The sequence below is a fragment of the Ochlerotatus camptorhynchus genome, unplaced genomic scaffold (genome assembly GCF_037179485.1).
Source record: "Ochlerotatus camptorhynchus isolate MF236.1 unplaced genomic scaffold, CSIRO-AGI_Acam_v1.1 ptg000639l, whole genome shotgun sequence".
In the NCBI taxonomy this organism is placed as follows: domain Eukaryota; kingdom Metazoa; phylum Arthropoda; class Insecta; order Diptera; family Culicidae; genus Ochlerotatus; species Ochlerotatus camptorhynchus.
Genome location: NW_027041118.1, coordinates 2550359 through 2694537, shown reverse-complemented (window position 1 = coordinate 2694537; position 144179 = coordinate 2550359). Strand labels below are relative to the sequence as shown.

Sequence of the window (144179 nt, the reverse complement as noted above, 5' to 3'; positions counted from 1 at the left end):
TTAAATCGTATTGAATACAAATGAATTTTGAACGAACTTAGCCCCCGGGGGAAGCTTTTTTTTTTTTTGTTTATACATTTATTTGATAAGGCTCAACCGAATTAACTTTACAGAGCCGAGGTTTCTTGGTCACTATACAATACATCTTAAAACTATAGTCAAAAGGTACAACACAATAAACACTTTATCTTCCGCTATCCAAAAAGCCTCCTCCATCAGAACTGGAGCCGCTTCCACTGGTTTCATTGTATGGCAAATTGTTGTACGCCAACGAGGGTCAGAGCACCTCCATTGCAACAATAGACGCAAAACGTGGTCAGCACTCACACACTCATCACGAAACGGTTGCTTTCCAAAGTCGACGACGCATCGACCGAAAGAACTGCTGATGAAGAACAATGAGGAGAACCACACAATGGTTGCTGCCGAGAAAACAGACGATCGCGTAGCGCACATCGAGAGTGGCCTGCTTTTGTCGACAGCCGAGTGAACACTGACCCGGGGGAAGCTCTTGATATTGGTGATGTTATCTGATTGTAGCTTGAGCTCAACCACTTTGTTTTTAACTAGTTCCTTTATTTACCAGGCTCAGTCGTGTGTGACACTTTGTAGAACCAAAAATGTAATAATTTAGTAATGTCAGTAATGTTTGAATATACATTTTAAACAGCAGTAGTTCTAGGTTTATACTCGTAGCGGACTCGAGGTTAATGGGTAACAATTTAGATTGGAAGGATCTAGGTAGGAAACTGGTTTCTGAAGCCTCCTTCAGATACTACTCTTGAACGGTTGATCAAATCCTGGCTGGGCAGGGGCAAGTAGCACAGAAACAAGAGGATAACAAGACTGGGACACAATGCAATGGCTGGAAATTGTTTGGAAAGGAGGAGATGGTCACATCCAACTCTAACATCAGACAAACAAAGGAATTCGTAGATCGCCTGCATGTAGGGAAGATCACGGGTTTCCAAAACATCTCTTACTTAACGAGCTCAACCATTTATATCCAAGCGGTTTCCTTCTTTTTGTGATTACCATAAAGTCGACGTATCTACCAGCATCGTTAAGTAGACAGACCAATCCAAGCATCTGATAATCACAGCTCATTCAACGTCCGATTGGCATCTGCACAAGAAATCCGGCTGTTCCTCGGAAGCTAGACCTTAGATGGCTGTCCCATCACGGCGAATAGAATTCTTTAGGCTAACCACCTACTGTTTAGAAGAAACAACAGATAATGACAACGAGCTCTAAAGTAGACGGGGCAGTTGAAATAAAGTGCAGAAGGGTATTGCGTCTTGTAGCAGTATCAACTACGATCAAAAATTCTACCCAACAATATTGCAAGTTTTATCGAGGTTTGAAAGCATTCAACGTGTCTAACTCATGGTCTACAGAACTATCATAAAACCAGACATGTTACTTGGGTATTCTGATACTGCGAGAGTGTAGTTTGGTAGACATTTCTCCGCTTCATCCGCACGTCGTCGTAACATATTGTTCAGACATAATTACCAAAGTGTAAACCTATACTGGGCTAACCATTTCATGAATGAACCAAATGGCGCGTTTACGATCGATGGTACCATGTCTCGCTAAGTAACTTAGCACATCATTTATCATTTATCACTCCACCTCTCATCGCTCCTCTTACGAGTCAGACGTACAACATATGACTGTTTCATTCATTTGGCTGTACTTGTGATGTTCGAGCAGCACGTACCGAATAAATCCCTCAGTACCGTGCGAACACAAGTTGTTGGCACGCGATCTCCTATCAAATAAATCTTCCCCTTGTCTTGGCACAAGGAACCGTAGCAACAAATCAGCAAATGATCATCACAACCTGCACTACGTCGCATCGTGTTCTTCTGGTAGAAGGTTTACGATAAAGACGAAAGTGTCACCAATAAGAACACGAGAATAAAAATCAAATTAAAATTACTCGCCTCTTTTCTGCTTTCTATTTGTTGGTTCACAAATTCCCCGAGTCTGTCATTCGAAATCTGAGATCCTGATCTAGGCTGACATTTGGTATGGGCGCTTGGCTCCCGAAAAAGCGTTCGTAATATGTTAATTGGCGCGCACTTATCGCGTGCGGCTCAAGTCAAGTGATTTTTTGTTGTTAATCTTCTTCTGTATGGTTGAAGCATAGCTAGAAGCTTGAGGAATGAAGGGAAGAGTTACAGGGATAGCCATAATAAGCTGCTATTTTGCGTTTGTAGCAGAATAGAAGACGGTTGATAGTAACGGATGGTGACGGGTGTGTAAAATGGACAGAAGACAATAGCTCAAAGCCGGCAGACGACGAACGACGTGACAGAGTCGGTTAGGTTTTAGATCATTAAATCGTAATTAAAATCGCTCGCTTCAACATAAATTCGGGTGGTTTTGGTTGTGACAAGCTCGAGTTGATTGAGTTTGTTTTGAGTCATTTGGGGGAAGTCAAAGAGGATGGTTCGAATACCTATCTATATCTCGATTGACGTATATGGATGTTTGATACTGTTTATGGGAATGATCGGCAAGATTTTTAGTATCAAAACGAATTGAATAGACATGAAGAGTTTTAGAAGTTATTGAAACAAATAAAAAAAAAAATAAATTATCGTTATATTTTTTCGTTTATTTGACTCAAAGTCAGATATTTAATGAGACATCCAAATAAACTCGTTTGCATAACCGTCTCAATTGAGTCCTCATGGAACTCGTACAACACATGCCACTCCAAAAAACTCATCTTCTCACTTCCCCCAGTTGATTTGGGTTCAATCTTAGCCGAGGTCAAAAAACTATCAGGTCACATCATTTTTTTTTAAGCCGGCGTCGGTGGTGTAGTGGTAAGCGTGACTACTTTCTCACCCCAATGGGTCTGGGTTCAATCCCAGCCGAGGTCGGTGGGATTTTTCTGAAGGCATAAAAAGCCGTTGGTCACGGCCCATGGGATCTAAAGAATCACCCTGCAATATTTTTTTTTTAGAAAATTTACTAATTTCTACTCCTACTCACCAGTACATTGTTTCAACCGAACGAGTTTTACTTCATTAGCCAGAACAGGCCACTGGGACCTTCGTTAGTAACAGTCCTTCCCCATACGGAAATAAGCATCTCGGTATCATCCAGTAGCAGAGTCCATCTCAGAGCAATCGGTTTCACATTGCCTCCGAAAGCAAATTGTCCATCCGTTTTGATTAGTCCGATATGCTTCTAGAAGTTTCCGGGCCCTTCCTTAGCTCAGTCGGAAAAAGCGCAACTACAAAGCAAGCACCACCAGCTATATTCCAATAAGCTTGATGACTTACACGAACACTCTTATAGGTAGCATCAAGAAGCGTCAGCAAGTGGACTCCGTTTACATCGACTTCTCTAAGGCTTTTGACAAAGTCCCTCACGACCTAGCCATTATGAAGCTAAACCACCTTGGTCTTCCACCGTGGATCGTTTGTTGGTTGAAATCATACTTACTATCCAGGAAGGTTTTCGTTAAGGTACGTGATTCCAGATCCGAGGTAGTCCATATACCATCGGGGGTTCCACAAGGGAGTCACCTAGGACCTCTCATTTTCGTTCTGTTTATTAACGACGTATGTGATATGCTAAGTTCCTGTAAGTTACTATATGCGGATGATCTCAAGCTGATATAGAGCGATTGTCATCCTGGTGTCAGATGAATGGAATGCAAGCCAATAATGCTGCCAAATGCAAAGTGATTACCCTTACCCGCTATCACTCTCCGATCATTTTTGATTACTCTATGAATCAATCGCCGCTGGAAAGGGTTAATGCCATTAAGGATCTTGGGCTCATCTTGGACAGCAAACTACGGTTTAACGAGCACATATCCATGACAGCTGCAAAGGCCAACTCCATGCTAGGATTTTTGCGCCGCAATACTGCGCAATTCCACGACGTGTACGCCCTGAAAGCGCTGTACTGCTCTATGGTCCGCAGTGTTCTTGAATATGGAGTACAAATTTGGGCTCCATGTCATGCTGAGCAGCATAGATGGGCGCTTATTGGACTGCAAACACTAACAAATCGCCGAGTCTTTCTCCAGAGGATGTTCATATTTGACATGATTAGTAATCATATTGACTGCAGTTGATTGCTCGGGAACATCAATTTCCACACTCCAGCTCGCCGTCTCCGCAACTATTACTTTCTGTGGACTCCCGAACATCGTACTGCTTACGGTTATAACAATCCTCTCGATAGATGTTGCAGACTGTTTAATGATGTGTGTGATGTTTTTGATTTTAATATAAGTAGACCAGTTTTTAAGAATAGGATTAAGTCACTTTAAACAGTCTGTATGGCTAAAATGTCAAAGATGGTGGTGATGATAAAATATATTCCAATAAACTGGCGTCAAGTTAAGGTTATATTTATTCCGAAGGCTAGCAAAAAGGATAAAACGTCTCCTAAATCCTTCAGGCCGATGCTGAAGATAATGGAGAAAAAAATAAATGTGTATTTAAAGTCAAAGTATTTGGTTACAATTCCTTTTAATAAATATCAGTTTGCATATCAAACTGGTTAATCAACCGTAACAGCTCTTCATCCGCTGGTTACAAAACTAGAAAAATCTTTTGAATCAAAAGAAATTTCCCTAGCAGCGTTCATTGATATTGAAGGAGCATTTGATAATGCATCTTATCACTCAATGAAAAACGCTATGATAAAACATGAGTTCGATAAAAGCATAGTTAATTGGATTAACGAAATGCTTAGCAAAAGAGAAATCTCAGCAAACCTTGGAAGCTCATCCATAACAGTAAGAGCTGTAAAAGGGTGCCCTCAAGGAGGTGTTCTTTCACCTCTACTGTGGCCTTTAATAGTTGATGACCTTCTCAAAAACTTAGAAGCACAGGGCTTCGAGATAAGGGATGGTCCATTAATTATGTCACGCAAATGTGGCACATGTTCAACCCCCCCCCCCCTACACCCTTTGTCACATTTTTTGTATGAACCTTATTTTTTTGTATGGCTCGTCACAGTTTTCAAAAAAACCCCTCCCCCTTAATGTGTGACATAATTTATGGTCGACCCCTTATTGGCTTCGCATATGATATAGTCATATTAGTGCGTGGAAAATATGACTATGTCATTTCAAGTAGAATGCAAATTGCTTTAAATTATGGTTCATCGTGGTGCACTAGCGAAGGATTGAATATTAAGGCTGTGTTCCATTTGGCGAATTTTCACTTAAATTTGACACTTCGAAACTAAATTATAATGTTCGAAAATCCCTCTGTTGTTGATCGGCCAATTTTCGAGAAGGTGTGTGTCAAAATTGATTCCTTGTCTGTCAGATATAAGTCTGCTGGAATAGCAGGTTAATTTGGAAATTTTCCATCTGTCAAGTTTAAGTGAAAATTCGCCAAATGGAACACAGCCTAATCCATCTAAAACATCTATTGTACCATTCACACGAAGAAAAAAAATGTTAATTAATAGTATTAATCTGAAAGGAATAATTTTAGAACTTTCAAACTAAATTGAAATTCGCATCTAGAGCAAGTCATTAGTAAGGCAACAAATTCTCTTTGAATAGGTAAACAATTTTGGTATTAAATGGGGACTGAATCCTAAAATGATCCACTGGATTTATTTGGCGATTGTAAGACCCAGAATAACGTATGCATCATTGGTTTGGTGGCCTAAAACTAATGAAAAATCAGCTCAGAAGAAGCTAGGGAGGCTGCAAAGGCTCACTACTGTCTCGACGCAGTGGAGAACCAGTAGCGGCAAAGACTCGACTCGGATGGACCATTTTCGGTGGAGGACAAAAGCGAACGCAAGTAACACAGCGGGTCATTGTTCATGCGTGTGTCTTTTATACAGACGGCTCTAGATTGGATAATCGTGTAGGAGCAGGGGTTACAGGTCCAGGTATAAATATCTCAATATCTATGGGCTACTGGGCTGCTTGCGTAGAAATTATAGACATTCGAATATCTGCATTATGGCTAATAGCCAAGCAGCACTAAATGCTTTGAAATTAGCAACATGTAATTCTAAACTTGTATGGGAATGTGGAATGCAACTCGAAAAATGCAACTTGCCAAAACCAAGTGAACCTATTTTGGGTTCCTGGTCACTGTGGAATTCAAGGGAATGAGAAAGCCGACACACTAGCTAGACTTGAATCATCTCAACAATTTATAGGACCAGAACCATTCTGTGGAGTTTCTGCTTGCTCTCTTAGAATGGAGTTCAAGAAATGGGAAAAAATGAAAGTGGAGACCAATTCGAACAACACTCTCATTGCTAGGCAGTCGAAACGGTTTATTAATCCGAGCATTTCAATGACTAGTAAAATTCTTGAACTATCAAAGAAAGATCTCAGGGCACTGTCCATTACTATCACTTGAAGCTAATAGGAAAACTTCACACTAGCTAGACTTGAATCATCTCAACAATTTATAGGACCAGAACCATTCTGTGGAGTTTCTGCTTGCTCTCTTAGAATGGAGTTCAAGAAATGGGAAAAAATGAAAGTGGAGACCAATTCGAACAACACTCTCATTGCTAGGCAGTCGAAACGGTTTATTAATCCGAGCATTTCAATGACTAGTAAAATTCTTGAACTATCAAAGAAAGATCTCAGGGCACTGTCCATTACTATCACTTGAAGCTAATAGGAAAACTTCAAGATGACATTTGTTGATTATGTGGCATAGAAAAGGAAGACTCTGAACACCTGCTATGCTCTTGTACAGCAATCTTCAATAAGAGGCGTATTTTTCTGGATAAGGGGCTGACAGAACCCTTTGATATTTGGAACTCAGTTCCCAGCCGAGTAGTGTAATTCATTCGAAATGTAATACCTGACTGGGAAAATGCTTTTGGTCAGTCTGTGTCGGTCGCTTCATAAAATGGTGATACGTGCTGATAAAGCAATATTAAAAAGGGGAATATATCAAAATAGATCTAAGTGCTGGTCGCAGTGATCAAAATACCCATCACGGAAAAAAGCAAGACTATGCTGGAGGCAACTGGGTTCGATTCTCGGTCCGGTTTACGAATTTTTCGGGTTGGAAAAATTCTCGACTTCCCCGGGCATATAGTATGATTGTACTTGCAACACAATTATACTAATGCAAAAATGGTGCAGGCTTCGAAAGTGCATCTGTTTGGAACACTAAGTTGAGAGCAAGCAATAAGCTAATATGTGATATGCAATAGGCTTGCAATGCGAAGAAGAAGAAGTTTCCGAGTCCCAATGGCCATTTGCAATGCTGAGTTTCAAAATTATTTCAAACTACTCGACAGTTCTAAAATTTGGAACTGTCAAAAATGAAACTGCAAACCGATCACCGCCACGCACAGTTTTAAAAGGTGTTTGGCATTCATCCATCAAATGTGTGCGTGTGGCAATTTTGCTTGCTGCGGTGATTTTAGCACGAACGGAAAAGGTGATTCTGATTCAAGAATGTTTCCTGGAACAAGATGATTACAACAACGTAATCCAGTGTTAGGTAACGAGTAACCACGAGAACAGGTTTCGGACGATTCTACTGTCGAAACATGCAGGGTGGTCACTGATCCGCGAAGTTTTGAAAAAAATATACATCCAGAGATGTGTTTGGAGACCTCTGAGCATCTGAAGGTCTTTGCAATAATTACTGAGACATCTGGTATCATGAGCGAATCTCTGAGAGATGTTATATTAATGTTGGGCGGTTGAAGATCATCAGAATGATAGTTGATCAAACCTGAATTATTAAAAAAAATACCCAAAGAATTGTATGGAGATCTGATCTGATCACCTGAAGATCTTTGAAATAATTTCTGTGCCACGTGGTATCATAAGAGAATATCTGAGAGACGCAATTTGATTGGTTGGATACCTTCAGAATAGTACCCATTTATCCTGAAGGCATGAAAAAACATCCTGAAGATTTAATGACGATCTCTGATCACCTGATGGCCTTTGGAATAATTTCTGAGCAACCTGGTATCATAACAGAATATGTGAGAGACGGCATTTGAATTATTGGACAGTAGAGGATCTTCAGAATAATTGATGAACCAGAAGTATTGAAAAATATCCAGAAAATATGTTGTAGACCTCTAATCACCTGAAGATCTTTGGAAAAATTAGGAGTCATCTGGATTCTTGAGAGATGTCTATGATGTAAAGCAAATGTATTTGCTCGATAAATTTGCCGACCCCGAACAATAACAGAATGAGATTTCGTTTCTTCTCCTCGTTTTACCTATAGTCGCTATATTTATAGTCTGGCGGATAGAATTTCGATCTATCATAAAGCGGAACCAATTCAATATATTGTAGACCAACAATTAAAAAGGTACTATCAACTTAAATAAACAAAACGTTGATTATTCTTCCCTCACCAATCGAACGCAAATTACCAGCATTATCGGATAGGGAAAACTTTCCCGAACCCAAAGATAATGTTAGTTTCCGTAGGCGAGCCTTGAGTCACGTGAAAACGGTTTCCGAAGTTTTGTTCGCAATAGCTAATGTGATCTTTGCTGTTGTTGGTCGTGATTTGCTCGATTGGTTCCGCTATTTGACAGCTCAATTGGTTCCCGAGATTATATCTGCCAGACTATGAATATAGCGACTATAGGTTTCCCTTGTGCGTATGCCTTCTGTCAGAATAGAAGCTCCACAAATACATCCATAGAAATTTGAAACAGAGTTCCATTCGTGTTTTAAACACGAGGCCGTTCGCAATGCTGTTGTATTTTATAAGGACTGTTTCAATTTGAAACTAGAACAGAAACGCACCTCTCGCAATGCTGAGTTGCAGTTTCATTATTCGAGCACTATTTTGCACCAGATTTGCAACTGCTCGACTATTCTGTTTTATTTCTGAGCGAGTTTGAAACACGAATGGAACTCTGTTTCAAATTTCTTTGGATGTGTTGAAGATGTTTCGAAGAGCTCCACAAAAAAAAACGGAGGACTTCATAGAGAACAGTAAAGTTTATGGAACTTGATGATTACAAACATGTTTTAAAACTGTGCGTTGCGCTGATCGTGTTGCAGTTTTATTTTTGACAGTTTCAAATTATAGAATTGACGAGTAGTTTGAAACAATTTTGAAACTCAGCATTGCGAACGGCCTAAATAAATCGTGTTTCAAATCCGCTCAGAATAGTCGAGCAGTTGCCAACACGGCGAATGAGAACGACTCAAATTTGAGTTTAGTTCACTCATAATCGCCAAAAGTGCAGGAACTCAGCGATGAGTTAATTTGCCTCATATTTTCCCAGGTTTTTCCAGGATTTTCCAGGGAAAAATTCCCGAATTTGAGAAAGGTAAAGATTGGATTCACTCAGTCTATTGGTACTACTCCGAGACTGAATAAAATTTTCGTCAATTTCCTCATTTTCCGGCAGATTTTTTAGGTTTTCTACAGGAAACCATGAGACAAATTTTACTCATCGCTGAGCTCCTGCACTTTTGGCGATTATGAGTGAACTAAACTCAAATTTGAGTCGTTCTCATTCGCCGTGAATATATTCGAGTACTAGAATAATGAAACTGCCACTCAGCATTGCAAGGGGTGTGTTTGTGTTCTAATTTCAAATTGAAACAGTCCATATAAAATACAACAGCATTGCGAACGTCCTAATGATCATTGTGTTCCGAAAACCAGAATCTTTCCATAGATTGCAGATGTTTTCCTTCCATCGGACAATGCACTGCCATTACGGCCCATGTTTTGGTTAGCACTAATCCACCGCAGTGCAGTCGTTCATCTTTGAGTAGTGCCACCTGATATGGGAACTGTTTCTTTTCGGCAAAATGGCCATCTACGTGATCCATACGCGGTAGATAGCTGCTGTTGACATAGAAATAGTATCGCAAAAACCACTGACCACATCGTGGGGGGTATGCACTCGAACGGTTGGAAACAGTTTATGTAACCTGAGTCAAAATTGGTACTTGAAAACTGTTGATATTTATCTAAGAACTCACGCAATTTGTTGTCCGAGACACTTAAAGCGCTTGGTTTCATTACGTAATACTTGTCATGAAATGAAGAGGCAAACAATGCTGAAGCAGATCGTAAACATAGACTTAATTCACTTTGACTGTAAACATTCTACTTGCAACTTGACTTAAGTCTTACGAGACATCGTCGTAACAGGTAGCGTTGACAAAAAAAAAAGGAATACAGTTTTATCAGTACATCGAGTTGTCAAAAGGGTAAGGAATTAGTTTTTCAAGTGCCCCTAGAGATATCTCAGATTTACTGAATCGATTGAAGAATTGAGTATAAATACAAGGTCCTGAGTGGAGTAAAGTCATCAGTCGATGCAGTAGCAGTAGTGAACAAACTACACAGTTTTACAAATATCAAGTGATCAATAGTCAAAACTAAAGAACAATGAAGGTGTTCGTCTTGTTGGTAGCCGCTTTCGTTGGCTGTGCTCAGGCCGTCGTTGATGGAGAGTTCGCCGAGAAGGGCCAGTTCCCGTATCAGGTGGCGCTGACCCACAAGGGAAAGCTGCACTGCGGAGGCGTGCTGGTCCATGAGCGATTCGTGCTGACTGCTGCGCACTGCTTCTTCGATGGAGAGACGCAGTGAGTTTTTGCTATGATTGGGTTTGGTAGGGATTTGTAGCTAAAAGATTTGTTTGAATCTGCAGGTATCCAGAAAAAGCTTTCCGTGTCTTCTTCGGTAGCGAACGGTTGATGATGGGTGGACAGTTCCGTAATGTCAAGACCTTCTACGTCCATGAAGAGTTTGACCATCAAACCTTCAAGTACGATCTGGCTCTGATTGAACTGAGCAAACCAGCTCAATTCAGTGATTATGTTGAGTTCGTGACTGTCAATGGAACGCCATTCGCTTTCGATGATTCGGTCACCTTCACTGGTTTTGGACGTACGTCGGAAGAGGGGAACACCAGCTACAAACTCAAGTACAACACGTTTACCGCTTTCACTACCGAAGAGTGCAAGAACTACCTGGGAGATGCCTTCTACGAGGGAGCCCTGTGCTTCCACAACCAGGAAGGTCACAGCGGTGCCTGTTTCGGCGATTACGGAGGTCCAGCTGTGTTCGAAAACTCTGTGGTCGGTGTTGCCAGCTATACCTTCGGTGGAGCTTGCGGAGGAGAACAACCTGACGTGTTCGTCGATGTTGGTTTCTTCCACGATTGGGTCGAGGAAAAACTCAGTGCTTAGATATTTTCCAAAGTTCTACTGTTTACTAATCGAATTTTAGACATAAATCTGTACTCAATCGGTTGAACAAATAAAATACGAATAAGGTTATTGTAGAATTGTAATACTTCTTGCATTCTTACTCGAATTACTAATTCATATGATGACAATCGTTTTACTTTTACTAGGTTGAAATTTCAAGGAGCTATCTATATACATACCGGTATGAACCGAATACCAGGCAGAAATTAAGTTGGATATTTAACTAATTGTTAAATATTACGACTACTTTGTAACATAACTAACAATGTCATGTGTGATGATTCAAAACGATACAAAAAAATATTCTTGCAATTTTGAGCTTGGTAGGCAGTGATAAGCCATTTTTAAAAGCGACCGGATTTATGGACTAAGTGTTCGAATTCCGAGTCAGTACGATATTTTGTCTTCATAATGTTATCTATATTTTATGATCTGCAAATAATAAACAACTGTGCCTATTCACTGGTTGAAGAAAATTTTGTGTCAGATCGCTAGATGATCGAGTTAACAAATACAAATTCTTTAGAAGTCTGTACAAACGCCATTTGCTGAGAAAATTTAGATCTTTTAAATGGAACATAAAAAGTTCCTACTCATGGATTAACAACTGAAAATCCCTTCTTAGCATCAGTGAAACTCTTGCGTTTTGACACAAGCCGTCAATTTTGCTGACTAGCTCTGGGAAAATCATGGTCATCCTATTCCTATTCCATTATTGGATGTGTTCAAATAACCGGATTCACTGCGTCCTAGCAAGAAGTACGGTCGACTTGTTTCGCGCTCCGTTGTTTTGGAAGTTTTCTCGGTATTCGCTTGATATAAATTATCAGTTTTTTTCTCACTAAGTGACTCCTGGCATAGTTCCCGGTAAATTGATCGAAAAGTGAGTTTTTTTTTTAGTACAAAGTGCCATTTTCGGAACGATTAATCCGTGCTATTGGTATTTCGCAAACCAATTTGGGCATCATCGTTGCGTGGTCACGCATACGCGCTCGCGCATACCCGCTCACGTATCATCATCATCGAGTGTGAGCACCCGTTTCTACATCTACATCGTTCATCAATCATCGTGCGCCTGTGTGCGCTGAGTACCGAGCCTCGATCAAGTGCACCACAACGAAGGTCATCCACGCAGCGCGTCTCTTCCAGCCATCTGTGTAAACGCCTACACATATAACGCTCGGTGGTAGTAGTATAGGATTATCAGATAAGTTTTTGTTTTTTCCTTGTTTCTTTTCCTCCCCCATTAGTTAAATTTTCATTTTGTATTTCTGTGTTTGTAGTGTTTTCTGTGTATTGTGTCTTTGCGTTCAGTGGGAGAGCGTTTTGCGCTCCCACTAGTTGAACAAAATGGATGTTTTGTCAGAAGACGACATGGATGACCATTCATCTCAGAATAATGATGATGTCATCCCTGGTTCGTCGTCTCAGTCTGTCAATGGGCAGGATGAGAAAAGCACCAGATTGCGGGCCTACCCGAATGACTCGACTGGCCCATGGGTTGTCTATTTTCAGCCCAAAAACAAACCCTTGAATGTTGTTCAGATATCTGATGATCTGACAAAGCGATTCTCTGCCGTGACCGAAATAACGAAGGTTAGGCACAACAAACTTCGTGTGACCGTCGCTAACCTGAAACAGGCCAATGAAATTGCTGTTTCCCAGTTTTTCACACTGGAATATAGGGTGTACATTCCAGCTTCTGATGTGGAGATCCAAGGCGTGGTCACTGAGGCGAGCCTGAACCCCGAGATACTGGAGAAGCAAGCGGTTGGCCGATTCAAGAACCCCTTGCTTCCTCCGGTAAAGATACTGGCCGTTCATAGAATGAAGTCAGTATCGCTCAGCGAGGGTAAAAAGAGTTTTACCCCCACAGACTCGTTTCGGGTGACCTTTTCTGGATCTGCCCTTCCTCAATACATCGAGCTGGGAAAACTTCGTCTTCCTGTGCGGTTGTTTGTACCTCGGGTCATGAACTGCCAGAATTGTAAGCGGTTGGGACATACGGCCTCCCACTGCGGCAACAAGGCACGCTGCTCCACATGCGGGGAGAAGCATGAGGATGGCGCCTGCGCAGCTACTGCACCAAAATGCGTGTACTGCAACGGAACTCCTCCTCATGCTCTCTCGTCGTGCCCGGCGTACAAACAGCTCGGGGACAAAATGCAACGCTCCCTTAAGGAACGTTCCAGGCGGTCTTTTGCAGAAATGCTTAAGACAGCCAAGCCATCGACCAACGAAACAAATCCCTTCGCTCTTTTGTCAGATGACGAGTCTGGCTCTGACTTGGCTGAGGAGGGAGTTTCTTTCAGTTTTCCGGAAGGTTCTGCCCGGAAACGAAAACGCATCCGTTCGCGGAAAGTTGCAGATCAAGAACCCCAAATCAGCTTGCCCAAATCAAGGAGTGGTGGAAAAAAGGAGACTTCTACTCCTCCTGGATTCCGCAGAACTGATTATACCCAGGATTTTCCACCTCTTCCGGCGACATCCAAAACCCCTGATGCCCCAATTTTAAGAACAGAAACCCCTTCTTCATCTGGGCTGTTCTCATTTGATGACATTGTGGACGGTATTCTCAAATACCTCAACATTTCTGATCCTCTGAAAAGCATTGTCCTCACATTGCTTCCCACTGTGAAATCCTTCTTGAAGCAATTGACTTCAAAATGGCCCCTTCTTGCAGCTATCATCTCCTTCGATGGATAATTTTCCAAACGAGGTCGGGGATTTGATCACTGTTCTACAGTGGAATTGTCGAAGTCTTATTCCGAAATTAGATTCGTTCAAGTATTTAGTCCATAACAATAATTGCGATGCATTTGCCCTCTGTGAAACATGGCTCTCTTCAGAAATTGATCTCCCTTTTTACGATTTTAACATTATTCGATTGGATCGTGAGGATTCACGTGGAGGAGGGGTACTTTTGGGGATCAAAAAGTGCCATTCCTTCTATAGAGTGAATCTTCCCGAATTCCCCGGTATTGAAGTTGTCGCATGTCAGGCTACCATTAAAGGTAAGAGCCTTTGTATTGCTTCTGTATATATTGCTCCTAGAGTCTCTGTTAATCGCAAACAACTTTTCGACATATGTGCGGTACTTCCCGCTCCATGGTTGATCATGGGAGATTTTAACTCCCACGGTACAGGCTGGGGGGAACTGTACGATGATAACCGTTCTACTTTGATTTATGATCTCTGCGACAACTTCAACATGACAATACTTAACAATGGAGAAGTAACACGTTTGGCTGGTCCATCCTCGAATGGTAGCAGATTAGACCTCACCTTTTGCTCCAATTCACTATCGTTGGATTGCACTTGGCATGTAATCCAGGATCCGCACGGTAGTGATCATCTGCCGATCAAAATTTCGATTGCCAGTGGGTTCAACTCGTCAGAATCCGTTAACGTCGCGTATGATCTAACCCGTAACATCGATTGGACTAAGTTCCAATCCGCGATAGACGATACAGTATCGTCAGTGGAAGAGCTTCCGCCGTTGGAGGAATATAATTTCCTCTCTAATCTCATCGTCGACAGCGCACTTCAAGCTCAAACACGACCGGTGCCGCGATCGTCTATTCGTAAGAAAACACCATCGCTCTGGTGGGATCAACAATGCACGGAGGTTTACCGTAAAAAGTCCGACGCGTTTAAACTTTTTCGGAAACGCGGAACACGCGAGCATTTCGACGCATACACATCTCTTGAACGCGAACTCAAGAGCCTCATCAAGGCCAAAAAACGGGGTTACTGGCGGCAGTTTGTAGACGGATTGTCGCGCGAAACGTCTATGAATACGCTTTGGAGTACGGCGCGAAGAATGCGTAACCGGTCTACTAACAACGAAAGCGAGGAATGTTCGGATCAATGGATTCTTAAATTTGCGCGAAAAGTGTGTCCGGATTCCGTGCCGTCGCAGTTGATTCCTCGCGAAACCGCGAATTCGGTAGACGACATCAGTCAGCCTTTTTCAATGGTGGAACTTTCACTCGCTCTCCTTTCGTGTGGCAATTCTGCCCCGGGATCTGATAGAATCAAGTTCAACTTGCTGAAAAACCTCCCAGACGTCGCTAAGAGGCGCATGTTGAACTTGTACAATCAGTTCTTGGAGCTCAATATTGTTCCCGACGATTGGAGACGAGTGAGGGTGATAGCCATTAAAAAGCCTGATAAACCCGCGTCGGATCACAATTCGTATCGGCCCATCGCGATGCTGTCATGTATTCGGAAATTGATGGAGAAAATGATCCTTTTTCGTCTCGACAAATGGGTTGAGACGAACCACCTTCTTTCAGATACTCAATTTGGTTTCCGTAGGGGTAAGGGAACGAACGACTGTCTCGCGTTGCTTTCCTCGGAAATTCAGTTGGCTTTTGCTAAGAAAGAGCAAATGGCTTCTGTGTTCTTGGATATCAAGGGGGCTTTTGATTCAGTATCCGTTGAAGTTCTTTCAGAGAAACTCCACGCTTGTGGATTGTCTCCATTAATGAATAATTTTTTGTACAATTTGCTGTCAGAAAAACATATGAGCTTTTCTCATGGAAACTCTACAGCTTTTCGATTTAGCTACATGGGTCTCCCCCAAGGCTCATGTTTAAGCCCCCTTTTGTACAATTTCTACGTTAGAGAAATTGACAATTGTCTTAGTGACAATTGCACGTTGAGACAACTTGCAGATGATGGCGTAGTGTCTATCACAGGGCCAAAAGAGGTTGACCTGCAAGGACCCTTACAGGATACCTTGGACAATTTGTCTACTTGGGCTATTCAGCTAGGTATCGAATTCTCCACGGAGAAAACTGAGTTGGTCGTTTTTTCTAGGAAGCATAGCCCAGCACAACCGAAGCTTCAACTTTTGGGTAAACCGATCACTCATTCCATGTCTTTTAAATATCTCGGGGTCTGGTTCGATTCCAAATGCACCTGGAGATCCCACATTGAGTATCTGAGACGAAAATGCCAACTAAGGATCAATTTCCTTCGATCAATTACCGGAACGTGGTGGGGAGCCCATCCACAAGATCTTCTGACGTTGTACCGGACAACGATTTTATCGGTTTTAGAGTACGGTAGTTTTTGCTTCCAGTCGGCAGCTAAAACGCACATCATCAAGCTGGAACGGATCCAGTATCGTTGTCTTCGTATCGCGTTAGGATGCATGCACTCGACTCATACTATGAGTCTCGAAGTGCTGGCGGGCATGTTGCCACTATCCGTCCGTTTTTCAGAGTTATCTCTGAGGCTCCTCACCCGTTGCGAAGTAATGAACCCACTGGTGATCGAAAATTTTGAGAAGCTTCTGGAGCTAAATCCTCAAACATGTTTTATGACTTTGTACTACCTATATTTAACACAGGATGTCAGCCCTTCAAGAAATATTCCCAATCGTGTAATATTCTCCGATTTCGGCAATTCAGTGAATTTTGATTTATCTATGACGCAGGAAATCCGCGGAATTCCAGAGCATCATCGTTCTATGATTGCTCCGTCATTATACGCTGCAAAGTTTGGCCATGTTGATTCTGCAAGAACGTTTTTCACAGATGGATCTCTAATAGAGGAGTCCGCTGGTTTTGGTGTATTTAATGAATTTCATAGCGCCTCTCGAAAACTTGAAGCTCCTTGTTCTGTGTATGTGGCTGAACTGGCAGCAATTCACTACACTTTGGAAACTATTGCTTCACTTCTTCCAGACCACTACTTTATTTTTACGGATAGTCTCAGTTCTGTCGAGGCTATCCGTTCCATTAGGCCGGTAAAGCACTTCTCGTATTTTCTCTTGAAAATACGAGAACTGCTTAGTACTTTATCCGTGCGCTCTTTCATCATCACCTTCGCGTGGGTCCCTTCGCATTGCTCAATTTTGGGCAATGAGAAGGCGGATTCACTTGCGAAGGTGGGCGCTATGGAAGGCGACATTTATGATCGACAGATCGCCTATAGTGAATTTTTCTCTATTTATCGTCAGCAGTCGCTCGTTAGCTGGCAACATCAATGGAGTGAAGGGAGCTTGGGACGATGGCTACATTCAATTATCCCTAAGGTGTCGAAGTTTGCATGGTTCAAAGGGTTGGACTTGAGTCGAGACTTCATACGCGTGATGTCTCGTCTCATGTCCAATCACTATTGTCTAAACGCTCACTTGTTCCGTGTGGGGTTGGGAGACAGCAATCTCTGTGAATGTGGACAAGGTTACCAGGACGCTGATCACATCCTTTGGTCTTGTGCGGAGTATCGTGGAGTCAGATCACATTTTTATGATTCCCTTCGGGCTCGAGGTAGACAACCTAATGTTCCAGTTCGGGATATTTTGGCTAGACGCGATCTGGAGTTTATGAAACTCATATATGTTTACTTTAAGGATATTAACCTTAGATTGTAAGTTTGATTAACCTTGTGTTTAGTTTGTATTTTGTACGTGTGGGTTTTTTTTTCAATGTTTGTTTTCAAGATGAATAGAAATAATTTCATGCTTTAGGATTAATTAAATAGTTGTATCGTAAACCACATTTCAAACCTCCTTCTTCCCTTTTCCCATCCAAAAAATTGTAAATCTCCACTAACCTCGAGACAACCGCGAGTACTCGGTCCAGTTCCTTTAACTTTAAATTTAAGACAGTAATAATGTATAACGCAAAGAATAACTCGGCTCTGTAAAGTTTATTCGATTGAGCCTGTACAAATAAAGTAATTATATAAAAAAAAAATAACCGGATTAGCTACTTGCAATGTTACAGATCTCAACCTACCTATCAACCACGAATTCAAACTTATCTTTCTCTTATATTGGGGCATCCGCCTTTACCATCTATTTGCATCGCCACTCTAGCGGTGAATAGCTGCAGTAATTTTCACCCCTCATTCAAAATATTGATTCTGCTTTTTCCCGCAGTGATGTCTAAAGGCGTTGTCGAAAACAAACGGCCGTTGAAGCCAACGCAAATTTGAGATCCGTTTACTCAACTTCGCAAATGTGCACACTGAAAACCAAACTAGTGAGTGAGTCACTTTTACTCATTCGTATGCAGATGTTTCTAAAAGTGTAGACTACTTATGCGCTGAGTGACCATACGACTCCATACGAATGAGTCAAAGTGACTCACTCTCTGAGCTGGTTTCGTTCTCAGTGCACTAAAGTCATTTATAGACTGAATAATTTGTCCTCGATTTTCCGCAAAATATGAAGAACATTGAAGTCTAATCAGTCGATGAATATACCTACGCTGAGTAAAATTTTCTCGATTATTTTCCTAAGTGAAGATGCACTTTAAATGTTTGTTTACGTTTCATAAGGCACCAGCTTTGGTCCTCCTCCCCCTTGCAGCATATTTTCTACATTGCTGATCACCCTAAAATGCTACGTCATTTATGTATCTTCCCTAATCACTCAAATAATTGAGGAAAAACGAATTCAATTTCGCTCGGTCTACGAGCGGCCTATGTTTTTGCGAATATAAGTTGGATTCAACGGCCGTGTGTAAAAGCAACAAGCAGTGGCGCAATACGCACATGTATGCCTGTAAGATAGAAACGGTTGCCCTCGGTTCTATCGTTAAGTGGTTCCATTTCAAATGACGATTTTTTGTTTTTAAATTTTTGCAAAGCAAGCTATTTCGAATCTTGTTTAGAGAAGCGTGGATTTTCCATTCGCGGCCGGTAACTTAGATGAATCTACAGCTGTTCTTAATAACGCTTTAAAAACGTGTACCAATGAAATAGTTGAGCAAAAGTTTGTTTCATTGAAAAACTCGAACAGCTGGTACAATTTGGATTTTTTGCGTCTTAAACGGAAAACGGACAAATGGTTCAAAAAGTTTTGTAGATCAAATAATGAAAATCATTAGAGTAGGTACTCATTCGCGCGTAATAAGTATTCACAACCGATAAAGAAAACTCGTTGTGAATATGTTCAAAGGAAGATTGATCAGTAGCAAAACAACAGCAAAGAGTTATGGAAAATTTTGTAATCTTTATTAAAACCTAGTAATTGCAATCCGCGGTCCATAACGGTTAGAACAGTCAGAACAAGTAATTGCATCTAAATTTAATGATTATTTTGTCAACAGTGTTTCATTGATTAATCAATCCATTTAATTGGTCGATGAACCCGACGAAATAAAACAGCCAGTTAATAGTTGATGTTTCACGACGCCTGAGCGGGGCAAGGATGAACCCAAGGATGCCTGTGAAAGACGCGACTGGACAGTTGCTCACCAACCCCACTGACCAGTTGAAACGTTGGTTTGAGCACTTTGAACAACTTCTCGAAGTTTTAACGGTCAACCAACCATCTCGATCCACCAAGGGTGAGGCGCGTTACACGCGTCAACACTAAAGCTCCATTATTGCAGGAGATAGAAGCAGCCATCCGAAGTATGAAGTCCAACAAAGCCCCGGGGGTCGATCGCATATCAGCAGAGATTTTCAAAGCTGACCCCATGCTATCCTCACAAATGTTGCATCAACTATTCGTCAATATCTGGGACACCGCGACTTTCCCGGCCGACTGGATGCAGGGCGTTTTGGTTAAAGTCCCCAAGAAGGGGGATCCAACTGTATGCAACAACTGGCGAGGCATCATGTTACTGTGTAAAGTTATCCTCATTCAGATACAGGAGAAGATCGACGCGACTCTCCGACGACAGCAGGCAGGATTCCGTGCTGGAAGATCCTGTGTGGACCATATTTTCACGCTCCGCATCATCTTGGAGCAGGTCAATAAGTTCCAAGAGTCCCTGTTCTTGGTATTCATTGACTACGAAAAAGCTTTCGACCGACTAAACCACGGGGCGCTCTGAGACGCAAGGGAGTCCCTGATAAGATCGTCAACCTCATCGAAGCGCAGTACGAGGCATTCTCATCCAGAGTGTAGCACAACGGAGCTTTGTCTGACCCGATTCGGATAATCGCGGGTGTGAGCCAAGGATGTATATTATCACTGCTACTGTTCCTCATCGTAATCGACGAGATCATGGTTGGAGCTGTTGACCGTGTACCGAACCGTGGATTGCTGTGGCAGCCTATTACCATGGATGATCTCAACGACTTCGATTTGGCTGATGATGTTGCGTTATTAGCACAACGGCACTCTGACATGCAGAGTAAGCTCAACGACCTTGTGGAACGCACAGGTCAAGGCCAAAGCTAGTAATCGCCCAGGATGGAAATCTTTCACAAAAGCCCTTTGCACCCCTGGAGGTGCGTAGGATCGTTAAGTAAGTTAATAGTAGTTGTAGATTTAAAGGTTTTCACCCAATTACATTAGATGAACTTAGAGTTATTTGTTTTTCATTACGAAAATCGGCTGGAGTTGATAATTTTAATGCTAGAGTTATTCAAAATTGCTTTCATGTCATTGGCCACATCTTGCTGGACCTTATTAATGAATCATTGCAAACTGGATATGTGCCACAAATATGCAAGGGGGGCGACCCCGGCGTAGTTGTTAGCATCCATACCTCTCACGCCAAAGTCACGAGTTCAAATCTCACCCCCGGACAAGTCACGAATGACCCAAGAGCGTTAAAGTGACTATAATAAATAAAAAAAAAAAAAAAAAACAAAAACAAATATGGAAGGAATCCTTAGTGGTTCCTATTCAAAAAGTTGCAGGAACGATTAAAGCCGAAGAGTTTCATTTCATCACCATGTTGCACACAACTGCAACAAAATGCAATTTTAGAACTTTTTGTTAAAGGCCAGCTGTTGGAGTATTTAAATAGTAATAGTTTGTTGATATCAGAACAATCGGGATATCGGGAAGGTCATTCTTGTGAAACCGCGTTGAATTTGGTATTAGCGAAGTGGAAAAATAACTTGGAGTGTAAAGATACGATTGTTGCTGTTTTTTTTTTTGGATCTAAAACGCGCTTTTTAAACAATTTCTAGGCCCTTATTGTTAAGATCAATCAAGCGCTTTGGAATAACGAGTGCTGCATATAAATGTTTTAAAAGCTATTTGTCTGACAGAACTCAACGGACTGTTTTAATGATTCTGTTTCCAGCCCCGTGGAGAATAACCTTGGAGTGCCCCAGGGAAGTGTATTAGGGCCCCTGTTATTTATTATGTATATTAATGCCATGAGACGTGTTTTACGATTTTGCGACATTAATCTTTTTGCAGATGATACTGTGTTATTTGTTGCAGCTAAGGATTTAGATGATGCCGTTTTACACTTGAATGAAGATTTGCGTTCTCTAAGTAGATGGTTGAAGGATAAGCAGTTGAAATTGAATACAAGTAAAACTAAATGTATGGTAATTACGCGGAATCGAGAAAATGAGAACGTCTCTGTTGTAATTCATGATGAGACTATTGATCGCGTTCGGGAGATTAAATATCTTGGCGTAATTATTGATGACAAACTTAAGTACAACTCTCACATTGACAATGTCATCAAAAAAATTACCAAGAAGTATGGAATTCTGAGTCGACTGAAAAAGGATTTAACTATTGCTAGTAAAATACAGCTATAAAAATCAATCATCTCTCCTCATCTAGACTTTTGCCATTCCATTATATGTTTGGCCAATGCAACACAAATCCAGTATTTTAAGAGCGTGAATGGCGGCTGACGGGTGGCACCCAATGGTGGGTAGCTTTTGAGTTTGACGTTTGGCTTGTGCCGTTTGACAGATGCCCTTCTATCACTATGTTTGTTGACAAACATTACTTAAAATAAACAAACACCATGTTATCTTTAAAAACAAGCACATTATCGAGTGAAGGTCTAGAACGGTATAAAGAAAAGATTGCAGTTGTTGGTGGGAAAGATCCATACACTTTCACATACGACGCTAAGGTGCTGCCTTTATCCGTGGATTATGATATGGTTTTGGTCTATCTGCTAAATACGTTATCATTTCGTACCGGAGAACCAGTAAGCAACCATAAATCACTAGAAGCTGCCAAAAGTTTTGAGAGAGGATTCGTGAAAGAAGTGCAAGTGGAAATATTTTCTCGATGTTTGGAAAGGTAACAAGGCATTTAAAGGCGTTAATTCTATTGGACTAATATTTACTATGTTTTGCAGGTTATACATAGCATGAGACTTAATGATCCACCAGCCGAATGTTGGATATTAATACAAGCTGTTAAGTCAGCCGACAAAGAGCCTGGAGAGATTCACTCAGCTAATTGTGATTGTACTGCAGGTGCTGGAGAAACATGCTCACATGTTGCAGCAGTACTGTACGCTTTGTTTTACGCAAGAGAAACTTGTTTAGATAAAAGGTAAAAAAAAACTACAAGATGGTCCTCTAATTAAAGTTCTCCGGTAACAATAATTATATTAACAGATTTCTGTAACTGAACTCCCCGCCTATTGGAGTCAGCCAGCCAGCGCAGTAGAAAATTTGTATAAACCTGTTTAAGAAATTAACTTCGGACGAAATTTACTCTCTTCATTAAGGTAAGGAAAAATTAAATTTTCTGGAAAATCAATTCAGAAAAAGCATCTAAGTTTTTGAAGCAGTGCTAGTTCCAAAAATACTCACTAATTATATTACGTTACCGAAAGCAGATGAATTAAATGAAACTAATTAGCTGAGTACTGCGAACTAACTCAAAATGCTTGTCATCTGGGAGCCGAGTCAAACTGTCAAACGGGAGCCAAACATTCAAAAGAGCTCAGAAGTCACGTTGGTAGTTACTGTTTGAACCACAAGTAAAGGTGTTGCCTCCTACTGAAAACAAATTAAGAATTATAATTATGAAACTGTCGAAAAATCAACCTTAGTAGGCGCATAATGTAAATCATCGAGATACTCGAAAAAGTGTTTTTATTTGATACTAATAATGTAAAAACTAGGTTGCTGCAACAAGAATGTAATCAAACTTTATAAAAGTCATGTGAGCTTTGTGGGCAGGTGCACTCCCATCACCATGTATAAGTTATTTCTGGAGCAGAGGAGGAGGAGCAAAGAGTTCATTTGACAGCATGTATATACAATTTCGTGAGCTGTTTCAGCAAAACAATTTGAAACTTCGGAAGATTTTCAAGGTGTTTTCTAGCTCACTTGAAAAATAGAATCGGCTGAGTTCGCAGTTCTCAGCTAATTAGTGCACTATGTCCTATTACCTTGTCATATTAAAATTGTAACTCAAAAATAAATAAAATGTCTACGATGTGTCAGCGACCATATATTTATTAAACAAACTTTATAGTTTGCATTCACTTAATGATAGATGGGCAAAGGTTAACCAAAGCACAGCATACTGTTACAGCCATATCCAAAACGTTGATACCGTTATGTTTGTGATTCATCATGGTAATTATAACAGGGCCTTTGAGTATAGTGTATTTTCCCCGTAGTGCTCCTATGGAACGCTCAACTTCATTTCTCACTGAGGCCAAAGCTCTTGTTCGCTCAACAGCAGCTGAGCTAAGCTGTCGCTTTCTAGTGGAAGAATCTGGTACCCTCAGAGCAGCACTTTTATCGTGCACCCATTTTTGTTTTGAAAAACTCCGATCTGCGAGAATCAAATCATCCGGTTGAAATAGTTATGAAATAGTGCCAAATGGTGTAATCAAAATTTTCGTTTTGTAGTGATTTTTGTAATTTGAATACATTTTCAGCATGGCATCTTTAGTGCTAGACTTTTCTGAGAAAATCTCAAAGCAATTAATAACTGAAGTTATGCTCCTTGAAAACACATTTATAAACATTAGAGTAGTATAATAATCCAACAGCTCTCTATCAAGCCACTTTACAAGCCCTTGTAGCTGCTTGTACAATGAGTACAATCCTGAATAAAAATATTTACTTGCTGTAGCTGTTGAAACATTAAAGAGATAACCTATCGTCATAAAACACAAATTCAATCTTAGGCGGATAAGAACCATAATAAAAACTTGTTCTTTGCTTAGGACCTGTGATGAAACCAAAATTCCTGCATGGACAAAGTCGTATAAAATCTTGAGTGTAGTGAAATTTGGAAGACCAGTAAAGTAGCGAGCTTTTGCATCGTTTCCATCAAAAGTACTTAAATCAAAGCACACAGTTTGCTGCCGCTTCTTCTTTCCCAATGCAAGTTCAGTCGCTCTATCTCGGCATCTCTGTTTGCTATCTGCTGTTCTAATGTCTCGTTGCTATCTGCTGAATCCATGTCCTTGACATCATACTGTGTATGTATATTCATGTTTCCCTCGTTGATGTATTGAGCAGCGTACATTTGACATATTTCCAGGTGTTCCAGGTTTGCAGTATCTTGCGTGCTAACTTCCATATCATCATCCAACCATTCCTCAGTCGTATAATCAAAATCCGCATCATCCTCCAACCACGCTTCCAACATTGTATCCAACACTTCTTCTTTTTTCTTCTTCTTCATAAACTGCATCTTTTTGTGTATCGTCGTTGTTTTCATTACCGCTCACGTTCCATTCTAGAAGCACCGAGTTGCTCAGGACTGTACATTGAAGGTCAAATCATCTTCTTTGCAACGAACTTTGCAACGTTCAGCAACACTTACAGAATTCAAAAGACACACACGTTAAAACTGTCTTTTGAACAGTTATCCAGTTTTTTTTTATGAATTGACTAATTGTGTATCTTGACAACATTATCTCTAACGGATTATTTATATGGATAGCTGTCATAACGACCTTTTAAAAATTATTGTAGCACAGCAAAAACTATTTCTGTTCACCACGATGGTGATGATGGATTTTTAATATTTGATTTAATAGTAGATTAATTAAAACGAAGTAGTCTACAAAGGTTTGAGCCTCGCGCACGTATTACGTATATAGAGGACTGAATTTAACATTTGATAAAAAAAATGCAATTTTGAAGCTTATTTGGAAGATACCTTGAGTTAGTAGTAAGTTTTCTGAGCATGTTTCTTTGTGAGCATTCCTGACATTGCTGAAAATTATGCATCAGATTGCGGGGTTGCTAGTGTATATGATACTTTGTTGATTGTTCATTAACTCTTGATTGCTTGTAATACTTATGAATATTTTAGGTGGACAAAAAGGTGAACTAAGAGGTGGACGCCTGAGCTTTTCCACATTTATATCGCTGTGAAGCAACTGTAAACTCTACAGGGAATTTATATCTGTAGCTGTAAAAAGTTCGATTTTGTTTGCAAACCTGGTTAAATAGTCATATTTAATTATCTTACAGATAAATAGTCCAGCTCAAAGCTGTGTAGGGGTAAGAGGTGGGGCAATCATCATCATCATCATCCACCTTTAACGTTCAAGTCGAATCATAAAATCAGTAATTTCTCAAAATTACTGAACAAAAATTACCGTCTATATTTTTTCCCTGCAACAACTTTGTCTAAGACGCCATTTTGATAAGAAGTGACATTTTCGTGCTACAATTTATTGAAAAATTACAGAGACGCTTTAAAAAAAAAAAAAAAACATCCGTAATGGCCGATTTTTTGTAAAAATGTGAATGGTTGCCCATAACACACATAACATGAGGATAGAGTTTCTTCACCTTTAAGCGTTGACCCCCGTCATGGTCTTGGTATGCCAGAACTTCTGTCAGAATCTCGAATCTCTCCGCTGGGTAAGGATTTTTTTTTTTTGTAGCACTGATCTACCACAGTGCAGTGCCACTTGATGGTGAACTGCTTCTATTCAGCAAAATGGCACTACCGTATGCGTGATAATGTTTGCACCATCGTACAAATAATGTTCCCGTTTCACCTGTGCATACAATGCCTTGGTTTTCTTTGCATGCACATAACCTATAGCTCATACCGTAGTAGGCTGTGTATAAAAGAAAATGATTTACTTAGTTTGACAGTTGCACCATGACGAAGTGGCAGCGTATTCGTGATTTGTCCCACGCGCAAATGTCGCAAAAAGACATTTAAATCGCCGTGGGAGTGTCCCGGTGAACCGTCAAAAGGGTTTTAGAGCGAGAAAAGAAACGACAACTATCCGCGAAGGTGGCCACAGGTCATCCGAGGTCAGCTCGAGTTCCGAGGGTTATCGCTGCTATCAAAAGGAAGATTCGGGTGAATCCAGTGCGTTCAATAAGGAAAATGGCAAAGGAACACGGGATCAGTGACTTTACGGCACGGAATCTTGAACGTGAAAATCCGGTAATCCTGTTCACCGACGAGAGCATGTTTACCGTCGATCCCGTATCAAATTCCAGAACCGACCGGTATATTAGTTCTCTTCCGGTAAAAGACGTGGCCGACGAGCACAAGAACGTGTATCTGACCAAGCATCCTGCTAGCGTTATGGTGTTTGGATTGGTGGCTTCCGATGGCAAAAAAATGGACCCGGTGTTCATTCCAGAAGGCGACAAGGTCAACACGAAGGTCTACATCGGGATTTTAAGTAAGTATGTTTTTTCCGTGGATCAAAAAACAGTACGGTCCGAAGCCAAATGTTGTATTTCAACAAAATGGGGCTCCGTGCCACACCTCGAACCGTACTCAGAAGTGGTTGCAGGAACATCTTCCGTTCTGGGCGAAGGATATGTGACCGCTATCCAGCTTAATCCGCTGGATTACTCAATATGGCGTGTCATGAAGGCCAAGGCCTGTTCTAAACGCCACCCGAGTACAGCAAGCCTCAGACAAACATAGACCCGTACCTGGAGAGAAATGGATCCAGACTACATTATTAGAACCTGCCGTGCATTCCGGAAGCATGTGGAGGCCGTTATTGCAGCAAGTGGGAACACATAGTTTAATACTCTGAGAAACATCCCCCCTTTGAATAAATAAAAAAAAAACTCGAAAACGAAATTTTCGAGCATTTTTTTAATTTTGACGTTGCTCAATGGTGCAAACATTATCACACATACGGTACACGTGATCCATATGCAGTGAAAATCTGCTGTTGGTATAGAAGTAGCACCGCTATCACTGACCACATCATGGGGCACATGCACGATTGGAGACTGAGTAAAAATTGGCTCCATCGAGTGTTTTTAAAACTGATTTGAAATCGTTTCCACTTGATTGTGGACACTAGAAACTGGTGTTGTTAATCAATTTGCCATTTAAAACACTTAAGACTTTTCGAGACGACTGGCAGTCTAGGCGCTTTATGTTATTATCTAATCCAAGTTGGAGATAGCAGCTACTTACTAATGTGTGCTTAAGTAACGGAAAATGGCAACGCATTTGGCCAATTTCATTAAATCCTAAGCCGATCGAAATCTATCATCTGCTCACTTTCAACCTTGGTACCGTCATTGGCACCACACTGTGCCTCAAGAACCTTTTCAGTGCCCATTGTTAGTTATAAAATTACAATGTTTTCTCTCCAGCACAATGAGCGCAAATAATGGGTTAGCGGATCAGCGCTACCCACCAAGTCCCGTATGTTTGATCCTTCATAATTACTATTTAAAACTCAATATATCCTTCAAGTGCCTACCTCTCTCGCTCACTCAAGTACATACGCAGTTCCGAACCGGTAAAAAGATAATTACATTTTTCTCAATACACATCCCAAATAAACGAACCGTCGCTTCGCCGGAGGCTAGACTAAATTCTATCAAATTTAGCAGAATGTTAAAAACGAGCACACGGACACAATATCAAGTTCGGGCTGCTTGTTTGCTGACATATCGGTAAGAGGTGTTCTTATGCATTCTCCATGCGTGATCTCAAGTTCGGGGCCCACCCGCTGAGACATTGAGAAGCAAGCGGCAGCCCCAGTCTGTCTTGGCATATAGTTTGCAAAACCGAAATCTTGTGCCGTGGTGTAAACAAGCACCGCTCGTACAAAAGCTAAACCGAATTTAATTGTGAAAACAGAAATACATAGGTAGGCATTCTCGAGTGTTTATGATCGGATCAGCCGGTGGAAATTTGTCGCAAGGGATCAACGGCACGAAGTGTATGAATGAACCGATTGGTGGTGGTAATAAACTGTTTCTCTTTTCCAAGGTTAGGACGGGAGAATTGGGGAGAGTTACAGGGCTAGACGAAGTAGAAACCAACTGAAAAACGCATTTGTGAATCGATGTGGATGCGAAGCAGCCTAAAAGTGTGTTAGATAAAACATGTTGTGTTTGGATCAAATTTAATCTTAACAATTTTGCAAGGGTTGCATGGCAATAACTAAGAACATTTGTCATTCTTAAACTGAAATTGTTTCATGGATTTTATACATTCAATTAAATGAAAGCACCGTAAACCGGATAACCGGGGTCACGAATTTCAGAAATATTTTAAACCAGTACCGGTGCACAGGCAACTAAACGTAGTAGATTTGAATAATTTTTGTTCGGAAATTTGAAAATATTGCTTTGGGGGGAAGTTGATCAAAAGTTTGATTTTTATGACTTGTTGCAATAGTGTTTCCACTTATTTTATTATCACTTTGACTTACTGAATGTCTGCAAAATGTGAGTTGGTGTGATTACAGCTAAGAAATATCATTCTTATGTTTGAAAAATATGTTTATTATGAACTATAAGTGTGGGAATAAAAAGTAAGTCCAAATTGATGTAAAATTACCTTTCCATAGTAAAACTTCAAAAAAAAAACGAGCACGATTGCACATAGGGACTTTTTTTTAAAGACATTTAATTCAATATCTCAAAATGCCGCTGAGGTTACTGATACTCGCATCGTATGACTCAAAAGCGCATACCGTCTCCGAACGCGTTTGGAATAACGAAAGCAAAGCATACATTCCTGAACGAACCGAACGATGCCATTAACGCGAGTCATTGTTAGTGACCTGTGTGCAGCGTTGCCAGGTCATTTTTAGAAAAATCTGGAACGGGTAAAATATAAAATCTGGAAACAATCTCCAAAAATACCTCTTTTTAACATAATGCTATTGAAATCAAAGTGATGTTCCAATCTCCCTTAAAAATAGGTCAGTATGATCACCTGGAATTTTTTTTAAGTACTAGAATGGTAAAATAAAATAAATAAAGCAAATAACTTGTAAGCATTGTTAAAATCATCCAAAAGTTGAAAAGTATTGACACGGTGTGCCCAAAAAGTTCAAATATCCATTTCGCAGCATTTCAAAAATTGAGTTAAATGTGGGTAACAAACAGCAGAAAATATGGTTAGAATTGTTTTTTAAACTGTAACTTTTTTTAAAAAAGAATGAGAAGCAAAGAATCAAGGAAATTTGATGGGATTGATTTTTTGAACTAATAGTCGATTTAGTCCTTACTATTTCATGCAGTACTAGAGGTGGGCAAAATAGCTCATCTGGCTGAGCGGATCAGACCCGTCCAGCTGATTCAAGGGAGTCAATTCTTTTGAACTCTTTAGCTCACCTTTAAATTATAGAAATTTTTACACAAATTTCACACGCGATGATATGATCGACATCGTGTTACACGATGTTACGCCTTTTTTTCTAGCTATCTAATCCAGTCTACATACAGATTTTATTTCTGATGTTAATTCTTCAGCAGATTTGCTCTCACTATTCTCGGCTTCAGCTACAGATCATCACCTCAGATCTGGAGATGGGCTCCCAAGCTGTTCTTTAGACCCGATTCATTCAAGTCAGCTGATGACCCGTGGTTCGTTTTTTGGAACCGCAGCTCATCAACTCACTGATATCATAAGTCTAATGGTGTATTCAGATCAGAGCGTGCATTAGCGAAGTGGAGCTCTCTCTATTCTCGGCTTCAGCTCTAGATCATCAGCTCAGATCCGGATCCGGAGCAGAATCGTGAAGAATCAAGAGAGAAAAAGATCCGAAGAGCTGGACTGGTCCCACAGCTGTCATCTCACTGAATCATTCGAGCCGATGATTCGGATCCGGAGATAAGCTGCTGAGCTGGAGAGCTGCATTTAGCTTTTCGGTTATTAGCTTTTGTGTGGATCTTCCGCTCCCCCAGATAATGATGGGAGGAGAGGTGAGTGCACATATGCTGGACGAATAACATCAGCAATAAGAGTTGGGTACGTAAATACATTGGATAATACCAGTAAAAATTTAACATCGTGTAACACATGTACATATCAAGCGAACATTGCATTAGGTCCTAAGTAACATTGACAGATTCTCTTCGTCGACTTTCTCTTTGTATCCCCATGGCCATGTTAAGACATTTCCATGTATTTTCAGCACACAGATCGACAGTCCTTTGGATTCTCTTCGTCAATTTTCTCTTTGAAATAAATACTACAAATTTGATACGCTTACAAATAAAAAACGGAAAGAGTTAAGATAATTGATGATTGATCAATTAAAAGAACTAAATGTTCACATTCGTTCCGGCCGCTAGCGGTCCTACATCCAGCTTCCGTTCATGCCCCTAGGCACAGACCCTTCTACTTTTTTTTTTATTTTAAACTAACCGAAAGGGTCCAGGTGTGGGAGCTGCCTCCCTGGCGTCGGTAGAATTGGTGCTCAGCACGGAAAACAAGATCGACGAAAAACAAATCAAGGAAAAAAAAACAAGAAAAATCTTCCTTTTTTCTATAGTATTTTTTTTCAAAAATTAAAATAGGGGAAGTGTACCAGTATTGGCCATTGGTTCCTATTTTAGACACACCTCAGAAAACGGATTAAATTACAATATTCGTGCATTTTATGGTTGAAATGTTTATGTACACCGATGAATATTTTTTTTTTCTTTGGTTTGTTTTTTTTTCCGTCGATCTTGTTTTCCGTGCTGAGCACCAATGCTACCGACGTGCCAGGAAGGCAGCTCTTACACCTGGACCCTACCTATCGACCCATCAACTCATGTACCGGGGACCAACGGCTTTACTTCCTATCCGAAGATGGTGTGATCAGAGATGTTATGCCTCAGAACATCCCGGCAGCGCCGACTGGGATTGAAGCCAGGCCTGCTGGGGTGAGAGGTAATCACGCTTACCACTACACCATCGGCGCCGTTTCACCGATGAATATGATTTGTATTATCTGCTATAAGCCTCGCCGCAGTCTTAGTGAGTGCCGCACAAGCGAAATGGAACGTTCCATTGCACGGTCCTACACATGTAACTGGGAGTTCACTCATAGCAATAGACTGCTCGCATACATTACACACATCCATTTTACCAAAATAAACGCTATCACTGTTAGCAGCAGACATATACAGGGGAGGAGAACACAAAATAAAATTTTACCGCCACAGCTCACTATACAGAAGCAATAGCGCGCCGGGGGAAAAATACAAAATTAAACAAAAACAAGTTGCTAGGCAACCTTTCGTCTACTTATCCTGTTGAAAAAACACAACGGGCACGAAGAAAATGCGATCTTTATCAAATCTAAATCGGAAGCAAGTATGCATTATGGCTCTCCTTTATGCTAATGGAAAGCCATGATATGATTTACCACCAGAAGTGCCAGATGAGGATCCAACGTTGGTACTATGAAAATACGGAAAAGTGAAGCTAGTCAACCGAGCAAAAATTTCCTGTTGCATTGGGCCTCGATATGTTCACAAGAGTGCGAGGTGTTTACATGGACGTGGAAAAGGAGATTCCCTCCTCACTTAATTTCCTCAATCGGAAGGGGAACATATTCTATTCGGGAAACAAGGACAGACGCTTTCTATGTAAGGTGGAGCGACACTGGATGAATTCCTGTCCCAAGCCGAAGGCTGGGAAACAGCAGCTGCAGCTTGGTAAAACAACTGGATTTGATCAAGAATTAGGACGAAGAAAAACGTGACGAAAGAGGCAGCAGTACGTACGTATGCATCGTTGGATAGCAGGAGCCAGGAAACAGAGGCAGTAAAAATGGACGTGGTGACCCCGGAGACTACAGTCCAACAGCCCAACAGTCTGAACACGACCTGACGAAAGAACATTGGGCGGATCTGGCAGCATATCAAGTGATGGAGAAGAAAATGAGACTGGAAAAAATAGATTGGATAAGAAAAATTTAAGATCTCAACAACTGTCTTGAAAAAAATAGTCCATCGGCTCCGTTCAGTTCCAAGATATAATGAGCCTACTTAATAAATACAATGAAAAAAGAAATACAAAATTGAAACAATATATAATATTACAGTTAATCTATATTAACTAATTCAGTTAGGCAAAGCTTAGATCCGGATTTATTTGCACGGAGCACGGCACAAACATAATTAGTGGCATATAAGTCAGTAATCTGAATCCTTTGAGATTTAACTCAAACTAATGTGTGCATTGTTTTACGACTTCTGGTTGTTTGGGTATTATTTTCAATCGCAATATATGTTTAAAAAGAAAATCACGTGCAAATCTCATGTCAGAATATTCCAAATTGCATTTTATTGCAATTTAGATTTTCGAAAAATTTCTTCCCCTAATTGTCGAAGAGAAATTTTAAGAAAATTCATTCAATCCAGCTACTTTTCTATTTGCACCGAAGATATTCCCATCCTCTTCATCCCTCTGCCAGCTACCTTGCAGATCATTCAAGAAAACCGAAACGGAATAGGAAATTTGTCACCACCCAGCGGGGAACCTATTGGTAGGCTGCGGATTTAGTGCCCCGGATTTACGGTGCTTATATTGCGATAATTACGGTTGATTAATTTCAATCGAAAACACTCCTCAGTGGCGAAGACTGCGACTGGAAGCAGGAATTAAAATCCGACCTTAATTGGAAATTGCCAATCCTCCCCGATGCGATGCGGTAGAGGAAGTCGGCATTACGAAGAATGTAATAATTTTACGGTCGATGAACGGGATTTGTGGGATCCCGACTGGCGGAAGTCTTTCCATTTGGGGTGAATTGATTATTTTTTGCAACAATTTCAATTCATTTTCGTTTTTAAAACTGTCCCGCCTGCAAAAATAAGTAAGGTTTTTTCGGCTGTATCAGTTTCCCACAGGCAATTGAGTTGATAACGATCACACCGCTTGAGCGGCGACGACGTATTCCAGATTTGTGCCTTATTGTCGTCGTGGAAGAATACGGCAAACAACCGTATCGAATTTCATGTGTAGTTACAATTAGTCCAAAGCATCAAGGTGTGTAATGTGATCGATTTCCGAGGGCTTGTATCATCATAAGTAGTATAGTTATTCTCACCGCAAGGCAGATAATTGAATTGATGGTTGCGAGTGGGACTATATTGGACCAGTTGTTGCTACCGGGCTTGTTTGACCATTTGTTTGTTGAGACGTTAGGCGCGGGAAATGAATCTGAGACGAAGAAGGAACAAGGCACAGCCGGTTGTCGGCCGGTGGGCGGCGAACTTCAATCAAATGACCAACCGGTGATCGAATCCCATAGATAACCAGGGATCTGGCTGTCAAGATGTGGCTTCTAATGCAATCCGGTAATGGAATATGGCTCCTTTTCGGATCGAATCATGCACCTTTAGAATTATGCGACAATTCTGTTGCAAGTCGGAAGAAAGGTTCAAACAGTCGTTTCCGTTGATAAAGTCGAGCACCAATAAATCAAATTAATAATAAAACACCGCCTGAAATCGGATAATCCACAGGTACGAATCGCGGCCCGCGTGTATGTGATGATTTACTCCCGGCTGAATGGTAAATAATGAAATTAATTTCCATAATCGTTCGATAGGCGGAAGGGGTGAAATTGATAACACAGTTCGATACCTTGCCAACGATCGGAACCAGGGCCTCCAATAAAACCGATGTGGGAGCAGGTGAGTCAATTCTCAGCAATTGTTTGCAACCCTTCCCCCTCGCACCGAATCCTTCGCAGGTGTTATTCGAAAAGGCTTTGTTTGAGAAACTCATCTGATATGCAATGTTCTATGTCAAAATCATGACGCATCCTTTTTTGCAACACACTCTATTTTCACGCCAGAACGCCCTCGTTGGGTGTGAACGACCGACCAAACTCATTAGCATCGCACAAAAATACACACAATCCACCCATTACCGGCTAATTATGGTCGCAGAAAGGCGGCAAAAATTACCTTTCATCCGTGCGATGCACCGGCAAAAGCCTCTTAAGCATCCCTTTGAAGTGCTTTGAGGACAATAGTGGAATTAACCATTTTGGTTTGTAAAAAAGCAAAATCTGCGTTTCCAAACCCAAAAAAAAACAACAATGTCAGTGATTCTAAGGAGGGGAGCGAGAGAGGTAGAAGTGTTTTGTCACCACATTCTCTCAAGCACCTTTCATAACACCTTTCGGCAAGTGTCTACACCGTCTACATACATTGTGTGAAAGAAAACCTATTTAAGGAGATGAAAGCAACACACGTACCTACATTTCGCCAGATACTTGAGTTGAAGTTGTTTGTTCTGTTAGTTTCGTTGTGTAAATTGTAGATTTATTATTCTAAGGCTTGATTTCAAATTGAGTCATCCTCAAATATACACCTGAGGGTTCATTTTCAATTAATCGATACCACTATGAGCATTTATAGAATTCTTCACTAAAAATCATTAAACCACTAAAGTATCCCATGGATAAAGTAAGTCATTTGGTAGAGGACAGGTAGAGCAAATGCTTTTCCATAGGGACAGAATGCACAGAAAACAGCAAAACGTGTGCGGCATTAGCAATTCACACTTTTCGATGTTAAGTCCCTCAGGGGATTAGGAACATTTTGGTGAGACTTTGTCTGTTGATTTTGGTGGGAAATTCGAGTTTTTTTTTATTATTTTTATTTTGCGGGATCAAATCAAGTGGAAACTGATTAGGACTGGTGAAGCGTAGCAATTTGATGGATGAAAGTTTTCCGGGTGTGTTGTACGGGAAGGTAAGACGGTGTGAGTAGGGTGGACAATTTGGTTTCGTGGGTAGATGATTGTAATTGTAATTGTAGAAAATTGTAATTTAAATTGTAATTATAATTTTAATTGTATTTGTCATTGTTGTGCATATCCCGAACCTTCTGCTAAGTTGGCATATCTAGGGACCAACCCCCAGGTATATGCACTAGACTGATGCAAAATTTGAAATTTTCGCTCCACAGTGCACAAACGGTTTCAAATCAGGTCCTTATTAGCTTCCCAAAATTTAAACTCATTTGGTAAGAAACTGACTTGCCACAAACTATTCGAAGTTTATATGGAAATTACTATGGAAAAACCAAAATTTTTATTCACTGTCTTTTACCCATTTTCCATATTGCTTTTTCGAAAATTTCTATAACTATTCTTACAGGAAATTTTCTAAGCTACGACTTTGTCGTTTTTCAGCCAAATGTCAAATTAAATTGTTATTATTTGTTTAAAAGATTGATAATCTTATGGCATGATCAAGCAGCAGTTCTGTGGGCAACACTGTATTCTTTTTTTTTTTCCTTTGTTTTTTTTTCCGTCGATCTTGTTTTCCGTGCTGAGCACCAATGCTACCGACGTGCCAGGAATGCAGCTCCCACACCTGCACCATACCTTTCGACCCATCAACTCATGAACCGGGGACCAACGGCTTTACTTCCCATCCGAAGGAAGGCGTGATCAGAGATGTTATGCCTCAAGAACATCCCGGCGGCGGCGACTGGGATTGAACCCAGGCCTGCTGGGGTGAGAGGTAATCACGCTTACCACTACACCACCGGCGCCGTTAACACTGTATTCTGTAGTGTGATATATAGTAGCCATGATATTTGTGCTATATTCTTCGCACCAGAAACACCAATGTTGCTTGCTGAACAGTTGAATGAGCATAATCATAAGACATTAGTAATGATAACTTTTGTTCCTTAAATTTGATTGAAAAGTAGTTAGGTGTTATATTAAATTTTCGGCATTTCTTAAGAAACGGTATGTCTTTCCTTAAACCTGTACTTATTAGGTTCTGAAAGCTCGGAAGTCATGATCAATCTTAAAAATTTGTCGAACCTCTTAACGGAATCCCTTTAAGCGGAATGGCCACAAAAATAAACAAATTCAATAAAAGCAGCGTAATGTCAGTTCATGTACTGTAAAAATGATAATTTTGTCCTTTTTGGCAAGTAATGTTACACCATATTTTCGACTCGAGTTCCAATAGGTAGTATGCTCGAATTCGGTCCCGATCACGGCTGCTTTGACAACGATGTCAGTGTTCATCAATACGATCATGCACCAAAATTTGGCAGATCCTGCAGTACAATAAGTTAACTCAAGACGGAGTTTATCGCTACAAATCACACATGATAACACTGTACGACAAACAGGATTTTTTTCCATGGACTAAAAAATCTTACCATATTTGACTATACACTGATGAAAATTAATATAAGGACACTTTATAAGTATGGCTCCTCCCAATTTTAAGAATCAGAGGAATTCTAAATGCTGTGCGTTTAGGCGCCACATTTTCATGCTACAATATGAGCCTAAGAAAGAACAAATGACATCATGTTCTCCTTCCATGTGTAGACCATTTGAAAACGTTATCTCGATGTTTCATCTCTCATTCCGGTGATATTTCTAATGCTTAGGCGGTGCCTTTCAGAATGCGCAGTACCTCAGTGTTGCAAGCTCGCTGAGCCCATACACGGTTCTAGGGCAGTGCAGTATAATAAAGAGTGTGGTACCTGGAAAAATACGTCTTAGGTCCCAAGAACGTTTTAGACTATAGTCACATAAAATATGTGGAACTCGGTCATAAAAAATCAACCCCATTTCAGTGATTTCAAGTGGTATAGTAGCAATGAAGTTCAGAGAGAGGTGAAGCAGATCGTGAAATATGGTTGTATTAGTAATCCAAAAAATCAACGTAAGCGCAATTAGTGACGTAACTAATTGCATGTATCGTACAGGGGTTTTACTCACACAACTTAACCGACTGCTTCACCTTGGTAATCCAGCTAATTGGTAAAGCAGGACATCGATCTGTCAAACTGATTATACCAGCTTTAAAATGAGAAAGGAGATCAAGGGGGTAGTCAATTATATTAAAATATTTCTAATGTGATTTATAGTTCTATGTCTTCTTAGCGGTCTTAAACTAATGGCTTTGTATTTCCATAATAATTTACGTTCATTATTTTAATGATATAGCTATCGCTCTTTATTTTTAATTATATTGCTTAATTTATAATAATAAATTATCGTATGAATAAAAAAAAAACATTTTTGAAGATGATTTAAGCGTTGATCTGCCGCATAAAAAACATAATTTTAAGCTGCCATGGGTTAACTGTTTACAATTCAATTATGAAAGCGATGCGTATTGCTTTTCTGTAATTATTACTAAAAAATGGTGAAACTCCAAGCGAATACTTATTTATTACTTATTTGCGTGGGTACTTTTTAAATTTTCTTTTCCTATGATAAACTTAGATAATAAATGTATGCACCATTTTTTTTCCATTAATTTTATTTGTTGGAACCAATTGCACCAAACTTTGATTTCATTTCATAACGTATGAGGAAAAAACGACCGCACAAATTTGGAGTTTGATGCAAACAGTTTAAAGCAGCATTATTTTTCAACAAGTGTCCTGGTTAAGGTATATAAGTATTGCAAATCTTAAGAAGCTGTCAAAGTTCTACCACCAGTATAAAAAAGTGCTGAATATTGAAAAAAAAACCTAGTGTGCGTTGATAAATTGAAGTACATTTGCTTGCGATTCGTTGAAGCCTTGTTCATTTGATAGCTGTAGTGGAACTTCTTCTTCTTGGAATTAATACGTAAAACAAGCATACATCTCTTGATATTGTGAAAAATATGCAGTATTTTGAGCTAATCTTGCATCTTTCCATCGTCAACGTCAATACTTACACGTTATTTCGAAACTACTCTAATTTGAGTAGAATCCTCCCAAATCGGTCACAACAGAACCTACTCAAAAATGGGTAAACTATGTTGGGAGTGACCAGCTGACACATGAGCAACATTGGCATGGATCCGGCCGACGTTGTGCAATTGTTAAACTGTCACTCTCAACATAGTTCACCCATTTTTTGATAGATTCAGTTTTAACCGATAAGGGTGAATTTTACTCAAATTTGGATAGTTTCCAAATAGCGTGTACTGAGCATGCAACCGTAAGAGCCAATGTCACAAACGTAAACACTGACTTTTTTACGAATTTCTTGAGAATGAAAACTCGCTCAAGTAAGCCCCACGATGCTTGTGTATAGAGAAAGTCCCCATAGCTGATAGAACTTCTTGGTTACATGGATTGACTTTGAATTACAAGATATTTACGAAAGAAGCCATTGCTTACGTTTCCGACATTGGCCCATATGAAGACTCAGTGGCGAATCACGAAAATTTAATTTTGACAGATCGATGTCCAACTATACCAGTTATACCACTGAGGAAACACAAAAAAAGGGGTCAACTTTTAGTCAGTAGTTTTGCATGAAGTTCCACATATGTTATGTGCTATAGCTCAGGAGACCATAAAAAAGTAAAATATGGTGAAATTGATCTGTTATAGACAGTCGTGATGATCAGTGTAATATAACTGTTTGCAGCAGCGTTTCTGAATATATTTGGAAAACATTGTTCTGAATTTTGCTGATGGTTTAATATTTGTCTGTAATCCCCTTGAACAGCCACTGTTTTAATTAATGAAGGAATTTAAATGACCTCTGTTTGTGATTTATATGCCGTTTTTCTTTTACTTAACTATTTGGCTGCCGTTTAAAGTTTTTTTTTTGTTTAATTTAATAACACTCAATGCAGGTGTTTCGTGATAGTACAGACATTGCAATACAATACACATTTTTTAATATATTTCCTTCATAATTTTAAAATAAGTTACACTTTTTGTTTTGTTATTTTAAGGGTTACGCCACCCTAGAAATTTTAAATATTCGATTTTTTTTTTCATAAAATTGTACTTTGAAGTTTTAAGAATAATATTTTTTTAATAAATAAATTTATATTCATACATGTACTTATTTTTACAAATAATCGGTACCTCGATGTTTAACCACGGAAATTGCTTAAAAACTCCTTATTTATCCGTGGTTTACCGGTGAGCAACGAACGACTCCCTTAGCTCAGTTGGTAAAGGCGTAGTTACAAAGTAAGACCATGCTGGAGGTGGCTGGTTTCGATTCCCGGTAGTTTTGGAGGCGAACCAGCCTCAGGCTGAAAGCCTCCTTAATAAAGATAAATCAATCAATCAATCGATCCCCGGTAAGCTCAAAGAATATTTCGGGTTGGAAAATGTATCGACTTCCCTGGGCATAGAGTATGGTTGTACTTGCCACATAATTATACTAATGTAAAAATGGTACCGACATCGAAAGCTCTCAATTAATAACTGTGGAAGTGCATCTAGAAGACTAAGTTGAGAGCACGCAATAATCTACTATGCGATAAGCAATAAGATAGAAATAAGAAGGGAAAAAAGAAGACTAAGAAACGACTACAACAAGACTGACACAGGCGCACAGTATGGAAGTATGTCTTAAGCTATGCATCCCATTTTGTATGCAAGAATTATTGGCCAATGATGCCAACCAGTTTCAAGAAAATATGAAATAAACGAACAATATCCATCTAGCTTCCCTAGCAGCACACTTGTCATTTAACAGTTGTGTTTACTTGTATGCACCTTATTTCAGTCACAATCAAGTTGCAGCAACCTATTTTGATAGATCTGTGTTGCTTGGGTTAGTTCTTAATTGATTCGCTAGGTGGTGGCAGTGAACAAATAAAGTTTTTTTTATTGATAACTCAGAATCAAGACCAGATAGAAGTTTCCTATCTTCGAGAAAGTTGATAAAATTGACGACACCTGTTCAGTAGTGAACATTTTAGGTGGAAATTGACGCACTAGATGGCGGTAGAGTACAAATAAAATGCTTCTAGTGATAATACAGGATCGAGATCAGATAGAAGTTTAAAATTTAGCGGCTATGATTTTTTTATTTTGCAGCCAATAGTTTCAACATGGTACAGTAAGAATAACCACATTGGAATATGGATCATTCCAGCTCAAGAGGCTACACCACCTGGTGACTCAACAAGGCTTGCCTACGCAAACTAACACCATCTTTGAGTTGGGTAAAGTTTCCTCTATCCGATGATACTGGTAATTTGTGGTCGATTGGCGAGGAAAGAATATTTAACGTTTTATTAATAAAAATTGATAGTACCTTTTTAATTGTTGGTCTACAGTATATTAATATGGTTCCGCTTTTTGATAAATCGAAATTCTATCCACCAGACTATTAATATAGCGACTATAGTTAAATCATGGTATACATAACAATCAAGGCAAACACTTGCTTGTGTAGGTGAAAAAAAAATTAGAAATCATTGTGATCAAATGATAGGAAAGGGAACTAACATTTATTTGTAATAAATTTTTGGTTTGCGTGTGGTGATAATCAATGCAATTTAAAATATTTTTATTTTTTCTTGAATTCCTTATTTTAATAAGGAAATAATATATTAAGAAAAATTATATTAAGAAATTATTAAATATTAAGAAATAAAAAATCCAGCCCATTTTTGGACCATTTGGATACCTGCCGGTAATCAGCCTGTTTACTGTAGTTACTATGACAAAATGAAAATGTTTGTATATTTATATGAATTAACATTAAAAAATCTTCAAATTGACGGTCTAATGTCACGAATAGCTTATTTGGTTGTGGAGTAATCTCTTCCGAAAGTTTAAATTTTTAAAAATCACGAAAATCCAGGGTTGTAGCCCAGAAGGATTTAGGCACTTTAGAGCAAAATCAAAAAAGGCGTTTGTTCATAATGCCATAATACGCGTTTTGGCCAAGTTTGGCTCAAATCGGTGACATCGACCACAGCTTTTTTAAATTCTGTACTCACTTGAGTTGGAATGACCCAGATATATTAAGTCTATTTTAAAAACAGAATTAATTAGCATAGAATACATAAAAATGTAATCTTAAAGCTACATATTGTTTTAAGGAAAACGACTAATGTAAAATTATTTTCTACTTTCTTGAAAACGATACCAGAAGGCAAGACTATGTGTTTGGGTGGAGAGTGGCAATGGGGACAAAAATCCACTTCCTACAGGTGGGAATCGAACCCATACCTCGCTAGATGGGTAAACAAGACTAAGTCGCCACTGTTCTCAGGCCAACCAGCTAACTCCGCTGTTAACATAAGAATGTAGTGGTAAAACAACTGTCATTGAAACATTGCCCGAAATATTATTTTTTCCGCTGTTGGCAGCCCTGCAACCAAACAGATGTAGGCGATGCTTGCGGGACAGCGCTGTCAGCACTGGAACACCGAAGGAAAGAAATGATTAGTAGGGTGGGACAAAATTCAAATTCCTGTTCCAGTATGATTTTCGGGCGCCTTCTGGGTCCTAGAATAGCTGTGTAAAATTTCAGGTCGGTCGGTGGATCTATATTTTAGCGCCAGCGGTTTTAATTTTACATAGGATTTTCTATGGGAAAACTTACTTTTTCAAATAAAAATCTGGTTAGGTCACCCATTATCCTTTAAAAATAAATTACCTGAACATTTACCTAGGACATTTTACAAGAAAACTTTTCTTCGAAGACCGCAAAACAATCCGACGCTTGTGGGAAAAGTTATTTAGCCATTACGGATTGCTAATCAAACGAACTGCTCATTATTCTTTTTTTCTAGCAGCACTGCCAACTGCCGCCTGCTGCTGTCTACGCGAGGCAGTCACGTTGTGTGGGGGTTCACTCAGCATGGAGGAAAGCCGATATCATGTGCAAAGAATCTTCGATTTTGATGAAACTTTACACAGGTTTCCGGTATAGTACAACAACTATGTTTCACGGGGGTCATTTGGAAACAAGCGTGATTTTTCACAAGGGTGTATTTGCTTTGGCGCACAATTTATTCAAACCTTATCAGTCGATGTGCTGCTGCTCTGACTTCAATATTTCATCGGCTTCATTTTTCGGTGGTACTCCACTTGCAGTAGGTATTCATGTTGTTCGGGATTCTTGGTTACCGAGTTGTTGAGGTCGGAAACAAGCTCTACGGCTCTTTCCGCGACATCATTCACAACCCCAAGAGCTTGAACTCGCTGCTGCGCTGTTAAGTAGAAAATAACCGCCGTCACTTTCAATAATTTTAAAGCACTTTTTTTGTTCAAAATCGAAACAATTTTTATGACAATATAGTGTTTTGAGTTATTCATTAAAATATCTAAAATCTAGCGTAAGCTTTTTTTAAATTGGCGAAATCATCAAATACCTATCTGAGTTCAAAAATAAAAGTTTGATTTTTCACTACTCAAATACGCGTAAAAAATCGGAGAGTGGAAATATCCGAAAAATTCAATGTTAGATTTAAAATAATTCATTTTTACATTGCGAGCAGAAGAATCTGCAAAATTGATATAATAGTCTCCGAGATCCCTGGAAAAAAACATGTAGTTTTGTGAAAACGCGTTTTAAGATTGGAGTTATATTTAACCCGTAAAAGCCCGGGACAATTTTTTATTTAAAAAAAATTGTATCCCAAAAATGCCAAGGTCGAAAAAAATTAAATTTTTTAAAACATCATTCCGGTGAGTGGTTCGTTGGGTGGTACTTCCCCCATGCCCCTCCCTCTTTGTTGTACATTCAAGAATGTGTTGGTACAGGGGTGGTTTTTTTTTAATCTATCTTCTATCTATATATATAAAAATGATTTACATAGTTGAAGATGCTAATTTCAAATAACAGACTGTAGTGGTAATTTTTATACGATAGATGGAGTAGATGAAAGCATAGAGTTGATAGTTCCGTTAGAGTACGGCAGTGTGAAGATTGTATATAGATATTAGACAAGCGAGCTAGGACAACTTTTATGGAAGGTACAAATCGGTTTTTATCTCTCTTTACCAAACTCCCCCTTTGGAGAGAGATGGTGAGGGGTGTCCCCCCCCCGCCACCACTGGCAAAAAGAGATGAAAACCGACCCGTTCAAGTACCAACTGTGTGTTTGAAACAGTTCTACCGATGTTTACCGCACTTCAATTGTTATTTGAAGGAAGGCATCCAGTCGTAGGTTTGGAAATTGCAACTATTGCAACGGTTTTCATCTCTTTTTGCCAGTGGTGGCGGGGGGACACCCCTCACCATCCCTCTCCAAAGGGGGAGTTTGGTAAAGAGAGATGAAAAAACCGATTTTTACCTTCCTTAAAAGTTGTCCTAACTCGCTTGTCTAATATCTATATACAATCTTCACACTGCCGTACTCTAACGGAACTATCAACTCTATGCTTTCATCTACTCCATCTATCGTATAAAAATTACCACTACAGTCTGTTATTTGAAATTAGCATCTTCAACTATGTAAATCGTTGACTTCACGTAGAAGTAATACTAAAAACATATAGTCAAAGTATAAAAATGAATTTCTGTCTGTCTGTCTGTCTGTCTGTCTGACCCTTATAGGCTCGGAAACTACTGAACCGATTGGCGTGAAAATTTGTATACAGGGGTTTTTGGGGCCGTGGAAGGTTCTTATGATGGTTCGAGACCTCTCCCCCTTCTGTAAGGGGGGGGGCTCCCATACAAATGAAACAGAAATTTCTGCATAACTCGAGAACTAATCAAGCAAATGGAACCAAATTAGGCATGTGGGGGCGAGTGTGGGGGTATAAGGAGATAATCATAGGGGGTAGCCCCTTAGATAATAGGAGGGGGGGCTACGTACAATATAGCATGCTTTTTTTAAAATCGGCGCATAAACTCAAGCTAATATTGAATCCCGAGCAAGACCGGGCACACTCAGCTAGTATTTAATAAAAGTAAGATACTTATCATTGCCAGAACATTTTTTTCGTGGAACTTCCGGTAATGATAGAGAACAATCATAAGACCTACGATAGAATCGGATGTTTCGGATTATGATTCCATATAGTCAAATTTTAATATCTCTCATAGCCATATCAAGTTACATTTCAATTCACATCTACTCGACGAAATATGACCAATGATACTCAAAACAACAACCACAGAGGCATATGGTCACCGTAGAACCAGTTCCAGATATTCCACATCATGGTTCCAGATGGTCAAATTTGATATCTCTCATAACCATATCAAGCAACACACAGTGTTTAACACAGGACTAACCCAATCATAACTACTTTGTGTATCGAATAGGCACTTTGACTAAATATTCTAGAAGGTATAAAGATATTTATACTAATTATTTCTAAAATGCAAAGAACCCAGGTAACAATTTGATGCTGAATAAGTGTTCTTGTATATATTTTAATTCAGCCTTAGTTTGAATTATTGTTGTACAAAGAACACGAGCCAGTGAAGGCACACGCTACCACTCAGGACGTGGCAGAATCAATTCCCAGTCCAGTCTAGGATTTTTCGAGTTTGAAAAATCCTCGACTTCCTTGGATGTAGTGTAACATTGTACTAATACCATAGAGCTAACTCTAAGACCACAAGGTCCCAAAGAAATGTGCTCAACTTTTTGGCTCAGCTCTGGTACTATCTTCGATGTACCCCTCGATGCACCCCTCGAAACATAGGAAAATCCACGAACCCCTCATTTTATCTGTCAAACTTTCATAGCGAATCAAAACAAACATTGTGTACTACTAGAATTTTGACTAGAATGGGGTACGTTAATCGATTTGCTTGGGACCAATAGGCTAGTCAAGTAGTGAGCCAATCTAAAATCATTAGTTTACACCGGTTGCTAATACGGTTGCAAAAATGCTACCAGCTTTAGAAAGCTGTTTCAAATAACAACTGCGGAAGTGCTCAATGGACAGGCGCATAGTTCCAATCGGAAAGTAATGAGCATGAAGGAGAAGATTTAAATACACCAAACCTTCCAATCGCCAGAAAATAAATCACAACCACGCCACCGTATGTCACAATTGCATAACCACCAGAGCCACCAGAAATGAGCAAAATTTCATAACTAATAGAAAATTCTACCAAAGTGACCTCGCATTCCATATTTCAAGCACCCATTAAAAGCAATTATTCCTTCACTTTGTCATCTGTTCCACTTTGAACCAGTTCCGCAACTCCACGGACCGGCACACAGCTTAGGCACAAAACGCACGAATGGAAAATTAATTTACTATACTACCTTCACTTGAACAGCGTTGAGGTTGACCCTTTTCGAGCATATCGGAAACGAGTTTCCCTTACTTTATTTTTTATTACGAAATAGGTGCCAATGCATTTTCGAGAACTTCTCTTTCGCGATTAATGGAAATCCATTGAAAGACTCGTAACAATGCCCGTCCCGTCAAGAAGTTTTCAGTCGTTAATTGAGTCGATATGATCTGACGACTTTTTGTCTTCTTCTTTTTCTTGTTCAATACACATGCATTGTGCAAATTGAATCAATTCCCGTTTATTGGTGTGGTGTATACAAAGTGAGGGAGAACACCCCTTTTTTCGGAAGACATTTTCGCAACATCAAACATCGCAGTCGACGACGACAACGATGTGACGGCGACGGTGAACAAATGCGAGTAATACACTCTAATCACCGACTCGAAACTTGTGAAGAGGGTAAGGGATTAATTTTTCAAGTGATCCTTGAGAAAGCAGTTTTATCAGCAGATTTGACGAATCGGTTGAAGAATTGAGTATAAATACGGAGCCATGAATGGAGAAAAGCCACCAGTAGTAGCAGTAGCAGTTGCGAACAATAGAGGCTGTTTTACAAGTATCAAGTGATCAGAAGTCGAAAAAGAGGAATGATGAAGGTGTTCGTCTTGTTGGTAGCCGCTTTGGTTGGATGCGCTCAGGCCGTCGTTGATGGAGAGTTCGCTGAGAAGGGACAGTTCCCGTATCAGGTGGTGCTGACCCACAAGGTAAAACTGCACTGTGGAGGCGTGCTGGTCCATGAGCGCTTCGTACTGACTGCTGCGCACTGCTTCTTCGATGGAGAGACGCAGTGAGTGTTTACTGACATTGGGTAAGGTAGGGATTTGCAATTAAAAGATTTGTTTGGATTTGCAGGTTTCCGGAGAAAGCTTTCCGTGTCTTCTTCGGTAGCGAACGGTTGATGATGGGTGGACAGTTCCGTAATGTCAAGACCTTCTACGTCCATGAAGAGTTTGACCATCAAACCTTCAAGTACGATCTGGCCCTGATTGAACTGAGCAAGCCAGCTCAATTCAGCGATTATGTTGAGTTCGTGACTGTCAATGGAACGCCATTCGCTTTCGATGATTCGGTCACCTTCACTGGTTTTGGACGTACGTCGGAAGAGGAGAACACCAGCTACAAACTCAAGTACAACACGTTGACGGCTTTCACTACCGAAGAGTGCAAGAACTACCTGGGAGATGCCTTCTACGAGGGAGCCCTATGCTTCCACAACCAGGAAGGTCACAGTGGTGCCTGTTTTGGCGATTACGGAGGTCCAGCTGTGTTCGAAAACTCTGTCGTCGGTGTTGCCAGCTATACCTTCGGTGGAGCTTGCGGAGGAGAACAACCTGACGTGTTCGTCGACGCAGGATTCTTCCATGATTGGGTCGAGGAAAAACTCAATGCCTAAATATTTTCAAATATTTTATTTTCTGCTAATTTACTTTAAGCTTCGGGTTCTATTTACATAAGCCTTGTTGTACTCAATCATTTGAACAAATAAAAACACGACTACAGTCATTGTAATACTGCTTGCATTCTTACTCTAATCGCTAACGGGTTAGCACTCGTACTACTCTAGGCCTGCGGTGCAAGCTGGGATGCACAAATCTCACAAAGTCTGGCAGCACTGGTTCTTTGGCAAGCAATGCAGACTAGATCGGTTCACTATCGGGACACTGCTGTGTCCGACCCGATTTCCCCCAGCGTAGACCTGCTGCTTCTATTTACAGTTTTCGTTCCAATAAGTTAACAATAAATATTGCATCTCGAAAAAAGGTTAATTCACTACCTATAACCACCGGCGCAATTATTTCTCCGCTACACTTTCTTTGCTTGTATTGACGCTATTGCTGCCAACACTGAGATTGCTGCTAGCACTGCTGGAACTGCTACTACTGCTGCTACTGCTGCTGGTATTGCTGACTCCCACGGCGGCACCAGTCCCATTCGCTCCATTGGGACTTTCCTTCGGGCTGGCCGGTGGACTCAAACGGGTGTTGATGCTGAGATTTTGCGGGTAAGCTGCTGCCCCGAACAACGAGTTTAGACCCATGTACTGCGACAATAGCGAATGAAAGTGCGGAATCTTATAGTTGGGAACCATATTTGGATGAAGCAATGGATGACTGGAGCTCGGAATCAGCGTTGGATGCAGGCCGAAATTTGCCGACCAGAATTCCGCTGGCGCCAGACTCGGATGGGTCAACTGGTGTGGCAGTGGCAGACCCAGCGGGAATTCAGGCATTCCTATAGATGAAGAAAAATACAAACTGATTAGCTGCCAGGAAGTTGTACACGTGAAAAGATAAGATCTAACCGAGCAAAGCATCAGGAGGGCTGATCGCGTTTTAATTGTAGGTTTGCAAGTGGGAACAAGCAACACCTTTTGGACAGTTGGTCAAACAACAATGACGATGCGATAATTACCTTGGTCGTGGTGTAGAAAAGCAGATGTGTCTCTACCCATGGCTTTTTCTCGTTTGCGCCACTTCGCACGGCGGTTTTGGAACCATACCTGCAATTTAAAAAAAAAAAACAGAAGAATCTTGTTAGAAAATCTAATCATAGGGCGATTGTTTTGATTGCTGTCAAAAGACTCGTAATGGCATTATTTCATTACTCCGATAAGTGTCTATAATTTGATCCAATTTTCCCCAGCCATTCCGGACCGTTCAAGCGGAACGGGTGGCAAAACGACGGCGACGTTGTCTTTCCCATTCATCCGGTATGGAAGGATTCAGCCCTAATTGACAGCCGGAGAGTCTAACCAATTATTTGCGCCAATTATCTCGCAGAGAGTTTTTCCCAGCGATTTTCTTCACCGGAGCGGATGAATTCGCTACCTTCGTACTGCTCGATGGGGAGGGGATGTATTGCTCTTGGATGTTGGCTTTCCGACTGACTTAGGAGGGGCGAGGGATTTTTTTTTTCCTGTCGAATAATGGAATTTGGTCCGGAAACCGGATATGGATCGACGATGGTGATGCGATTTTGCCTTTCAATGGTGATGGGAAATTTGAAAGATTGTGTGAAAGTAAGATTTTGAGTGGTTCGATATGGTTCGACGCGGTACCATTTGAAATCGAAATTTTACTTGATAATTCTTAAATGAAAATCGCTTTGAAAGAAGCTCCATTGATTGGCGTAAGCTTAATCGATTAAGCTTGTCCGGTTCACATTTGCTGCTATATTACGTTTATTAATTGATAATGCCTTGCAGGCACTAAAATAATTCGATTGTAGTTTGTTTTGAATTCTTATGCAGAATCTCCATAAACTACTGCTACAAAGTTCAAGATGCTAATTTCAAATAACAGACTCAAGTGGTAATTTTTATACGATAGATGAGGAGATGAAAGTATAGAATTGATAGTTTCGTTAGAGTACGGCAGTGTGAAAATAGCATATAGAGAGTAGAAAGCGAGCAAGGACAACTTTTTAGGAAGGTACAAATGGATTGATCATCTCTCTTTACCAAACTCCCCCGTTGAAGAGGGATGGTGAGGGGTATTCCCTCCATCACTACTGGCAAAAAAAGATGATCGCCGACTCACTCATGTAGCGACGATCTGTTTGAAACAGTTCTATTGATTTTACCGCACTCAAGTTGTTATCTGAAGAAAGGCATCCAGTCGTAGGTTTGGAAATTGCTGCTAGATCTTCCTGCTGTTCAGTAGTAGAATTTAATTTTATTGTGATGGTTCCTGCAGCCACATGAGACACGAACCCAGTACTTAATGTTGATATGCTCAATCCGCATTGATTCAGAATCATTGGCTAGTCCCATGTAACTTCGGTTATTTTTGAGAATTGGGTTCTTTAAGGGTACTGAGCTAAATACATATTCGTAATCTACATTAGAAATGGATCGGAAATTGTCATCGATTTTTTTTTTTGCACTGGAACTATTTCAAATAAGTTCGATTACATCAGAAAAAATCACCATCTTAGCGCCCGTTGGTTGGACATTGTATGGGATTGGATTGTCAATTTGTCAAATTAGTGTCAAAAATGCGTAGTTATTATTTTGCTTGAAATCTTGCTTTAGCAATGAAAGTTTATGGGATTGAAAAAATACGCTGTGCCCAGAAAACGAAGCTCCAATTGTGTCAGGATCTGCAGTTGAGGTTTTGCGACTCACTCAAGGCACCGGTAAGCCGTGGACCTTGACAAGCAACTCGTTATTATTTATTTGCGGTCTTCTATATCAGTTACCTAGTACACGTCTACGAATCCAACAAGTGACCTCCAGTTTGATTCATAGCCGGAGAAAATGTGAGTCTGTGCAAAAAATGGTAAATATTTATGAAGGTTTAGAAGTCGGGCAAATATCTTATCTTGATCTTAAGATGTTGAAAATTAATTTAGAAAAGTATGCACGCTTGTGATCTTAAAATCAGGACTTAGTTTTTGGGTCCTAATTAATATTTTTAGAATGAAATCTTAAAAAAGGCAGAATGTCTTAATATTTCCAATATTACTATGAATTTTACGATTTTGATATTTTTGAATAATCTGCAAAATCTTCACGAAATGAAATTTTAAGATTATTTTAGGTTTTCAAATATCCCTTTTCGGACAGAGGCCTTAAATTACAAGAACAACTAAGTTCAATCTTTCACTTTCCAAAATTCAGCCAATTGATTAAGCTTTTGCTGATTCCAGAATACATTTTTTTTTTATTTAAAAGGTCTTCTCATACCAATTCAATCACTCTTTTAGGTGTTATTGTCTAAAAACTGAAAGAACATTTTACGTTACATTGTTATTTATTTGATATTTTAGCAAGTATTTCGATAGCCGAATAACATCAAAAACAATGTTTTATACCTCAAGCAAACCAATATATCATAACACATTAAGATATTCATATGTCATCGGCATGGCTGTCATCTGATTACTCAATGTGCGCAATGTACTGATTTTCTGAAATATACAAAGTGAGAATCAAGCAAACACAAAGTTTGCTTGTCTTTCACCCTGCGCAAGTGTAAAACAGCGGAGAAGAGAAGACAGGCACACACACCCAGAAATAACGAAAGCTCAATGTGTAGCCATAGCTCCGACGGCTCCGCCGCAAAGAGTGCCACTCAGAGTAGGGTTTCAAATGGGAAACACAGCAAACAGACAAAACTATTCTTTGTTATGTCCTTCTTCATCTCCTTTTGCATGCAGTCGTGGTGAGCAAAGTCTGCAACGAATTCAAAGAAGACATTATCGCTTGTTGTGTGTACCGCTCATTCTGTGGATTGCTTTCTCACAGATTAGTTGGAAAAGAGTGTGTGAATTAAATGGGAGAACCACACACTCTTTAGTGGACCCCACACGATTACTTTTATTGACAATAATCGTATTGTCAATACATTCTATATTGACGTCAATACATCGAGATTGACAATATTTCTGAATTCACATCATCAATATTATTGTCAATAGTTCCCCTTCGCGTCAATATATTGATACGTGTGGGGTTCGCTTTTGTCGAGTGTTGTGAGATGCATGCACAAAGTTGCTTTTTTAACGCTCTGAGGTGCTTTCCAGCCCTGGTCATCGGTTAGCTATCGGTTCCTGCTCGGGTACATACAAGCAGAAAGCTGCATATTCTACTGTTGTGCTTAATAATTTGTATTAGTTTGTGCCAAAATAAATCATTAAACATTTTTTAAAGATGATGAAAATTTCTAGGTTCTCCAAATTGCCCTGGAGTTATGATCTTACAGTTCAATAGACTTAATGTGGTTTGATCTTTTTGACCTGCATTCGGACGCGGTTGGCGCTGGTATTGCCTAATTTAAGATCACCAGTTTTTACATATTGAGGATGATTGCTAGTCCCAAGCATCATGGAATGGTATCGATAAAATATTGTCTGATATTCAAACTAATGTGGAGATCTTGAAGATTTTTGCAAGCTCAAAACGTACGTATAAGTACGGGAAGCTCTGGAGAGCCTCATGATAACATGCACATCATGGAATTGCCTCAACGAAATATTTAAGGCTCTCCAAACTATTCTGGAGATAAGATCTTAAAGTTCTACAGGCTCAGTGAAGTCATGGACAATGTCTTGGAAGAGGCTCGAGAAAGCCTCTTGACAACATGCGCATCATGGAATACGCCTTTATCATGGAATACGCCTTTTTATTAGAAACTAAGTGATCGATTCAACCTCTGGTGGTGAATAGGAGAACGTCAAAAAGAATGTTGTGGGCAGACATTTTTGCCGTGAGACATATGAAGCGGAACATTTTTCAACTTTTGCTGATAAATTGATTCATCTGAGATGCTCCAAAACTTGATCTACAGTTGAAAAATTTAATTCTGTATCATTTTTGCACGGATCCTGCTAGTGTTCAGGAATATTTTTAATGAAAAAAATTTGGAAATTTTAATAGTGCCTTTGGTTAGGGATGATGCACAATAATGTCACGCTCCAAGCGGGAGGGGCTTATGATGTTGTGACAACTGACAAGCCATGCATTAGGTATAGGAAAAACGCCAAGAAAGGGGAGGGGGGGTATGTTTCCCTCAATTTAGCGTGATCTCAAGTGTGACATCGTTAATTTAAAGCCTTTGAAGACGCAATTGTTGCCGTACAGAACTTGTTGATACATTTTGCCAATCAAGAGTTATTACCGTTTTTCTTAGAAAAATATGCCATTTGTATATGTTGATATATCAGGTTGAAGCAAATATAAAACATATATTTTGACAGCAGCAGTGCTGGAAAAATATCAAAAAAATCAAATCTCAACAAAGAACAAGATCTCGCTTGATTTTCGTAGACAAAAATCAACATGCAAACAACTGCGGTTGATATTGCAAGTTTTGATATCGCAGCTCGAAATGTCAACCTAACAAATCTCCCCACATGCAAATATCACCAAACTGTGGTGAGATTGAGTTTCAAGATATTTGCTATACACCCGAGCACAACCGAAACATCCATAACGACTTGCCGCAGTCACTTCGTGTCTGCCATCGGTGAAGAGATAAACGAGGTAGCATCTTTCTAAGAAAACGAGATGCGACGGAATCAACTTTACACGTTGTGAATAGTCTCGCAATATCAAAGGAGCTTGTAAAATCTATATAAAGCTTGATATTTTGCTCCAATTTGCGTGATATTGAGAGCGTATGAGAGCGGAAATATATCAATTTGCTAATGATCATGCCATCACATAGCAGCAGTATGTATGGGCGTATACTATTATATATAATATGAAAGTGGACATTGCTATTTTTTAAATATAATTGTCTATAACTTCATAATGGCAATGTTTTTTTTTATTGCGTCTCATATTGCTTCAAAAATATGTCGAAGATGACTTTCATGATAAATTTGAATAATAAAAGATACACACAAAAGATGGCTTTCAGACAGCCACGCTACCCAAGTAACAATTTTGGTTTTATGAGGATTCTGTACACAATTATTTAGACTTGTAGAATGCAATAAAACCTCGATAAAACCTGCTATGTTACTTGGGTAGATAAAAAAATTCTAATAAATATTAGGCTTTAATATTAAGACATTTGGTGTCGTTGGTGAAGATTTTGAGCATGAGCATGAGTATGATTGAGCAGCCACGGTTTGCTAAACCGTTATTACCAGACAAACTGTAATAACACAAAGAACAAAAACTAGAGGTGTCTTCGGTTATGATGTTGTGCTTTAAAAGTCCCTTCTTTAATAGGGATTATTGAATATTTTGCGATTATCGTATTGGGATTTCTTCGTTGAAAAGTCTACAGCCGACTGATGAACACCAAAACCGAATCGAAGGATATCAATTTTCGATTAACTCCCATAGTGCGGAGAGACAAGACAACAAGAACATCCCCAGCAAACAAATTTCCGCATTCAACGATAAAACCCACTATCAAGTTCCATAATGTGCATATAAAGTTCCAATACAACTTTCTGGCTACTTCAGAAGCTATAAAAAGTACACGAGGAAGTTCAGGATTCAAAAAGTTCCAATACGTACTCCTAGCAACTTGAAGTTCAAACAAAGTTCCAAAAAGCACCCCTAAGCACTTCTTAGAAACTTCAGGCAAGGCTGAAAACATGGCCACAACAAAGTTCCGAACAAGTTCCCAGCGGTACATCTTAGCAACTTTAAAGTATCTTAAAAGTTCCCTGCGGAACTTCTTCGCAATTTGAAAGTTTTTAAAATGGTCCGTCATATCCCACATGAAGCAATCCGCACAAGTCTTTATTAGTAACAAAATTTAATGTGAAATGATCAGTGGCTCAAACAAGGCATAATTCATATATTTAAGCAGTGCATCAATATTCTATCCAAACATAAAAAATACGGTACTATCAACGAACGCTAACCACTGCGTCACAAGTGGGATGGAATACCATGCGGGCAAACACCAATTTAAAATTCAACAAGGTGTTGTGTTTCGTATTCAAGTCAGTCAGCGGGCACTAAGAACTCAACAGTAGGCAGGACAACAGCTTACTTTAATATATCTCAGATGATATAGCGGTTTGTGCTGGGGCTCTCACGCAGAATGACTGAGTTTAGTTTTTCAAACAGCTCCAATACTACTACTAATTTTGATAAATCAATACACGTACATACGTGCCTTTAAGCTGAGTTTAGACAGGGCAAGACAGTTGAATTCAAGTGGCTTGAACGCGAATTGAACGTGTAAACCATGCCATTCAACTGACTTGATCAACTCTCTTGAATTGAAAAAAGTTGAACCAGGCTCAACTTTTCAAGCCAATTGAATTCAATTGAGTTGATCATTTGACTTGCCTAGTCCAAACCCACCTTTAGAAATAACTTTCATAAGACCTGACTTTAGAATTAACTTTCATAAAAGTGTGAACTAAATATAAAATTGGTGTAGAGGACAAAAACTTTTTTTTTTTACTTATTTTCAAAAAGTTCCGTTCAAGTTCCGCCAGAAGCTACTAAGAATGCTCTTCAATTACGGTACCGGAACTTGCAAGTTCTTATAACGACTTAAAAATGAGGCTGCTTAGAATTATGTTGACCACCTTCAACAAAGCTGCTTAAGCTACAAATAGCCTTTTATCAGAACTTTTGGTTACTTGGGATGTACCTCACCTTCAGTCGATCGCCAAAAGACTTCCTCAACTTTGTTGGCATCAACCAAAACTCAGTTCCATGACAAGGTTAGGTTAGGTTTTCTTTATTAGGGAGGCAGAGCACTTCCGAACGCAGCCCAGCGGTTCAGATACCACGTCGCGCTTCGAGAGTTCGATGGCAGCCTCTCTGGTTTTGACAAACTATTTTCAACAACAACAAAAGCTGCAATTTCCAAACCTACGACTGGATGCCTTCCTTCGAATAACAACTGGAGTGCGGTAAAAATCGGTAGAACTGTTTCAAACACATCGTTGGTACTTGAGCGGTCGGCGATCATCTCTTTTTGCCAGTGGTGGCGGGGGACACACCCCTCACCATCCCTCTCCAAAGGGGGAGTTTGGTAAAGAGAATTGTCTTAGCTCGCTATCCTACTCTCTATATGCAATTTTCACACTGCCGTAATCTAAACGGAACTATAAATTCTATACTTTCATCTCCTCCTCATCTATCGTATAAAAATTGCCACTTGAGTCTGTTATTCGAAATTAGCATCTTTAACTATACTTTCAATATTATGGGAGACTTTGAGGCCCATGAATATCGTTTGGGATTGCAGCAGAGTCTAAACTGGCACACTTCCCCTATTTGAATTAAAAAATAACCTAAAACTACTACCAAATCATGATCTCAATTAAGAGTTAGTTGATTGAACACATCCAAAACTTCATTTATGAAAAGTTCAAAAGACGCTTGTATGTATATGAAAAGGAAAATCAAAAAAATCCATCCTCTACTGCGACCATCATAAGCCACAAATGGCACATTCCCGATTGACAACTCAATCCGCCGCAACATCATCTCCTCTCACATTCCCGAAATGCTCACTTTGCAACAGCCGACGTTTTTACGCACGCACACATACACACACACTGCTTCTCTGGACCATAACGGATGTACCGGGCGAAATCCGCCGTGCAAATCCCGGTAGACTTGGCAACAGAAACCAAATTCAGTCATTCGTTTGATCGCTGAGAACCAAGACCCAAGTGGTCTTAAAAGTTTTCGGTGCATGCAATAAACATCGGCTAATCTCCGATCCGTTCACTGCCACACCACCTTTTCCGCTGATCCAGAAATGGAAAAATTTCAAATTCAAATATTGTCAGTGAGGGGTTGACATTCCCTTGATGAGCGTTGGGTTGCAATGACAAACGACCAGAACGGCCTCGCCGTGAATTGCGTGTCGTTGGTACTCGTACCTCACATATTTACGTACATGCATGCAGCAGGATAAATTTGCTAGCAAACAGGAGGGGAACGCGGAGAATAATAGGGCGAAAGCGATAATAGGCCTCGAACGCATGTACATTGTATTAATTTTAATTGTAATATGAAATTAATCGCCTTTAATATACTTATAATAAACATTTTTCACAAGCTTGCTGTCCTCTTTACGCGCACTGAATGGTGTGAGCGAAAATCGGCCCTGAAGGATTTTGTAATGTGAGAACACGATTTATGAAGGGACACCTTTAGGGAACTCTGCACGGTGGCTGCAGTCGAATTTGAATTTCAATGCCCGTACACGCCGCACTATTTTCATTTTTGGTTAGGCAACGATTTGCATAAATTTCCTTCGTTAATTAGCACGCGGGAAAAGATTAATTGGATGGGATTCTCCGCAGCAGCAGCAGCAGTGTGTTTTGGTGTTTGATTGCCGATTATGCACGCTTCTTGATCGGGAGACAGCCGCCGCATGCGTGCGGATTGCGGGAAAGTGTCTCGACGTGATTCGGTTTTAATCGAATCAAAACGCGCCCCAATAGGCGCCTGCAACGTGTAATTTTCCAATCTCGCACCCAATTGCGACGGATTACATTCATTAGGTGTCGATTGTGTCGCACAGCTCCCCGCGTCCCAATTATGCAATTAAATGGCGATTATTTCGAGCACCAGAGCCTCAATCGAACGAATGGACGTCCCCCATTTTACACTTGAATCGTCCCGAAGGAGGAACTGCCAGCAAATTCAAATTTACACTCAATTGTGGCAGACATATGCGTGTGAACGTACCTACATTCGTCAATCGGAACGCTCGAGCTCTACTTTCCCATTAGGCCTACATTGCTGAACGACCTACGCACGCAGGAACGATGACGACTGCGATAACAATGTAAACAACATCCCACCGAAGTTAGCCCTTTCCCATCGAATCCTTGCCGCCTCCCTCCCGCCTAAATTGATTCAATTGTCCTCGGTAACAATGAGAACCAATCGGAAATTCGAAAATCGGTCTCTATCTCTCCCTAATAATATCTGTTTCTGTTTCATTTCATTACGGTGCGCACTTATTGGGACTCTTGTCCGAGAAAATGGTCCTCATCTTCGTCTGTCGCCGACGACGACGACAGTGATGACTACAACGGAGCTGAACCATAACGAAGAAGCACTTGGCCGGTACGGAGATGTAAATTTGCTCCTTCGAGACAGGAAATCAATTTAGGTTGCGCCGGCAGAGGAGCTTCGGTAGTTCGGAAGAATTTGATTGATTTTGGATTCCGATGTGAATGGGACAGGTTCGTTAAGGTTGAACTTCCTGAGCATGCCCGAGGGCTACTATGCTGCGAATGGGAGCGGAAGATTCCGGAATTCAAATCGAATCAAATGATTGTATCCGGAGATGGGAAGAAATTGTGGAGAAAATAGAGAGTACGATGTGGATTACTGGAAGATCCATGGGATGTTAAGCTGATGAAACTTAAGCATGATAGTGCATTGGCAGTTCATGTTGGATCCTAACAATGAAAGGTGACAGAGATTTCTAAAGAAGCAACGTGTCTAAAATTTTAATTATGTTTCCTAGGTTCAGAATCTAAAAAGTACTCAGTAAAAAAAATCCATTATTCTTATGAAACATTTACAAATAAGGGTCAACTATCCACAACTCAATATTTTATCACTTGGTTAGTATGTAACGTAACTATGCATGGACAATCATTTACATTCATTTCGAGCATTAATTTACATTCATTCACGCAAACTCAAAATGTATGACATTGAATGTAAGTTGCATTTCCCATCATCCTCCGCAGCGAATATCACAGTAAATGATACAACTCCACCATGCAGATGAAGTTATGATTTGTTATCCTTTTCATTTCGTGTTCTGTCTAGGAGAATTGCTTTAAACATATATGTCTCGATTTCTTTTTCGAAAGGACGTATCAGCTTTTGCAAACAATGCATTTGATGGTCGATTTGGCGTAACTGGTAGCTCGCCCACGCATGCTAACACTACCATCAGATAGGCGAAATTTCCCCCTACCTGCTAGTGATGTTAGTAAGCATGTGCGAGCTACCAGTTACGCCAAATCTACGATCAAATGCATTGTTTACAAAAACTGATACGTCCCTTCGAAAAAGTAATCAAGATTTTCATTTTCCGTCATATATAGGTACGTCATGAAACCTTGATGTGTTTCATGAAAGACAAAACCATCACAGCCGAGCACTTTTTCGCTCGTCCACTTCACCGAAGCTTGAAAGAAAGATCAATGAAGCGACGGGAGAAAGAGAGACAAGCGATTGAAACTTGTTTGTACTGAGGTTCTCGAACTTCGTCGCATCGATTGTGTCGATTGAAGCTGATATTGTCATGCCCTGATTGAAAAATTCTTAATCCTAATCGACGCAAAAATTACATAAAAAGCTAGTTAATAAGAATTTAAAAAATATGACCAAAAGTTGATGTTCTGCTATTTCTGTAAATTTTCAAGTCTCCATGATTTCAAATAGGGTACATGTTCCAGTAATAGTGGTGTACCTATAGTAGGTTGTGCCGGAATAGTAAGGAGGATCCGGATAAGATTAGTTTTCATCGGTAGCTCTCCTAAAATAAAGCATATTTGCATATTTCAAACTTAAAATATGCCCAAAAGTGACGGAAAATAATTAATTTTCCTTAAGATTTTCACTCCTTTGCACCTATAGTTGCGGTAGTGTTCCTATAATAGTGGAACTCATAAGAAACCAACGCATTCCACTATTATAGGAACCAAAGCTAGCAACTACCACAACTACTGGAACAGTGTTCCTATTTATGGAGGACGATCTTTCTAAAATATTATGCAATTTTATTACAATGTAATATTTTGCTATCAAAAAAGAGGTCGAAAGCTATAGATTGACGTATAACAATTGTGAGTACATCGTGTATTTATTTTTTAATTGATAAATTGGCTTAGTATTACCACTACTGGTCACCCACCCTACTTCTAAAGCCTATTGCCCATTGTTCTTTGTACAGCAGTGTGAGTTTTCCATTGCCATCTTTCTGCCGAGCTACTAATCGATCCGAAACCAATGGGTATTCCTCAAAAAACTTGTTTTGAACTAAACAAGCTTAGCTAGGGGGCGACCCCGAAGTAGTGGTTAACATCCATACCTCACACGCCAAAGTCACGAGTTCGAATATCAGCCCCGGACAAGTCACGAATGACCCAAGAGTGTTAAAGTGACTAAAACACAAAAAAAAAACTAATCAAGCTAAACTTTGATTACAGTAAACACCCAAAAATTAAAGTAAACGGTGTCCACACCACGTTGGATTTGATTTAATTGGTAACCACAATGAATATCTCGAGATCCTGACCAAACATAAAGTAAAGGACTGGTGGACAGTAGTTCAGAATTGAAATGTGAAATTCTCGCATGTGAGATATCTCGAGATCCTCGGGACAGTTACTGTCTTCGACAAAGGGCATTATTTGTTGCATAATATTTCAGAATTTTCTCACTACGCGGCGCTAGTATACACGTGAAACTCTCGCATATAAAATATCTCTAGATCCTGACCAGATAGAAAGTTACTTTCTTGGCCAAAGTTGATCAGGAGGTCAAGACCTTCATGCTGGGGGACTGTAGTTCAGAGTTTTCTCACTACATGGGGCTAGTATACACGTGCGGTTCACGAATATACTCAAGATCATGACCAGCTGAAAAGCTACTATCTTCGGCAAACTAGTTCAAGGGGACAAGACTTTTTGGCTTGTGGACTTAGTTCAAAATTTTCTCTCCACGCGATGCTAGCCAGTGCGCAAAACAGTCAGGTTCAATGACTCATTTATTTTCATATGAATATGAACTGCCATCTGCTTCATCATTCACTGCCTCGTGAGAGTCTGAATGATTGAGAGGTAAACAGTCACTGACAGCCGAGCACTCAGTCAGTAGCTCAGTCAACAGCTTTATTCTTCCGTGATGGAACCCAATCCTTGTTTTGAATGACTGAGCGTACATTTTGTATGGAAAAGTGCCTCCATTACATGCTGTGTGAGAGAAGGCAAGCGGTGTGAGTCGCCTATTCGTGAGTGACTGATTATACTTGTTGGCTCTTTTATTACCTCGTTCTTTACCGTTAGGTACAAACGGTCTGGATAGAGCAATGAATTGAACAGTGCAGTGCTTTCACACTCATCCTAAGCAGTCAATAATTTTACGTTCTGGATGCTACTATACATGAACAATTCTCGCATATGCTATAGCTTGAGATGCTGAACATATAGAAATTTACTCTCTTGGGCAAAGTTGTTGAGGAGGTAAAAGCCTGTTTCTTGGTCACAATAGTTCGCAATTTCCTTACTATATGGCGTTAGTATACACGAAAAATTCTCGCATATAAAATATATCTAGATCCTGACCAAATAGAAAGCTACATTGCTGGGCAAAGTTGATCAGGAGGTCAAGATCTTTATGCTGATGGACTGTAGTTCAGAGTTTTTTCATCTCTAGACTAGACATCTCTAGACCCTGACCAGATAGCAAGTAAATGTTATCGGCTAAATTGTTCAGGATGTCAAGATCTTTTCGTTGGTGGACAGTAGTACAGAATTTCCTCACTACGCGGCGCTAGTATACACATGCGAATCTCGCATATACTCAAGATCTTGACCAGCTAAAAAGTTACTATTTTCGGCAAACTAGTTAAGGGGGTCACGACTTTTTAGCTAGTGGACAGTAGTTCAGAATTTTCTCTCCACGCGATGCTACTATACATGTACAATTCTCGTAACGGGTGGCAACTAAAATTTTGGAATTTTTTCGAGGCCTCTATGCTCAACAACAAACGAGCTCAGAGAAAAATAAGAGTGTGTATGTGTTAGCTCTCTCTCTCTCTCCTCTTTCTGCTAGTATTTTCTGTTTTGTTTATGCTTGCTCAGTTTTGCTCAAAATGCCGTCGAAACTAGAAGTATTTCGCGAGCGCGTTGTACAGTTTTACGAACTGCACAGAAATCTTGGCAAAAAGTATACGGTACAACATTTTAAAAGCGAAAATGTTGCGGCTTCGACTGTTTACCATATCCTAAGATCCCCAACAACTGCTCGCAAGCAAGGTAGTGGAAGACCAGCCAAAATTATGGACGCAAAAGGACTTCGTTCTCTTTCGCGTGCCATGGTTCAAGCCCTCTGGTTTGGCAATCAATCAATATGTGTACCAGAACGAATGTTTGAAGAAAATTTTGATCCCGTTTCTACAAAAACATCATGCTGATGGACAATACGTGTTTTGGCCGGATAAAGCGTCATCACATTACGCCAAAAAAACACAATCGTTCCTGAATACCCATTCGATTCCATTTGTACCCAAAAACCACAACCCGACAAATCTGCCTCAGTGTCGCCCAATCGAAGATTTCTTCGGGGTTTTGAGCTCCTTGGTGTACAAAAACAACTGGAGAGCCACGAATTGCAAACAGTTGATTGGTAGAATCAAGAGATGCATTCGCAAAGTTGACATGAAGGCCGTACAACGCTCCTGTTCTGACATCAAACGGAAGCTTCGCCGAACATCCGATTACGGACCGTTTTCAAATGTTCACTAATTTTTTTTCATCAATGGACAATGTATCTTTAATTTCAATAAATCAGATCTTCTTCAAGTATGTTTGTCTTTTTTCGACAGCTTGAGAAAGAAATTCCAAAATTTTAGTTGCCACCCGTTATATACTATAGCTCGAGATGCTGAACATATAGAAATTTACTGTCTTCGTCAAAGTTTTTGATGAGGTCAAATCCTATTATATGGTGCAAAATGGCTCAGAATTTTTTCACTACGTGGCGCTAGTATACATTTGGAATTCTCGCTTATAAAATATCTCGAGATACAAAATAGATAAAAAGTTACTGTCTTAGCCAAAGTTTTTCAAATGATCATAACCTTTTCGCTAGTACACAGTAGTTCAGAATTTTCTCACTACGTAGCGCTAGTATACATGTGAAATTCTCACATGTGATATATCTCGAGATTCTGACTAAATAGAAAGTTACTGAAGTAATGAAATTGGGTTGTTAGCGGAATGCTAAATAAAAAAGCAAAAAAGGTTATCTTCCATTTAATTCCACTTAATTAATGTTGGCATCCATGACAGATACGTATTTCGACTACAATGTGCAGTCTTCATCAGTAACATTCCCACTCCCAGAAAGTTACTGTTTTTTTTTAACTAGGCTCAGTCGTGTGTAACACTTTTCGGAGCCAAAAAGCAGTAATGTTTGAATTTACATTTTAAACAGCAGTAGTTCTAGATTAGTATTGGGTACCAATTACTCGTGGCGGGATCGAGGTTAATGGGTAACAATATCGATTGGAAGAAGTTAGGTTGGAAACTGGTTTCTGAAGCCTCCTTCAGATAATAATTGAACCACGCTCTCGAAGAGACATTTGGAATAATGGAATGCAACCACCGCCTAAGAGAATTACTTGTCCAATTGGTTTGCCAACTTAAAAGAGAACTCTGGCGTACTAAGGGGGCCTCCCTGAGCTCAGTCGGTAAAGGCGTAGCTACAAAGCAAGACCATGCTGGAGGTGGCTAGGTTCGATTCCCGGTCCGGTCTAGGAATTTTTCGGATTGGAAAATATCTCGACTTCCCTGGGCATAGAAGTATGATTGGACTTGCCACACAATTATACTAATGCAAAAATGGTACAGGCATCGAAAGTTCTCAATTAATAACTGTGGAAGTGCATCTAGAACACTAAGTTGAGAGCACGCAATAAACTGAAATGCGAAGAAGAAGAAGAAGAAAAAGAAGACGTACTAATGGAAAAAAATTCATCATGTGAAATTCTTCTATTATCATTCTTCAGCAATGTGAAGGGACCCATACAAAGCTAATGGTATATGATCTTTCGACAAGCAAACTCATCTGCTCCCTTACCTTTGAAAGGAAATAAGATGAGTGTCTACCTTGTTTCATCGACCGAATAGCCTCAGTTGAACTGAGACTATCCGAGAAGATGAAGTAATGGTCTATGGGCATGTCGTAAATCATCCCCAATGCGAAGTTGATTTCTGCTATTTCAGGAACATAAGCGGAACAAGGTTCCTTAAGTTTCCGAAAGGCGGTTGAGCATTCATTGAAGACGCCGAAGCCAGTGGATCCATCAATGCGTGATCCGTCAGTGAAAAATCTTCTATTGCAATTGACTTGTTGGTACTTTTCAGGAAAAATACGGGGAATTGAGATATTGAATAACCTGTTTCATGGAGAGATCATAGTCAATGGGAGAACTGTAGCTAGTAAAGCATACCCGAGGGGGGTTATAGCATGGACGCGAAGACTACAAATCAAGAAAACTGGCAACTGTTTCCTTCTTCCATACAAATGTCAAACGTCACTGACAACAGCTCCTCTGTCAATCAAAGGTGGAACTTTTAAGCACAAGTGTTAGTGAGACTGCTCATAAACAGTGACTGTGTGTGTGACCTAATATCACCGAAACGAATAATCATAATCACGGCAATTTGAATCCTAATCCCAGCAAGCCGGTAATTTTCCAACTCCAAACCGAAACTTGTCATGGTGGATCAAGTATGATTGGAGTTGGATTGGATACTTGTGAACGAGGACCCGAAATATTGTTTATTTTACCTGTTGGAAGCAATCAATTATAAGGAATTGGCAGCTTCCACCACCATTGAGTGAACTACCGTCATTCGGGAGCTGCTGAAAATTCAAGGATTCAAAAGAAGAAAAATCCGGTTCCTACATCACGATCCAACGGAAGGCGTAGCAGGATCTAATGTTGGAGAAAATGAAAATGAAAGGTTGAAGGACCGTATTGATAAAGAATATAATTCCATTTTAGATGTTTCCAGAACAAGAGACCACCGGATAGTGATCCTCTGTATGCTTTAATAATTCTTTGAGTCGACAGACCCCTTCCAGAGAATGACAACAACAGTGTCGTATTGGCCAGTGACATTCAAATGGTCAGCGAGTACTGTGCCAAGTTGCCGAATGTCACAACTTAACTCCTCCCGCTGTGGTCAGGTGCCAAGCCGTGTGGAACGGGCATGCATTTAACTAATGCACCATACGAATGCCCATAAATGCATCACTAAATGGCTTAGGAAATGTGAAAGATAATTCTGAGATAGCAATTTAATGATCCAGGAAGGTCCCATCATTATTGTGAATGGCATCATTGCCACATTTTCAACACAAATTTACCAACGCATCTGTTCAATTTCATCAGGAATTTTACTCGTTGTCAGCATAAAGCGAAGAAAGAAACGTTTCACTTTTTACGACAATCATAACAAAACCAATAATTCAGTGCCAACATTTCAAAGGGGCGTAATTGCATTTGTAAACAATGGCTTTAGCCGTCGATTTCTCTTGAATAAAAGCTCACTCATGAAAAATAATGACACCAGCAGGTAGATAAATGTTTCCTCTACCAGTTAGCATTGTCATTTTGGAGAGGTAAGATTTCATTCGCGAGAAATTGACGGCTAAAGTCATTGTTTACAAAAGCAATTACGCCCCTTTGAAATGTTGGCACTGAATTGACGACTATTTATGTCTACCTATGTGTGTGAATGCACTCGTGAATTAACACATACTATCATACACAGGTTTCACTTTTGGTCAGAAAAGGCGTTGCCGTTACTGTCTCCTGATTTTTGGCAGAGTTGCCAGGCTTCTTGATTTGTAGTCTTCGATGGAAGGCTAATATCCGATGACATATAATTAAGATAGATTCGCACGAATCTTGACTGGATGCTGAATTCGAGCATTTCTTCGAAGTTTTCAATCACAAGGTTGCTACTGACACTACATTTAAGCAATATGCTTAATGAGTGCTCCCAGAATCGGTTCTGCAGGGGTTTTTCTTCCACTAGAACCTCTAGGCTCATATTGTGTGTTGAATGCATACAGCCGAGGGCAATACGTAAACAACGATATTGAATGCGTTCCAATTTAATTAGGTGGCAAAGTTAATTTCTTCGACAAGGTTGTTCAGCAGGTCAAAACCTATTTCTTGGTCACAAAAGTTCACAATTTTCTCGCTACATGGCACTAGTATAGACGTGAAATTCTCACATATAAATTATCTCGAGATCCTCACCAGGTAGAATGTTACTGTCTTCAGCAAAGTTGTTCAGGAGATCATAACCTTCTCGCCAGTGGACAGTACTTCAGACTTTTCTTCACTACGTAGCTGGTGGACAGTAATTCAATTCTTTTTCTCTTAAAGGCGCTAGTATACAGCTGCAATTCTCGCATATGATATATTTCGAGACCTGCTAAAAAGTTACTGTCATCGGTAAAGTTGTCTAGGAGATTAAAGCCTTTTTGTTAGTGGACAGTACCACATTTGCTCACTACGTGGCGGTAGGATACACGTGAAATTCTCGCATATATAATATCTCATGATCCTGACCAGCTAGAAAGTTACTATATTTGGCAAATTTGTTAAGGAGATTATTACCTTTTGGCTGGTGAACAGTAGTTCAGAGATCTCTCATTACGAGGCGTGCAATTAGAATCTCAAATTTAATTTTTTTTTTTTATCCTATTTGGCCTGGAACTGGTCAAGTTTAAAAGTACGACCAAGCATGGGAAAATTCGTTCACTTGATCGAGCACTACAGCAAAAAAATAGTGATCCTCACCTACAAACAGATTGCCGAACGAGTGTAAAATCTTCCCACTAAGAGCACCCGCACCAATGCGTTGCTAAAGCTATTTTTGCAATCTCCACCATAACACAGTAACCGCACTGGGGGTTGCTATTCAAGTGCGGGAAATAACAATCTGCCTCTCGATGACCAGCGGGTTGACAAATATAGCAGCGCGATAGCAACCGGCCCAAGCGTTGCTATCTATGAAATGTTTGTTTTGTTTTTCATCTGAACATTGTGATATATGTGCAATAGTTCAATTATTTGGGTTATCGTTCATGTATAGTATTTTATTAGGGTTAGAAAACATGGTGATGTTCCTGGAATTGTTCAGAAATTAATGGAACTGCGCTGAATCTCCTTGATCTTCACTGAAGTAAATTTTCCTGAAATCTATTAGATTCCCCTGGAGCTGTCGAAACTTACTCTTGAAGATCTTTTAACTTCCCCACATTTCTATCAATCAGAACTGCTTAAAGGTTTCAACATTTTTGATATATTCAGTAACTAAAATATGTAATCTAGTAATCCAGATGGGCATTCGAAAATGCCTTTATGCATTTTGGTGCGCAACTTTTATAAGAGGAGCATACGAAGATCGATATTTCGATCATTTGTACGAATTGACCACTTTTATGGATGTTCCGGAACGCCCTGAGGAGAGTTACGGGACCACCAGTGTGCGCATGCTAGCGCCAGATTCAAATTCATTCATGTAACAAAAATCGCTGGCCCATTAGGATCTTTTGGAGGACCGTTTCTTGAGTACCTGGGTACTCAACATTGTCAACAAAAAAACAATCACGAAACTTTTCAGTTCTAAGTTCGACCATAAGTTTAGCAGCTATTGGTGCGAAAGCCGAAAACATAAATTCAGAATCCTGATAGCAACGACCGGTGCGTAAACAAGTTGCTAACTAAAATAGCAATGGCTAAAGTGGTCAAACTAGTAGCCCGAATAGCAACGCATTGGTGCGGTTGCTCTAAGAGATTCAACAGGTAGATTTGGAACTGAAAGCAGTAGAAGAGATGAAGGATAAACTGAAAGGTAGCTGAACAATGTTCAATACCGAACGCTAACGATTTCAATAGCCGAGTGAGATATTTTTTGGCTCAGTGATTTAATTCAGTTGAATTTGCCAAAGCCATTTTACAGTATTTGCGTGACGTTTACGTTTATGTGTTACAGTAAAATACTCTCCTCAATGTTAAAACTAATTTCAATGTGTCAATTTATATTTAAAGCTATAAGATAAAAAGCGATTCTTACTGCAAAGTTCTCACTCAGCTCACTCAGCAGAATGAAATCGTAAAAGGCTCAGCATGCAAAAAATGATATGTGAGGAATCATCCAACCAATTCTAGATAGAGCTGGAATAAGGGCCTAACAGCTTTTGTAAACAATGACTTCTCTTGATGATTTCTAGAAATTCAAGGCTCGCCCACGCAAACCAACATCCTCATCGGGTAGAGAAAGACTTCCCCTATCCCATGGTGAGGTTGGTCTGCATGGACGTGCCTTGAATTCCTAGAAATCATCGATAGAAGTCATTGTTTACAAAAGCTGTTACGACCTAATTCCAGCTCTATCTAGAATTAAACTCAAAATTATTCAGCTGTCTGTTTTTCTCAATTCTGCATTCAGCCAAGAAAATAGAAACAATGAGAATACAAACAAAATCAGTGCAATTCACACAAGCTACTGCTCGTTTTTGATGTTGTATGCGTATGAGTGAGGAGTAAATGCAAAATTAAACGATTTTTTCCATGCTTGAGTACAACCAGTAAAAGTTTGCTCGATTGTTTTCAAAATCGCTCAAATATCATGAAAATCAATACATATCTTACAGTCTATGAATATACTCGTAAATTGTAACTATAATGTCCAGAAATTTTTTTGATTTTTGAGGAACTTAGCTGTAATCAAATAGATTTTTTTTAAATAAAGCAAAAAAAACAACAAACTATTATTTAACAACAATACTACTTATCTTATTGATAAATAATTTATAATCGATCTCAAGTTAATTTTTTCACCTTTAATTTGGCGTTAAAATAATTGCAATAGCTCAATTACAGCCGGAAAAATATGTTTTTGGGGGAAAAAATTATTAAAGTGCAATTTTATTTGTAAGATGTTATTTGTAAACAATCCAACTGAGATTGACTACATTTTTGGAATGAGCGCATGATTTTGCATAATAATCATAGGTCAAACATTCAAGTTCATGTTTTTACTTTGATTTGTAAACTAGTGTTATTAGCAATGCTACAATTTCTTAGATCAGTATTGATTTAAAGATTTTCGTCTCCGTAAAGTTGTTTTTTTTTCAACAGCGGAGTGTTAGTTAAATAAAAACTAAATGAAATAAAACTTTAGTACACTGTGTTGGAAAATTGCAGGGATTTCAGATAGTCAATTTTGTATGAAGATCCAATTTTCCTTCAATTTTTTTGGGTGCCAGTTGTTTTTGAAAAAACTGTTGGCAATCCTGACTTCGTCAAACAATTTTTTGTTTTGCACCCCAGTATATTCTACGAAGACGAAGTCCTACGTCAAAAATTTAGAGGCAACATAATGTAGAATGCACAAAATGAATGTAAATGATTATCCATGCCTAAACCCAACTAACACACAAGATTAATTTGAATGAGAACCCAACAAACATTGGATGTAGCATAACAACCTATTCAGGCAAAAATATGTTTCTTATGTTATGTTACATTGCTTTTGCTGGTCCAAACACTCCCAACTGTAGCTTAACTTTCAATCAACTAGTTTTTATCAGATTTAAATGTAACATTAAGCTAGCATAAGCTAATACATTAGACTGGCCCACGTTGATATCGAAGAAAGCCCCAGCTCATCTTACAACCAAATGAGCTAAAACTTTCAGAGAATGGTTTTCTCACCTAAAGGTACAAATCTACTTTTATTTTTTTGTGGGCCAGTCTACCAATACATATGCTTGAATAGTTCATTTGGATCCCATCCGACGATTCCAATGCTTTCCCACTGTGCTAGCAACTTCACGGGTAATTCAATTCAGCTCACTTGTCTCCATTCTTTCTCTCGCTCTCGGCTGGAGAATGATAAAAATAAAAATAAAACTTTCTGACCGTAAAAAGGGGACGGCCTCAATTGACTATTATACTGGTTATCTTTTCTTTCACCTCCACACAGAACATCATCCCAGTCGCCGGCACCGTCATCTTCCTGATGGGGAGGAGCCTCATCCACAAGCCCCATCAGACAATGAACTTCATCGTCCACCCAACGACCGTGCTCTAACCTAATTCACCTTTAAATGGGATTGAGGATTAAATTAATTTTCGTAATTGAAATTTCATACCCCGAACACACACACACACCTGAGTGCAGGCGAACCACTTCAAACAACTTTTTCTCGATGAACACACTTATCTTGATCGTTGATTGGAATCGAGATGATGAGGATATTAAAAAAGGATTACAATTTTTTTCCGGCTCGCCCCGTAGTAAAGGTCGAGCTCGAAGCGCTGCTGATGGTCATGTTTGAGTTTCACACTTAAGGACAGCATCCTCTCTGCTGTTTGTCCCACTTGCTCTTGTTGTTGAACGACAGATACAAATAAAGAAGAAGGGCAAAACATTTTAAGCTCATTAAATCCGATATAATTGACATCGTTTGATTTTTGAATCGCTTCCCCCTCCGACTACAAATGGCTGCAAGCGTGTGTGGGATTGTATTTTTATAGATCGCTGTTTGGTACGATTACAAAAGCGATATTTTGTTACTTTCAATTACGTGGAAAGTGGGGTGAGAGAGATCCGTTCCAACCTTTTTTTTCCATCGTTCCAACAAAAACAGGCGATTATCTATTGTTCGCCGCCGAGTGCCTGAAGAGGACTAATGGAGGCAGTTAGAGAGGCAAGCAGCTGACGTCGGGATCGTGTCCCGCAAAACATTTGTGTGCCGGCACATGTCGCGATGATGATGATGTATCAATCTGATGCGGAACAAGTAGGTACAGGACGAGAAATACACGCGCGCTCGCTCGTGCGGCGGCATCGCTAGTCCTGGTAATGCATTTCGTAATTTCCCTTCCGAGAGAGCGAAAGCAGGAAATCCGAAATGAGAAAATTAGCCAAGTAAATTTGCGTCATTTTCTACCCCCCACCCATGCCAACCGTGTCGTCCTTGGTGCTGTAAGCCGTCAGGACACTCGTTGATTGTATTGTCACTTCCGTTTCTTCCACCATCGAGCAACCGAGTCGGTATGGGACCAGAGAAGGACATTCAGCCGTCCGTCGACGCTTGTCTCGTTCGCTAATGGCTCTGTGCCTGGCTGGTTGGAAAATCTAAATTTAATTGCCCATAATTGCAATTAATGCTTGCTTGGTTCTGCTGCTGGTGTTCTGCCCGGGATGGCTCTGGGATTGGAAAAAAAGGAAGAAAAAGCTGCCTCTTTCTTGGACAGATCGGGTAGGTACGGCCTAGCTCGCAAGCATGATTTAATTAGCACGCTAATTGTTGCACTCTCGGAAACACTCACGTGAGTCTGCGCAAGAAGCCCGAACCGAATGGTGTTGGGTGGCATAATTGAGCGCAATTTGGGTATTGGCGGCAATTACGAGATTTATACGGATTCATTGAGGTGTTTGTCATATTTGGTAAATCGATAAAATTAGTATAGTCGTTTCAGGAGCCTATTGAGTATTGAAAACAGTGTTGGGAATCTATCAAAAAATCAAATCTCACCAACGCCCAAGATCACGCTTGATTTTCGTAGACAAAAATCAACAAGCAAACAACTGCGGTTGATTTTGCAAGCTGTGATATCGCAGCTCAGAATATCAATCTAACAAAACTCACCAACTACAGATCTCACCAAACTGTGGTGAGATTGAGTTTAATGATTTTTCCTTTACACGCGAATGCAACCGAAACTTCCGTAACGGCTTTCAGCAGTCCCTTCACGTCTGCCATCGGTGAAGATTAGAAGAGATAGCAAACTATGCTTTCTCTTTCTAAGAAAACGTTGTGCAATGGAATCATTTTTGTGTCGAGTCAACTCTCAGCTTGATTGTTGCACGTTGTGAATAGTCTCGCAATATCAAAGGAGCTTGTAAAATCAATATCAAGCATGATATTTTGTTCCAATAACACGCGTGATGTTGTGAACGCATGAGAGCGGAAAATATTAATTGATTTCTGGTTTTGCCAACACTGATTGAAAATTAATGGAATAATTATGATTACATGGTAACTTCATAAGTAACCACCTCCGAATACCAATTTGATATATTTTTATCAAAACTTACTGAGGGCAGGAGCATAGATCTACATGCCCTTTCGTTGTAAAGCTGTGCTTCAAAATGCATTAGAGAATCTTTGGACGACTATCATATAAGAAAAATTGCGCTACATACATAAAACATGAGATACATGCTGTCTTCTTCAAGATTCAATCAGCACCCTTAAATTACGGACTTACTACTGAAACAAAATTGTAGGAAAATATAATTGCTTTTCAGAAAAAAATATACAAGGTAAAAAATGTCAAGTAATTTTGGGAACATATTTAAAAAAAGTGTATAACTTAAATATAAAAAATTACCCCCTTAAATCTTGTTTGAATATTTTCCATCAAAAATCTTATAAAAATGCCATCTTCTGTGAAATTTAACGTAAAGTGGATCGATTCAGAATGATTCACTTCATCTTTTTTTTTTTACAAAATAACACAACGCTCTTCCTTGAAAAAATAAAGAACTAAAATTGCTATTCTGTGAAAATTTCAGCCTACTTGATGGAGATATTTTTGAACTTCGGCAGGAGTTCCCTGAACTTCATCAGGACTTTCCTGCTTTTCAAGAATTGAAATGGCCGGAATTCCCTGAACTTCGACACTCTTTCCATGAACTACGGCAGGACTTTCCTGAACTTCGGCAGGACTCCTTTGAGCTTCGACAGGACTTCCCTTAGTTACGGAAGGACTTCCCTGAACTTTGGCAGAACTTTCCCGATGTTCAGCAGGCCTACCCTGTACTTCGGCAATACTTCCCTAAGCTTTTGCAACACTTGAACTTCGGCAGGCCTTCCCTGAACTTCGGAAGGACTTTCCTGAAGTTCGGCAGGACTTCCCTGAACTTCGTCAGGCTTTCCCTGAAGTTTGGCAGGTCTTCACTGAACTACGGCAAGACATCCCTGAGCTTCAGTAGGACTTCCCTGTCCTTCGACAGACCTTCCCTGAACTTAGAATCTTGGAATTAAAGTTGTCATCTCAGTAGAAGAATTATTATAATTATACCCTAATGTGAATACTTGGAAAAATTGTCAAGAAAACAGCAAAACGTACCAAAGCATTGAAGTACTTTATTAGAAAATTCATTAGGCATCCCTTTGGACCCCCTTATGAATTGTATATGTAAGAGGATATAAGATGCTGAACAAAATAACGTTTAGATTAACTGATAATATCTGCTAACCTGTAAGATACACCCCCTTAAGGATAGCGTTTAAAAATTATAAAGGCGATGTAAATCCTTAAAACGAAGAGGTAACGATTTGTTTTCCTCAGAAAAATGTGCATTTTTAGAGCATTTATAACTTTGCAAATAATTGAAAAAAAATGGAAAATTCAAACAAAAAAGCTATGGTAATAAAACGGTTTTTAAGAAGGTACTACCGTTTGGACTCCATTTTCACCCTATAATTTCTTCCAGTTGAGAGGTATATAAATGTCGGCTTGAACAAAGTTTCTTAAAAAAATGTCATCTAAAATGTTTCCATAGATGTTCATCGATTTGAACGAGACATACATTTTTTCTATCTTAGTGTATACCCCTCTTAAGCAAAAATGTTTACCACTCAAATAAAGTACTCACAAATTGAAGAAACATTCTAGAAGACATCAAAATGCAACACATAATAGTTTCATCGCAGATGGCCATGCCCTACTTTATTTTATTTCGTCCCACTGTGCAGCGCCGACTGGGATTCAACCCAGGCCATGTGGAGTGAGAGGTAGTCTCCCTTACCACTACACCACCGGTGCCACTGAGTTGGGGTTTGTTGAAAAATATCGAATGCACCATTTTGAGTTTTTTTTTGCGAGGTTCAAAATGACCGAAGTTTAGCTCATATGTAAATGACAAACAATTATGCAAAGTTTCAAGCAAGATCGCGTCAGATTAATTCGTCATTTGGCAAGGAACTGCCCCTCTGTAAAATTGCAGGAACTTTATAGAAGTTCTGAGAAATGCATGGAAGGTCAGAAAAAATCAGAGATCGCCAGAGGAATTTAGAAATCATCAGGGATGTTCCATAAACTTCCGAGAAGTTGATACAAATTAGGGAAAGTTCCGAGCACTACACTGCCGTTTGAAAGCAAAGTGACGTATACGCCACTATGACTAATTTTCACTTTTTTAAGTTTTCATATTCAGTACATCAAAAAGCACCTATTTAGAGCAGTTCCATTAAATTCAGAAATATATGGAGAAGATGTTTCAAAGATTAGAGATAGTTCAGAGAACATTTGTGAAGCTACGAGATTTTAAAAGACAATTTGGAAATACTACAGTTTAGAGATATTCAGAATTTGTTTTTCTGTGTACATTGGGCGGAAATCAGTTCAAATTAAACATTATATTCAATTTCGGTCATATGAGTCATTTTAGTTTGGTACTGTATTTTGATAGTTTGTGTTGCGAAAATCGGAAGGAAAGGCAACGGATTATCAGAGAAAACACGTCGGCTACTTGATCGCTTACACTGCTCGTTCAAACTATCTCAGTCATATTCAGATGAAACGTATACATATTTTTCCCTTAGGGAACATGCATAAATGACGTAGCATTTGAGGGGGGAGGTGGGGGTTTCAGAATTTATGACCGGCCATGTATTGGATATAGCCAAATACGCTACGAACGGGGGAGGAGGGGTCTAAAATTGATCAAAAATATGCTACGTCATTTATGGATGCTCCCTTATTTGTTTTCCGTACTGAGTAGCAATGCTACCAACGCCAGGGAGGTAGCTCTCACATCGCACTCTACCCGTTGAACCATCAACTCATGGACCGGGGACCAACGGCTTTACGGCTTCTGAAGGAAAAAGTGATCAGAGATTGTATGCCTCAGAAAATCCTGGCGGCACCGACTGGGATTGAACCCAGACCTTTTGTATAATCACGATTACAATCACGATTACCACTACATCACCGGCGCCGCTAGGTATACATTTTATTCCATTATTTTCAAGGTGGTCACTGAAAAAAAGGAATTCTCGGTTGTCTAACATAGTTTTCCCGCTTTAATAGAAACAGCTAAATTTAGTCAAATATGCTAAGCAACATCACTTGTTTCATATATCTAGGTTTAAAGCATTATTCAAGCCTAAATCATGGTCTACAAGATCATAATGAAACATAAATTGTTGCTTGGGGCATAGGTTATTTTTTCGGATAACTTTTGACCTGTTGGAATGCAGCCTCTACATAGCAAAAAATAAATTTTAATATTACATCCAAGAGAATGCAGTTCAATCATGTCGAACATCTCATGTAATTTTTATACTCACAAAAATAAACAAATGCAGTAAGAGCAGCTTAATTTCAGTTCATGCACTGTATTAATGATAATTTTGTCCTTTTTGGCAAGTAATATTACACCATATTTTTGACAGGAGTGAAGTGCATCCACTTTGATGTGATATCAAAATTAATTTTCTGCTGTGTAGTTGTGAAATAAAAATACGTTGTTTTCAAAGTAATTCAAAAGCGAAATGGAAGGAAATTGCAAGCAAAATAATTGATAAATTTAAAACAAAACCTTAACATAATTCAAACGGATTTCTGGGAGGATGGTGTGAGAATGTAGAGCCAGGAAATTTACTGAAAAAATCCAGAAAATTCCTAAATAGTTGTGCTTAGATTTCCAACACAATTCTGAAATAAACCCCAAGGTAATTCTTAGGAACTAGAAAAATTATATATTTATTTAAATTATATAACGAGAACTGTGGAAAATATCGAAATTGTTTTGAATGTGTGTGAATTCTAAAAGTTTCATAGGGGGGATTCCTAAAGTGGTATGTAGAGAATTGTTAAAGCTGTTATAGGAAATTCAAATTGTCAAAATGCCAGAGAGAATCTTAGAATTATTTTGGAGGATTCTGAAAGCAACTCTGAAGTAATCTTGGTACGGTTAGAAGGAAATATTTGATAAACTCTCATATGAAGAGTAATATTGTGGAACTTTAGAAATGAACTACCTAGATAATTTCGAAATGGATAATTCAAGATTCAAAATTTGGTAAATAGCATTTCAAATTCTAAAACTTTGAACAGTTGCTAAGATTTCAAGCTTTCAAAATAATTATGATCCCGGTCTAAGAAAACACTCGAAAAGGGAAAATCTAACTCGAATGCAACGAGTCGAACCCGATTATAAGTCTGATATATAAAAAAAAAACACCGCAGAAGTCCAGATCAATTTCGGAGTATTCATTCGGCTGTCGACAGAAGCAGGCCACTCTCTATGTGCGTCAAGCGATCGTCTGTTTACTAGGCAGCAACCATTGTGTGGCCTTTCTCACTGTTCTTCATGAGCAGTTCTTTTGGTCGATGCATCGTCAATTTTGGAAAGCAACCGTTTAGTGATGTGTGTGCAAATTCTGACCACGTTTTGCATCAATTGCTGCCATGGAAGCGCTCTGCCCCCCGTTGGCGATACTGCCATACAATGAAACAAATGTTCTCTGTCTGTTCTCTGAGAAGCTTTGTCATCACGTCAAATCAGGTGGACTCCGCAATAAACAAATTGAAATACTCTGTGTCCAGTCCAGATGGCATACCGTCATGCATCCTGAAAAAATGCGGCGAAGAGTTGATTTTCCCTCTTACGACACTTTTCAACATATCATTACGGAAGCGTAGTTTTTCCACAAGCTGGAAAAGATTGGTCATGTTCCCCGTGTTTAAAAAGGGGGATCGACAGAACATCGAGAATTACAGAGGAATAACTTCGTTGTGTGCTTGTTCGAAGGTTTTCGAAATCATAATAAATGATGTACTTTTCGACTCCTGCAAGAATTATATTTCTACTGATCAGCACGGTTTCTACCCCAAAAGATCAATATCTACCAATCTCGTCCAGTTTACTTCGTTTTGCATACGCAACATTGATGCCGGTGCTCAGATCGACACCGCATACACTGATTTGAAATCAGCTTTCGATAGAGTTGACCACGGAATATTACTGAAACGTCTAGGAAGAATTGGTGTCTCTGCGGATCTTGTTAGCTGGTTTGGATCATACCTTACGGATCGTAGCCTCACCGTTAATATCGGATTTGAATCTTCGGGACAATTTGCAAACTTATCTGGCGTAGCAATCTGGGTCCTTTGTTATTCTCACTCTTAATCAACGAGCTTTCTCTCGTACTACCTTCTGGCTGCCGTGTGTTTTATGCTGATGACGTCAAAATATACATGATCATTAAAGGTATCGAAGACTGCTATGCTCTACAATTGCTGCTGAATAGTTTTGCTGATTGGTGCACCCGGAACATGCTGACGTTGAGCATCCACAAATGTTACGTTATATCGTTTCATCGCAAGCTCAGCCCGATTACGTATGATTATTCAATTAATGGTCAGTCCCTTGAGCGTTGTCTTCAAGTTCGTGATCTTGGTGTCATCCTGGATTCAGCGCTGACCTTCCGATCGCACTACAACGATTTTATCTGTAGAGCCAAACGACAGCTGGGATTTATGTTCACAATATCCTGCGAATTTACCGATCCTCTCTGCCTCCGGTCTCTGTACTGCGCACTGATGCAATCTATTCTGAAAATTTGTGAGATATACCCTACGACGCCTTCCATGGCGAGATCCGTTAAACCTACCACAATATGGAGATCGATGCAGATTATTGGGACTGCAGACGCTTGAGCAGAGACTGAATGATGCCCAAGCGGTGTTTGTAGCTAAACTTCTCACAGGAGAAACTGACGCACCGGAGTTACTAGGTCAACTTAACCTTTACGTTCCTGAACGATTACTTCGCCAACGGAACTTTTTGCTGCTTGAGTCCCGCAACTCCTTGTACGGCCTTCATGATCCTGTCCGCTTTATGTCGACTAGGTTCAACGAAGTCTACATCCTCTTCGACTTCAACTCTACTGTGGCAACATTTAAGCGTAGACTGACTGAATTGCATTAATGGATCGAGTGAGATTCGTTATTGTGAAAGGTGAGTAATATTCCATTGCTTGCTTGATTTGTAATGTTTGTACTGTACTGTGAAAAGATAAGGGGTTTTTACGCCATTTCAATTGGCTTTTCCCGATCAAATACATTAAGACAACAAAAAGTCAGATGAATAAATAAATAAATAAATTAATAAATAAATAAATAAAAAAAAAAAAAATTAAAGCGGATCCCGTTCTGATTGAGATGCTTATTGGATAGCGGAAGATAAACTGTTTGGTGTGTTGTACCTATTGACTATAGTTTTAAGATGTTTTTTTTTATAGTGATCAAGGATCCTCGGCTCTGTAAAGTCAATTCGTTTGAGCCTTATCAAATAAATTAATATTAAAGAAAGGGTAGTTCAATTAACTTAAAGGAAATTACGGAGACAGAGGACGTTTCATTACTTTCAGTGATATTCCTAGTACTTAGAGGAATTTCAGAGAACTTAAGAGCGGCTTGCATTAATAAATTGCACGAACTTTCAAGAAGTTCTTAGGAATTATGTAACATTCCGAGAATTTGAAGAATAATTCATAAACTCCAAGAACATTGCAAGGTCAGTTGCATAAATATCAGAAAAATTAATGGCACGATAGAGAAGTTCCGAGAACATTATGAAAAATTAGGGAACTTCAAGAAGGAACGAAAACGCCAGACCAGTCCTTAGAAGTTCCGGGAAGTTTTAAGATGCTGATTATAGTCATACCATCACCAACGTTCCGATCCAGATGTTGGAATCTTCATTAGGGCCAGTTGCTGTAAACAAAGCCTCAATCATTGTCAGTCACGTAACATAACACGATACGTTACCGAATGCATTCACCATATTGCAAGTTACCACATCATGCGAGGCGAATGGGCTATTATCAAATCATGCCAATGTATAGCGATCGGTTGAAATTGCAAACACCAGTTTACATCAACCAGTTTTCCAAACAACTGCAAATTGACAAATATATTCAATTAACGACCACGCACGTCAACCTGTTTAGCCGAAAGCCTCCGGCATCGCCAAATTTTGCATCGTCTCCCCGTGGTATTCCAGCTAACCAATCGATTATCATCCAAGAACCCGGCCCTCCATCGAAAAGGGCAAAACTCACCCGACTGGAAGCAATAATAGAAAGTTGCCCCCCCTTAACGACCCTCCACCCTCACGTCACAAGCAGAAACCTTTCCGACTCGGGTTGAGGGCCACCCAGTGAAAGAGGAAAAATCAAGATACACAAACAAAACTAGCCATAATCTGCTTTTAATATAATAATATCGTATTAGGTACACACATCACGGAAGGCAGAACACAGTAGAGATTGGTTCCGTCCGTCCATATTATCGACTGCTCTGTTTGATTTCCCATCATCCCTAAGCAAACACATCCCCTAATCGATCCTATCAAGTCACCGTCCATTCCGAGCGAAAGGGGCCACACAATTACGCAACGATTAACTGGTCCGTTCAAGCTCCGGAGGGAAAATCGTAGAAAAGTTAATTAGCTTTCGGACTTGTTATATCGAGGGTGGGCTCCCCGGCGGTTGTCTCGTTCAACTCACCCACTGAGGAAGTCTCCAGAGCGGTCTTGTTCAGGGGATACTAGACTGACAGCGATACCCACCATACCGAGCGTGAAAAGTGGATAATTATGTCAGACCGGGTCAAGTTATTTGAATAATTTTTAATTTTGAATACGCTCTCGGAATATGTCAATAAGTGCATATTTGGCCGGCAGGCACCAATCGGGTGGTGACCGGTCCGATAATTTAAGCGCCGTCCAACATGGTGGCAAATTGCGCTCACCACCGACGACGACGGTGACAGCTTTAATCGTATTATGAATGTGATTTTATTTGATGTCGCCTATCTGATAATCATGATACGACATCTGACCTCCCTCCCTCCCCGTGAGTATGTGCATTCACAACGCAGGTGGTCCGTTTCTTCAGCAATTATGTAAATATATTGAAGATTGATATCGCGAAGTCAGACGTAAATTTCCATCATTATTGTTTTTTCGGTGATAGCGTGACAGAAAACCAACCTGTACTCTCGCTTCGCTCAGATCCAGTCGCATGGCGAGTTCCTCCCGAGTGAACACATCCGGATATTGCGTCTTTTCGAAGGCCCGTTCCAGTTGATGAAGTTGAAAGGTAGTGAACGTTGTCCGGGATCTGTTTTTGGGAAGAGGGTAAAATCGAATTAGTTTTCATCTATCGCTCTGTGAAGAAAAGATGGAGGCACGGAAACTTTGCTATAGACATCTTGAAAAAATGACGGATCATTTACAACCCACCTCCGGATTTTTCTCGGACGGTTCATGTCGTTCAGATCGCCATCCATTCCGTCCAGGTCACCCATCCCGGGCAATTCGTCATCGTTGTCTACGTCGACGCCATTTTCATGTGGCTCCACTGGTGAGTCCTCCCGCTTCAAAGAGCCGTCCTGATCTGTAAAAAATAACAACGAAAGAACAAAACGCAAAAATCAAATAAAATGAATCCACTATAAGCCCCTGTCGTCGTCAGGACAAGCAAAAAATACACACAAGCCGGAAAACATGCCCGCAACGATGAAAAACCGTTTCCTGTTGCCAATTTCGATCGCCAGCGAACAGCGAACTCGTTCTTGCAAAATTGAAGTGGAACAGAATCCGTTTCCCATCGCATCGTGAATCGAAATAAAACAAATAGTCGTCGAACGAATTTGCGAAAATCCTTTTCATCGAGGGTATAAAAGAGCCAGAGATCAAAATATAATTCCGAAAATCTATAAAAATTCTATCGTTATCCTCTTTTCCCGGAATCGGTTTGAAGCGCACGACGATGCGGAGGATGGCTGCATGCAAAGCACACATTCTGAATACGCCAATTAAATAATCATCATCCTCGGAATGTCCACGGGACCGACCGGAGCGAACATACGTGCTCGTTCTCCTCAGAAGGATCGCATCCAGCGTGTTTCCAAGCACCGTCGAGTGGGAAAGGAAAAATCCCTCCATCATCGTCATCATCGAAAAGGTGGATCGAATCGATGATGCGTTTTTTTTTTTTTTTTTTTTTTTTGTTGGAAATTGGAAAATAAAACGCACTGCCAAAGTTTAGCGTTTCTGATATTTTTTCGCCCCGCATCGACCGAAGTAGTTTTGGTTATGAAGGTTTTTTTCGTGCAATCAAAGTTTGAGTAATTCGTTTGAATTCATGCCATGTAGACTTGCGTATGCGGAGGACGTATAAATTGATCAATTTGGAAAGAGCAAATTGATTGATTTGATGAAAGGATGGCGATTAGTTTAACAATATCGGATCGTTTTTGTAATATGCTCATCTAATTTGAGATACAACATGCCATTGGTTTAAAAAGGATTTAAAAATTATTTCTGTGAATAAAATCGTCAATCATTTATGATTTACTAACATCCTCATTTGTGAAGGGTCATGTATAAGCAATCCAAAAAGCTGGATCCAGGCAACGATTTGCAGATCAGAATAGAATATAATAGAGGACATCGACCAACTTTCTGGACGTTGAAATCGTAGTCCAAGTGAGTAAGAGTGATCAATTCGGCGTTCAAATCATTTGGACTGAGGAATAAAGCTGGACTGAGACAAGGCAAGTTGGTTGGTCAACTCAGTTGGATTTACTTAGCTTGAAAAGTTGAGCCTGGTTCAACTTTTTTCAATTCAAGTGAGTTGATCAAGTCAGTTAAATGGAACGAACGCCAGTTGAATCCTGCCTTGTCTAAACCCAGCGTAAAGATCGAAATGCACGGTTCAAGTGAGAACATTCAATGCACCCTTGTTCTGATAATCGGCGTTCAATTGACTTCAGTGCTGTCATGGTAAACTTAGAGCAAGTTACTCACTGATTTTTAAGATGTGCACGCCTTCCCACCTCAAATCCATGCTAGAGCTGGCGCCTTAAGGGACACGTCTGCTGGGGCCTTAAGGGACACATCATCCACTTTGTCCGAAACATCCTCACCGGCCGTACCTTTCGAGTTGCAATCGGTAACAACCAATCCAGTCGCTTTCAGGAAGAAACAGGGGCCCCCTGATTGCCATGAACGGCGTCTTCAGCCAGCTGTCCAAGAACATCCACATCTTCGTGCATGCAGACGATGTCCTCATCGTGGTAACGGGGCCCACCACAGTTCGGACCAAGAAGCTAGCGCAAGCCACGGTTACAGCTGTCGCAAAATGGGCCGAAACAGCAGGGTTGCAGCTTTCGGCGAAGAAGAGCGTGATGCCATGTTTGTCCATCGTGGCACAGAGTCAGCGGAATTGCAATCAAGATCTCCGATCAAGCCATCCCCGTCAAAAATTCCGACCGCACGCTACACTGATAAATTAAACTATTCCCATTTTGCTTGAAATTTAATCAATTTGACATTAAACTCAGTTTAATCATATCGAATAATTAACAATTAATACTCTCTTTCTAAAAAATAATCATCTGATATTTAACCTAGTTTAATCATGGTTGATTAGATGTAACATTATCTTTTTTGAATAAATTCTAATCATTTTTGAGTCTATTTAAGAACTTTTTGATAGAATTTAAATATTTTTTGATTACAATATTCAAAAAATTAATATTCAAAAAGAATAAAATTTAAAACTGGAGAGATTATTTCGAATTTAATCATGCATGACTACTGCCGAAGTAATCATGGCTCGGACTCAATAAGGTGAAGCGGGAATCTGCATACTTTTTAAACTTTTTTGATTTAATTTATCTTTGAGTGTATCGTTTGTTCCTCACTTCCATGAGGTCAAGAAGAACTGCAAAAGCCGGATCAACTTGATTAAAGCAATCTCGAAGCCCCACCGATCCAAAAATCGGGCAGTCCTCTTCCATGTCGCGCAAGCCATCATTGCTAGCCGGCTGCTGTATGGGACCGAGCTAACGTGCCTCGCATCGGGAAAACAAGAGGAAATTCTCGGCCCAACCTTCAACAGCAGCATTCAGATCATCTCTGGCCTCCTGCCTTCCACCCCCGCCGATTCAGCCTGTGTGGAAGCAAAGATCCTTCCGTTCAAGTACCGCATCATGAATGTCACCATCATCAAAGCCGCATCATTCGTCGCCAAGACAACAGGCAACGGCAGGATCTTCCTCCTCGACCTCCCCCCGGTGGCTAGCATCCACTGGCACGGAGAGAAGAGTTGGCTCTCTTCCAGCATCAACATTGATTGCCAAAATAAGAACCGATTCAAGGTAGGAAATAATTCCGTGGCCCCGCGTCGGTCAGTAGCAGAACTAATTGATTCTCCCTAAGCCGAACATACACCGGTACACAGATGGTTCCCGATCCAGATCGGGCGTTGGCATCGGAGTATCCAGAAGTGGTATACTAGCAACAGCCTACCGCCGCAATGTTCCGTTTTTTCTGCAGAAGCTGCCGCTATTTTTCATGCGCCCACATCACCAGCGAACTAACCAATTCTCATCCTGACTGACTCTCACAGCGCCATCCAAGAACTCTGCTCCGCAGTTCCATTACACCCGTGGATTCAGGCTACCGTAAAGTATGCCCCGAGTAGCACCGTCTACACATGGATACCTGGCCACTGTGGAATACCTGGCAACAAGACAGCGGATCACCTCGCTGGATCTGAACCATCCGGCCCCAGGTTCACGGACAAAGTACCGCTGCAAGACATCAACCGATGGGTCAAATCAACCATACGGAAAGCTTGGAACGACCAGTGGTTTAGCACCAGGGGACCTTTTATCCGGAAGATTAAAGGAAGCACAGAGGCGTGGACTGAGTTCCGGAATCAGCCGGATCAAAGAGTCCTATCAAGGCTCAGAACTGGACACTGCCAACTGTATTCGACTGTTCCGGCGACCGTCGAGCACGTCCTCTGCGTCTGCCTCGAGTTCGAAAATCTCAGGGATCACTTCGAGCATCCAGTGTTCCGTCGGCTGTCGACAGAAGCAGGCCACTCTCGATGTGTGCCACGCGATCGTCTGTTTACTCGGCAGCAACCATTGTGAGGTCCTCCTCATTGTTCTTCATCAGCAGTTCTTTCGCTCGATGCGTCATCGACTTTGGAAAGCAACCGTTTAGTGATGAGTGTGTGAGTGCTGACCACGTTTTGCGTCCATTGCTGCAATGAAAGCGCTCTGACCCTCGTTGGCGTAACTGCCATACAATGAAACCACTGGAAGCGGCTCCAGTTCTGATGGAGGAGGAGGCTTTTTGGATAGCGGAAGATAAAGTGTTTATTGTGTTGTACCTTTTGACTATAGTTTTAAGATGTATTGTATAGTGACCAAGAATCCTCGGCTCTGTAAAGTTAATTCGTTTGAGCCTTATCAAATAAATTAATAAACAACAACTTCGAGCATCCGGAACCTTCTCGGAGACAACTCGCCCGCTGCTGACGTACCTTACAGCTTTAGTAGCCGGTGGGGCGCCACATGGGATGAGTCGTTCGGCCCTCATGAGGGTGTCCATCCGTAGTAACCAACCAACTAGGAATTAATTTACTGTAAACGTTTAAAAGTAAGAAAGCAACTCTGTTCAACAACTCCGTAGGAGGGTCTTTTCTGAGACCTTACACTCTTCACAAAGAGATGAACTAGCCTTTGGCTAAAAATTTCTAAAATAAAGATTTTAAAAAACTTGCTAGGTACCATTTATTCTAATATAGCGTAATAATTCCCTGTACGTGACACTGCACAAAGGTAAAGATTATCTGCAATCAGATCGCAATTTAAAAATACTAACAGGAAAGTGTACCATTCATAAAAAGCAATCAATTCGTGTTGTTAGCTATCGATATTTCAGACCCAAAAAAAAACTTTCCTAAGGAGCCCAGGCCTCCGCCTTGATAAGCAAAACTGCTAATCACTGTTCTATGACGCTACGATTGTTTCGTTGTCTCCGTTCAAAAATGAGAATCTGAAAGCGATAATAACGAAACTCTTCGCTACACTATAAAACACAAAGGAAATAGAAACCACTAATTTAAGTGAGAATATTAATCTAAAACCGATATCTGTAGATAACAATTTTGGTTTTATGAGGGTTCTGTAGACCATGATTTAGAGTTGTAGAATGCTATAAAACCGCGATAAAACCTGCGATGTTACTTGTGAGGGTACCTTGAAACGTGACTGTTATTTGATGCAGTCAAGTATTAGAATACCTGGAATTTTCCAAATGTTCCTTGAACAGTCCTAAAGATCCCGGAACTTTTTTGAAGATTTTTGAACTGCTCTGAAGTTCACGGAACTTCCTTAAAAATCTCTGAACTTTCATGAATTTTTCTGGACTTCCCTCGAAGTTATCTGGACTTCCATAAACTTTTCTTGACTTCCATGAAGCTCACTGTACCTTTCTAAAGCCCTCAGAAGATTTAAAACTTCTTTACAGTTCTGTCAAAATTTTCGAAACTACCTCGATGCTCACGGAGTTTCGTTACAATTTTTAATTTTTTTCTGAACATCTCTGGACATTCTCAAAGTAGCCAGTTTTTCCTGTAATTCTGGAAAGTTGCTGTAGTGGTAAAAATTTCCCATTAGTGTTGAAAATTTCAATAATTTCCATGAAGTTCTTTGGTCTTCTCTAAAGTTCGAGGAACTTCTATATTGATCTTGAAACTTCCCTAAAGTTCTTTTGATTTTCCTGAAGCTTTTGATACTACCGTGAACTAAATAGAACTTTCCTAAGAATTTCTAAGCTTCATTAAAAATCCTAAACTAGTGAAGTTCTCAAAAAAATTATGAAGTTTTCTAAACTATTTGGAAATTTGGGAACTTCTCAAAATGTTCCACTGTTTTTCTAAATTAGTGGATCTGCTTAGATCTTCTCTGCAGCTTAAGGAACTTTATATTTAAATGTAAACGTTCATAAACAAAGTTTTCAACATCTGAATTTCACATGCTGATGATGCATATACTTTGATGTACTGTTAAATTTTTGTTCAAAACACAATTTTTATATAAAGAAGTCATGGAACTTTTCCGTCGATTTTGTTTGCCATACTTCCATACCTGGAACCTGTCTATCGACCAATCAACTGGACCGGGGACCAATGGTATTACTTCCCTCCCCGAAGGAAGGCGTGATCAGAGATTTGTATGCCTCAGATAATCCCGATACCGCCGACTGGTATTGAGCCCAGACCCTTAGGAGTAAGGGGTAATCATGCTTACCACTACATCCAGTTTAAAACAATGCTGTAAAAATTAGTCCTCGATGTTCTTGGAGACGATAGCGGTGCGGAAATGAAATATGTATTAAGGAAAACACATCAATCACATAATCTAAGCCTACCGTACGGTACCTACGTTTATGCTTTTTGATGCAAATTTCAAGCCCCTTCTATTAAGAGAATCCGGCAAGATTTTTTTTTTTTTGGCATAATTCTCTTAATAGGAGGGGCTTAACATTTGCATCAAAAGGGATAAATATAGGTACGGTCTGGCATGATCAGTGCTTGGTATCAATATTCGGCAACAGTGTTAGGGAAACCGCCAAAATTACGCATTTTCGTGCACAAAACGCACAGAAGTTTTGGTTTATTCAATTGATAATAATAAAAAAAAAAAAAAACAAAATTGATTAAAGAATTTCTTGCTAAATCTTTTCCAATCGCGAGACGTTTGGTTGCTGCGTTCATTATCAAAGAGCTTTGGGGGTGATGTGGTTGGCAGCAAGGCGAGCGAACCTTCAATGAACATTTACTCTTAAACAACTCATGATGGTTGAATAATGCTGAGCTATTAGGGTGTTCAACACGGATGAGGATGACGATCTGTATGTTGTTTGGAACGAGGGTGACGCGCTTGGTATAGATGGCCCACAGCGGCTCACGACGATCAACTGAATCCGATCAGCGGTTGAGGGCAGCCTTGATAGCTAGCTGCTTGCGGGGATCCTTTCGTTGTGTACTGGAGAACACCACCACTTACCACACGCGGTGGTTGTATGAACAGCGTTCGGTGAGACCGGTTGAAATTCAATTTTGAAATCTGTGTTAGGGAAAGCGTTTTTAGCAGGTGACCATTTTATTATCATAGCAACACTTGCACATTTGTGCAAATTTCAATTCTGACATTTCAAAAAATGATAAATGATCCTTAATTTTAACAGATTTGTAGAATTTGCTATAGATTTGCGTATTCAGAATTAAACCGCCAATGTTGCCTTAAAAATATATGGTATGTTAGATTTAAACATATGGGAACTGACACCCAATTGATGACCTTGACAAATGCCCAAATCTCTTAATAAAATTTATGGTGGTCCTGAAAGGGACCGTTTTGTCGTGCTGGTTGAGTAATGCTGAGCTATTAGGGTGTTCCACACGTATGAGGCTGGCGAGCTGTGTGTTGTTTGAAACGAGGGTGACGCGCTTGGCATAGATGGCCCACAGCGACTCACGAAGATGGATCCCGATCAGTAGTGTTGAGGCTTCCTCCTCCTTCTTCGGTGAATGGACGCTCATGGGGGCTGCAGCTCGCTGCTTACGGGCAGGCTTTCGTTGTGTACAATGTTCAACGCTACGTACATAAAGCACTACTACTGCTGCTACTGACGACCGACCGGACACCACCACACACGTTGATAGAAAAATCACTGTTCATGGAGACAGGATCGAATTCGATTTTGAAATCTGTTTTGGGGAATGCGCTGTTTGCAGGCAATCGGTGATAATTTTGATCACTATTGCAACAGTTGGACATTTGTGTAATTTTCAGTTGTGAGTTATTAAAAATTAATAAAGTGTTCAATTAAGCAGATTCGTAGCAAAATACCTAATAGATTGGCTTGTTTAGAATTAAAATCCATCCGCTATTGACAGAGTTATACGTGGTCAAAACCTGACCATTTTTCGTAATGCGGTCAATTTTGGTTTTTTGAAATTGCACCCTCAATATGTTGCCGAAAGACGTAATCCTACTTCAAAAAGCGGGAATCACAATTCTGCGCAAAAAAATTTCTAATTCCGCGCACTTTTTAAATCGCTATAATTGTTACACATTGTGTTAACTGCAATTGAAGCTGAGAGGAATGCTTTAATCATTCACTATTCACTATTATTCAACTTAAATTTGACGTGCTTCAAGTTAATGATCATACCTTTTGCCAAACATATGCTGAGTGGTCCAGTAGTTATGGTTGGCGCCAGCGACTGCCGGTTCGAATCCCGAAATGCAAAAGCAATTTTTGACTTATAATAATCAATATAATTATGAAAATCCATTTAGTCAGTAAATAAGTTAAAGCAGTCCTATAAAACATATAATATATGAAGCGGTAATCCCATTTTTTTCTAAAACAAGTGTTGGAAAAGACTATTTATTTAATGCCTTAAAAAGCTTATAATTTTTATGACTGTTAAGCTTTCGGCTGATAAAACTCACCGGATTTAGATAGTTAATAGCTGAACAAAGGTTAACGTAGTCTATTTACAACAATTATCTAAACTAAGCGCCGCCTAGCGGAAGAATTCCGAATTGTTCTGTCCATCATCCAACAGTCCATGACCTTCTGATCAACATTGCCGAAGAAATCATCCGTCTAAATAGTCAGGATCTTGAGATACAGCAGCGCAAACATATTCACTTCGAATGCTCACTAGCGTCACCTAGCGCAAGAATTCTGAATTGTTCTGTCTATCATCCAACAGTCCTTGACCCCCTGATCAACTTTGCCGAAGAAATCATCCGTCTAAATAGTCAGGATCTTGAGATACAGCAGTGCAAACATATTCACTTCGAATGCTCACTAGCGTCACCTAGCGGAGGAATTCCGAATTTTTCTGTCCATCATCCAACAGTCCTTGACCCCCTGACGAAGCTAGAACCGCACTACCGTTCATACTGGCGGCAATGCTCCGATGAGACAACGAAACCCCTCTGATACCCTCTAGCCTCCGGTAAACCGCGAGTTTTAAGCGAATTTTGTTACAAATAATTAAGAATGAAGTATCGACTCCGTCGAGCTAAAGCAATTGAGCCTTCCGAACTAGATAAAAAAAAACCGTTGCTTCTTATGTATAATGGGACAACCTGTACGCTATTTGGCTAAACTTTTCCAAAACAAATCTAAGTGGTTGAGCTCATCAATAACACTGGTTACTATTTCCAGTGAAAAAATCAGTTTTGTCAAAAAGCAAATGGGAGCGACTTGCGATTATTGCCACTAATGTAGTGTGTTGAAAGAACTGTCATTACATTCTACGTAGGAGTCAAATGGTTTTTTTTTTTTTGGTTCACATGTTTTCTTTATCTTTAGCTTTATTACGTCCCGTCTGGCACTTTACATCGGTCCTCAACTTAGAGTTCCTTGAGCACTTTCACAGTTGTTAATTGAGAGCTTTCAAATCATGTATCATTTTTACAATACTAATTGTGTGGCAATTACAATCATACCCAAGGAAGTATCCCCGAAAAATTACTTGAACGGACCAGGAATCGTACCCAGCTACCTCCAGCATAGTAATGCTTTATAGCTGCGCCTATGAAGTAATGAGTTAAGGGAGGCCATTGCTCATATGTATGCTTGATTATCTTCAAATTAGATCAATCCATATAAATCGAGATCATATAATAGTCGAATGAAACGTTCGTATACTCAAGCCAAGTAAACAATGTTTTTAAAACTTTATTACATCAAATGCTTCTCACCCATCGTCCTCAGCATTGCGTACTTGAGAATCTGCTTCGAATAAAAAAAAAACATGTAAAACAGTTGTAAACACTCGTACGAGTACGCACAGGAACACATGAGTCCATCCCGAGGCATAACAGCCCATATCAAAAAATGAATCCCAACCCGTCATCAAAAGTGACACCCGCTGCGTTGTGCACAACCTTAATTATCAGTATATTAAAATCCCCTCGGCAGCCACTGCAGTGGTGCCTGCCAGTTTTATCGCCCGCCTTTCTCCCAGGGCCCAATATAAAGCCAGACGGCAATGGAATCGATAAAAATCATATAAATACACATACACACCACTTCTTGTGTGTCGACTCTCAACTCGAACTGGATTTTCGAAGCCCTCCCGGAACCGGGCATAAAAGGGCGGAAAAACGAGAAAATCAAACAGAATAACACATCAATAAACTTGTGCCATCTCGTCGATTCATACCCACAGCAGATAATGATTCCAACTTATTTCAAGCGCATGCAGCTTCCTCAAAGCGATTAATGCCCCCCTCTATTCCCCTTACCCGGGAGCTAGATGGTGATCGTTTCCCTGGAAGCCAATCAAATTTACCCGTCGCCGTATTTTAATATGATCATTGCGGTTGACGTGAAAATCGCGAAACATCCACCACCCCCTCCCCACCCCTTTCTGGCTCGTCGCAGCAACAGCAGCAGAATCGAATTTCGATTGTTGACAAATTTCCTGTTTTCCCACACGCTGTTATCATATATTTTTTTCGCCTTTCACTTATTTTGTCCACAAAAATACACGAACAAGATCAAAGAACTACCGAAAGAATGGTGGTCCGTGGGTGGTGGCGGCGGTTGAAATTTTCGGGCGTCATTTTATTCAGCGCCAAATTGGCAGCCAATTACCGGAATATTTTTATTCATATGCAATTATCGGGGGATCAACAGAAGTTATTTTGATTTTTTTTTTTTTTGTACTATAATCGCGAGGAAAAAAAGAGAATACAAATAGGTCACACACTCACTCGAACGGCTGCGAATATGGAATTTAATTGGAAGTTGGTTACCCACCGTGGTGATCCGGGCCAGGAGGTGTGTCTCTGTTAGGGTTTTTCCAGGGCGCAAGAGAGGTTTTGGTTGGATTCCTCGAATATTTTTCACGTAAGCTACCAAGATTACAATTTTCAAATCCCATAAGTTGGACAACCGATAAACTAAGTAGAGTATCGCAGATTAAGTGGATAAGTAGCAATAGAAATGGCAATGAAAAGATTATGATCATCTAGAAACTTGTATTTGTATTTGTATTTAAAATAATTCATCTGACAAATTAGTCTTAATGAATAAAATTAGAGCTAATTTAACACAGACCTAATTCGATTTTCAAAACGTTCGGTTGGTTCATTGAACTCGAAAAACTCTTCGACAGCCGTAAACGCACGAATACACGCTGAGATTGGTTCGTTGTACCCAAACATGGTTCGGTGAAAACTTGGTTGCAGTAGCGTTGTATTCCGAAGAGATCTGCTCGGCACACGAAAGTTCATCATCGCAAGCAGGTCGGGGGCATCAGTTTCACAATTCAATAGCTTAGCAATAAACAACGATTGCTGTACTTTCCGTCGTTGTTCCAGTGTGTCTAAGCCCAACAGTCGGCATCTATCAGGATACGGCGGCAAATTGTCAGGATCACTCCACGGCAAGTTTCTCAGTGCCAGACGAATGAACCGTTTTTGAACCCGTTCGATCCTTAGGCACCACGTGACATGGTGAGGATGCCAAACGACGGACACATTTTCCAAAATTGGACGGACAAGTGCACAGTACAATAACTTCCAACAATGTGGATCCGAAAAATCCTTCGCAACTTTGGAAATAAAGCCCAACTGTCGCGTTGCTTTCGATATGATCGCTGAACGGTGTAAATCAAAAGTCATTTTTGTGTCTAGTTGAACCCCTAGATCAGTCACACTGGTAACTCTGGTAAGAGTATCGCCGTCGATATGATAGTCAAACAAAATTGGATGTACCATGCGGTGAAACGTGATTATCTGACATTTTTCCACGCTAATAGTCAGTTTGTTTCTCTGGCACCAATCGGCAAACAAAGTCAGCGAGTTTTGCAGAAGCCAACAATCTTCTTATGTGCGCACCACAATGTACAGCTTTAAATCATCTACATAGACCAGTCTGAACCCTTCGCCCAGAACCAAGGCAGCATCGTTGAAGAACAGAATAAACAGCAACGGTCCGAGATTACTACCTTGTGGAACTCCAGACTTGTTTGAAAACGGCAAAGATACACAACCCTCAACCTTCACTCAAAGTACACGCTCTGTAAGGTAGGATTCCAACCAAAAAACCAATTGCATAGAAACTCCAAGACGAGATAACTTGTGTAGCAGTATGTTATGATCAATTTTATCGAACGCCGCCTTCAGGTCGGTATAAATTACATCGACTTGCCTCCATACTTTTTATGCACTTTGACGTAAAATTAAACAAATTGGTGGTAACCGATCGTCCGGGCATGAATCTGTGTTGATCAGTGCATATGTAGCTTTTTGTGGCATCGAGAATAACTCCACCCACTATAATCTCAAACTTTTTTGAGACAGCTGAGAGACTCGTGATTCCCCGATAGTTAACAACATTGTAACGATCACCACGTTTGAAAATGGGTGTCATAAACGATTGCTTCCAAATGCGAGGGAATTTTGTTTGCTGAAGTGAGCGATTGAAGATATCACACAACGGCGGCAATACCACGGCATATTATAACTGCAGGCAACCCATCAGGACCAGAGACAAACGAACGTTTTAGTTTATTTGCAACCAATGAGACCATTTCTGGATTTACAGCAAATAGTCCAAACTCTGGTGGCTTCATCGATAAAAGAAATCAATCAATCATAGAGCCTCATAGCCTAGTCAGTACAATCACGGTATTACCACCGACAAACCAACATGAATGACTATATTGCGCATTTTGAACCTTCTCAGTAGACTCCTGAGCTGAAATTATTTTCTCAGTCACGATCCCTCACCTGACCCACAGGCGTGCATGCTTTGATAGTTTTGATTTCTTGATTTGATTTTTTTTTTTTATTATTTTCCACCTACGCGCTTGTCAGATTGTATTCAATTGTCCTGTTCCACTGTTTTCCTATCGGCTTCATTCTGGATTAAATCAGGCATAACATTTGATAACGGCACAACAGCATTTGTAAACAAACTTTCTAAGGCCCTTCACACGCCAAACAAAGTACGATCAGGCAAACCAATACCACTTTCGGAAAGGTGACAGTTTCCCCTATCCGATGCTGTTGTTGATTTACTTTGGTTCGCGTGTAAAGAGCCTTAGAAAATGTGTTTACAAATGATTTTGTGCCGTTATCAAATGTTATGCCTGAAATAGTCTGGGGAAAAGTTTATTGTACCAATAGGTGGGTATTTTCAAATATCAGTTGAGGATCAGTTGTTTAGACCAAGGCAAAAGTATCCGTAAAGCGAAATTTGCAGCAAGATATCAGACATGATGGTACATATAATCAATAGACCTGATACAAAATACAGGACACATTAGTTTTATGATAATTCTCGAGTCAAAATGTTTTAATAATTACTTGTGTAATGATGGGACATTGTTGTGTTTCATTTCCATTTGACAGATCATTCACTGAGACGATGATTGAGGAAAAAACTTGTCAACTACGATCCTCACAGTAGTCTAAAAATGCATGGCATGAGGAATACAAATTACCATAACATTTTTGATCAAAGCACGAAACTGTCATCTGCCGCCATGTTCGTGAAAAATCTTTATCCTAGCCACGAACACGGGTACAAAATTTATGAGTTGGTTCGTGTCTTATATATTCCGGACAAACTATTTTTATATAGATAAAAAGAATTCAACGGTTTTTGCTGCACATTTGAATTGGACGTTATGGATTCTCGATCAAGAGTTAAGTTTAAGTTTCATGTCGGTTCGTCAGTGGTAATACCATTGCCATTATTATTTTTATTATTCGTCCGGTCGAGGGAATTTTTCAGGTTGGAAATGTTCTCGACTTCCCTGGACATAGAGTATCGTTGTGCTTGCCATACAATATACGAATTCATGCATTGGTATTGGCATCGAAAGTCCTCAATTAATATCCGTGGAAGTGCATTTAGAACACTAAGTAGAGAGCACGCAATAAGCTAATAACCGATAACCAACAATCTTGAAATGTGAAGAAGAAGAAGAAGAAGAAGAAGAAGAAGAAGAAGAAGAAGAAGAAGAAGAAGAAGAAGAAGAAGAAGAAGAAGAAGAAGAAGAAGAATAAGACGAAGAATAAGAAGAAGAATAAGAAGACGAAGAATAAGAAGACGAAGAATAAGAAGAATAAGAATAATCAGAAGAAGGAGAAGAAGAACTAAAAATCAATACCATATTTCAACACACTTACTAAATGACAAACATATGAAATGTTTGCATGCGTTTCTAACATGCTCTGTACACGTTTCTTATTTTCTTATTCTAGGCTTTTTACGCTTCTGACAGCAATCGAATGTCAGGGAGGCGGCTTCCACACCCATCAATACATGGGCCAGGACCGAACGGCTTAACGGCCTTTTTTTTCAATTTGTGTATATGTCAAGACACAAATACATATTCATAAAACTTTATGGAGCCGATTAATACACTCAATTCTGTTTTTGCGCGATATTTGTTTGCCTTTTTCGATCGTGTGATCTCAATTTTCAAACAATTGTTTTGAAAAATCATACAAAAATCAAGGTGGTGTTAAAATTGCTATATTCATGCATGAGAGCAGGACTAGGGGAAGTAGAACTTGATCTGAAGTAATATTTGGTATAAAAATTGCTCAAATTGGTGGTTATTATAATTTTTAGTATAACTATTATTGATATTAACTCTCAAGCGGACAGCTTCAAAGTTAAAAAAAAAAACTACGAGGGACAGCTAAATAGGGTTGTACGCAATAGTGACGTAGGACTACGTGGTCTTATATATTGTAAATTTTATTTGTTAACTGCAGCAGAAGCTTGCGTCTTGTGTAGGAATAGGAATTTGAGCGAGGTTCCATCTGTTTATACTCTTTAGTATGACGCGCTTGACATAGATGGTCCACAGCGACTCACGAAGAGCTACTGATTCCGATCAATAGCGGTGCGGCTTCTCCCTCCTTCTATGGATGCTCATATTGGCTGCAGCTCGCTGCTTGCAGGCAGCCTTTCGTTGTGTACTGCTTAACGACGTGTTGAGGTATCATCCAAATCATTTGTGGAATAGTTCAATCATTTGGTTTATCGTTAGTGTATGGTAATTTTTTTTATTAGGAAGCTGCTGCTGCAGATTCCGACGACCATACACCACAACACACGGTGACAGTGGCGATTACAGGGGCGACGTAGTTAGTCGATTCCCGTTCCATCGGAGGACAGCACATTGGTTTGCAAACGCTGAACAATTCGTGGTAATTAATGACTATTTCCTGGGAACAGAAGTGCGACCGATTATGTGCACTGAGATCAGCTAACAAATAATGCCGAATTTGTGAGAACAAGGAGCGGATGTTGGTGGCGGTGGCCAGCAAGATCATCAAAGAATGACTTGCCTCTGGTGTGAAATCCATTCTGTATTAAACGAATGTCAAATATATACTTCAAACCAAAAATAGTCAAAAACAAAAAAACGGTCAGACTAAGTATAAGATTCGCAAGGTATTTGCAGCTGCGGACAAAAAAAAACAGGTTTTCGTGACAAATAAAATTATGAACTCCAAAATGTACAAACAGGAGTGCCTGCAAAAATGTATTCTTCCGTACATTAAGGCTCAAATGGACCTGTAAAGTTTTGGCCTGATTTGGCAAGCTGCCACTACAGCGAAGAAGTTCTACAATGGCATCGAGACAACGGGGTAGATTTCTTCGAAAAGGACATCAATCCACCCAACTGCCCTCAATTCCGCCCAATTGAGAAATATTGGGCAATTGTCAAACAGAAGCTAAAGTAGAGTGGAAAGGTGACTCGGAATGCGACAGAGATGAAGAGATGGTGGAACAAACCAGCCGCTCAGGTTAGCCAACAGAGTGTCCAAAATATTATGAGTGGTATTCGAAGAAAATTTCGATATTTCATCAAAACCAAATCGGAACAATTTTTTCTTTGAAGTGCAATAAATGATCTTCATTTTGAGTACTCAACATTTTTATTTCATAAAGACGGTTCCGTTTTTTTTTTTTGCGTTTAGATATTAAATGACTCAATCTTTATTGCTTCATTATTCATATGACTCGTCAATCATGTTGGCTATCTCCGTACGTCAATAGTGTCGCTCAAACTCAATAGTGTCCAGTGTCATTTTATTATTTTTGAGAAAAACAAATATGTCTCCCATAAACTTAATGCTATGCTAGAGAATCTGTTATTCCTGTAGATTCATGCTATTGCAGCTCTTCGTCAATCTCAGCTAGTACCTCCATGAACATCAAATTGTCAACGTCGAATTGTCCGCTCTTACATTTCCGAAAACTACAAAATGACCATTGTATTCAAATAGCAATATTTTTGTTTGTTAACATATCGTTCTGGTTATGAAAAATCGTGGCACAATGAAATCCAAATTTAACTGTAGGTCGTAAATAATGCCACTGGTTCAAGGGGTGGTTGGATAGTTTATTTCACACTAATAATTATTGATTGTTTTTAAGAGATTTTCCGAATAACTTCACGCCTAAAACTTTAATTGTCAGTTTCAATGGAAACTTGAATGTATGTCTGCCAATTTCTTCTTTGGGTCACAAATTTTTAGCTTGTTCACTTAGCTGGATGCTTTCTTATGCAAGTATGTAGATCTATTTGTAAGCAACATAGCAAAATTCATGAACAATACACTTGAAGGAGCATGAAACTTATACAATATTTTACATAAATTTTGCGTCAAAATGCCTATAACAACATTTATCGTACTCATATCCATACGGCTGGAACACCTGGGTGAATTTTGTATTTGCATGAATCCAAATAACATCAGCCTTATACAGTGTATCTTAAAATTGAGCGTACAGCTGAATGGGCAATTTTTTAAAAGACTGTAAGTAGATAGATTTTTTAAATCTTGGCTAGTGGTCGAACAACTATTTATTAATCCTTTTAATTTGTCGAACCTCTTAACGGAATCCCTTTATGAAGAGCTTTGAGTGGGTTGGTTTATTTCCTTTATTCCGTCTACTACTTGCAGACTTCATCAGTGCCAAGTACTCAACACAACTATTTATTGATTTATCAGTATAGCTTTGGACTTTTTTGGCATAGTATGTATGAAGTTTGAGTTATTTCAGTAAAACGGTCGATTTTCAGCTTTTTTCATAGTAGGCAGATTCTTGTACATTTAGCGGCATTTTAAAGATCTTTATTATGACTACAGATTAGAAAAATTTCAATATGCTTGGTTAATTGTATTTCAAAAAAATGTGATTTTTTTCGGAAATCTAGTTTTTTTTTTTTTTAGCTCTAACTTCTTACACACCTATCCAAATAAGCCCAATACTATGCCGATAACGAATAAATGGTGGATGAGCCAGCAGCACAAAATTTAGAAATATATCTTTTTAAGTTGTGCTCGTACAGCAGTTTTTTAATGAAATGTACGAACAGCTGTACGCTCAAATTTTAGATACACTGTACATTCCATAATATAAAACAACTAAAAAGTCTATAAGAATGCATAAGCTGTATTTATACATTTCATTTGACACATGATTTTCATTAACTTTTTTGCAAGGCATCAGCTTATAAGTTGACTTATACATTTTAAAAATAATCAGCAATAGAAATTTGCCAAAAGGTATAAGTGGATACCTATCCGTGTACGGAAGAGTTGAATGTGCACCATTTCATTCAATGTGTTTAACATAATACCGGAAAAGGATATGTTTGTTCAAAATCCTTCGTTGAAAATTGTCTGTTTTAAACTTAATATGTGTGTATGTGTGTGTGTGTGTCATTTTCTACCCCTCACCCATCTGGGAGCGTTGGGCATAATTTGATCAAATATAATGCTCCGTAATAGTGCCCTTCATTTTATGGAGATCAGTACATTAAAAACGATAACTTTTGAGACAAGACAAGGTACCCTCAACAAGTTTAAGGAAAAGGATGTACTAATGCTCACAACAGGTACAGCAAAACATCACATAGATTCCCTTATACGCACTACTTATTCTAACTTTCTTCCGATTTCATTTGAAAGATTCCGACTTTGCCAGAAGGCTGTTGCAATTTTCCCTGGAAATTTCTTCCATCTTTCTGCGGAAGCTAGTTCCGATTTCATTAAGACGTTGTTTACGACTTCCACCATAAGATTCTCCCAGCTACCGGGAGATTCTGGTAATTCATCCTGGAAGGTCTTTCTGACTTCCCTCAGGAGCATAGGCATAACAAGAATGTTGCGCTAAGGGGACCACGGCCCTGCATTTAAAAATTACGGGTGGCAAAAGGTGTATATTTACTCTTTCAGATGTTGTAAACTATGTTTCTGCAGAAGTTCAGGGACCTTCTTAGAAATCAATGAAAATTTGTAGATGCTTTGAGTCATACTTAAAAAAATTAGTATTGGTTTTTAATATTTTCATAGATTGAAAGTGCATTATTTTCATTTTAACAATTTTGTTGCTTTGTGTGCTGAAATCAGTCTCTTAAGTCAAAGCCTACACACTTAGATTTTTTTGCGGAGACGGGCACCACCGAGCAGCTCGGCATTTTATTTTGCTGGGAATTCAGCAAAAAATATGTTTGTTAGCTGAGATCTCGGCAAAATTCCCGTTCGTTAGCTGAATCTCGGCAAGTTTTTCACTGAGATCCAGCAAAATAAAATGCCGAGCTGCTCGGTGGTGCCCGTCTCGGCGAAAAAATCTAAGTGTGTATGACTTAAGAGACTGATTTCAGCACACAAAGCAACAAAATTGTTAAAATGAAGATAATGCACTTTCAAACTAAAGGCTTGCCAAATTTTGTAGTTTTAACTATGAAAATATTAAAAAACAAAACTATTTTTTTGACAAGGGAGGTGACACATATAAATCTCAATTCTAGATGCTCAACAAATCGCACACTAGCTTTATTTGTTTCTCTAACCTACTTCCATCGTGCATCATCTTTTTGCAGGAAATCTTCAGAATCGTAATCAAGCTGTTTCTATCTATTCAGCGTGCGCGCAGCTAACCACAGCAAAACACATTGTTTGTGCAACGTCATTTATATGTATAACTACCCTACCCGCTGTAACGAGCAAAACAAATAAACAATACAACAATGTCTTGTATGCCTCCGCCATTGCAGTACGGCAAAGCAATCGCTGTTCGTTATAATTAATCAATCCGTATCACAAAAACACAACCTAGGGATCCCGCCCGTGCGCGATCACACATTTATTCTTGCATCGTAGGTAGAGTCGCCCCCCTCAATTTTTGATTTGAAAACGTTTCTATCACTTTCGACTTGTACTTTTAAAAATGCATTTTTATCGAGGAGGGCGATTCTATCTACGATGCAGGAAAAAGTTTGCTTTGCTGTTGTGAGATGCTCACACACTTAGTAGTTAGAATGGAGAGTGATGAAGATTTTGGATTTCCTGCAAAAAGGTGGAGAGCGATGTAGATGGATTTAGATGCAAGGGATGAAAAAAAAATCGTAGATTGACTCGCTAGCGTTAGATTTTTCGACCATCTTAAATTGAGATTAAGACACCGTCAGAATTTTTTCAAATTAAAAATGATGCAACTCTCAAAAAAAAACCTCTTTAAAGCGAATATTTTGGCAGCATTAGGCATTTGCCGCAAAATTTGACTTGACGTCAAAATAGTCGCAGAGTTGAAGAGCGAAAAAAAAATCGGAACAGAAATCATTATTTAATATTAATAAAATTATATGTTTATCGGTGATCGAGTATTGGGATCAAGCTGGCTCCGGTGTTGCTTTGCACCGCAGCAGGAAAGGTAAGGTTATTTATAGTTTTTTTTTTTTCTACTACAAGTGGGTGTGTAGAGTTGATTTTAAGTTTGTTTTATCATTGACAGGATCACGAAATCAGCATAGCTAGTGCATGAATAATGCCCGAAGCAATGGGTAACCGGCTAGGAAACGGACGGGATCAAAGGCTGTTTTGAATCCGGGAGACACCATCCATCCAACACGTAATATTTCTCCGGTGAGCATCGTGGCATTCAACAGGCAGAAGCTTGCAATCCTGCCCACCGATCCGTGACGTCCTCACAACAAAAGTTTGGTCCATCCAGATGCTTCCAACTACACTGCGACAGATATCTCATCCGACACCTATCTCAACTTGTGCTCTAACCAGCGATGATAGCATACTTGATACCGATGATAAATGAAGAGGGACCGAATCTATGGCGCGGCATCCCATTGTTGCACACGAGGCCAGTTCTGCACTTTAATCTGTGTAATATTATAGCTAAAATATGTAAAAACCATTTGATTTTTACAAAAAAATATGTGTATGATCTTTCTATCATGATGATCTATTATGATGATCAAAACTTTCAATTTATGTTGCTGGGAATTGAAAATGAAAACCCTTGTTATTTTAACTATACCAAACTTTCATGTATAAGGTACACATCGAAACAAAAATAATGCACTTTTAATTTCAACACTGTCGTGCTTTTCATTCAACAGCAAAACAGTTCATTTTGAAAGTTTAAACTTTTAAAATTAGAGCGTGGACTACTTTTGATTTAACAGTTGACTGACTTTGGTTTTGAAAGCTAGCCGCTTTCTACCGAAAAGAACCAAACCAAAAATTTCAACTCCAACAACATTTTTTTTTTTTTATTGTTTTATTTTATCAACGATTATTTTCTACACAGCAAAAAAATAATTTTGATATCACATCAAAGTGGATGCACTACAATCATGTCGAAAATTTCATGTAATTTTTATGACCACATAAATAAACAAATGCAGTAAAAGCAGCGTAATGTCAGTTCATGCATTGCATTAATGATAATTTTGTCCTTTTTAGCAAGTAATATTACACCATATTTTCGACATGATTGTAGTGCATCCACTTTGACGTGATATCAAAATTATTTTTTTGCTGTGTATGCAAAGAAACATCATTGAATATTGGGGAATATTTTCAAATTTTAGGGAATATTATATAACTTCAAAAAAACTCATAAGTCCTCAGAAATGTCATAGCATCTAAGAAAACTTTTAAGAACATCAGGGACTGCGTATAAATTCTGGAGATTTTCTAGAAATGCAACCAATTTTAAAGAAGTTTAACTATTTTTGTTAAAGCTTAGCGTGCATAATAGAAATCCAGTGAAATTCATACAACTTCAATGAACTTTGAAGAAATCCAAATTAATAATATAGTTTATAGTAACTTGTAAATATTTGAGGAAGGTCGTTAAAGTTTTGGTATTTTTCTTTACCTTCATTGAATTTCTTCAAAGTTTAGTGGCCTTGGAGATGCTCAAGTGAAATCGTAGAAATGCTTGGTATCTAATATAAAATCGGAGGGCTTCGATTTTATTTTTGGAAAAATTCGTAAAAGTGAGGAGCACGTATAAGTTTGGCAAACTACAATGCAGTAACTGAAACCTTGTTTTAATATAGTAGACTCCATTAAAATTCCGGAACCATGGTTTGTCTTTAAAACTTGTTTAATAAAAAAAATGTTTAGGGAATTGCATAGAATTTCAAATAGAACTTCAGGGAACAGAAAATAAACGAAATTCTCTAAAGTTCGATAAGCTTCAAAGAAGAGCAGTTAATTTCTACTAGTTCAGCGAATTTTGAACATATTGAGTGGATTAAATAGAAAATCTAGAAACTTCGCAAAACTTCTTTGAAGAGCTAGGAATTATGTAGAAGTTCAGGGAACTTACTAGAACCTCGGATTAGTTGGGGGGAATTATCTAGGCCCCCTCTAGAATTGTTGGTGTTTTTTTACTCACCGGTATTTTGTCAAGCTTATCAAGTTCGATCTACTATTTTTTCAAGTCCTTTGTGTTGACTACTTTTCATATGTTCTGGACAAGAAGCAGCAATCTGAGGAGCTTCGTAGAAGTTAAGGGAAGCTTATTTTAATTTAGGTAAGTTCATATAATTTTAGGGTACAGTTTTAAGCCTGATGGACTTGGAATAGTTGTGAAAATTGCGTACAAATTTTAAAAATTACGTTCTTGAAACTTCGTGAAAAATCAACGAGAAACGTAGAAGTGCAGCAAATTTTGTAGAAGTTTTGCCAATTTGAGGAGCTGCGTTAAACTTCATATAAGGGTAAAGAATTTTGAATAAGCTCAGGGAATTTTGTAGAAGATCTTAAATTGGTTCAATCCACTTCTAAGAACTTAAGGAATCCACACATCAGTTTAGGGAACTCCGTTGCAGTTTGTCAAGGATCGTACTTCAAAAAAGCTCCATGAGCTTTTCGGAGGTTTTGGGAACTTCGATAAATCTCAAGGAACTTTCCAGATGTTTAAAAATAATTTTAGATGATAAGTGTCTTTCCAAAAGTACAAAGATGTTCAGAGCTCTTGGTAGAATTAAGAGAGATTGAAAAAATATGGAATTTGGAATAAATTCAGGGAACTTCACAGAAGATGTGGAGATTTTGAAAAACTAAAGGAAGTTTAGTAGATGTTCAGGAAACGTTGCAAAAATTACAAGATATTCTTTCAGAAATCCTTCCTAGACAGCAATATATAGATGTTGATTAAGGTTGATTAAGTTCTGATGATCTATGCCAAATTTCCGGAAACAGAGAATGAGGAAATATTTATAAGGCCAGCAAAAATTTAAAAATAAAATAAAATTTAGTTGTAGTTTGTGTAAGCTATAAAAAAATCACGAAAGTTCAGAAAACTTCGTAGCAGTGGAAGTAACTTTTCAGCAATTCGCAGAACTTTCCACAAATTTAGGAACCTTTATAGAGACTCAGGGATAAGTTAAATGACTTGGCAAGAAGATCAGGAAGCTTTATTAGAGTTCTTAAAATTGAATTTAAGAGCCTTTGTAGAAGTACAGGAACCTTCGTATAAGTTTTATAGAACTTAGCTGATATCATCCATGCAAAGTTCGAAAAACTAGTGTAAATTTCTGTTCCTTATGATGCACATAAATGGAGCGTCCATTATAAATCGAGTAAAGTTCTGAGAAATTTCATGAATTGTTGCAAATATTATATACAAAAGCTCATTTTTATAAGCAACATTGCTTACAAGAAACTCGTTTGCGTGAAATGAAACACAAGTTTACGCGAATGAATGTTTAAACAATATCCAAAATTCAGAATGTTATCCTGTGTGGATTTTTAAAATGAGGACAATAAAGTTCTCTGAATGTTTTTCAAAGTTTTGGAAAACGAAAAGGTTTATTCAGAAACACTTCGTTACATAATTTTAAATGTTTTAAAAATTAAGTTGTATCTTCAAAACGAATGAATAGATTCAACCTTTATATGAGACGTTATCGTGTAGCACAAAAGTGTATAAAAGAAGAAAGCCAATGATCGTGAATAGGCAATAAATTAAGAAATTCAAATTTGCAGCGGAGTATATTTTTCATAATCTGTTAAAACATCGCAAATCCTCCATGAAATGCAAAAAAAAAATACTCCGGTATTAATTTCTTAAATTATCTGGCCAGCCCCCGCCCAAAGTGGTCGGAGATGGCAAAATCACGAATTGAATTGAATTGTGATTGAATTGTGTATAAACTATTGACTTAATTTCGAGTGTATTTCGAGTAATTGTTTTCATAAGAATATCCCACAATCGTAAAGATTCAAAAATGTATCATTGCCTTCTATAAAAAAAAATAAAAAACCTACCTTTTTCCCTAAAGAGGTAGAAGGGTACTTTTTGGGGCAATGTTGTACAACTACTCAAAAAACTTTCTATTTCTAATAGCTTGGAAGATATGGAGCGTTTTTTGTGGTTTGTAATTATTAACTAGTTATATAATAAAGTTTGAGGTTATAAATATGCTATACAGAATGTAAACAAAAGTGAAACTAAATGTTTTTGCTAATGACAGAATGTGCATTCCTTGCAAAGTTATAGCACTTTTTAACTCAATGTTTACTATGTTGACTGCATATAGGAGAGAAGATGGCAAACTGGGATACATTATCAAAAAATATTCATGCAATACAATACCATATTCAAATATTATTTATTTTATCAAATTAAATGGAAATTTCTGAAAATCAATGTAATTAGGGAAAGTACTCTGAAGATAAATATTCACTCGATTTATCGCGCAAATTTTATACAATTATGGTTAAATTTTATTTCAACCTTAGGGTGGCCGTCTAATCTTGTCGTCCCCTATATGAATATGGGGCAAACATTCGAGTGGGGTAAAATTTCGTTTTGGGGTTTTCAACGCCTGTACAAAATAAAATTCATTGTTTTGACACTTGTCTGGAAGGTATTTTAGAGCTATACTTTCCTCAAAATGTTTTTGAAGAATTATAGGAAAAAGTGTGCTTCGGGATGATAAATTATAACATTTGTACCAACTTTGGGGGTGTACAGCAAGAACAATTCAATAGTGAAGGGGTAATTTTATATCAGGGCATGGTTGCGTTTTTCTTGAAGATGAGCTTAGGAGTTGCAGACTTTTGATATGTCATCAGGAAGCTGGAATATCTTACAGTCCGCAATGTTCGCATGTAATCATTCACGAATGTCTGAAAATACCTTTATTTTTTCTACGCAATCATAAATGGAGCAGAATGTGACAAAAACCTCGACAAACTTTATTGTGGAAATCACTATTTTCGAGTGGATTAAGCTGTTCGCCAAGTTCTGACAATATATGGACAACGACATGTCCCTTACACCATCATGGGGTATTGAAAGATTTGTAACGGAAAAACTTCTAAAAAACTGCTATCGGTGGGTCAAGAGTTTGTTTTGAGCTCTCTTCCGAAAAAAATCGTTCTAGCTGCAAATGGACAGAAAACTCATCAATGTTCTTTAAGTGAAAGTTCTAAACCTCGAACGAGGGATTCTGTGTATTGAATTAGTTTGTCAATTATAAGCAATTAAGGTAGTGACATTAAATAGAAATTACTACTACTTTTCTCTTTCTTTATATTATTCACAAAGGTGCAATTAGATCTGATAGTTTGGAGTTAGAAAACATGTAAGTGTTTAAAGTCATAAAACATTTTCGATTCAAAACACTAAATAAATAGTTTTGATCCAGTTTACTGGTCTAGCTGCCCACTTGTGATCGCATTTAGTAATTCAAAAGGGGTTTTTAGATAAGTTGATCAAGAAGTTGAAGATACTTTTGGATTGCATACCACTTTAGATCCTTATCTTTAAGTTCTAATCTCACGGATAGATGTCCATAAAAATTTGAATTCAGAAATACTTAATATATTCGATTCAGTTCCTCAATACTCAAAATTAAAAAATTAAACTTTTTAAAGCTTTTTGAAGCTTTAACTAAATAATTAATGTTAAAGTTACACACTGATATTGTAAGAGTTCTAACTTCTTAAAACAAATAAGGAGAGAAATTTGAAAATTTGAAGCAGACTTTTTAATGAACTGTGACTTTTAAAACATCAAAACACAAGTGACGCCGAACGTAAATGTTATTATCTATTAATTAAAGTCCTCCAATATTGATCGTTTCAAACCAATAATTTCAGTTCCCCAAACTCGCCAGGTGTGTTTAACCAAAACTCACCGAAAAATCGATTGCAAATGTTTCCGTCCATTTTCTCATTCACCAACATTCAACCAACCTTCAAAACACCCTTTCCTAGCGAAATAAGCAAATATAATAACCTCATTCCAAACACACAATAAACTGCTTTCATGCCACCCCCTCACCTTTAATAGATACACAATTTTGACAATTGATTTATTAGATTATCATTAGCCAATTGAACCATACAGCTGGCCCAATTCCCACGATATATATCCCTTCACCCCCACACCGCCGCCTACAATGACCGATGATAACGTGTTAAAAAGTACGGAGCTTGATCAAACAGCTGAGTCAAACTACCTCATTGATAAACTCACCGTTATTGTTGTTGTTGTTGTTGTTGTTGTTGTTGTTGTTGATATTGTTGTTGACATTGCTGCTATGATTGTTGTTATTGCTGCTACTACTCGTATTCCGTAGATGGTGATGATTACCCAGGATCTGATCGATACTGTAGACGGCACGAGGTTTTGAGATTGCACTCTCCTGCGGAGGCCGCAGGATGTGATCCGTTGACAGAGCACTGGACATCATGTCTTTCATGTACGTTGTCGTATCCCTTTTCTTCACAATGATTTTTTTTTTATATCAATCACCGATAAACCTTTCTTGTTTATTTTGTTCGTCTTCAGTTGATTCGAAATGCAAATTTTCACACAGCACTCACTTAACTGATACTCGACAGTCCAAAATCCACTAATTTGTGCAGGTCCGGTCGGAAACGCCAAACGCAACAACTTTCACCTTTTCCACACTCAACGACACATTGAGCAAAATACACCTTCACCACCGAATGACACCGAACGAATAAATCACCGCTGAACCATTAACGTCTAATGTCAACCACGGACTGAATGCAGAAAGCCACAGCTCATCAAATAAATATTAAACATAATGAAAACGTGATCCCTTCGTTCCACAGTGGCCACACACACCCGGTTCCCAGTCTACCTATACACACATTAACCAGCCCGTGGAGGCATGGAAAGGAAAAACGAAGCCTCAAAGGTTTCACCCTGCTCAAGGTAACGCAGTAACAACACCAACTCCGGAGGAAAAAGTGCTCCGCAAATAAGGGGTAGTTTTTTCCCTTACATCAATGCAGCCGTCGTCGGTTGTTCATCCAGTCTGTGGGCAAGTGGGCGAGAGTGGCAACAAGCATCGGCATCACTGGGAGATTTTATGGTGGTCTCTTTTCCGCCTATGCTCTGGAACATGGCATGTTGACATGACAACATGTGTTACTTCTCCTACTGCACGAGTGAGTATTGGTGAGTCGGATGAATTCAAGCACTGAACATTGAAGAAGGAGAATTCATTCGAAGTCGCTGGTGGCTCATGTTGTCTTCTTTCCGCTAATGCTTAAAACAATTAGATTCCCACCCCCTCACGCGACAGCGAAGGAACAGGTTTCATGGGTTGTGATTCGGCCGTTGTTGATCGCTAATAGCATAAACGAGAGCACGTGCTCCGCCGATGTGTTAATGAGCGATGATTGCTTGTGTGAATACCTAGTTGTTTGTTGAATGCATCAACAATTAAATAACTTGAACTATGGTCTTCAACCTATAATGCTCGACCCCTTGAAGGTTACTGATTCTCCACGACAAAAAGCAGGTAACCATGGTTGCCCCATTTATTTCATTATCTCGTACCCTGTCCTCAGCCCCACAAATCGGCTTAACCGATTTCGAGGTGTGGTAGCAGTTAATTTGAAGCATTACCCTCAGTCACACAGGCAGTAGTAGGATTACAAAGGTATGCCAATAAAAACGTGTTTCCAAATTGCGGTTTACAGGTAAAACCAAAATAGCCAGGCACTTTGATTTTGCATATAAGTCTCTCCTAATGTGGTCGAGACAATAGCCTCGGTTGTCAAGAGCAAGCGTCATTGTTTCCAATTATTTTGATCCACCTTTCGAGTGGATTGAGGCGCGTAGTGGGAACTCCCAGTTAAGAAACGTTGAAGGTCATCAGAGTTTTTGGAACGTTTGCTTTCTTTATGAAGCATTGTGTTGATTAAACATTTTATCCGTTTTAAGTGTGTATTTGTATTTTTCAAAACTAAGCTCACTCGCGAAAACCTCCATGAACACCTTGTGGAGGGTGGCTCGCAACATGCGGAACCACTCATCTTCTAATGAAAGTGAAGAATGCTCCAACTGATGGATATTCGATTTCTCTAAAAAATGTCTGTCCGGACTCAATTCCAGCACCACATATTCTTCGAAAAGCGTCTCCGAGCGGCGACTCTCTGGGTAGACCATCCACAAGGCTAGAATTATCTATGGCTCTTCTTTTATCGAGGAGTTATCGCTAAAAGACGCTTGCTAGACTTATTCAATTCCTTACTTGCAAACAACATTATACCGTCTGAATGGAGATACGTCCAATTGCTATACTTTCATGCATTAGGAAAATGTTGGAGAAAATGATGTTTTGGAGACTCGAACACTGTATCGAATCAAACAACTTTCTATCAAAACTCGCTGACTTTGTTTGCCGATTGGTGCCAGAGAAACAAACTGACTATTAGTGTGGAAAAATGTCAGATAATCACGTTTCACCGCATGGTACATCCAATTTTGTTTGACTATCATATTGACGGCGATACTCTTACCAGAGTTACCAGTGTGACTGATCTAGGGGTTCAACTAGACACCAAAATGACTTTTGATTTACACCGTTCAGCGCTCATATCGAAAGCAACGCGACAGTTGGGCTTTATTTCCAAAGTTGCGAAGGATTTTTCGGATCCACATTGTTGGAAGTCATTGAACTGTGCACTTGTCCGTCCAATTTTGGAAAATGTGTCCGTCGTTTGGCATCCTCACCATGTCACGTGGTGCCTAAGGATTGAACGGGTTCAGAAACGGTTCATTCGTCTGGCACTGAGAAACTTGCCGTGGAGTGATCCTGACAATTTGCCGCCGTATCCTGATAGATGCCGATTGTTGGGCTTAGACACACTGGAACAACGACGGAAAGTACAGCAATCGTTGCTTATTGCTAAGCTGTTGAATGGTGAAACGGTTGAACTTTCGTGTGCCGAGCAGATCTCTTCGGAATACAACGCTACTGCAACCAAATTTTCACCGAACCATGTTTGGGAACAACGAACCAATCTCAGCGTGTATTCGTGCGTTTACGGCTGTCGAAGAGTTTTTCGAGTTCAATGAACCAACCGAACGTTTTGAAAATCGGATTAGGTCTGTGTTAAATTAGCTCTAATTTTATTCATTAAGACTAAATTGTCAGATGAATTATTTTAAATACAAAAATACAAATACAAATACAAATACAAATACACTGGTTGGGTTCCGCAAGAGCAAAGGAACAAACGAATGTCTAGCGCTGCACAATGGGAGTTTCTTTTTTTCAAAAAAAAGGCATTTCATTCAATATCTTAAAACGCCGCTGGATATGATGGGATATTTATACATTAAAAGTAAGCTTTTGACGTAGGAATACGTCTGTGATTTCTATATGGAAGTACACTTTGTGAGCACCGAAAATGGAACATGTAACGAAAGTATGAAAGATTTTGAACGTTAATAACTCAGCTGCCCCTGAACCAATTTCAATAATTTTATCACCAACCGATCAGAAATATTTCTACGCATTTGCTTAAATGAAGACTTAATTTTTTTTTTAATCTCACTTTTGGAAATTGTACACAGATTTCAAAGTTGAATTCACTCCGGTCTCACCAAACGGTGTTTATTCAATCACCGTGTGGTGAGTGGTGGTGTGCTCCAGTACACAACGAAAGGCTGCCTGAAAGCACCGAGAAGCAACCCACACGGGCATCCATAGAAGGAGGAAGAAGCCGCACTGCTATTGATTGAAATCAGTAGCTCTTCGTGAGTCGCTGTGGGCCATCTATTTCAAGCGCGTCATACTAAAGAGTTTAAAAAGAGAGAATCCCGCTCAAATTCCTATCCACCATAGGGCTGTCCCTTGTAGTTTTTTTTTGACTAGAAATCGAATGTCTAATTGGTTGTACACGGCACTTTGATAGTGTCTAAAATAGTGTTATATTCGATTACTAAGTAAATGTTAATCGATTTTAATAAAACCAGTTTCATTTTAAAGCTAAGATTGTCCTTCATAATAGTATGTATCAGATCAAAAATAATATTATAACGATTATTTCATAAATATTAGTGGTTATTGATAAAAGAGGTGTCTTCAAGGACAAATCTCAACTTTCCGTATTTTACCAGAATTAAACCCCTTTCATTCGATTCCATTCAATTTTTTAGTTTAGAAATGATATGATTTGTTCAGTTTGCATCTAAAACCCCAATCAAAGTAACTATTTCCACATACTTTAATTGTTTCTACTGAAAATTGTACTGCTGAACCTCAAGAATATTAAGTCCTATTTTCAATTTGATACATACGATTATGAAGGACAATGTTAGCTATGAAAAGAATTTCAAATTTGAATTCATGATGGATGTATAAATATTCCATCATATCCAGCGGCAATTTGAGATATTGAATTAAATGCCTTTTTCTGATAAAAAAAAAAAACTCCCGTTGTGCGCTGCTTCCACAGATATTCAACTGGCCTTAAGCGCAAATTTAGGAGGCTTTTGAATCAGTTTCAATTGAAATTCTGTCAGACAATCTGTATAGATGGGGACTTTATGGAATTTAAAATCATTTCTTATACAATTTGTTGTCAGAAAATGAAATGAACTTTTCTCTTGGACAACTGACAACTTCAAGAATTAGTTACATGGGCCTGCCCCAAGCTCTCTTCTTTATAACTTTTATGTCAAAGATATCGACAACTGTTTGGCAGAACAATGCATGCTAAGAGAACTTGCAGATGACGGTGCCATGGGCTTGTAAGAACCATTGCAAAGTTGCTTAGATAAATTGTCTTCTTGGGCTCGGAATCTAGGGATCGAATTCTCGTCGCTGAAAACTGAACTGAAAGTGTTTACTCGAAAGCAGTCCCCAGCCGAAGTGCAAAATATTTGTTTGGGCTGAAACATTATCGTTCAAGTAGCTTGGGGTCCGGTTTGATTCAAAGTGCTTTTGGAATACCCATATTACGTATTTGAAGCAAAAATGTCAACAGAGGATCACTTGTCTCCATTCAATTGGAAGCTAATCAGGGAGACCTCATAACGCTTTACATAACAACAATTCTCTCTGTTCTAAAGTACGGCTCTTTCTACTTTCTGTCGGCAAGAAAAAGTATTCTAATAAAATTGGAACGAATTCAATATCGTTGTCTGCGTATTGCTCTCGGCTGTATGCACTCAACGCATAACACCAATATCGAGTTTCTGGCAGGAGTATCAGCTCTCCAGAACCGTTTCTGGGAGCTCTCTCTCAGGATAATAATCTAATCCGAAGTGACGAACACACTTACAGGGTGATTCAGAATAACTGTCATCGATTTCACAAATATGCAATTCTCAATGGGTAAAATGCAGGAGGGCTCTATTCCTGTCAACCACATATACAATGTATCTCAAAATTGAGCGTATTTTTAGAAAAACGGCTCTAAAAGCACAAGGCATAAATAATCGTCTCTAAATTTTTGGCTGCTAAGCCATCTTATCATAAACTATCATAAACTTGTATGACGCTCCTTTTATGTGCATCATTCTAACGAAAATTTAAACTACTTTTTTTTAACTGTGTATGGAACGAAGCTACAGGTGCTTCAGCTTATCAATGTGAGTAGTGAAATTCAGGTGATTTAATAATGTTCAGTACAAAACGACTAGAATAGCTAGGTAGAAGGGTCGATGTTTTGTGTAGAGTTTCTCTTGATGTCTTTTGTTATCTGTCATTATCACTTGTAATCATTTGTGTTAGTGTAGAGAAGAGAGCATTTTTACAGTCTGACCCGAACACAGACTCTCTAGGGCAAGCTAGGTAAGGAGGGTGAATAAACTGCCAACTAGGCTTTTGACCACCGCACGATACGGTCGTTTCTGTGTAGTCCACGCGTTTAATTTATAGTTCGTCCGAGTGATCCGAATTCTCCCGTTTTCTGTGGCCATATTCCACGCCGCGTGTGCAGCTTATCGAAGAGCGAACAAATGGAGAACCGGAAAATTATTGATAAACTATTTAATGCCCCAAGGCAACAAACCTAAAAAGTTGAAAAAGCATTTGAGTACATCTGTGAAAACTATCGAGTGGATGAACTAAAAAAAACTGCAACTCTGGTAAAAATTGAAAAATCCTGATTCAGGATTCCAAAAGCCAAATGATCGTTTCGAGCTTATTAATGGGGATTTTCGCAATACACCGTTCAAGATAGAAGAGTTTCTTGACCTCGAACCAGCAGCATCAACTTCAACTGCACGTAGACAGCTATCAAAATCATTCGATGAGTTAAGCGATCTAACGGCGAAAGATAACTTCTTCTTCTGAAATGCAAGCATATCTCTTATCGCATATTAGCTTATTGCTTATTGCTTATTGCGACTCAATTTAGTGTTCTAAATGCACTTACACAGTTATTAATTGAGAGCGTTCAATGCCTGTACGATTTTTGCATTAGTATAATTGGGTGACAGGTACAATCACACTCTATGGAAGTCGAAAAATTATCCATCCTGAAAAATGTTTAGTCATATTTAGTCCTAAGTCATATTAAAGGGCATTGTAAAGTGTTTGTCTGTCCAAAAGTGTTCAAAAAGCTGTAATTTTTTAGTATGTGCATTTAAATTGCTGAAATTTGGGCTGCTGGTTGATCAAATATTCAATATTTACCGGTATTTTTAAGAGCGATGATGAGTTGACTCTACATTAAGTATGAGAAATTTCAGTAAAATGATTCTTGTTTGAACACCATTTTTAAAATCGTAATTTCTTGAAGCACAATCAATCTAATCAATACTTTTTTTTTTTAATTTATAGTCAAAAAATTATGCATTTAATTGGTTCAATAGTCTCGTCTTTTCTGATCCCAAAATACTCATAGTGTAGTGTATTTTAAGCAATTTTGAAAAATGAAAGTCACCATCATGGATTCAGAAATGTTTCTATTCGTTGACCATCAATTGGGATGTATTAGAATGAAATAATGTTTCGACTAGCAAAAAATAAAGGTGTAGTTCATTGTGTTTAAAGAGCGAACAATTTCAAAAATGGTAGTCAAATAAGATACGTTTTACTAAAATCTTTGGAAGTTTAAGCTGATTCAACTTATTAAGCTCATAATAATACCGTTAAATATTTATTATTTACCCAACCAGCAATAACAATTTCAGAATTTTCAATACTCATATTGAAAACTTGCAGCCCATTAAAGTTGTTTAGAGGGGCAACAAAAATCCAGCATTAGTACCCTAATATGACCGGTACTGTATAATTAATTTTGAAGGCTAGGTAGTTGCATCCGTTAGAAAGGATTACTGCTTTTTAATTGGACGTAACCCAATAGACAAACTACCAATAACCAAAAGGGAACGTCATTAATTTTCAAATATTCAAAACCAGCTTTTTCGATCAAAAGCAAAATTACGTAGGTACACGAAAATTTGTTCGCTGGATTCTACTTGCCTACTGGAAGACAGTGAACACGTTTTTTATTGACAGAATTTCTGGTTTAAACGAAAAAACTGCTTTTGAATTTCCAAAAATTTAAGACGTCCCCTTTTCCCTTAAAAGAATGATGATGCTAATCGAATTGATGACGACTACACTACACTACACTACACCTTTTAAAAATCATAAATTTTGAGTAAGTGCATATGTTTTCTAAACTTTTGATTAAAACTCGTTGCCTCCTCCATTGATGATACAAAATATATGCTTTGTCCTCCCGTTTCTCTAAAATTGAAATGAAATGTCCTCCCTTTCAATTTTTTGAAATGGTAAACCTAGCTACAATAGGCGCCAATAGATGAAACCAGCCAACATTTTAAATAGCCGTGATAATGCCTCCATATGTTCTTTACCCCAATAGATTCTCGAGGTATGCTGTCTGCTGAATAGGCATTCGAGAAGTTCCTCGATTGTAGCATGACCAAATATGTGTTGAGAATTGTTTGGAAGGCTTTTAATATCTCATTGAAACCATTCGATCATGTTGTCAGAAGACTCGCTTGAACTTCACGTACTCACAATGGACTTTAGGATATGTGTGTGTCCCAAGTAGCATTTCTTGTTTTATTGCACTCTATTAGTGGTTATTGAGATCAATTTCATAAAACCGCCAATAAAATTAATAGTTCCAGCACAACCTTTTGATAACCGCTATAAGATAGTCATACAGCTTAGTGGACCACCCTTGATAAGGTTTATAAAGCATGTTTGAGAATCACAATAAAGCTGCCTTAAAACCTTTTGCCAAGAAGCGTCATACTCTATAAAAGGTTCTCATAGCCTCTATAAGAGTAATATTGTATCCAAGCAGTTTTATAACGCTTTGGTGAAAATCAGTTATAAAGCCAATTTAATTTTTATTGCATCAAAGCAACCGCCATAAATTAGCTTGTTGTTGTTCTGTTCTGCTGAAACTTTTTTTTTTCAAATGGAAATCTTTAGCGGTAAAAATAGGTTTGAGTGTTGGTGTCAAGATCACCATGCAATCAATTTTGTTTCATGGCGACATTAGTGAAAATCTTAAAAAAATATATTACTTTTTAGAAGTTCCAAACCATATGCGCTTGAAATATTATCGTGTATATTGAGATAATATGAGCGTTAAATAAATGCGCCTCCAAAATAATTCAAGTTAACAAAAAAGATTGTTTCACAAATCAAATGAATTTGATGGAATCACCTTAATTTTACAGAAAATAGATCTCAATACATAAATTCATACCAATGCACACTGGAAATCATATCGGATCTCTTATTTAGCCATTATTTTATTGAAATTTCTTGGATTTTATTCCAAGGCTAATGGCATTTTCATAATGACAATATGGCGACAGAGGACAGCAGGCAAGAAAAACACCAAGCGCAATTTCTTAAAATGTCTAATGCTTACATTGCACACTGGGTCAGGAATGCAACCTAGCGGAGCAAAATTAATAACTCCGAAACGAAGCATTTCCGCGACTTGGTGTCTTCGGCAAAATTTCTCGTCATAATAAGGACCATCTATTGACATAAACAAATAGTTCAAAACTCTTCCGCAAAGATAGTGCCACAATCTAACTTCTTTCTCTGTCGTTTTGGAGACTTTATGTCTTAGGCAAAGTTGTTTATCTTGACAAAATGAACAGCTCTTTCAAAGACGTTAAATTTCCACTGTCTACTGGTTCCAAGTTATATGGAGTTAAAGAAAAAATGTCGAAAATATGGTTTTTTTCTGTTTCGGTTTTTTTGCTTACAGCTTTATAATGTTATATTTTTCTCTTATGCAAATACATTAAATAAATAGCTCTTGTGAAGAAACATACTGGATTAAGCTTCAAATTTCAAAGATATTGTTGAAAAAACGAGAAAAAAAATACAATTTTTGAACATTAATATCTCCCAAAGCGCAAAAAATCGCAACCTGACATTTTCAGCAAAAATTAAGCAATACTCGATTAACAAAATATCAAAATTTGAGAGAGGTATATTTTGGTGATTTTTTTTTAGATTTCTTCATTTTAGTGGAACATGATTTTTTTCTATAACTTTTTTTAATGCATTGAATTTGTGTTTCGAAGACTTCAAGACTTTTTCAAAGTTGGTTATCTTGATAAAATAAACAACTTTTCTTAATACGTTAAAACTTCACAGCCTACAGCCCTTAATAACTTATTCACAGAACCGTTTCTTGATGTCGTATTGGATGCTAGATAAAAGCTTCTTTTATCGATTTATGTGCTGAAAATACCTGGGAATGTCTTTACATGACCGTGAGGATGCAAAGAGAAAGTTGACGAAGCGAATCTGTCAATATTACTTAGGACCTAATGCAATGTTCAGCTTGAATTCATTTTTTTTATTTGAGGGCAAATGTATATTCCTATTCTACGGGTGCAACCGATGAATTTTACAAACATTTAGAAACGTTTTGAATGGTACATTAACCTTTATGAAAAGTTATGCGTGATTTCAACCATTTTGCCCTAGGACTGTTACCATTCCATGTATTTCGACCAAGACCGTGTCACCCCATGTATATGCGAGCGAGAACGGAAGAATCATGGAGATTGCTGACGTTTTTCTTACGCACACTACGTCGCGTATACGTATACACGAAATGTTTTCATGCTAACAATTTTGTTGATTTTCTTTGCGCTCCGCTTGGTAGTACCAGAAAGTTGTGATTCTTTTCTATGTTGTAAAAATAAACCACCTATTTACATTTCTGACAAGTTGCAACTGAATGCTTATAATTGTTTTAAAATAACTTTTTCATGGCCAACTAGTTTTATTGCGCTTACTTATAAAGCAACGAAAGGATATATTTTTTGGTTTTATAAGGGCAATTCATATTACTTTTTTTATACTTCAAAGCAAGCATAAAACCTTTCATAAGTGAAAATAGCATAAGCATCAGTTGGTTTTTTAATTAGCTTTATAGGGGTTTTGTAGATAGCTATAAGAATGTTTCATGACTTGCATTGTATATGACCGTGATAAAGCTGTAGGTAATGGTTGCAGCTGCAATAAAACCTTTATAAATTTTGAATATAGCCAAGCAGCTCTAGATTTGTTACTTGGGGTGTCATCCTCTATCCCTCACCCAGCCGGGGGCGTTGGGCAAGTAGAACTGCGAATAATTTGATCAAATCTCATGCTTCGTAATGGTGCCCTTTAAGTTGTGAAGACTAGCACTTCAAAAAAGGATAATTTTTGAGGCAAGACAAGGTGTCCTCAACAAGTTGAGGGAACAGGATGCACTACACTCAAAATAATTTTCACGTCAATGCTACGTGAAAACATACATAGATTTTTTTCCAACGCACTTTTTACGTAAGTGTTACTTGATTTTCATATGAAAGCACTCATTTTTGCTAGCACAGCCTCTAGTAAATGTGAGATCTTTGCTGAACACTTCAAGCTCAAACATTCCGTGTCACCCGGTCCTGATGGGATTCCTTCATCTGTGTTGAAAAACTGCTCGAGTTCTCTGATGACACCGTTATTAAAACTGTTCAATCTCTCGTTCCAACAGCAAAAATTTCCTGCTGGATGGAAAACTTCGTTTCTGTCACCGATTCACAAAAAGGGTGACAAATGTAACGTCGTCAACTATCGTGGAATAACGTCCTTGAGCGCTTGCTCTAAGGTTTTTGAAATAATTGTAAACAACGCTCTCTTTGAAGCCACCAAAAACTACATTTCATGTGCCCAGCATAGATTCTACCCGAAACGATCTGTTACTACTAACATCACTCAGTTCACCTCACTCTGCATACGCTCTAAGGGCGCTGGTTCACAAGTGGACGCCGTATACACGGACTTCAAGACTGCATTCGATCGTGTGAATCATGATATCCTGTTGCAAAAACTCGAGAAGCTGGGGGTATCTTCCGCGCTTGTTAGCTGGTTTAGATCATATCTGTCTGAAAGATCCGTGAGAATAAGGATTGGTTCGTCACATTCGGAGCCGTTAATGATTCCTTCTGGCGTACCGCAAAGGAGTAATCTTGGACCGCTGCTTTTCTCATTATTCATAAATGAAATTGCCTTTGTGTTGCCACGTGGACAGCGAATATTCAATGCCGACGATGTTAAGATTTTTATGATCATCACGTGCACTGAGGATTGCCTGGAGTTGCAGAGGTTATTAGATTTGTTCGAGGACTGGAGCAAGCGAAACCTACTCGATTTATGCATAGCCAAATGCAACACAATATCATTCAGCAGGAATCGGCAACCAATCAATTTCAACTACAGCATGTGTGGACAAACTCTCGAGCGCTTGTATCAGGTTAGGGATCTCGGTGTGATATTGGACTGCGAACTCACTTTCCGACCGCATTACGAAGACGTGATTGCAAAACCTAATAAACAGCTCGGCTTCATGTTTAAGCTTGCTGATGGATTTCGTGATCCTCTCTGCCTGAAGTCCCTTTTCTGTGCACTGGTTCGATCTATTTTGGAATCTTCCGTGCTGGTATGGTGCCCGTACAACAGAAACTGGACTGACCGTATCGAGGCGGTGCAGAAAAAGTTTGTGCGCCTCGCTCTTTGGCACTTACCCGGGCGTGATTCGTCAAATCTTCCTCCATATGAACATCGTTGTATGCTGTTAGGCATCGATACTCTGGAGAAGCGAAGATCCAATTTGCAAGCCATCTTCGTCGCTAAGGTAATGACCAATGAAATCGATGCCCCAGATATTCTTGCTGAATTGATCGTATATGCGCCGCAAAGACATTTGAGGCAACGTAATTTCCTGCACCTTGCTACCCGGAACAGCCATTATGGTCAACACGATCCTATCAGGATAATGTCTTCTCGGTTTAACGATGTTAGTGGACAATTTGACTTCAATGTTTCTGCTGCCACTTTTCAACGCCGCCTCAATGCACAGCGGTGAGTATCTGTCCTATCACTGCTACTTCGAAAGTGTGTATTACCTGCTGTTTTTTTTTATTACATTGTCCTTCTATTTACAACACTACGCCGAGTTTCCAACCCTCCGACGCGTGAGCTGCGACGCATTTGCAGATTGTTGTGTTTAAATATTTTAGATTATTGACTTAGCTTTTAATATGTTTGTCATTTGTATTCATTTGTATTCAACGTATTCTGTGTATTGACTATTTGTAATTTTATTTATTGTTATATGTATGAAAATACATGGGGTTTTTACGCCTCTTTGAACCAACTGAATGGTTTACTCAAAGAGGCTTTTCCCCATCGTAGATTTCATTAAGACTGAAAAAAGTCAGATGAAATAAGAATAAATAAATAAATAAATAAATAAATAAATAAATAAATAAATAAATAAATAAATAAATTTCAGTGAGCGAGATGGTCACGGGATTATCACGTAGAAGTAATGTGATTCTTTCGATGAAATTCATGGTGATTTTCATTGATTTTTATTAAGGTTAAATCACTTGATTTTTCTTGATTTCACATGAAAAAAGATCATACAGTATTGTTACATATTTGCAATGTCCCAAAGATAATCAAAAATTAATTATCAAAATTGTTTAGTATTTCTTGTAGGAGTTAGGTTTATAAATTTAAAATAAAATTGCATTCCGGCTTGCCGCAAAACGCCAACACCCACTCCGACACAAGGAGGCGTCCAAAACGCAAAGAACGATCGGTGGGCAGCTTCCGCCGAAACGAGCGTCGCTCGAACAACGACGCGCAAAAAAACGAACTTGGGAGGTGGAGGAGGATCGGAAAAAAAGAGACGTCGGGCTCTTGCGTACCAACCTCCCAACGATAAGGTCGAAAATCTAGTCCGTGGTGAAAGATTATAAACCGTCGTGTGAATATCACTTGTGTCGCATCCAGTTCACAGTGAGACCAAGTGTTGACTCTCGTTCCGGAACCAAGATAGTGCAGTGTAATTTGAAGACCGACTCCCGATCTCGTTCCGCGAGCAGATCCGATTTGTCCCGTGGTCCCAAAGTGCGTGAGGAATAATAATCGCCGTTTTCTGGTCCGGGGCGAAAACCAAGGAAAAACTACGGTTCGAGTGGACGCTTCGCGTTGAATTGGTGTCGTTCGTGAAGGTGGTGTTCTTTGGCGTGACAGCGGAACGGAGAGTCCCCTCTCCCAACGTAGAAATTAACCTTTTAGACGGAAGCTAGGCTCCCCCTGAGATGAGTCATTAAGGTAAGTCGCATGCTCCCAATTGTAGGAAAACCCTTTCTTACATAATTGTCGCTCCAACAAAAAAAGGCTTTCGATTATTCGAGAGTTAATTTTTTTCGTGGAGAAGGGGAATATTTTTGGGTGGTGGATCGCAAAGCCCAATATAGAAAAAAATCCCTCTCTTAAGTTAAATTCTTAAATTTTTGAACCCGTCTAATTTCAATCTCTCGGGGTACTCATACTCACATTCATTTTGTTCGCTGGAGAAAATATAGATAGCACGTGCTGATAGCAGATCTCGTGATAGTAGCAATAGCACATTGCGCGATAGAAGACACACAAATTTCAGGGTCAATCGAGAGACAATAGTTGTTTTTTTGGTAATTCCATTCTGCTTCTTTTGTTTTCTGTACTGCATGATATCTATCTACCATCGATTGCAAGTGTAACGACGTGTTGAACGGCTTAATCGTTCCATTAATGCGGCCATCCGGACATACTGCCAAGAGAACCAGCGTAATTGGGATACAAAGGTTCCCGACATCGAGCACGTCTTCAATAATACAGTGCATTCTGCGACAGGATTCACCCCGTTTTTCGTAACTCGTAGCCATGAGATTGCGAGGAGTGGGGATGACCATTTGAGGATACGACGGAAAGAGGAATACGTGCCGGAGGATCGAGCTAAGCAACAGAAGATAATATGTGGCGAGATATACGACTTGGTAGCGAAAAACCTGTTAAAAGCTTATACATCTAGCGCGCAGCGGTATAATTTACGCAAGCGTGCACGTCCTGAGGATCTTAAGGTGGGTCAGAACGTATACCGCCGCAACTTCAAGCAATCGAGTGCTGGAGAATATTACAATGCTAAGTTAGCGCCAATGTATTTACCATGTCGTGTTGTAGCTAAGCGGGGTTCTAGCTCCTACGAACTGGAGGACCTCGAAGGGAAAAATTTAGGAATTTGGCCCGCGGAGCATATCAAGCCCTAGTTTCCTGTCGTCGTTACACGTGCAATGGTTTCCTTTTTCTCTCTCTTTTCTTCTGCTTCCTGTATTTAATTTGAGAAACTGCCGTGAAAATTCAAACCAACTCACTCTCTGCACCACACAGTATTTGTCTCTCTCACAAATACGGAGAGAGGATAGCATGCTGTGAGTGTTCATTTTCTCCAATTTAATATTTATTATACCGCTCAAAGGAGTAGGGTGTTAGATAAACGTAAAGGAGATAGTTTATACATTCTGGAACAAAAACCAGAGTGGGATTTTAAGGCCGGCCAAAATACGAATATAAGTTTTACTTAACATATTCAAACAAAAATCGATCACTAAGAATAACTAATGTGTGTCTTCCGCTAGGGGAAGATGGCCAAATTAGGGAGGTTCTCTAGCGATCAAACCAAAAGTGAGTATGATTTATTCAGGGAGTTTCTAAATGGATGGGACAGAAATTGAAAGGAAATAGGCTGATCCGTTGCCCAAAAGTATCCTTTGACGATCAGGGAACAGGACGCGACTCACCTATGACGGTTAGATGGGACGAAGATAATTAGTCGACCAGCGCAACTCTCGCCAAAGGGCAGAGTACTACGGGTGTTCGATGAGCTCGAAAACCATTTATTGGATTCACCGTGATGGCGTGCCAGATCACGGGGGTCCCCCCATTGCGCGAACCCGATTCGAGCACCCAATAATTCATTTGTCCTGGACATATGATCAACCTAGCCATATTTTGTTTGTTAGTAGGTAAAATTTGTTCTTTGATTTTTTTCTTTATGTTCGTTTTCAGTTTACATTATTCAGATCTAGTTTGTTATCAGTATTCAACTATTTTGTCATTTATATGCAAATAAAGCAATTAAATTGTTTGTTAAAAAAAGTTAAATTAATAATTTTCCTTTTTTTATTGTACCTCGGGGGAAATGTTACATATTTGCAATGTCCCAAAGATAATCAAAAATTAATTATCAAAATTGTTTAGTATTTCTTGTAGGAGTTAGGTTTATAAATTTAAAATAAAATTGCATTCCGGCTTGCCGCAAAACGCCAACACCCACTCCGACACAAGGAGGCGTCCAAAACGCAAAGAACGATCGGTGGGCAGCTTCCGCCGAAACGAGCGTCGCTCGAACAACGACGCGCAAAAAAACGAACTTGGGAGGTGGAGGAGGATCGGAAAAAAAGAGACGTCGGGCTCTTGCGTACCAACCTCCCAACGATAAGGTCGAAAATCTAGTCCGTGGTGAAAGATTATAAACCGTCGTGTGAATATCACTTGTGTCGCATCCAGTTCACAGTGAGACCAAGTGTTGACTCTCGTTCCGGAACCAAGATAGTGCAGTGTAATTTGAAGACCGACTCCCGATCTCGTTCCGCGAGCAGATCCGATTTGTCCCGTGGTCCCAAAGTGCGTGAGGAATAATAATCGCCGTTTTCTGGTCCGGGGCGAAAACCAAGGAAAAACTACGGTTCGAGTGGACGCTTCGCGTTGAATTGGTGTCGTTCGTGAAGGTGGTGTTCTTTGGCGTGACAGCGGAACGGAGAGTCCCCTCTCCCAACGTAGAAATTAACCTTTTAGACGGAAGCTAGGCTCCCCCTGAGATGAGTCATTAAGGTAAGTCGCATGCTCCCAATTGTAGGAAAACCCTTTCTTACAGTATTCTTTGGCCATGGTATCTTTATTGTGGCAAATATACACACAGAAAACAAATTTATTCGGACTTAACTGGACTCTGTAAGGATATGCGTCGCATATAATACATTAGCATTTAACTCGCATTTAAATCCATTGTACTCCTTGTCGTCAGACTAAAACAACAAAACGTGTAACAAATTATTCTCACCATACAATTTGTCTGTGATGAAATGCTAAGCCATTATACTTACAACACGAAATTATCTTACGAAAATAAGCCCCAAGATTTTAACTGGCATGTACACGTACAACTTGCAATTCCACTATATTGTGTACCATTATCAGTGAGGCACTCATTTATTTTTTTCATATGTGAAAATTATTTAGGGCTTACGTGAAATGCACATAGAATTTGTGTATGTACAAATCACGTGCGTCCCATTAAAAAACCTAGTGACTTTAAAGGGACTTCCCGTTGATACATATGGGGTATCACGTAGACTCTACTTGTGTCACGTAAATTTTTCATAAAAGTGAAAAGAGAGACTCAACGTGATGTTTCACGTAACAATAAAGTGTTGATTATTTTGAGTGTAGATATCCACAACAGGTACAGCAACACATCACATAGACGCCCTTATTCACACTAACTACTCAGGGGGTAGAAGGTCAAGAAGAGCCACCGCCGCCAACTAAAGCTTGAACCGGGTACCTGGGACTCCCACGATATACCCGCGGCAATGATCAGCAGACGATGCCCTGTGCGTATTTAGTATGTAATATGTTTTATTTGGATACACAAAATGTTTGAAGCCATGCGTCATCTAAACCATAATTTACATCACCACAAATATATTTTTCATTGCTCGATTTTGTCCGCATCAACATCACCGCCAACACAAAACATTTCGGATGGTGTTCACTCTCTCGCTTTTCCTCTTCTACACTACTGCAATGAAACACTCACTTAACGTCCTCCATTCCGCGGATTTGATTTTTTCACAAAATGGATATGAAATTGACCAAAGCAAAATGGTCATCATTTCCTTCCTAGTTTTCAGCACACCAATTTCACTGATTTTTCACATTTGACGATACTTCTAGCAGAGGAACCATAAAGATTTCACTCGCGATGCCACAAATTTCTAAACCGGGAGTACAAACGAAAAAAAAAAAAAACAAACAAAGCAGATAGCGACATCTCTTCTGATACTTGCAAACATGATGAATCACGTTTTCTTTCTCGATTCTAAAACTTCCCAGAAAGCGAAAAAACCACCAATCACACACGTACAACCGTCCGGGAGGCAGAGTGCCAGCGCTAACCAGGCAAAAGCACCAGAAAACTATTAAAGCGAACGCACGCACAAAACAGAGAGCAAACTTACACGTATCACCGTAACCGAAGGGGTTCGAAACTGAACTCACTCACAATGGATTTTAGGACAATGTTCAAAATTTTGTTGATCCTCTACAATTTGAAGATATTTTTTCCACAATCGTTTGGAGAGCATTAAATATCTCATTTGATGATGTGCATGTTTTCAAAATGCTTCTGTGAACTTTCCGAACTCTAATAGATTTTCAGAACATTGTTCAAGACTTCATTAAGCCTGTAGATATTCAAGATTTGAACTCCAGTCTCCAACATCTGATTGAAGCCATTCGATGAAGTTTATGTTGACAGAAGACCCACTTGAACTTCCCGGACTTATAAATAGTTTCAGGGCATTGTTAAAGACTTAATTGAGCCTGTAGATCTTCAAGATCTGAACTCTACAATACTATAAAGAGTATTAAATATCTGATTGGAACCATTTAATGCTGTGCATGTTAACAAAAGACGCAGTTGAACTTCCCGGACTCATAAACACTTTCAGGATGTTGCTCAAGACTTCATTGAGCCTGTAGATTATTTAGGATCTGAACTCCGGAGTACTTTGGTGAGCAAAAAGTATTTTATAGTAATAGTAATAATAGTATAGTAATTCCATGACGTATGGTATGTTGTCAAAAGACTATCTTTAACTTCTTGGACTCATATAGATTTTCAGGACATTTTTGAAGTTTATTGTGGCTATATAACGCCACGACCTTAGCTCCAGAAGGTTGTCGAGAGCTTATCTTATTGCAACCATTCTGAGGCACGCATGTCATCACATAGCTGTTTAGGGCTCTAATGATGTGTTGAATACGACGGAAACGTGCGTTTCAAATCACATTGAGTCAATAGGACATCAAGATCTGTACTTAACCTTTTTGAAAACCTATAAGACATCAATATCTCAAAAAGATGCTTCAAGATTAATGTAGATACATACTAACACAACACTTGCCAAAATATCGGTCGATTATCACACTTCTGACTATGCGAGGTCAATCGCGCTCGGTGTCTACCGCCAATATATACTTAGTCTTCGACGTATTCATCTTTAACCGAACGTATTCGACTTCACGTGTCAGTCTGGCATTCTGGCAACTTTCTTCCAACAATGTCCACGTCGTCAGCGAAGCATATGAACTGGTTGAATTTATTGAAGATCGTACCCTGCATGTTAAAGATCGCACGTTTCATAACACCTTCTGACGATGTCCGATAACGCACAAGATATCTTCACATAGACCCCACAGTAGCCTTGATCAGTCTGTTCAGTTTCCCGGCAAAACCGTTCTTATCGAGAATCTTCATGCATAAGGGCTTCATATTCGCGACACGTTTGGGGGATCTGCCACAACGTAAAGCTTTAGTCTGTTGTCGATCGTCTGTCCACAGAACCGGCTTGTTAACTTCCCACAAATCAGATTGCTAGCGGCGATTGACGGTGAAAGATGTAGACTGCGTTGAGAATTGTGATCTATCGAGTTCTCACATTCTAAGTTGTTACTCTTTTTGTATATTGGGCGTATAACTCCCTCCCTCCACTCCTTTGGTAGCTGTTCTGAATTCCATTCCATTTCTCAATAATCTTATATTCATAGAACATTATTTTCAATAGCAATAAAAAGCAGTAACCTTGGAATAGAAAGTGTTTTGAACAACAATATTTGCTTGGAACAGAAAGTTTCTGTGAAAATGGTGTTAAAAACCACTGCCTTGCGATGGGACTCAAACCCACACCTTCCAATGTGCTAGACAAGTGTTCAACGACTATGCTACAGTAGATTTGATGATTCCATTAGTCTAACTAAGAAGTGGTAATGAGTCATCAAAAACACAATACAAAATAAAATAATCACACCTCTTTACACATTTACCGCGTGAGTTGGAAAACATGCTTTTTTAATTTCCATAGAATCTCATAATTTTGAAGTGAAATCGGTAAATGGTTTGAATTACAGACTGCTACCGTCAAACCTAACCTAACCTAAACATTAATCATCTCAGTTTTACTTCCCATCATTGTTCAACAAGTATTATCACGTCTACTCCAAGCAGCCATGGCCTCATTACCTAAATTAGCTCGAGAAAAGAAGCGCTCAACAATGTTTTGCTCAAAAGTCAATTTTGAAGCCATAAAATTTTACAACCAACGATAAATGAAAAATTAATGAGAAGGAGTTCCACCAGACAACCCATTCGAATTGGGACTCACACAAGCACTCCCTTTCGGTATTATAATTTGCTACCTCCGAAAGATTACTACGGAAACAGCAAAGATGTACTACCTCGATCGACTTTATTGCAGCTTTTCTCTTTTCCTGCTGCAAAAGTTTTACCAGCCGAAACAATGCACCCGAAAATGAGCCAGCCAAAGGATTTTGTGGTTGGATTAGTTCTTATCAAAACAACATTAACAGATTCAGACTAGACGGAGGGCCCATAAACCAACGCAAGGGAAAACAAAATGGACAAGAGCACGATTGTCAAAATCCAGTGCAGACGGCACAAAGGAAGGATCCGATAATTTCTTGAGAAAACAAAAGATTACAGCATTGCGGACCAAAAGGGCAGCAGCAGCTCGTCTGACAAATGTTGATGGTAGGGATCAATAGCCCTCGTCTCCAGGGGAAATGAGCCGAAGGCTCCAGTGCTACTTTATTACGTTCGATGTCTTCTGTCTTTGTTATTCTTGTACCAGGCTAAGAATGGATTTCATGTCTGTGGAAAGGATTCTTATTAGCAAACTGCTGTAAGTACGGAAAGCAGGAATGGGTTCAGAACATCGGATAAATATTACAATCGGAAACAGTACAAACTTGAGACATCGTAAAATAATCAATCCAAATATACTAAAACTGCTATGGGTTTGTTATCAAATCACACCAGCTGATTAAGTTTGCCTTCTCCTCATTCCATTTCGATCCAAATAGTGTCTGTATTCGTGAGTTTCATCCAGTACAAGAAAGGGAAATTTCATCCAATCAAATAATTGCACCGTACCGCGCAGGCTTATCAGAGAAGACGTCGTCTTTTCCGCCGAGAACATAACAGACAGGCAAAAGTTCATCGCCGTTCGCAGAAAGGCCAACCGACGATGGCGACGATGGGTGAAGGATTTCCCCCCGAGAAGAGACAACAAAGCAAATGAACTCTCCCCGACACAATCCTTCTCGGTCGCTCTTGCTTCTTGCACACTTGCACAGTGGTGAAAGGTCGCCATACCCGGTGCCCTTCGGCACCACCGCATCCCATCGGATTATAGTCATTCTGTATTGAAAAGTGAACAAAAGTCCTTCGAAAAACAATTGTAAGCCTAATGCCCATCCCAAACAATGCAAATTGATCCGATTCCGGACCGACGAAGCGCTCCCACTGACAGATTCCTCGCCGGGGCTCCTGGAATCGGCTCGGAGACCATTTGCGAGAATTACCATTAGCGAATGAATCACTCTCACTAAAGATCATCATCGAGACATTCGGGTGAGACTAATCATGGACCGGGTCCCTAGAGGGAATTGAAGAACACCGAAGAAGATTCCGTTCCTCGGTCAGTGGTCTGATCGGAGCGATTAGTGAACCAGCCTGACTGATGAGGTCCTTGAATGTATAAGGGGTGAGCAGAATTCACCGGGAAAGAACCGACATCTGCCTGCAGATTAGCCGACCGCAATCTTAGTTTGGCCAATAAAAACAAAAGATTAGGAACCATTAGGAAACTTAGCTTTATTGGAGATGGACAATTTTGCATTTTTGAAAAATGGAAAATCAAATCCTTGGATATTTTGAAGGAACCATAAATGCGCATGAGCGTTTGATTATTTTTATGGAAATTGAAGCATCATTTACAGAATGTAACAGTGATTTCGTAAGAATGGCTTAAATTTTAATGTAGAGGATATGTTTCCGGTTGTTCCAATAATTTCGCATTTTATTATTTCTCGATAAACAGTTCAAACGGTCTTATCTGCTTTGATCGATTCTCTTCATTGACTATCTCGTTTGATAACTTCTGCTATGCAAACAAATTTCGCGCTAATTTTACCGCACAGTTCTTAAAGGGGGGCCCGAAACGTCAAATACATCAGGGAAAGCTTTTGCAACTTATTAACTAAAGAGAAACTCAATCGATCAATGCAGATAGGACCTTTTGAAATGTTTATCTAGATTTGCGATACGTCACCCAATTCCATATGCGCAAAAGTTTGAGATCTTTCTAGTGTGGCGTGATTTTTCGGGAGAGTTGATCGGGATGTCAATCGATGGTGGCGAGGTCGAAGAGTGGCACATAGTTGCTGGGATGAGTTGAATTTAGGACAACCAGTAATCGAAACTGATCGGAAAAAAGTGGTTTACTCGGTAAGCTTCGCAATTGACCCGTGGCGGTTGGACCAGTTTTCGCACTAGTCGGTTTATTACAACTTTTATATAAGGATGGCAGCAATGCAAGGTGGCTAAATATTATGAAACTTTATATTGCATAGGTTATTTTCCGTCGGTATCTATTCCGTCACGCAAGTGCCATTCACCAATGCCAAGAAGGCGACTCCACCTGGGCCCTATATATCGTACCCATTAACATATGGCCCGGGAACAAAAAGCACTTCGAACAGTCTTAATATTCATATTACTTCCATAAAGATCTCAAAAACATCGTAAATTTGATCTTGAAGTTTTCCGGATTTTACTGAAATCAGAAGTTCATTGAAGTTAACAGAATTTCCTTGAAATTCTTTCAAAGTTTTTGAACTTTTAGGACCTCGCTTAAATTTCCGTCATTTTCCTAAAAATCATGGACCTTCTCTAAAGTTCCGGCAATTTTCTTGGAACTCTAGGAACTTTCTGAAGTTTCAAACATTTTCCTAAAGTTCTCGGAACTTCTCTACAGTTCAAGCAGGTGGATCACTGCCCTGAACAGGGTTCTTAAAGACGATATAGTCGATAACGACAGCGTAATCGTTTGTAACGCAAATTTTCACTGTAGACGTTAATACTGACGGTATTGGTTGTTGTTGTTCTTTATTTAAGTCAATTTACATGCAGCGTATGCATTCATGTCTGTTTCCTGATGAATGTGGGCGTCTTAGTGGAATACCTGTATAATGAGAGAGAGAAGGATTAGTATTTTCCATTTAATTCCACTACTTTATTTGCTTATCCTTGACAGATACGCGTATTTCGTCTACAATGTGCAGACTTCTTCAGTGCCTTGTACTAATACTCAACTCGACTCGAGTATTAGACACTGAAGAAGTCTGCACATTGCAGACGAAATACGCGTATCTGTCAAGGATAAGCAAATAAAGTAGTGGAATTAAATGGAAAATACTTATTCTTCTCTCTGTTTCAGTAGTTAAGTGTAATAATGTAGTGTGAGTGTTAATGTTTTGTTTATAGTACAATTCAAATTTTGCTTAGCTTTTATCGTGCTCGTTTTCTCACGTTCTGGTTCCTCGTCTGCTTGCTAATTGCATTTCATCTTTTGTTTTCACATCCTCTTCTCTTTCAATTTCACCTTAACTTTTAATCATCGTCTTTCTTCATCATCTTTGTTTGCTGCGTAGCTTTCGTCCGTTTCTTGCTATCCGCCATGTGTTTTTTTTTTTTTTTTTTTTGTTATCGACCGACCATGTAAGTGATCACCGTAGTCGACGTATTTTCTATGATAATCGACTGCCTTTGCATCCAACACTTGCAAAACAAGCTATCAAATTACAGTACCAAACTAAAATGTCATATGAAAAGCTCTGTCATACGACACTGTCGCCGAAGACCGCCACGAAAGTATGTAGTTTAGTTTTTCTCATAATAAGAGCTGCTGATGTTGTGCTTGTGTGAATTCTGGAAACAACCAGTAACTGTGTTCTAGTAATAACATTTCTGATCAGAAATGGTTTAATTTACACCAAATTGAAGAATTAGAACGAAATCACACATAACAATTTTCTTTTTGCTCGAATGTTGTTCTACCGTTTGTGTTGTGTAAGAGAGACGACGGTAGAGCATGAGAGTACGAATACAAACAGACTGTCGCGCACGACAACAAAGCGAGTGTAGTAAAAAATGTCAACTGTTTCAACCCCTGATAACGATATAAACAACCCTTAAGCTGATACCTTTAACAATGGTCGTCCATCACTTCAAGTCAAGTCAATGCAGCACACGTGAAGTTCCAGCTTCATTGTTGTATGTTTTGTGAGAACTGATATTTGGCTGTTGAGATTTCGAGGTGGTAATGAGATTGATCTAAAATAAGGTTTCCACAACAATTCACCTTAACCGATGAACTTGCCTCAGGATAAGAATTACTTTAATAAAGCCTAAAAAGAAAATAACAACCCTGGCCCTGAACTTAGGTCTGAGTTTTCTAAAAATACCCTAAACTTCCTTGAAGTTCTCACAACCAAAAGATTTTCAGAAGATTTCTAAACACCTTTGAAGTACTCTGGATTTCTGGAAAATATGAAACTTCTTTAAATGTGTCGCTATTTTCCTGAAATCAATGGAACTGCACTGATCTTCTCGTAAGTTCCCCCGATTCTAAATTCCCGCATTTTACTGATGTTCATCAAACCTTCATGAAGTTCTAATAATTTCCTCGAAGTTTATTTGACCTTCTCAAAAGTTCTCTCGACTTATATACATTTACAAAAGGCTGCCTGAAGTTCTCCAAGTTTCCTTAATTTTGATTTTAACTTTTCTTAATATTTCAGATTCAATGTGCACATTGTAGTCAAAATACGTATCGGTCATGGATACCCAAATTGATTAAGTGGAATTAAATGGAAGATAATTTAAGCTGTGTCAATAGGATCTGTTCTGTTGTGAATTCGGGAGATCACGAACTCTTTTACCGACTTTAATTAACTCCTGAATGCGAATCAAACAGATCCAATTGACAAAGATCACTCCCACTCACTTTAAACTACATATGGATTATAAAGGCTTTTAAGATTTGATTTTGTAATAAAAATGCGTACAGTAGCGGGATTACCCGATTAAACCCCTTCCCTTGAGTTCTCAAGCCATCCCTTAAGATTCTAAGTATCTTTTTTTATTGCTGCAATTTTAAAGAAGCTAATTGAATTTCCTTGAAATTCCTTAATCTTCCTTGAATTCCTTTATCTTCCTTCCCAGAATTTGCCTGAAGTTTTGAAAACTTAATTGAAGCTCACGGAACTTCGCCAAAAATCACTACACTTGATTTTCTTTGGACTTTCCTGAGGTTTTGAATATTTCTAGAAATTCCTTAAATTTTCTAATGTTCCGAAAATGTTCATCATATTCATGCATTTTACTGAGGACTTCACATTGTTAGTAAAATATCGCAACATTCGTGAAATTCTTGGATTAGTCCATAAGTCCTTGGATATCCTTGATAGTAACTGCAATCTTCTTAAGTTAATGAAACTGTTATGATCATCTGGATCTGATCATCCGCGAGGTTTGGGGACCTACTCAAAGCATAGTGAAAATACCTAAAAATTTATATACTTTTCAAAAGGTCCTTGTAGATTTCTGAACATTTTAAAAGTTCTCGCAATTTTCATGGACATAATGGAACTACTCAGATCTGAAATTTCTGCAAATGTTTGCAGTTCTTTAAACTTCCATGAAAATCATAGAACTCCCTTAAAATGTTCTCACATTTTCCTGATGTTCATTATGTTTGTTCCGTTTCCAAAATTTAAATGAAGGTCTTTTAATTTTAATGAGGCTTCGGAAATTTCCTGAGTTTCTCGGATCTTCTCGAACATTGCTTCCATTTCCTGGATATAAGTTTACCTGCCCTTGGTTTCTCTGATGTGTCCTTCTGCTCTTTTCTGAAGATCTCTCTATTCTTATGAAAATCCTAGCACTACCCTTCGGGATAAAGAAAAAGTAAATAGAACTGATGCATGCATGATAGTGGCTTACCACCCATTGTAGCACGGAAACTAAGTCCGACAGCAGTGGGCTCTCTTCTCTGTTTGTCTTGATCAAGCTTAATAACCTCTGATTTTCCTCAAAATGTCGCTGTATGAAGGGCCAAAAACGGATTGGGTAGATCGATAGTCAAAGTCGCCTATACGTATCTACAGAACAATAAAGAATCTCCTTCCAGCAACTTGATCAGCCAATTGGTCAAAAAGACAAGCCCCCTAACAGGAAGATGTCCCAATGAGTGGGGAGAAGAGCCCGCCCTTTATCCACGAAATGTTATCAACAGGGAGTTGGCATTCCCACTCTCCCCGTCCAAATCGCTTCAATCGGGTGCCCTGTTGGACCGTCCCTTCCCTTTTATTGTATGTATTTTATGTATTTCAATGTATATACGATTGTTATGATTATTGTCAATGATACTTACATTTCGATGAAGATCGTGATACTTATCATTACAGAAACCAATCTTGAATCGTAGATCATGTTGTTCAAAAATACACTCGTTCCGATACGGGGCTTTGTAATAAAGCCATCTTCTTCATCATGTTTAAAGAAAAGGTAAATAGAACTATCCTAAAATCCGTTAAAGTTCTTTGAATTCCCTGAAACAATTCTGAAATTTCCTTAAATTCTCTGGAGTTCTATGAACTTATCTAAAATTTCCTGGATCTTCCTAAGAGTTCTCGAAGTTTTAGGCTAGCAGATCATCAAAATATCTTGAAATTCTGGACTTTCTTCAAGTTTGTGGAGCTTCCCTGAAGTTATTGGTGTGAAAATCAACCAAAATTATTACAAGTAAATCATCCGTAAATTATTACAAGTAAATTTGCCTTACAAGTTTTGCAGAAGAATCGAAATGAGATTTTGTAAGCTGTCAAGCCATGTGGTATATCATGGCCTACATAGTTATTCCCTCATTAAGAATGGATGATTGGAACTGCCCTTAATAGGATCTACTGTAAGAGAGGAGCGGTTTCAAAGCAAACTGCCTTGGCAACCAATGCCTGGGTGGTTTATAGCAACACTGCCAATACAATCAATATAGGCGCCTCTCGATTGGCTCTGGCTTTGACAGTTCGTTTGGCTCAAAACCAACCAGTCCGCTCCTCTCTTATACTAGGCCCTCTCTTCCCTTAAAATCTCTGAAATTGCCTAAAGCTCTCTAGACCGTCGAGCTTCTTTGAGGTACTTGAAATTTCTCTAAATTTTCTTTAATTTTTACACATTTCTAAAATTCTTTTTACTTCCCTAAAGTGTTCTGGATATCTTTAAATATCTCAGATTTTCCTAATAGTTCCTGCAGTTTTCCTGAAGCTTTGAATTTCTTGAAGCTTCCCAGAAGTTCCCAATTTTTTCAGAAATTTCCGGAGCTTCCCTTAGGTTCCCGCAGTTTGCTTAAACAACTTCCCTGATATTCTCGGCATTTATTTTCATTCTTCAGACTGTCTTGAAGATTTCTTATGTTTCCTGAAGTTCCCAGAACTTTCCTACTTTTCTTGCTATTCTCCCGATGATGTTCCAGAAATGGTCTAGACTGCCTAGAAGACCCTTAACCTACAGGGACGGATTTTTATTTACTATTGGCAGAATCTCGATAATTCTGTAACTAATTTGCAATCTGCTTCATGTATCATCAAGGAGAAAAGTTGGGCTAAAATATACCATAGTACACGTTTCCTAACGACTCCCCCTCCCCCCTTCTCTTTGTGCGGGGTGGATATGAGTGTGGCATTTGTTAATCTTCATACTATCTGCTGCTATGTTGATGAAATTTGTGCCATAAATCATTTAACTGTGTGAGGTGTCGTCAAATACTAATCATGCATGATTGTGACATTGCACTGCGACACATTGGCCATGTGGTGGCCCTGCAACAGGTTCCAGAAACCCAAGAGGAAGTGGCCAATTTTTCACTACATCAGAAACCTATTGTGCGACATATCATTAATTTCAGAAAAGGCCATATAATCTTTCATGGATCACATTGGTCATATTGTGGCCCCGGAACAGGCTTCGGAAGCTCTGAGGAAAATGCACAATTTTTCACTACAACAGAAACCAATCGAGTGACATATAATTGTTTTAGAAATTTTGTGTGAAATCTAAAACTGACTATCTTTTCTTGACCATATTGTCCATCATATGGCCCCGGAACATATTCTGGAAACTCTGATGGATGTGGCCAACACATCACTGATTTTAGAAATTTGTGAACAATCCAGAAGAGGTCATATTATCTTTAAAGGAACACATTGGCCGTCTGGTGATCTCAGAACAGGTTCCGGAAGCCCTGGGAAAATTTTCACTACAACAGAAACCTATCGTACAACTTTTCATTGCTCTCAGAACCCTGTGATTAATCCAGAAGAGGCCATATAATCTTTTCTGGACCACATTGGCCATCTGGTGACCTCAGAGCAGGTTATGGAAGCCCTGAGGTAATTGGTCATTTATTTATTACATCAGAAGCTTATTGACATATCATTGATCTCAGAGTTTTGTGGGAAATCCAGAAGGGGACAAATCATCTTTCCTGGATCCCATTGGTCATCTGGTGGCCCCGGAATAGATTCTGAAAGCTCTAGTGAAAGTTATCTATTTTTCACTACAGCAGAAACCTATCGAATGACATTTATATCATAATTTTGTGAGCAATCCAGAAGATGCAATATAATCTTTTCTGGATTGCAGTGGCTATATGGTTGCCTTGAAAAAAGCTCCGTAGGCCCTGGAGTCATGCTTGGCATGCACAGTTGTACACACCAACTGCTCTTTTGTTAATAAATTTTCACTCAGTTGTTGAAATTTGTTTGTCTTTAAAATAATTCATAGATTATAAATATGCAAAGAGTAGGTAAATCTTAACATTTGAATCAATACCAATGCATTTTTACACTTACTGTCCAAGATGTGCAGCGAGCATTTCTCACTTCATTTTTACAACGCAAAAACAAATATAGTTTATTACTAGAATTGAAATTGACTTTTTTTTTAAGTATCTATATAACAAGCTTAAACTCTATTCTATCAACTGCTTCAAAACGAGCTATGTTTCGTCAACTATGTGCAAAGTTATTAGCAAATGAGCAGTTCGTGACCAAAACTGTGTATGCCAAGCATGCCTGGGGTAAGTCGAATGAAGGGTTTTAATGCAATTAAAATTCGCCATTTCTACCTGGGCCACTTCTAGAATGTCCTTCACATTCTGATAATAATAATAGGATTTGTTGCAATCAAAAACTGAATTCTTCCGTCAGGGCTTCCGGAACCTGTTTGAAAACGACAATTAAACCAATTTAATTAAAAAAAAAGATGATATGGCCTCTTCTAAATTGTCCGTATAAATCTTATCCCATGACTTTCTGAAACTGTTAAGGGGCCTACATGATCAATAAGCGCCAGAAAAAAAAAACGATTGATCTCTTTTTGATTGTTCCAAATCATGAAAGAATCATAGGTTTATGTTGCAATGAACAATTGACGTCTCCCGCAGGGCTGCCAAAACCTGATCCAGAGCCACAAACAAACAATGTGATCCAGAAAAGATGATATGTCCTCTTCTGGTTGGTCCACCAAATTCTGAGTACAATGATATGTCACTCAATAGGTTTCTGATGTACTTGAAAATTGACCACTTACCCCGTAACATTCGGAACCTGAATTTGATCAAAAATTATCATAAAATACTCATAGAATGATTGGATTGTCTACAAAATTCTGAGAACAATGTAAGGGAAATGGATGTAATGTCGGTCAAAATGCCCCGTATTTTGGCCCATACATACATTCAGCAATCGACTAAATTTTCAATAGCGACCAAAAATATCCGTTAATACCGTGCCAATGACGCGTTCATCTAGATAAAATTGATAAATAGCCCAATCTTAGATCCATAGGCCAACATTAGAGCCATTGCCCCTATATGTTGCCTAATAAGTGTCTGATGTAAGGCATAATTCACAACATTCCCTAGTACTTTCGGATCCTGTTTCGGGACCAACAGATGCCCAATGTGATCCATTAAAGGTGATATGGCCTCTTATGGACTTCTCACCAATGGCTTAGAACAATTCAATGTCGCTCGATAGGTTCCTGATGTATTGAAGGGTTTCAGGAGCTGGTTATAGCGCCACCCGAGGGCCAATGTAATCCATAAAAGATGCTATGGCCACTTCTGGATTGTCCATGAAATGCTGAAAACAATTATGTGTCACTTTATGAATTTCTGGTGCAGTGTAACATTGGACACTTCCCACAGGGCATCCGGAATCTGTTCTGAAGCAAAAAGATGGCCAATGTGATCCACAAAATACGATATAATCTTTGCTGGATCGCTTTTACATTTCGGCAAACAGTTTTATGTCACTCGATGGTTTTCTTTTATAGTGAAAAGTTTTCACTTCCTCAAGGGTTTCCACAATGTATTCCAGGCCACCAGATGAGATCCAGAAAAAAAAGTTAGGATAGATTTTCTTAATTAGGGAGAATTTTAACCAGAGGCTGGTTCTCCTCCGATCCAGCAAAAATAATACATATGGATTGTGCACAAAACTCAGAGAACAATGATATGTTGCTCGATGGGTTTTTGATGTAGTAATAAGTTGGCAACTTCCACTAGGGTTTCCGGAACCTATTCCAGGGCCACCAGATGGCTAATGTGATCCAGAAAATGTTATATGACCTCTTCTGAATTGCTCACAAAATTCTCATTTTCATTTCATTTTGCAGCGTTTGGTGGAACAATGGGAGCGCAAGTCAATCCAAAGCCGAGGATAAGGGAAAGGTAATGGCTGAATAGTCTATGCGGACCACTTGAACGCCATGGGAAAAGGAAGGGATTGAAGAGGTCGGTTATTGGGGAGTTTTGAGGAAATGACACACAGTACTAGATTTGTTCTGCAAATTGTAAAGAAATCGAAAATCCATCTCTCACCGATTCATCCTTTCACATATATTGATATTTTAAAGCAACCATCAAAATAAACAGACAATATATGAAAAGGCTAGTTGCCAGTTGCTTCAAAGGCTAGTTGCCAGTTGCTTCAAAGGCTAGTTGCCTCCCTAAATAGACCCCCCGCATCCTAACTCTTTTGTCAATCTACTTAATGTTATTAGGCTGCCTGAATTGTCTTATTTACGTTCGCTTGATAATTATGATATCGCATTAGCCTAATTTAATAAATAATTGAAATCTCTAATCTACCTAATCAATTATAACCCATGCTTTATTAAGTACCTGTACCTATTAAGTTGTGCATGTAATCTAAAATTTAACGTGTTTCAAGTTGATTTTGACTTTGAGCTATATGTATTATATATTAGTTTGTCCCAGGTGACATCTTAAAGTGACTAAAATGCTTCTCCTTGAAGTTAGTTTCCTAGCTGATTTTTAAAATGTGTAGGTTATATGCTCTAACTACGCTCACATGTTTCCACTATGCCGTCCCATAAAATTACGAATGGATAGAAGCACGCCACAGTGGAAATCCCGAGCCATAGTTCAAACGCTTATCCCAAATCAAAATGAAGCATACATAAGATTAGTTTCAATACCATGTTCAAAAATGGTGTTTAACATTGTTCCCTGAGTGATGCTCCAATGAAAACAACAATGAAAGCTTGTCACTCAAGTAGAAGGATCTGTTACTCTCTTCGGTCCCAAGCTAATCGATTCACCCCTCGAAACATAGAAAAAACCAATAACCCCTCATTTTATCTGTCAAACTTTCATAGCGAATCAAAACAAATATAGTGTAGTACTAGAATTTCGACTAGAATGGGGTGAGCCAATTTAAAATCGTTAGTTTCGTATTGATTGTTGGTATAATTCCCGTGCAAGCCCAAATAAATCTATCTGTGTAAAAACAAATAAATTAAGAGTGATTTGCGGAAAAACCCGCCAGTATCGCACCCAACGTACGTGCCTATACGTAAGCGTACTAGGACGTGGCTCTCAATCAAAGGAGTAACAAGTGTGATAATATCACTTCAGGCTAGAACTTTGGTTCTCTCATGCAATAGTTTTTCAGAGAGAGGAAGCTCAGTAATCCTTATCGCATGCTCATGACGCTATTCTGCCACGACATGAGCCAACTATGCCGGACCTAAGCCAACCATCTCCAACGCTCCACTATGAAACATAAGATTAGGCCCGCCCACCGACGTCAAGGTTAAAAACAAGCCAAGGGGAGGGTTCTAGATTGCTCACAAAATTGTTCCGGGCCACCAGATGGCCAATGAGATCCATAAAAGATAGTATGGTTTGCCCACAAAATTCGGATTAACTTTGATATGTCGCTCGTTAGCTTTCTGATGTAAAGCATAACTGTCCACTTACACCAGGGCTTCCCAAACCTTTTCCGGAGCCTTTCATATGCCCAATGTGATCCAGAAAAGATGATATGCCCTTTCTGGATTGCCCACAAAATTCTAAGATTAATGATATGTCGGTCGATTGGTTTCTGGTGTAATAAACAATAGAACAGTTCCAGAACCTGTTCCGGGGCCACCATATGGCCAATGTGATTCAATAAAGATTATACGATGATGTAGTGAAATTTTGTCCACTTCCCCCAGGGTTTCTGGACTGACCAATTTGTCGCAGTAAAATGTTATGATTAATTTTTGACGAAATCTCACACAGTTAAATGATTTATGGCACATATTTCATCAACATAGTTGCAGATAGTAAGAAAGCCAAAGAAGTGGTACCCCTATCTCTACTAATATCAAATAGCCATAGCGAGCATAACCTTGGGCCTTCGCTTGAGCCTACACAACACACAACTAACAAATGCCACACTCATATCCACTCCCCACAAAGAGGAGGAGGATCATAAGGAGACATGTTATGGTATCTTTTAGCCGAACTCTTTTCCTAGCTGACACATGAACCAGATTTCAAATTAGAGTAAATCAAAATCCATCCCGGTTGGTTAAGGGTTAAACTTCCCTGAAGTTCTCTGAACTTCCATGAAGTTCTTGGAACTTCTGAGCAGCTTTCTTAATATTACTTAAGTTCATCAAACTTGCCTGAAATGTTTTGGACTATCCGTAAATTTTCGGAACTTCTTGAAGGTTCCCGATGTTTTACTGATGTAAATTTGTTGTAATTTTACAGAATTCAATGGAAACGCCCTGAATCTCGTTGATCTTCACTGAAGTAAATTTTCCTAAAATCTATTAGATTGTTCAGAAGTTGTGGAAGATCTTTTAACTTCCCCAAAGTTCTACCAATCATAACATATAAAAGGTTCCAACTTTTGTTATGATGTTAATAAAATAAAATTACCGCATTAAATCCGACTATCCGATATTGATACATTCAAAAGCTAAAATATAGAGCCGGTGGAGTAATTGGTAAAAAGGGTCAACTAAGTGTTATGAGTTGTCCGTTGCCTTGTGCGCTTCAGTCGGTGTCAATTGTCTTTTATTAGGTGTATACTCGACATTTAAAACGGCATCATGTTATCAACCTTCATTCAAGATGGAATTTCTCTACAACAAAACCACTTTGAAGCTACCGTCAGGAATTTCCATAATTAACATTTGAACAATCACCTCAAATCAGACTCTTCTGTCGACCACTCAGCCAGAAAAGGGCACCGAAATATTAATAACACCCATCCCTACCGCCCCCTCGAACCCATCTTTCCACTGCCGACCCTGTACTTTCTCCCACACAGCAAACAATTGAACGCGCCGTTTAAAAGGCAATCAAAATTTTCATCATCATAATCATCGAGAAAATCGCGAACAAATCTTCAATTTCCTTTTGCCATTTTGCCTTGTGTCGGTCCTCACGTCAGGACGCCGAACTAACTGCAGATAGCCGTTCATCCTGCCGACCAGGCGCAAGGGGATGATGAATTGTGTCACTGTCTGCGTTCAGTCAGCTAACGTCCGGAACCGAAACGCAAAGACCAAAAGTCGGAATCAAACATCATTGAACAATAATCGATCCACTTATGCGCAAGGGCAAAAAGAATGGAATTGAGCAGAGAAGAAAAAAATCGAGGAGCCACCGCCGCTGCCGCGGCCGTCGTCGCTCGGGCACACAAGTGCCGCCACAGCAACGAACGAATGGAAAAATCCATCTCGCACAACTCAAATACAACATAATAGTATCTCAATTGAATCATAATAAATCTCTAAATGGAAAATATTAAAAACGCAACGGCATTCGCGAGGATGCTAGGGATGTTCACCGGAGGTAAAGCACTCTAACATTGATCGATGAATCACGGAAAACTGACCATCCCAGATACAGTTATCAATATATCCATCGATTCAGTAATCGTTCTAGACGAGGACGACGACGACGACGACTTTGTCGTTAGGATTTTCGAGTGAGTAAAAATCCTGAAAAAGGCGAACCAATCGGCGAAGGGGCCGTCGCTTCATGCAGACTTAAATGAAAGGGGTTTGATTGTTGTGGGTGGCAAATCGAGTGGCTTTTTATTTATGGCTCGTGCGAGCATCAAGTGGAATTCGCACAGAAAAGAGCTGAACCCAAAGAGAACACATTTAGGACGGGGATGGGTGGTGGCGACGGGTAGAAAGAGGATTCGGCTTCGATTTTAGGGTGAGGGTGTTCCGCAATCGTTGTGGGTGGAAGAGGAATTATCTCGCTATTTATATTTTTGGAGTATTCTTTTTATGCAGGTCGTTTCGCAGGTACCTACCTACCTATTCGCAAAAGATTGATGATTGAGCTTGCGATGATGCTGGCACCATGTGCGTTGTGATTCAATCTCTTTGGGGAGGAGGGTTGCACAGCGTTCGCGAATTGCGATGGAAATCGTTGCTCTTTTCATTATTTTATTCAATTTGAAGAATCTTCACTTTGGCACGGTTCGATGCGTATTCTAACGCAGGATGATGACAGTAAGAGCCGAGGGTGGGTGGAGGAAGGCGTTTTGAGTTTTGTATAATAGCTTTTTATTGCTATTCATTATGTAATTTCGGAGCGTGTGCTCAAAGAAGCGGAAACGAATGTATCACTAAATTAGATTCATTGCCATTGCTAAGATGTTAATTAAGTTCGTTAACAATTTGACGGGATGTTTCCGCAGGAATGAAGTTGAATTCTTTCAGATGATGTTGAGAGATGTTCGAGGGTATTAGTTTTAGCGATGAGTGGTATTTAATGGTTGCAGAAATTGTGTGAATCTTACTAGAATTCTACATATTTATTTGATGAGTTCTTTCCTTCAAAAAGTGCCAAGGGTTGGTCCAGTAAAAAAAATCGACTTCTATAGAAAGTTCCTAGGCTAATGGATAAATTGACCAATTGAACTAAGAACTTTATTTTAGAAATTGTTCAATGGATTGTTATAACAATTTAAATTAACTTGTATATTGGCTGCCTTGAAGTGTTAGCGGTGAAATCTAAGCGCACCAACATTTCTATTCCAGCCAGATAGACATGATGCGTATCAGCGTAGAATCACATATGCTAGGTAGTGGTGGTTAACGGCGCCGGTGGTGTAGTGGTAAGCGTGATTACCTCTCACCCCAGCATGCCTGGGTTCAATCCCAGTCGGCGCCGCCGGGATGTTCTGAGGCATAACATCTCTGATCACGCCTTCCTTCGGATGGGAAGTAAAGCCGTTGGTCCCCGGTTCATGAGTTGATGGGTCGATAGGTAGGGTCCAGGTGTGGGAGCTGCCTTCCTGGCACGTCGGTAGCATTGGTGCTCAGCACGGAAAACAAGATCGACGGAAAAAACAAACCAAAGGAAAAAAAAAGGTAGTGGTGGTTAAGAAGTAAACGTAACTCTTTTCTGGGTCTGGTTCAGTCCCAGCCAAAGTCGTTGAGATTTTCTAAGACGGAAAACATAGAATGGGTCCGTTATATATGTGTTAAAATTGGATTGTAAACTAAGGGCCAGGGTCATATTTGACACATAGAACTTAAACAAATATTGACGTTTATAACATTTGAAAAAAAAATGCATGAAGGAGCAGCAGTATTGTATTACCCGGGAAATACGACAGTTAACACACATTTGTGAGTTAAAAAAATCAAAGTAGTGCGTTGTTTCATGCATGTGTGCAATAGGAATACCTTCTTTCGCTGGTTCTCAAATGTCATTCATACACAGCGTTGCCAGATGTACCGATTTATCGGTATTTAATCCGATTTTCAAACTGGATAACGATATACAGATAAGGTTTCTCAGAATAGAAGATTTTTGAGATTTTATACCGATTTGCACCGAATTTCTGTTTTATCAAAACAATAATTGCCTGCCCACGCTGAACTGTCAGTGTAAACTAATGTGAGAGACTTTATCTTTTTGAACATGTGTAAATGTTTAGGCCTGCTCAAAACCATACTCATATATAAAAATGTCTTATGCTTTGTTTAATGTCTTTCAACCAATGTTTCGATTTCCTCACCTTTTTCGGCCACCCAGGAATCGAGCAACAGCTGATGACTAATTTCGGTAATTCCTGGGAATCTGTGAACAAATAGGTCCATCCAAATGTTCATCTTTTACCTTCCTGAAGTTTATTTCATAGTCCCGTAGAAGTTTCTTCCATCTTAACCCTGAAATTTGCATCCACCATACCCCGTAAGTTATTTTCCGAATCCTATCAGAAACTTATTTCGACTTCCCTTCTTCTGGCTTCTCTAGAAAAGATCTTTCGTATCCTTCCACCAGCTTGTTTTTCAACTTCCCCGAGACTTCAGAGATACTTCCAGATTGTAATTGCGGTTCCAATAGCTTCAAGAAAATTTCAGGAACTTTTAATTAGATTTGAAACTTCAGAAAAGTCTTGAATTTAGGGTAAGATCAATGATCTGTAAGGGTAAGTTCCAATAAATTTAAAATATATTCATTAAATTCTGTTAAAATTCGAGAACCCAGGAGTTTCCAGAACTCCTCGAGAACTTCTGGGAAATTTAATAGTTTTCGGGACAGTTCCATTTGTATCAGGAGAAGTTAGAAAGCTTTAGAGCAGCTATGAGTACATCAGAACAGATCAAATAAATGCTATAAAATTGCTGAAACTTTAAAGGAGCTCTGAGAAACTCAGGGTATTGCTGAAATCTTCAGAAAAGTTCCGAGAGGTTCATAACAATTTTGGAAACAACATGAACATTAAAATTATGTATGAGATCATTTTAAAAGAGGGTATGTGCTTTGTAATGGCAATATCGAGAAATTTTAAAATTAAATTAAAAATAAACAGGAAGATCAGTGAACTTCAATGTTGATGTTTCATTAATTTCTAGAAAATTGTGAGATTACTTCAGAAGTTCTGAAATCTTCACGAAAGTCCACAGACCTTCATAGAAGCTTAGAAATTTTCTGGTAGTTTCATTACAATCAGGGAAGTTCCAACTACTTCGAGGATGAAAACTTCAGGGACATTGCGGAGTCTTCAGGGATTTTTGATGAGTATCAAGAAAATCTTGGATCTTAAGATCCCGTAAGGAACTTCAGGAAATGTTGTGCTAACATCTTCAAGAAATTTCTTTCTTCCGGAATCGTTCACAACTTTTCCTTGGAGTTTATTTAATTTTTTCCGTAATTCGTCTTGCTTCCGACTATCTCGAAAAGTTTCTTGCAATCTACATTAAAAAGTTTCTTCCAGCGTCTCCAGGAAGTTTCTTCCGTCTTCCTCGGGAAGATCAATTAAACTTTTACCGAATGTATCATGTAATTCTCCCAGAAGTTGGATGTTTCTCTATAAACAAGGGGTAAGCAAATGTTTTAATCAATTCTGGCACCACTGCAAATAATATTTGTTATTTTGTTGTTTAGAAAATAAAAGAGAAAAAACCACCATCAGCAGCCCTAATCACGGCCCCACAAATTAATTGCAAATTGCACCCATTGATTGGTCACGAGGAAGTTGTCTCAGAGCCAGAAGAAATGTACAGTGCTTCTGACGGGAAAGGAACGAAGAGGAGTGTGCCGAGTGGCCAGGGCTGCACTCAAACGAGTGATAAAGCAGAGCAAGTTAAACTGTTTTAAGGAGCTATGTCGAGGTGCTGATGCTAACCCCTGGGGCGATGCATATCGAGCCGTGATGGCAAAGATCAGAGGTCCAACGATGCCCACTGAAATGTGCACATTTAGAAGCTGAAATTCATCGTGGAAGGACTTTTCCCGAAGCACGACCCAACAACCTGGCCACCTATACCGTACGGAGAGGGAGAGGGAGATAACGTCGAAGTCACCAGCGAGGAACTCGTAGCAGTAGTAAAAGGATTGTAAGTGAAGAAAGCTCCCGGTCTGGATGGAATCCCAACGAAGCGTTGAAGCGGCGATCTAGGCGTCCCCAAACATGTTCAGGATGGTACTGTAGAATTGCCTGGACGAGGGTCACTTCCCTGACAGGTGGAAGATACAGAAGCTAGTGTCGCTGCTGCAACCAGGATAACCGCCGGGGATCCAGCATTGTACAGACCTACATGCCTGCTGGATACACTCGGAAAACTCTTGGAGAGGATCATCCTAAACAGACTGACGAAATGTACGGAGAGTGAGCACCGATTGTCGCAGAGGCAGTTCGGATTCCAGACAGGGAGATCAACGTTGCATGCAATTTGGACAGTGATCGAGAGAGCCAACAAGGTGTCCAAACAGAAGCGGAGAGGAGATGGATATTGCACCGTGATAACGATGGACGTCAAGAATGCGTTCAACAACGCCAGCTGGGAGGCCATCGCCCAAGCGCTGCATAGAATGAGATTGCCTGACTACCTGTGCAGGATGCTGACGAGTTATTTCCAGAACCGGGTTCTGGTCTACGAGACAAACATGGGACATAGATCGATCGATTCCACAAGACTCCATCCTTGGTCCAACGCTTTGGAACGGGATGTACAACGGTATGCTAACGATGAAGCTGCCCAAAGGAGTTGTGATCCTAGGCTTTGCGGATGACGTCCTTGACGGTAACAGGCGAGCCGCTGGAAGAGGTGAAAGTGTTGGCAACCTGATTGACGAACACACGTCTCGTCGGCCACGGATATGGCCTGTGTGAAGTTGGATGCAAGGAGCGAAGCTACAGATAGCCTACCACAAAACGGAAGTGTTATTGGTCAGTAACTGTAAAGCGGTGCAGCGTACCGAAATCATCGTCGGGGAGCACGCCATAGCCTTGAAGAGCGTGTTGAAATACCTGTGAGTGATGATCGATGACCGTTTAAACTTAAGCAGCCACGTCGAATATGCCTGTGAGAAGGCTTCGATGGCCATCAACGCGATAGCTAGTATTATACCGAACAACTCTGGTCCCAGCAGGCTATGCGAGTCGTAAGTTCGTACAGAACCATCTCGTTGGAAGCAGTATGCCTTATCGCCGGAATGATCCCTATCGGCGTCACCCTGGCGGAGGAATGCGAGTGCTATAGGCGGAGAGAAGCCGGAAGAGTACGCAAAGTTGTTAGAGTAGTGTCGTTGGCTAAATGGCAATAGAAGTGAAACACGGCAGAGAATGGTAGACTAATACCGCTTCTTTCGACCTACGTGAACAGAACGAGGAAGTCAACTACCACCTATCGCAGTTCCTGTCTGACCACGGGTGCTTCAGGAAGTACCTGCATCGGTTCGGACTTGAGGTGGGAAAAATATATCATCTGGCTGAGTGGATCAGACCCGTCCAGCTCATTAAAGGGAGTCGATTCTTTCGGACAGCTTTTTAGCTCACCTTGAAATTATAGAAATTTTGACACAAATGTCACACGCGATTATATGATCGACATCGTGTTACACGATGTTACGCCTTTTCTCAAGCTATGCAATCCAGTCTACATACAGATTTTATTTCTGATGTTAATTCTTCAGCAGATTTTCTCTCACTATTCTCGGCTTCAGCTCCAGATCATCGGCTCAGATCTGGATCCGGAGCTGAAAAGATCCAAAGAGCTGGACGGGTCCGAGAGCTGTCATGTCAGTGAATCATTCGAGCCGATGATTCGGATCCGGAGCTGAGCTGATAAGCTGGAGAGAATGATGGGAGGAGAGGTAAGAGCACATATACTGAAAGAATAACAGCAGCAATAATAGCCAGGAACGTAAATGCATTGGATAATACCAGTAGAAATTTAAGACCGTCTAATCGTATGTACATGTTGAATTACACGCGCATCTTGGTTTACGCGGTGGCTGTTCAATGCGTAAAGGAGCAATGCGTGCTTTTTTGCGGGTCATCAGCTTACTTTAGTGAATCGGGTATTTAGAACAGCTCGAGAGCGGATCGCCCATCTCTAGTTTGGACCCGCAGCGTCACCCCTCTGTCCGGAATGTGGCAACGTCGATGAAACGCCGGAGCATGTGGTCTTCGACTGTTCAAGGTTCGAGGCACTGCGAAGGGAGATGCCCCCCCCCCTCCCCCCCTCAGTAGTAGTCGCTTCACAGTAGATCCGAGGGTATCCAGGCAGAGGAGAGAGTAAGGAAAGGGTTTTAGTGGAGCTGCACTAGACAATTAGTGGATACTACACGGTGCCAACTTCACTACAGGCCAGGCTTTTGAAGGTTTCCTAAACCTTACTATTAAAAAACGCACTCACACTCATGACTATTAACACAAAATCAAATGATAGATCCCTCGAAAAGAATTAAAGGAACCGTTAAAATCCCATACTCGAGGCTTTCGACGATTCTTAGTGGCTGCTCATTTCGGGAAACTTTGCGGAACTCATCGAAACGTCCATATTGGCAATCCTCTGCTTCGTGCCGCGCAAGTCAGCTGCTCATGCTACCCGGCAAAAGCTTTGAATCCCACTCGTATTGCACACAATTCACACGCGATTCTACTATGCACTTTTA

At 39.4% G+C, this 144179-nt stretch overlaps 3 protein-coding genes and 1 pseudogene across 3 annotated transcripts; 3 read left to right on the top strand and 1 right to left on the bottom strand.

Annotated features, from left to right (window-relative positions):
- The first annotated feature begins 10329 nt into the window (after positions 1–10329).
- LOC135714295 (chymotrypsin-2-like) lies at positions 10330–11209 on the top strand. Its single transcript, XM_065237631.1, has 2 exons — positions 10330–10567; positions 10633–11209. The coding sequence occupies exons 1-2, from the start codon at positions 10371–10373 to the stop codon at positions 11171–11173; spliced, it is 738 nt and encodes a 245-aa protein (XP_065093703.1). The 5' UTR covers positions 10330–10370; the 3' UTR covers positions 11174–11209.
- A 10679-nt stretch (positions 11210–21888) lies between these two features.
- LOC135714320 (uncharacterized) lies at positions 21889–22570 on the top strand (annotated as a pseudogene).
- A 23020-nt stretch (positions 22571–45590) lies between these two features.
- On the top strand, positions 45591–46446 carry LOC135714360 (serine protease SP24D-like). Its single transcript, XM_065237708.1, has 2 exons — positions 45591–45840; positions 45906–46446. Exons 1-2 carry the CDS (start codon positions 45641–45643, stop codon positions 46444–46446), a joined length of 741 nt encoding a protein of 246 aa, XP_065093780.1. The 5' UTR covers positions 45591–45640.
- A 383-nt stretch (positions 46447–46829) lies between these two features.
- On the bottom strand, positions 46830–104354 carry hbn (homeobrain). The gene is made up of 5 exons (XM_065237704.1): positions 104052–104354; positions 78612–78765; positions 78360–78489; positions 47466–47553; positions 46830–47285 (listed from the first exon to the last, which is right to left on the bottom strand). The coding sequence occupies exons 1-5, from the start codon at positions 104275–104277 to the stop codon at positions 46846–46848; spliced, it is 1038 nt and encodes a 345-aa protein (XP_065093776.1). The 5' UTR covers positions 104278–104354; the 3' UTR covers positions 46830–46845.
- Positions 104355–144179: the final 39825 nt, after the last annotated feature.

Bases quoted from the DNA above. Each gene is read 5' to 3' on its own strand.
- LOC135714295 (XM_065237631.1), top strand. From the start codon at position 10,371: ATGAAGGTGTTCGTCTTGTTGGTAGCCGCTTTCGTTGGCTGTGCTCAG. The intron at 10,568-10,632 runs GTGAGTTTTTGC...TTGAATCTGCAG, and splicing joins TTCTTCGATGGAGAGACGCA to GTATCCAGAAAAAGCTTTCC.
- LOC135714360 (XM_065237708.1), top strand. From the start codon at position 45,641: ATGATGAAGGTGTTCGTCTTGTTGGTAGCCGCTTTGGTTGGATGCGCT. The intron at 45,841-45,905 runs GTGAGTGTTTAC...TTGGATTTGCAG, and splicing joins TTCTTCGATGGAGAGACGCA to GTTTCCGGAGAAAGCTTTCC.
- hbn (XM_065237704.1), bottom strand. From the start codon at position 104,277: ATGAAAGACATGATGTCCAGTGCTCTGTCAACGGATCACATCCTGCGG. The intron at 78,490-78,611 runs GTGGGTTGTAAA...TCCCAAAAACAG, and splicing joins CGTCCGAGAAAAATCCGGAG to ATCCCGGACAACGTTCACTA. The intron at 47,554-78,359 runs GTTGGTTTTCTG...TTTAAATTGCAG, and splicing joins TGAGCGAAGCGAGAGTACAG to GTATGGTTCCAAAACCGCCG.